This window comes from Bombina bombina, chromosome 9, assembly GCF_027579735.1.
Source record: "Bombina bombina isolate aBomBom1 chromosome 9, aBomBom1.pri, whole genome shotgun sequence".
Lineage (NCBI taxonomy): Eukaryota > Metazoa > Chordata > Amphibia > Anura > Bombinatoridae > Bombina > Bombina bombina.
In genome coordinates this window covers 68,807,135-68,951,313 of record NC_069507.1, presented here as the reverse complement: position 1 = coordinate 68,951,313, position 144,179 = coordinate 68,807,135, and the positions used below count along the sequence as shown (strand labels likewise).

The 144,179-nt window shown below is 39.4% G+C and overlaps 1 pseudogene; it reads left to right on the top strand.

The window, feature by feature from the left end:
- Nucleotides 1–32,789: 32,789 nt before the first annotated feature.
- On the top strand, nucleotides 32,790–139,413 carry LOC128640411 (interferon-induced protein with tetratricopeptide repeats 1-like; annotated as a pseudogene).
- The last annotated feature ends 4,766 nt before the right edge of the window (nucleotides 139,414–144,179 follow it).

Below are 144,179 nucleotides of genomic sequence, written 5' to 3'. Positions count from 1 at the left end.
TGCTTTTATTCTTAGCTGATAGCTTGCAAGTGAGTGCTGGACTTTCTATGTGTGTTGTATTATTTTTTGTTTTGTAGCTTTCCCTATGGGCCTTGCACCAAATTGGCTGCCTGTGACTCTGGGGACAGTGCAAGCTGTCTGAGAGTGCTAGTGACCTCCCAGGGCTGTGCATGTTGCAGGGTTATAGGATGGGTACCAATTCCAGTCTGAGAGTGCAGTCCCCTTTCGTGTTTTGTATATGTTTAGGGATTAACTGTCTATGACTCTGGGGAAAGGGCCAGATTTACATCTCAGTTGCCTTTAGGCACAAAAACTGATCATGTCCGCCAGACATCGATAAATGCCGTTAATGCATACGCTGTCGGCATTTATAATTTCACAAGCAGTTGTGGTGAACTGCTTGTGCAATACCGCCCCCTGCAGATTCGCAGCCAATTGGCCGCTAGCAGGGGATGTCAATCAACCTGATTGTATGAGATCGGGCTGATTGCTGTCCGCCGCCTCAGAGGTTGCTTCTTAACGTATGAAACAGCTGCATTATAATGTTTTAAACATTTTTTTAAATGCTTTTTTGTCACCTTGTCCAGAAGCCTAATGCTGAGGTCACAGCACATGCTTAGAGGTCAGTACCAGTGTGTGCAAAATATTTTAGTATTTTTTAAACAGCAATTACATTAAAAACATATTGGTCTATATATACCCATTACAATTATGTTATGCACTAATAACAGTTTCCTACTTCAATACTTGACAAATAATAATAATAAATTATATTAACAATTATAATAATACTTATAATAATATAACATATGTCAACACTTAAACTGTGATCATTATTATTGTTTACAACAGATAGAATGAAACACTCTTCCCTTTGCATAAACAGATCTGGAATGTGAGCGATATTTTAGATACAGTTTAATTCATTAGTTGTAATGAAGATGTGTTTTAACTAACTTTTTAATTAGTACTGGATTTCTAATATCCCACACTCTGGCTGCCCACTTTAAAAGTAATTTTTTGGTGAGCTAATGGTTTTAGTTTTCTCCAATCTGTGCTCTAGCTTAAAAAAAAAAAAATTGTGCGAGTGCCGTATGGCTAGAGCACTGATTGGAGAACAGTTCAAAACCGTTAGCTCACTAAAAAAATTACTTTGAAAGTAGGTGGCCAGAGAGCAGAGTATTTGAATTTATTTTCATTAGAACTAATAAATTAAAATATATCTAAAATATCATTAACATTCCAGATCTGATTAAACAAAGGGGAAAGTTTACCATTACTTTATTGTAGGCTTCAGATTCTAGGTTTCATTTCCTTAGTTCCCCTCCCACTAATCTAACATACACAGGTTGTTCTATTGCTTCCCAGAGCATAAATATTGTGCTGCAGCCTCAGTAATCAGACAATCATCTTTACACTGAGACATAACAGAATAACCAGCATTGTCACTATGAGGTAACTATAACAGTTTACTGATTGTGCCTACAATAATTTCATTTTACACTGTTTTGTTTTTCATAGAATAGTATATTGCAATATTTTAATGACTGTAAAGGTTAGACCTTATTTGATTTAAAATTATTTTATATTATAAAATAATTTTAGTAATGATTAATTACTGTTTTAAAAGTATTAATGATATACAAATATATGCACAGAGAATAAACACGAGTAAGACAAATATATTTTTGAAGTGATGATTGACATAGTTAAAAAAACCTTTTTGTTTTAACTATATATATATATATTTATATATATATATATATATATATATATATATATATATATATATATATATATATATATATATATATATATATATATATATACCTTGACAAAGGCACAGGTTGGGGCCGAAACGTTGGAAATAAAATGTTGAAAAACATATGAAAAAGAGAGAAGAGTTTTCCTTGTATACCTATATCCATTTGTGACTCAGGCTCTAAGAAGCTATGTTAGAGTGCTAATCTTGTATGGAAATATATATACACAAATGCAAATAGATTAATATGTGAAAAAAAAAGTCTACATAAACTTGCAAACACACGTAAAAAGTATATATATAATGTGTGTGTGTATATATATATATATATATATATATATATATAAAATCAATGTAAATATTTGCATAGGAAATTAGTACATCTAGGCAAGTATCCCCGCTTGCTTTCCCCCAGAAATTCTTAATATACAATGTTTCCAATGCACAAGAGAATTGTGGGTAATATATGCAAATTAGATATGCAAATATATATATATATATATATATATATATATATATATATATATATATATATATATATATATATATATATATATATATTAGGGCTTTTTTTGTAGGAGTTCTCACCCCCACTCTGCCAACTCATAAGAGGTAATATTTGAAATAATCATGTAAATAAACTAGTTTTCACAAAATATATTGTAAATAATTGGGTCCCTTTGCTTTTCTCAAAGTTACTGAGCAGAAAATATCAATCAAAAATTAATGAGTACATGCACTTTTTTTTTTCCGAGTACCAGAACCTTTTCTTTTACCAAAAAAGCACTGTGTGTGTTCATGTATATATATATATATATATATATATATATATATATATATATATATATATATATATATATATATATATATAAATATATACTGAATTATTGGGGAGTAGGTATTAATATTGTACTTTACAGTTTATAGTTGGGTGCAGACCCTGTTACACACATGAATTTACTTCAAAAAACAGAGAGAAACACGAAGAGGACACAGTAGTGCCCTCTCAAAAGAAAGACTGGGATTTCAGCACTCCAGAAAATTTTAAGCAATAATCTAGTCAATGACTCATAGAAAAAATGATGAATTTATTTAGTATGTTAGAAACAGGTGTTCTCAGCTTTCAGTGCGAACCAGTCAACGGCTGGGTCCCCTAAGTCAAAACCACACACATGTTAATAGTTTGTAAAATTTATTATAAGTGCAAATATATATAGTGATTCAATATGTAAAAATAAATACATAGAAAAAACTGGCCAGCTCACAAAAGTTGCTTACGATGCAGGCTATTAACCTTAAATAAGGCTAGAAAGAGTTATTAAGCAACACCCCTACCAGTGGGTAGCCCCGTGTATACACAGGAATCTGCTACCATGGATAACACTGGGGATCCATGCAGAGTAACTCATAACACAAGAATAGTATTGGCAACACCTCTCTCAGAGGATAACCCAATCTAAATTGGAAAGTTGTTATCATGAGTAAACACCTGAGGATCTATGCCTAATACTAACTATATTGTAAAGTTGTGCAAAATAACAATAGGTTTACATGTTTAACCTTTTACACTTTCATATCAGTAAACAACACCCCTACCAGAGGGTAGCACCAATATTATAAAGAGGTACCAGCTACCATGGTAAAAATTTTGGGGATCTATGTTTATAAGATACTAGTTGTGTAATCACAGCAATATGAACTGTATATTAAGGGCAGGCAAAGATAGACATTTAAACTCAAAATATAGAGAAATACTTCATTTCCCCTTGCAGCATATAGTTAAGCTGTTGCGTATAGAGTTCATTCTATTTCATTTATCCCAGGAAATGCATTCCATTTGCAAAACAGTTAGACTCATAAGTCCATGAATACATTACAAATAACTTCCGGGAAACAAAATCCTCCTCCGTTAGATTCTCTTTAGGATGATTTAATCAGCTGTGCAGAATGACGTCACACGCCAACGGCCGTTTCACCCACCACGTGACCAAGCGTCATTGGGGCTTCCTCAGGGCTGTTTCTAACATACTAAATAAATTCATAATTTTTTCTATGAGTCATTGACTAGATTATTGCTTAAAATTTTCTGGAGTGCTGAAATCCCAGTGTTTCTTTAGAGAGGGCACTACTGTGTCCTCTTCGTGTTTCTCTCTGTTTTTTTAAGTAAATATATATATATATATATATATATATAGACAGATAGATAGATGGATACTTGAGTCCATACGGAATGCACTCCTTATCACTGTAGCCCAACTTCCAGGGTCTAATAAAAGTATAAGTATACCACCCATAGAGAAAAAGCACTCGCTGGACATGATCATATAAGACATAACTTTTAATATCACAAGTAAAAAGTCATGATTACGTCCAGCGAGTGCTTTTTCTTTATGGTGGTGTATATATATATATATTATATATATATATATATATATATATATATATATATATCATAACCGACTTATTGAATAGTAATATACGATTGGTGATTTAATGAATTGGGAATGTTTGTTTTAACAATGATGCTATTGTGCTGATTTACTAATGTGCGGGCAGACCTCGATAAATGAAGACAGCATATGTTGTTGGTATTTATCATTGCACAAGCATTTCTAGTGAAATGCTTGTGCAGTGCTGCCCCCTACACATTCACGGCCAATCAGCCGCTAGCAGGGATGTCAATAAACCTGATTGTATCTGATTGGGCTGATTGCCGTCCGCCGCCTCAGAAGTGGCGGACGAGTTAAAGAGCAGAAATCTTACGACTGCTGCTTCTTAACTCCTGTTTCCGGTGAGCTTGAAGGCTTGTGCGGAAACAAATACATACGTGGCTTGGTAAATCGGTTGCCTATATTGTGGATATGATCATTCTGTTGCTATGACCACAGTTTTGGTGCAATCGTTCACTGGGGGTGGGGCTTATGGTTTTTAAATGTTTGATTGTTTTGAACATGTAAGTTGATCTGAGGAAGGGGAGTAAGCCCCTGAAATGTCATTTAATTAAATGGATATTTATATTTGAAATCCAGTGAGTGCGGTCCTCTGTTTATGATTTATGTAACACTGTACTGGTACCCTGGTAGATTCTATATCAGTAAGTGAGAGTGAAGGCCCTTTTGGATTATATATAATCTCACTGGGTTTAAGTGAAAACAATCCTAATTTATTACATGTGACATTACGGGACATTCACCCATTCATCAGACCAACAAGTGAAACAAACAAAACTTTCATTTTTAGACCAGTGGCCCCACCCTTCTCTGGAAAAAAATGCAAAAGTGGTTGCAACCCAATAATACAAATTCCAAAAATATAACAACATAGTGTCAAATAATGAGCAGCAGCAAAATATCAAATCATGAGCAGCAACATACTATCAAATAAATAGCAACAGCAAAGTGTCTAATAGAAATAAACTAGTAATTAGGGACAGTTAATACCAAAACAAACAATGCCAAAACAAACAGTATTGAAGAAAAGATATTCACAACATCCAACCCTTCACTATGATAGTCTCTTAGTGAGTAGGTTAAATCAAACTTTCTGAAAACATACTGAGCATTTGCTAGTTGGAATTATCATGTATTTATGTGATATAGTTTGTTAACATATAAATGTGTCTTTCACAACAGTAAACTTTGTATGTATCAAATAGCGTGTTTGATGACTCATAATAGAGAGCTGTAACCAATCAAAGAAAACATTCTACAATCACGCTACTCACCTATGTATGAGGGCTTGGTGACCGTAATTTTACTGGAACCTCTAACGGAAAGGAAAAAAAATGCATAACAGCTGATTATCTTACCCTAGCTTGTACTTGTTTACAGGCTCTAATGTCGTTTAGGTTGTGTGTATGGAGATCTGCAAATGGCATCTAGAGTGACTTTGTAGAGGTCCTCACATTATTCCTAAAACATGCCCAAATTTCATGGCAGAGACTGACAGCTATGTGTATATAGTGTATTAACCATAACTTTAACATTATGCTCATGGCTTGTTAATCATGACAGCAAGTCTCATTGCTATATTTGGAATGGTTCCATAAAAAAACTACATACAAAATTAAATACAATATATATATATATATATATATCCTCCTCTATAATCATAGTGGATTAAAGCAATTGTAAACGGTTGGCTAGTCGCCCTACAGATACACTTATAATTATTATAACTGTAACAATGTGTGTTAAAAATGTGATAAATCCAGTATAAATAATATGACTTAAGTGGAATATCATCCCTAATGTCCTTTTGAGTGTATAAAGGGAATAGATAGATAACAGATTGGTTTACCATATATATATATATATATATATATATATATATATATATATATATATATATATATATATATATATATAAAAGCACTGACATAGAGGTAGATAGGGTAACAGAGACACATTATCAAAACTGTTGTATCCTAAAAAGAGAAGAAGAGTGTGAACAGAAAACTAAACACTACAGATCTGAATATACCTGATGGGGAGAACACTATGACAACATTGGGACATCATCAAATCTGATAAATCACTTCCATTTAGGGATTATGCTCCACCTAGGGTTGGATTTAGAAGAGGGAGAAGTCTACAAGACTATCTTATGAAGACTGATCCAGAACAAAGCTATATAATTAATAGATAACTGAAATTCTCCAAAGTGGGATGCTTCAGGTGTCCAAGTTGCACCACATGCAACAAGATGATCCAAGGTGATAGCTTCAGACATTCCCACTTGAATAAGAAATTCCACATTAGACATTATCTCACCTGCTCCACCAAGTTTGTGGTATATATGTTGAGCGGCAATTGTGGTTTATTTTACATCGTAAAACCTCAGATGAAATTAGAAAACGCATGGCCAACTATAGGAGTGTAATTCGACTAGCACTGGAGAAGGAGAAGAGTGACCAACCAGTTGCCAGACATTCCTTGAAATATAAGCACACAGTTAAAGATCTGGGGTTCATCCTCATTGACCATGTCCCCCCACTTAGGAGAGGGGGTGATTCTGATAGGAATTAGGAAACTACTCCAACTGGAAGCACACTGGATCCACAAGCTGAACACTAATCACCCTAAAGGTTTAAATGCCCAGATTGACTGGCACTGTTTTCTTTAAATAAGTTATTTTCCAGTGCATATGATTGTATTCAACAGGACAGGTATAATCAGTAGTGTTTAGTTATTTTTCTGTTCACACTCTTCTTCTTTTAGGATTCAACAGCTTTGATAATGTGTGCTCTGTTACCCTATCTACCTACATGTCAGTGGTTATATGTATAAGGTAAACTAATCTGTTATCTATCTATTCCCTTTATACACTAAAACAGACATTAGAGATGATATTCCACTTAAGTCATACTGTTTATATTGGATTTATTACATTTTTAACACACATTTTTAACAGTTATTATAATTATGAGTGTATTTGTAGGGCAACTAGCCAACTGTTTACAATTGCTTTAATCCACTTTGATTATAGAGGCGGTTGTATACATTTTGTATATAATTTTGTATGTAGTTTTTTTGCAACCATTTCAAATATAGCAACTAAACTTGCTTTCATGAGTTTGCTTTGATTAGTTACGGCTCTATATTATGAGTGATCAAACACGCTATTTGATACATACAAAGTATACTGTTGTGAATGACACATTTATATTGTAACAAACGATATCACATATATAAACAGTATATATATGATTATTCCAACTAGAAAATGCTCAATATGTTTTCAGCGAGTTTGATTTAAACTACTCACTAAGAGACTATTATTGTGTAGGGTTGGATGTTGTGAATACCTTTTCTTCAATACTGTTTGTTTTGGCACTGTTTTGTTTTGGTATTAACTGTCCCTAATTACTAGTTCATTTTTATTTGACACTTTGCTGTTGCTATTTATTTTATAGTATGTTGCTGCTCATTATGTTGTTATATTTTTGGACACTGTATTATTTGTGTTGCTATGGCATACACTTTGACATTTTCTTTCTTACAGGGGGTGGGGCCACTGGTCTATAAATTAAAGTTTTTTTGTTTCACTTGTTGGTCTGATGAAGGGGTGAATTCACAGAAACATCACATGCAATAAATAAGGATTGTTTTCAATTAAACCTAGTGAGTACAGTATTTAAAAGCAAAAATGGGAGAGTCAGTTGCATTTGAATATGACTGTGTGCTTGCTAGTGAGTGCCAGGTTTCCTGTGTGTTGTATAACAAAAGATGTGGAACTTTATATTTATTACAAATCTGTAATCACTCCTTAAGTGCCTTGTCACATGCAATAAATGTAAATTATTACATATATATGTATTATAGTTCACTTAAAGGGACAGTCTACCATAGAATTGTTATTGTTTTAAAAGATAGATAATCCCTTTATTACCCATTCCCCAGTTTTGCATAACCAACAGAGTTATATTAATATACTTTTTTACCTCTGTGATTACCTTGTATCTAAGAACCTTCTTCCAGCCCCCTGATCATATGACTGTGACTTTTTATTATCTATTGTCTTAAATTTAGCATTGTTTTGTGCTAAATCTTAAATAACCCCCTGTGCCTGAACACAGTGTTATCTATATGGCCCACGTGTACTTTCTGTCTCTTTGTGTTGAAAAGAGATTTAAAAAGCCTGTGATAAGAGGCAGCCCTCAAGGGCTTAGAAATTAGCATATGAGCCTACCTATGTTTAGTTTAAACTAATATCAAGAGAAAAAATAAAATTTGATGATAAAAGTAAATTGGAAAGTTGATTAAAATTAAAAGTCCTATCTGAATAATGAAAGTTTAAATTATACTAGACTGTCCCTTTAAACAGCAGTGCGTAAGCATAAAAATACAATTATTTACTAGAAGGACATTACTCACTCATGGGTGAGTGTGTCAAAAAAGTATGCTTTTATGCACTGATAGTAGAAAGATAAATTCAAAAATGTATTTATGATACAATGTGTTTAAAAAATAACTTGTTGGAAATAACATTAAAAGACAGCAACTAGTTAATGCACTTATGCTGCCCACAATTATTAAAAACACTTCTCCTATTGGTTAGCTTGTATTAATACTTGTATATGTTTTTGGAATTAGGGTGTCCTGAAAAACAAGTAATAACCCAGTTAAGTTGATAATTGTGTTATGCTTTCTTAGGCCTAGATTTAGAGTTGGGCGGTAGCCGTCAAAACCAGCGTTAGAGGCTCCTAACGCTGGTTTTTACCGCCCTCTGGTATTTGGAGTCAGTCATTAAAGGGTCTAACGCTCACTTTCCAGCCGCAACTTTTCCATACCGCAGATCCCCTTACGTCAATTGCGTATCCTATCTTTTCAATGGGATCTTTCTAACGCCGGTATTTAGAGTTGTGTCTGGAGTGAGCGTTAGAAATCTAACGACAAAACTCCAGCCGCAGAAAAAAGTCAGTAGTTAAGAGCTTTCTGGGCTAACGCCGGTTTATAAAGCTCTTAACTACTGTGCTCTAAAGTACACTAACACCCATAAACTACCTATGTACCCCTAAACCGAGGTCCCCCCACATCGCCGCCACTCTATTAAAATTTTTTAACCCTTAATCTGCCGACCGCCACCTACGTTATCCTTATGTACCCCTAATCTGCTGCCCCTAACACCGCCGACCCCTATATTATATTTATTAACCCCTAATCTGCCCCCCTCAACGTCGCCTCCACCTGCCTACACTTATTAACCCCTAATCTGCCGAGCGGACCGCAGCGCTACTATAATAAAGTTATTAACCCCTAATCCGCCTCACTCCCGCCTCAATAACTCTATAATAAATAGTATTAACCCCTAATCTGCCCTCCCTAACATCGCCGACACCTAACTTCAAACATTAACCCCTAATCTGCCGACCGGAGCTCACCGCTACTCTAATAAATGTATTAACCCCTAAAGCTAAGTCTAACCCTAACCCTAACACCCCCCTAAATTAAATATAATTTTATTCTAACAAAATAAAATAATTCTTATTAAATAAATTAATCCTATTTAAAGCTAAATACTTACCTGTAAAATAAACCCTAATATAGCTACAATATAAATAATAATTATATTGTAGCTATTTTAGGATTAATATTTATTTTACAGGCAACTTTGTATTTATTTTAACCAGGTACAATAGTTATTAAATAGTTAATAACTATTTAATAGCTACCTAGTTAAAATAATTACAAAATTACCTGTAAAATAAATCCTAACCTAAGTTACAATTAAACCTAACACTACACTATCAATAAATTCATTAAATAAACTACGTACAATTATCTACAATTAAATCAACTAAACTAAATTACAAAAAAAACACTAAATTACAAAAACAAACAAACACTAAATTACAAAAAATAAAAAAAGATTACAAGAATTTTAAACTAATTACACCTACTCTAAGCCCCCTAAAAAAATAACAAAGCCCCCCAAAATAAAAAAATGCCCTACCCTATTCTAAAATAAAAATTTAACAGCTCTTTTACCTTACCAGCCCTTAAAAGGGCCTTTTGCGGGGCATGCCCCAAAGAAAACAGCTCTTTTGCATTTAAATAAACATACAATACCTCCCCCAACATTACAACCCACCACCCACATACCCCTAATCTAACCCAAACCCCCCTTAAAAAACCTTACACTAAGCCCGTGAAGATCTTCCTACCTTGTCTTCACCATGCCGGGTATCACCGATCCGTCCAGAAGAGGGTCCGAAGTCTTCATCCTATCCAGCAAGAAGAGGTCCAGAAGAGGCTCTGAAGTCTTCATCCTATCCGGCAAGAAGAGGAGATCCGGACCGGCAAACATCTTCATCCAAGCGGCATCTTCTATCTTCTTCCATCCGGCGTGGAGCGGGACCATCTTGAAGCAGCCGACGCGGATCCATCCTCTTCTAACAACGTCCTAAGTCCGAATGAAGGTTCCTTTAAATGACGTGATCCAAGATGGCGTCCCTCGAATTCCGATTGGCTTATAGGATTATATCAGCCAATCGGAATTAAGGTAGGAAAAATCTGATCGGAACAGCCAATAGAATGCAAGCTCAATCTGATCCGATTGAACTTGAATCTGATTGGCTGATTCAATCAGCCAATCAGATTTTTCCTACCTTAATTCCGATTGGCTGATAGAATCCTATAAGCCAATCGGAATTCGAGGGACGCCATCTTGGATGACGTCATTTAAAGGAACCTTCATTCGGACTTAGGACGTCGTTAGAAGAGGATGGATCCTCGCCGGCTGCTTCAAGATGGACCCGCTCCGCTCCGGATGGAAGAAGATAAAAGATGCCGCTTGGATGAAGATGTTTGCCGGTCCGGATCTCCTTGCCGGATAGGATGAAGACTTCGGAGCCTTTTCTGGACCTCTTCTTGCCGGATAAGATGAAGACTTCGGACCCTCTTCTGGAAGGATCGATGATACCCGGCATTGTGAAGACAAGGTAGGAAGATCTTCAGGGGCTTATTGTTAGGTTTTTTAAGGGGGGTTTGGGTTAGTTTAGGGGTATGTGGGTGGTGGGTTGTAATGTTGGGGAGGGTATTGTATGTTTTTTTACAGGCAAAAGAGCAGAATTCTTTGGGGCATGCCCCGCAAAAGGCCCTTTTAAGGGCTGGTAAGGTAAAAGAGCTGTAAAATATTTATTTTAGAATAGGGTAGGGCATTTTTTTATTTTGGGGGGCTTTGTTATTTTTTTAGGGGGCTTAGAGTAGGTGTAATTAGTTTAAAATTCTTGTAATTTTTTTTATTTTTTGTAATTTAGTGTTTGTTTGTTTTTGTAATTTAGTGTTTGATTTTTGTAATTTAGTTTAGTTGATTTAATTGTAGATAATTGTAGATAGTTTATTTAATTAATTTATTGATAGTGTAGTGTTAGGTTTAATTATAACTTAGGTTAGGATTTATTTTACAGGTAATTTTGTAATTATTTTAACTAGGTAACTATTAAATAGTTATTAACTATTTAATAGCTATTGTACCTGATTAAAATAAATACAAAGTTGTCTATAAAATAAAAATTAATCCTAAAATAGCTACACTATAATTATTATTTATATTGTAGCTATATTAGGGTTTATTTTACAGTTAAGTATTTAGATTTAAATAGGAATAATTTATTTAATAAGATTTATTTTATTTCATTAGATTTAAATTATATTTAACTTAGGGGGGTGTTAGGGTTAGGGTTAGACTTAGCTTTAGGGGTTAATACATTTATTAGAGTAGTGGCGAGGTCCCTTTGGCAGATTAGGGGTTAATACTTGAAGTTAGGTGTCGGCGATGTTAGGGAGGGCAGATTAGGGTTTAATACTATTTATTATAGGGTTTGCGAGGCGGGAGTGAGGCGGATTAGGGGTTAATACATTTATTATAGTAGCGGTGAGGTCCGGTCGGCAGATTAGGGGTTAATAATTGTAGGTAGGTAGCGGCTACGTTGGGGGGGGCAGATTAGGGGGTAATAAATATTATGTAGGGGTCGGTGATGTTAGGGGCAGCAGATTAGGGGTACATAGGGATAATGTAGGTTGCGGCGGTGTGCGGTCGGCAGATTAGGGGTTAAAAAAATTTAATAGAATGGCGGCGATGTGGGGGGGCCTCGGTTTAAGGGTGCATAGGTATTTTATGGGTGTTAGTGTACTTTAGAGCACAGTAGTTAAGAGCTTTATGAACCGGCGTTAGCCCAGAAAGCTCTAAAACTTCTGGCTTTTTTCTGCGGCTGGAGTCTTGTCGTTAGATTTCTAACACTCACTTCAGCCAAGACTCTAAATACCGGCGTTAGAAAGATCCCATTGAAAAGATAGGATACGCAATTGACGTAAGGGAATCTGCAGTATGGAAAAGTCGCGGCTGGAAAGTGAGCGTTAGACCCTTACCTACAAGATTCTAAATACCAGCGGTAGGACAAAACCAGCGTTAGGACCCCCTAACGCTGGTTTTGACGGCTAATGCAGAACTCTAAATTTAGGCGTTAGTGTATTTAGCCTTATTTTGAAATTATATACTGAAATTTGCAGAGATCAGGTTCGCAAGACCTCGCTGAATGCGGAGAGCAACACGCTCTCCGTATTCAGCATTGCACCAGCAGCTCACAAGAGCTGCTGGTGCAACACCGCCCCCTGCTGACTCGCAGCCAATGGGCCGCCAGCAGGGAGCTGTCAATCAACCCGATCGTACTCGATCGAGTTGATTTCCGGCGATTCCTGTCTGCCTGCTCAGAGCAGGCGGACAGGGTTATGGAGCAGCGGTCTTTAGACCGCTGCTTCATAACTTGTGTTTCTGGCGAGTCTGAAGACTCGACAGAAACACGGGCCCACAAGCTTCATACGGAGCTTGATAAATGGGCCCCATTGTCTGATTTGGAAAGAATTTTTTTGCATATTATGGTGGAAAATAAGTATTTAGTCACCTACATACAAGCAAGATTTCTGGCTCTCACAGACCTGCATCTTCTTCTTTAAGAGGCTCCTCTGTCCTCCACTCATTACCTGTATTAATGGCACCTGTTTGAACTTGTTATCAGTATAAAAGACACCTGTCCACAACCTCAAACAGTCACACTATGGTGAAGACCAAAGAGCTGTCGAAGGACACCAGAAACAAATTGTAGACCTGCACCAGGCTGGGAGGACTGAGTCTGCAATAGGCAAGCAGCTTGGTGTGAAGAAATCAACTGTGGGAGCAATAATTAGAAAATGGAAGACATACAAGACCACTGATAATCTCCCTCGATCTGGGGCTCCACACAAGATCTCACCCTGTGGGATCAAAATGATCACAAGAACGGGGAGCAAACATCCCAGAACCACAGGGGGACCTAATGAATGACATGCAGAGAGCTGGGACCAACATAACAAAGGTTACCATCAGTAACACACTACGCCACCAGGGACTCTGATCCTGCAGTGCCAGACGTGTTCCCCTGCTTAAGCCGGTACATGTCCGGGCCCGTCTGAAGTATGTTAGAGAGTATTTGGATGATCCAGAAGCGGATTGGAAGAATGTCATATGGTCAGATGAAACCAAAGTAGAACAGTTTGGTAGAAACCCAACTCGTCATGTTTGGAAGAGAGAGAATGCTGAGTTACAACCAAAGAACACCATACCTACTGTGAAGCATGGGGGTGGCAACGTCATGCTTTGGGGCTCTTCCTCTGCAAAGGGAACAGGATGACTGATCCATGTACATGAAAGAATGAATGGGGCCATGTATCGTGAGATTTTGAGTGCAAACCTCCTTCCATCAGCAAGGGCATTGAAGATGAAACGTGGCTGGGTCTTTCAGCATGACAATGATCCCAAACACAGCACCCGGGCAATGAAGGAGTGGCTTCGTAAGAAGCATTTCAAGGTCCTGGAGTGGCCTAGCCAGTCTCCAGATCTCAACCCCATAGAAAACCTTTGGAGGGAGTTGAAAGTCCGTGTTGCCCAGCAACAGCCCCAAAACATCACTGCTCTAGAGGAGATCTGCATGCAGGAATGGGCCAACATACCAGCAACAGTGTGTGATTACCTTGTGAAGACTTACAGAAAACGTTTGACCTCTGTCATTGCCAACAAAGGATATATAAAAAAGTATTGAGATGAACTTTTGATATTGACCAAATACTTATTTTCCACCATAACATTCAAAAAAATTATTTCCAAATCAGACAAGGTGATTGTCTGGATTTGTTTCCACATTTTGTCTCTCATAATTAGAAAATGGAAGACATTCAAGACCACTGATAATCTCCCTCGGTCTGGGGCTCCACGCAAGATCTCACCCCGTGGGGTCAAAATGATCACAAGAACAGTGAGCAAACATCCCAGAACCACATGGTGGGACCTAGTGAATGACCTGCAGAGAGCTGGGACCAACATAACAAAGGCTACCATCAGTAACACACTACGCCGCAAGGGACTCAGATCCTGCAGTGCCAGACATGAGCCAGTACATGTCCGGGCCCGTCTGAAGTATGCTAGAGAGCATTTGGATAATCCAGAAGCGGATTGGGAGAATGTCAGATGAAACCAAAGTAGAACTGTTTGGTAGAAACACAACTCGTCACAACATCATGCTTTGGGGCTGTTTCTCTGCAAAGGGAACAGGGTGACTGATCCATGTACATGAAAGAATGAATGGGGCCATGTATCTTGAGATTTTGAGTGCAAACCTCCTTCCATCAGCAAGGGCATTGAAGATGAAACGTCCGCCCGGGCAACAAAGGAGTGGCTTTGTAAGAAGCATTTCAAGGTCCTGGAGTGGCCTAGCCAGTCTCCAGATCTCAACCCCATAGAAAACCTTTGGAGGGAGTTGAAAGTCCGTGTTGCCCAGCGACAGCCCCAAAACATCACTGCTCTAGAGGAGATCCAAATGCAGGAATGGGCCAACATACCAGCAACAGTGTGTGACAACCTTGTGAAGACTTACAGAAAATGTTTGACCTCTGTCATTGCCAACAAAGGATATATAACAAAGTATTGAGATGAACTTTTGATATTGACCAAATACTTATTTTCCACCATAATATGCAAAAAAAATCTTTCCAAATCAGACAATGTGATTATATATATCATATATCAAATTTGAATCATTATGACATGATTATCCCCTTAATGACCGGACCATTTTTCAATTTTCTTACCCTTAATGACAATGGCTATTTTTACATTTCTGCAGTGTTTGTGTTTAGCTGTAATTTTTCTCTTACTCATTTACTGTACCCACACATATTATATACCATTTTTCTCGCCATTAAATGGACTTTCTAAAGATAACATTATTTTCATCATATCTTATAATTTACTATAAAAAAATTATAAAATATGAGGAAAAAATTGAAAAAAACACACTTTTTCTAACTTTGACCCCAAAAATTTGTTATACATCTACGACCACCAAAAAACACCCATGCTAAATAGTTTCTAAATTTTGTCCTGAGTTTAGAAATACCCAATGTTTACATGATCTTTGCTTTTTTTGCAAGTTATAGGGCAATAAATACAAGTAGCACTTTGCTATTTCCAAACCACTTTTTTTCAAAATTAGCGCTAGTTACATTGAAACACTGATATCTGTCCGTAATCTCTGAATATCCCTTGACATGTATATATTTTTTTTTAGAAGACAACCCAAAGTATTGATTTATGCCCATTTTGGTATATTTCATGCCACCATTTCACTGCCAAATGCGAGCAAATAAAAAAAAATCGTTCACTTTTTCACAAATTTTGTCACAAACTTTAGGTTTCTCACTGAAATTATTTACAAACAGTTTGTGCAATTATGGCACAAATGGTTGTAAATGCTTCTCTGGAATCCTCTTTGTTCAGAAATACCAGACTTATATGGCTTTGGCATTGCTTTTTGGTAATTAGAAGGCCACTAAATGCCGCTGTGCACCACACGTGTATTATGCCCAGTAGTGAAGGGGTTAATTAGGGAGCTTGTAGAGACCTTGAAGGGTTAATTGTAGCTTTAGTGTAGTGTAGTAGACAACCCAAAGTATTGATCTAGGCCCATTTTGGTACATTTCATGCCACCATTTCACCGCCAAATGCGAGCAAATAAAAAAAAAGTTAAATTTTTCACAAACTTTAGGTTTCTCACTGAAATTATTTACAAACAGCTTGTGCAATGATGTCACAAATGGTTGTAAATGCTTCTCTGGGATCTCTTTTGTTCAGAAATAGCAGACATATATGGCTTTGGCGTTGCTTTTTGGCAATTAGGAGGCCACTAAATGCTGCTGCGCACCACACTTGTATCATGCCCAGCAGTTAAGGGGTTAATTAGGTAGCTTGTAGAGAGCTTGCAGGGTTAATTTTAGCTTTAGTGTAGAGATCAGCCTCCCACCTGACACATCCCACCCGCTGATCCCTCCCAAACAGCTCTCTTCCCTCCCCCACCCCACAATTGTCCCCACCATCTTAAGTACTGGCAGAAAGTCTGCCAGTACTAAAATAAAAGGTGTTTTTTATTTTATTTTTTTATTTTTTTATTATTAATCTGTGATGGACCCCTGCCTTAGCCCCCAACCTCCCTGATCCCCCCCAAACAGCTCTCTAACCCTCCCAACCTACCTATTTGCCACCATCTTGGGTACTGGCAGCTGTCTGCCAGTACCCAGTTTTCCCCAAAAAAGAAAGGTTTTTATTTTTTAGTTTTTTTTTTGTTAAACATAGCTTTTTCTGTAGTGTAGCTGCCCCTCCCCCCAATAACCCCATCCCCCTACCCTAGCAGATCCTATTATTTAAAAAAAAAAAAAAAGTTTTCTGCCCCCCTCTCTCTTCATTGGTGTCATTGGTGTCAGTGGTTGCTCCGCGCGCGCGCGCATATACACACACATGCACGCGCGCGCGCCCCCGCAGGCCCCCCTCCGCACGCTCCCAGCATCCGGCGTGCACAAAGCACTTGCAGGAACCGGATGCCGGGGAGCGATGGGCCGCCCACCCGCCTCCCCTGTAAGCTCCCACCCACCAACGAACGGCACCATCGCTACCGGTGCAGAGAGGGCCACAGAGTGGCTCTCTCTGCATCGGATGCTTTTCAAAGGGTATTGCAAGATGCCTCAATATCGAGGCATCACTGCAATACCCTGAGAGCTGCTGGAAGCTATTGCGATCGCTTCCAGCACTCTCTTAGACAACTGACGTACCAGGTACGTCCATTGTCACTAACTGTCAGGTTTTGCAGGACGTACCTGGGTTAATAAGAAACCTCATGTTAATATTTAAAATGTTCTTTCTAAATACAAGCAACGCGTAAAGAGACATAAAAACCCCAATTTTTATTTCATGATTCAGATAGAATCAGATAGAGATCATTTGAAACGACTTTATAATTTACTTAGGCCTAGATTTGGAGTTTGGCGGTAAAAGGGCTGTTAACGCTCCGCGGGCTTTTTTCTGGCCGCACCATAAAATTAACTCTGGTATCGAGAGTTTAAACAAATGCTGCGTTAGGCTCCAAAAAAGGAGCGTAGAGCATTTTTACCGCAAATGCAACTCTCGATACCAGAGTTGCTTACGGACGCGGCCGGCCTCAAAAACGTGCTCGTGCACGATTCTCCCATAGGAAACAATGGGGCTGTTTGAGCTGAAAAAAAACCTAACACCTGCAAAAAAGCAGCGTTCAGCTCCTAACGCAGCCCCATTGTTTCCTATGGGGAAACACTTCCTACGTCTGCACCTAACACTCTAACATGTACCCCGAGTCTAAACACCCCTAACCTTACACTTATTAACCCCTAATCTGCCACCCCCGCTATCGCTGACCCCTGCATATTTTTTTTAACCCCTAATCTGCCGCTCCGTAAACCGCCGCAACCTACGTTATCCCTATGTACCCCTAATCTGCTTCCCTAACATCGCCGACCCCTATATTATATTTATAAACCCCTAATCTGCCCCCCTCAACGTCGCCGACACCTGCCTACACTTATTAACTCCTAATCTGCCGAGCGGACCTGAGCGCTACTATAATAAAGTTATTAACCCCTAATCCGCCTCACTAACCCTATCATAAATAGTATTAACCCCTAATCTGCCCTCCCTAACATCGCCGACACCTACCTTCAATTATTAACCCCTAATCTGACGACCGGAGCTCACCGCTACTCTAATAAATGTATTAACCCCTAAAGCTAAGTCTAACCCTAATACTAACACCCCCCTAAGTTAAATATAATTTACATCTAACGAAATAAATTAACTCTTATTAAATAACTTATTCCTATTTAAAGCTAAATACTTACCTGTAAAATAAATCCTAATATAGCTACAATATAAATTATAATTATATTATAGCTATTTTAGGATTAATATTTATTTTACAGGCAACTTTTTAATTATTTTAACCAGGTACAATAGCTATTAAATAGTTAAGAACTATTTAATAGTTACCTAGTTAAAATAATAACAAATTTACCTGTAAAATAAATCCTAACCTAAGATATAATTAAACCTAACACTACCCTATCAATAAATTAATTAAATAAACTACCTACAATTACCTACAATTAACCTAACACTACACTATCAATAAATTAATTAAACACAATTCCTACAAATAAATACAATTAAATAAACTAGCTAAAGTACAAAAAATAAAAAAGAACTAAGTTACAAAAAATAATAAAATATTTACAAACATAAGAAAAATATTACAACAATTTTAAACTAATTACACCTACTCTAAGCCCCCTAATAAAATAACAAAGCCCCCCAAAATAAAAAATTCCCTACCCTATTCTAAATTAAAAAAGTTACAAGCTCTTTTACCTTACCAGCCCTGAACAGGGCCCTTTGCGGGGCATGCCCCAAGGATTTCAGCTCTTTTGCCTGTAAAAAAAAAACATACCATACCCCCCCCCCAACATTACAACCCACCACCCACATACCCCTAATCTAACCCAAACCCCCCTTAAATAAACCTAACACTAAGCCCCTGAAGATCTTCCTACCTTGTCTTCACCATACCAGGTTCACCGATCCGTCGTGGCTCCAACATCTTCATCCAACCCAAGCGGGGGTTGGCGATCCATCATCCGGTGCTGAAGAGGTCCAGAAGAGGCTCCAAAGTCTTCCTCCTATCCGGCAAGAAGAGGACATCCGGACCGGCAAACATCTTCTCCAAGCGGCATCTTCAATCTTCTTCCATCCGGTGCGGAGCGGGTCCATCTTGAAGCAGGCGACGCGGATCCATCCTCTTCTTCCGTTGTCTCCCGACGAATGACGGTTCCTTTAAGGGACGTCATCCAAGATGGCGTCCCTCGAATTCCGATTGGCTGATAGGATTCTATCAGCCAATCGGAATTAAGGTAGGAATTTTCTGATTGGCTGATGGAATCAGCCAATCAGAATCAAGTTCAATCCGATTGGCTGATCCAATCAGCCAATCAGATTGAGCTCGCATTCTATTGGCTGATCGGAACAGCCAATAGAATGCGAGCTCAATCTGATTGGCTGATTGGATCAGCCAATCGGATTGAACTTGATTCTGATTGGCTGATTCCATCAGCCAATCAGAAAATTCCTACCTTAATTCCGATTGGCTGATAGAATCCTATCAGCCAATCGGAATTCGAGGGACGCCATCTTGGATGACGTCCCTTAAAGGAACCGTCATTCGTCGGGAGACAACGGAAGAAGAGGATGGATCCGCGTCGCCTGCTTCAAGATGGACCCGCTCCGCACCGGATGGAAGAAGATTGAAGATGCCGCTTGGAGAAGATGTTTGCCGGTCCGGATGTCCTCTTCTTGCCGGATAGGAGGAAGACTTTGGAGCCTCTTCTGGACCTCTTCAGCACCGGATGATGGATCGCCAACCCCCACTTGGGTTGGATGAAGATGTTGGAGCCAGGACGGATCGGTGAACCTGGTATGGTGAAGACAAGGTAGGAAGATCTTCAGGGGCTTAGTGTTAGGTTTATTTAAGGGGGGTTTGGGTTAGATTAGGGGTATGTGGGTGGTGGGTTGTAATGTTGGGGGGGGGTATGGTATGTTTTTTTTTACAGGCAAAAGAGCTGAAATCCTTGGGGCATGCCCCGCAAAGGGCCCTGTTCAGGGCTGGTAAGGTAAAAGAGCTTGTAACTTTTTTAATTTAGAATAGGGTAGGGAATTTTTTATTTTGGGGGTCTTTGTTATTTTATTAGGGGGCTTAGAGTAGGTGTAATTAGTTTAAAATTGTTGTAATATTTTTCTTATGTTTGTAAATATTTTATTATTTTTTGTAACTTAGTTCTTTTTTATTTTTTGTACTTTAGCTAGTTTATTTAATTGTATTTTTTTTAGCAATTGTGTTTAATTAATTTATTGATAGTGTAGTGTTAGGTTAATTGTAAGTAATTGTAGGTAGTTTATTTAATTAATTTATTGATAGGGTAGTGTTAGGTTTAATTATATCTTAGGTTAGGATTTATTTTACAGGTAAATTTTTTATTATTTTAACTAGGTAACTATTAAATAGTTCTTAACTATTTAATAGCTATTGTACCTGGTTAAAATAATTAAAAAGTTGCCTGTAAAATAAATATTAATCCTAAAATAGCTATAATATAATTATAATTTATATTGTAGCTATATTAGGATTTATTTTACAGGTAAGTATTTAGCTTTAAATAGGAATCATTTATTTAATAAGAGTTAATTAATTTCGTTAGATGTAAATTATATTTAAGTTAGGGGGGTGTTAGTGTTAGGGTTAGACTTAGCTTTAGGGGTTAATCCATTTTTTAGAATAGCGGTGAGCTCCGGTCGTCAGATTAGGGGTTAATAATTGAAGGTAGGTGTCGGCGATGTTAGGGAGGGCAGATTAGGGGTTAATAAATATAATATAGGGGTCGGCGGTGTTAGGGGTAGCAGATTAGGGGTACATAGGGATAACGTAGGTGGCGGCGCTTTGCGGTCGGAAGATTAGGGGTTAATTATTTTAAGTAGCTGGCGGCGACGTTGTGGGGGGCAGGTTAGGGGTTAATAAATGTAATACAGGGGTCGGCGGGGTTAGGGGCAGCAGTTTAGGGGTACATAAGTATAACGTAGGTGGCGGTCGGCAGATTAGGGGTTAAAAATTTTAATCGAGTGGCGGCGATGTGGGGGGAGCTCGGTTTAGGGGTACATAGGTAGTTTATGGGTGTTAGTGTACTTTAGGGTACAGTAGTTAAGAGCTTTATGAACCGGCGTTAGCCAGAAAGCTCTTAACTCCTGCTATTTTCAGGCGGCTGGAATTTTGTCGTTAGAGCTCTAACGCTCACTTCAGAAACGACTCTAAATACCGGCGTTAGAAAGATCCCATTGAAAAGATAGGATACGCAAATGGCGTAGAGGGATCTGCGGTATGGAAAAGTCGCGGCTGAAAAGTGAGCGTTAGACCCTTTAATCACTGACTCCAAATACCAGCGGGCGCCCAAAACCAGCGTTAGGAGCCTCTTACGCTGGTTTTGACGGCTACCGCCGAACTCCAAATCTAGGCCTTAGATTATCAATTTTCTTCATTCTCTTTGTATCCTTTATTGAAGGAGCCGCAAGGAGCAAGCTGAAAACTACACATCTGTAAACCAATGACAAGAGGCATATATTTGCAGCCACCAAACAGTAGCTAGCTCCCAGCTCCTGAGTTTACCTAGGTAAACTTTTCAACAAAGAACACCAAAAGAATGAAGCAAACTAGATAATAAAAGTCAATTGGAATGTTGTTTAAAGTTGTATGCTCTATCTAAATCATGAAATCATTTTGGTTATTTTATGTCCCTTTAAAAGGAAAATGAAAATAATAATGAGTGACTTATTCCAAGCCATGCTTTATCTGATTATAATTTTTCAATGCATTCCTAGCATTTACAAATAATATTAGAGGCATTAAAGTATTTTTATAAATGCATCAGAAATAAAATACAGCTTTGCTAAAAATCTACATAAAATTGTTATTGTTTTAAAGACCAGGAACACACCCTGTGAAAGGTATCTTGTTTATATATATATTTTTTTAATTTGTATTGTTCTGTAGCACATATACATAGTAAAGAGTTCTCAAAACATAACAATACAAGCATTGTACACATAAAATTATAATAAGCACAGATTAAACTTGGTATTGTTTCAACATGTAAATAGTTATCATTTAAGCTGTATCACAGTTAGCAAAGTTGGGCTCCATTACATATGCGGCTTTGCCCAATATACAGCGCAAGGACTTACGCACGCAGAATTGAGAGAATCTACTCCATTCTCATCTCGCCACACATGGCAGGCGAGGCAACCCTTGCACTGACTAAAAAAACAACGTAACTCTATGAAAGCCTTAACAAACACATACATTTAAGCATCTCAAATATTTAAAGGGACAGTCAAGTCCAAAGAATACTTTCATGTTTCAAATAGGGCATGCAATTTTTTTTTTTAACATTTTATTTAAATCCGTTCCAGAATACAATTTCATTCAACAAAAAAACCATAAAAGTAGGTACAGATATTGTGAAATACAATTTCATTCAACAAAAAATACCATAAAAGTAGGTACAAATATTGTGAGAAATTTTAGAAATGCATAGTAAATCAGGGAGTTTAAGGTGTGCATTCTCAACTTATTTGATTCTCAAAAAAAGACATGCTTTACATATTCTGTATTAGGATTCTTTTCTGATTTTCCTCCACCTCCCTCCATTCCCCCCTCTAATCCTGCACCCAGTCCTTGTTATCTTGGGGAAAAAAAAAAGAAGGAAAGAAAAAAAAAAAAAAAAAAAAAAAAAGAAGGGAATTATTTGATTATTACTACCATATGCCTAGAGTAACTAGTTCTGAATTCCTGAAGGGATAAATCAAGAAGTCAACTTCACTGGGTGGTAAATCTTTAATGAACAGTGACCATTTCAAGAATAATTTTCTGATCTCTCGCTCGTTATTTGGGTCTGTATCTATTTGTTCCAATATATATTGCTTTTTTAGATAGTTTTTAGTTTCTATTATGCTAGGGATTGTTGTCTGTTTCCATTTACTAAAAAGAAGATATCTTGCTGCCAGGATGGTCATGTTGATAATTTTCTTAGTGTTTTCTTCATTTAGATGAAACAAAAAAACTATCATTTTTAATGACAGTGTTATTCGAGAAGGGGCTATTATTTTATTCAACCAAAATTGAATCTTTAACCAAAAGTTCCTAATTTTTGGGCAGGCCCATAACATGTGCTGGAGATCTGCCATCGGGAATGAGCATTTTGGGCAGGAATTAAAACCACTACTCCCACATCTATATCCTTTTTCAGGGGTGAAATAGGTCATATATATCAATTTTAAATGAGATTCCCTCCAAGAAGCGGAGAGAGTGGCACGGGCAGTTTCTTGTATTGAAAGTTGGAGTAATGGAGGATCTAGGGGTTGTTTGATCAGTGCACTCCACTTGTTCTGGGTTGCCTCAACATTTTTTGTTCCCTTTACTGAAACCAACAGATGGTATCCAAATGCAATTGACATACGTCCCAGTTTGGTAACATCAAGCCAGTTTCCAAGAGATTCCAAGGACCAGTTCCATCCATATTTATGAATGAGTTCTAAGGCATAGTGTCTTGCCTGAAGATAAGCAAAAAATTTTTTGTTTGGTATATTGAATTCTAATCTCAGGGTTTCAAATGATTTGACACATCTCCTTTCAAAGTCAAGAATCTGATATATATTGCTGAGGCCTATTGTTTTCCATTTCCTAAATATTCCTTCCTGTATTCCATCTCCGAACTGAGGGTTACCCAGAAATGGAATATACCGGGAAACATGACGTTCTACCTCCAATATAGCACAGATCTTTTTCCATGCCAGAATAGGATTATAAATAGTTTTTAACTTCTTAATTTGATTCGGGATCTGATTAGCATCATTATGTATTAGTGCTGTTAAGTCTAAAGGATAGACTATGTTTTTTTCCAGATCATTATCTGTTACATAATTTTTTAATTGTACCCAGTCAATGACTGTGCGAACTAAGAAAGCTTGATTGTATGCTCGTATGTCTGGTAACGCCAGACCCCCATATTTCAGGGGGAGAGATAGTTTTTGAAAAGAGACCCTGGGTTTTCTATTTTGCCAGATAAATGATCTAAGAGTAGAATTAAGCAGATCAATATCTTTGTGCTTGATGAAAAGAGGGATGTTCTGTATCATATATAGGAGTTTGGGTAAGAGCATCATTTTATAGGCAGCTATTCGTCCTGATAAGGATAGTGGGAAATTTTGCCAATTTTTAAGAGATTCTTTAATTTTATTTATTATTGGAGTGAAATTAAGGGAATACCAAGTGTCTAAGTTGTGAGAGATGTTAATTCCCAAATAACGGAAAGAATTGTGGGCTATATGAAAAGGGATTTTTATCAATGAGTCTTTTGTCTGGGTAATCCAGAATAATTCGGATTTTGTATTATTGACCTGATAACCTGAAAAGGACCCAAATTGTTGTACTATATTTAAGAGTTTAGGTATATTTACTTTTGTGTTAGACATGTAAATAAGGACATCGTCCGCATATAAAGCAATCTTAGATTCCTTCCTGCCTACCCTTATCCCTTCAATTTGATGTCTTATATGAATGGCAAAGGGCTCTATGGCAAGATCAAAGAGGAGGGGGGAGAGAGGGCACCCCTGTCTAGTACCGCGTTGTAATTCTATGTCCTGTGACATATTTCCATTGACCATTATCTTTGTAGTAGCATTTTGATATAGGTTACTAACGAACTTACTAAAATTTTCTTTCAGTCCAAAATTATTTAAAGTATAAATAAGATGATCATGGTGGACTGAGTCAAAGGCTTTTTGGGCATCTATTGAAATTATTGCCTTATCAGGGGTGTCCTCTCCTCCCCCCTCCCCCCGCGACCCCTGCTCTCTAAAGTAATCAATAAGAAGAAAGAGTTCGCAAATTTTTGAGGCAGAGTTTCTATTCTGCATAAACCCAGCTTGATCTATGTGGATTATTGAGGGCAGTGTAGTTTGGAGTCTATGTGCTAATATTGAAGTTAAAATTTTATAGTCGGTATTGAGTAATGCGATATGTCTATATGATTCCTCTTTTGTTGGGTCCTTCCCTGGTTTTAATATTAGGGTAGTGTAAGACGCAGCAAAAGCACGAGTTGGGTTCTCTCCCTCTATATATAAAGAATTGAATAACATGGTTAAATATGGTGTAATGGTATTGTTTAAAGCTTGGTAAAATTCGTTTGGTAATGCGTCTGGGCCTGGGGCTTTATTGTGAGGTAATTTTAGAATTGCTTTGGATACTTCTGTTTCAGTGATTGGGGCATATAGGTCCTGAAGTTTTTCAGGATGTAAAGTGGGGAAGATAATCTCATTCCAGAATTTATCACGTGCCTGTGTATTGGACTTCCTTAAAGAATATAATTCAGAGTAATATTTAGCAAAAAGTTGTAGAAGCTCTTCAGTCGTACTGACTGTCTGAGCTCCTGTCTTTATATAATCTATCGATTGAGGTGTTATCAATTTTAATTTTTAAAATTATGAATCTCCCTTCAGAATCATTTTCTGTTTGTATTACCTGATACTTAATATTTTTACTTACTAGTATGGCGACCCCCCCCTTCCTCCTAATACTTGGAGAAAAAAAAACCTCTTGAACCCATGTAGATTTGAGCTTGAGAACCTCTTCAGTTTTCAAGTGTGTTTCTTGCAAGAATGCGATGGATGTATTAATTCTTTTCAAGTAGGTTAATATAGTTTTCCTTTTAATGGGGGAGGTAAGGCCACCTATGTTCCATGAAGTGATTTTAACTCTACTAGGCATGTTCATTGTTTATTAAAAGGAGAAGAAGAAAAAGAAGAGGAAGAAGAGAGAAGGAGAGAAAAAAAAAAAAAAGTGATTAGAGGGAGGAAGGAGTCATATTTGAGAGAACTAGAACCTTCTAGTCTCTCATTACCCTTCTTGGAAGGATCCATACTTATGGTTAAACAATAATCAACATCACTGTGGTGTTACTTTACATGATGATCTATTGATCTGTAGCAAATTTTTCAGCATAGAATTTTCCAGCTTCAGCTGGAGTATCAAAAACAATTGATTGGTTTTCTACACATACCTTAAGTTTAGCAGGGTACAAGATGTTAGCCCTTATTCCCTGTTGAATGAACTTAGTACACAGTGGGGTAATTTCCCGTCTTTTATTAGCTGTCTCAATTGAATAATCCTGAAAAAATAGGATTTTAACTTCCTCTAGGAATACGGGCTGACATTTGTGGTAAGATTGTAAAAATTTGAGTTTATCTTGGTAGTTTAGGAATCTAACAATGATTGGCCTAGGTCTGGTATTCTTAGAAGGATGGCCGAGGCCAATTCTATGTACTCTTTCAATAAATGTTTTAGGGAAGTTCTCTGGGATCTTTAAAAGCTGTGGGATTGTTACCGTTAGTAATTTAAATAGGTCTTCATGTTGATTCTCAGGGACACCTATTATTCTGAGATTGTTCCTGCGTGACCGATTCTCTAGATCTTCAATTTTATTTTGTAATTTTAAGAGGGTGTTACTTGAGGTTTCAGTTTTGCCATTATATTCAATCATATTATCTTCTAGGTCAGATATCCTTTGTTCTGCCTCTGTAAGCCTATTTGCGAAATGTCTAACTTCTGATGTTAAATGTGTTATGTCTGATTTAATCTCATTTCTTAACATTTCGAATTTAGGTGAGAGAGCTTCTGATATTCTGAGGACTAAGGACTGAATATCCATAGATTCAGGTAGTGATTGAGTGTTACTTATATGTGATAGCGATTCAGCGGGTGGATCTGCAATAGCCTTGTTCCGCTTGTCTCTTGGTTTGGCCGCCATTGGGGGAGGTGTGTTTTTAGAGTGTGAATGTATAAATTTATCCATGTGATTGTGAATCTAAAAAAGTGTGAAATTATGACTGTGAGTGAAGAGGAGAAGGGAGAAAGAAAAAAAAATCTCCTATTACGTGGGGAAAAAAAAAAAAGAAAAAAAAAGGAAGAAAAAAAACGGGGGGGGAGGGTGTGGTGTGTAGGATTGTGTGAGGATGTGAATTATCTACAGACAGGTGAAGGTGGGTTTAGTGTATGGGCGGAATGTAAAGTATGAAAAGAGATTCAGTATCTGTAGTTTACCGCTGTTATATATTCTCTATCTTTTTTTCTCTTTCTTTTCTTTCCTACTTTTTTGCAACCTGTACCTCTTTAGCTTGGTTAAGTCTAAATGAGCCTTTTAAACTAAATAAATAACCATTAGCCACTGTCTGTAATAGAAATTAATATGCTCAGAATGTATCACCTTCCATGAATATTTGTATAGACAGACATTTGATTTCAACAATCTTAGATTATTTGTAGCAATAGTAGTTTCAGAAGGGGAACTGAAGGTATTTTTTATTTACTATTTTTTTTTTTTTTCCCCTTTTTTGAACTATCTCTGTAACCTGAAAGCTAAGAGACACAATCGTAGGGGTTATACCTTCAAATAGTATCAGGATTTACTCTAGCATGTGAAGAAAAGGAATCAGTGGTGCTAGTATTCACTCAATTGATAGTTTTGGTAGTATTTCTGAAACCACCTTGTTTGGAGAGATTTTTTCTCTGACCTTACATAAGTGCAAGATGCAAACCTAAAATTTGTTATTCTATGAGTATCTTAACTTGCACTAGTTTGAGAGTTTAAAGCTAACAATTTATATATCTAAGTATATCTTGCCTTTATATTTGACCCTAGTTATACTAAGGGCCTTTCGTAATCGCTGTGCTATGTGACATAAGACAAAGGTTTATATTCCGTTAATAACACAGAGTGTAAAAACAGTATGTGTGAGCTAATTATAAATATATTTCTTTCGTATTTTATACATTCCTTCTGTATTTACCAGGCTTGTAATTATTTTCAGGAATATTTTTAAACTTATGAAAATATAAACATTATAGAAGATAATGAAAAAAAAGAAAGAACATCCATTTTTATATAAGGATATTTTGCACAATAAGTATTTGTCCATATATTGGTAAGTCAGAATGTCCAGTAAATTTATACAGCAGTAAGAAAGAAATAGCAGCAGATTAATTAGCTACTTTACCGACTCCATCTCTGGGCATTGAATTGGTGGTGGTAGAATCAGGATCTTCCTCATGAGCTGTCCCCCCTGCGCAGCACCGGTGGAGGGGGGAACGTCCTTTAGACAATGAGACACCAGTTATGATCTCGCTGGTATGGTATCTAGAGCTCACTGTGGAGTGTATTGTGCGGAGCGACCATCGAGCACAGCAAGGCCAGGCATGTAGGAGAAATCCTTACCCCTCTCGCAGCATCGGTGGGAGGGGTCACCAGAAAGGACGGAAAGTACTGCCTGCCTTGAACCAAGGATCAATAGGCTCTCTGCTTCTCAGCAAAGACAGGTCAAGGGAGCCGAGGTAGCGTTGAAGCCCGCCAAGGGACGCACCGCCCGGTCTCACCTGCCGACGGTGAAGAAGGAGGGACCAGGAAACAGTAGAGTCGTATCAGAGACACTATCAGGTAGGAGCGTCCGGTCCCGGACAATTTCAGCGGCCTCCGTCCGCCTCGATCCAAGTCATCTGCAGCCACTTGTGAGAATTCTCAAAGAGCAGGTCAGTCTGTGTAGAAAGACTTAGGCTGGTAGCCAGGAGCAGAATGTCTCTCACCAGGGATAATAACGAGCCAGTGTTGAAAGTGCTTATTAGTACTTTGAAATGTATGCAGGCACTTTGAACCTTTCCAGTAATTTGTTTGCCAGGTTACTTAAGTACTTTAAAAGAAGTGCTTAGTGCCGCAGGGAAGCTTCCATTTGCTGCAACGTGCAGCTATAGTGCAATGTCTTGGCACTAGCAGGGTTCCAGTAGCGGTGTGTTTTCACGCTAGACAAGCCGCCCAAGGTTAATGGTTTTAGGTGAGAGATACTCGCCAAGAGCTTGTAGGGTGGATAAATCAGCACAGGTGCAGCGTGCGTCCTCACACCTGGGCTCCTCCCCCGGAAACCCCAGAGCATGCCAGGGCATGCAATTTTAAACAACTTTCCAATTTACTTTAATCAGCAATTTTGCTTTGTTTTCTTGGTATTCTTAGTTGAAAGCTAAACCTAGAAAGGTTCATATGATAATTTCTAAGACCTTGAAGGCCATCTCTTATCACATGCTTTTTCATTTGCTTTTCATAACAGGGGAGAGCTAGTTCATGTAAACCATATAGATAACATTGTGATCACGCATGTGGATTGTGGCAGACACTGCACTAATTGGCAAAATGTCAATAGATAATAAATAAAATTGTCATGTGATCAGGGGGCTGTCAGAAGCTTAAATACAACTTAATCACGGAAGTAAAAAGTATATTAATATAACTGAGTTGGTTATGCTAAACTGGGGAATGGGTAATAAAGGGATTATCTATCTTTTAAAACAACACAAATTCTGGTGTTGACTGTCCCTTTAAGGATGGGTGGGGATATCACATGCTAAATAAAATATTTCAAATGCAATCATAAGGGTAAAGGAAATATTTGTAAACAATTTAATACACTCCAGCAGGTAAAGTGGATAATTGGGAACAAAATGTAAAATGTCCCTATAAACCTTGCTGCCCACTTAATTATTATAATCAATATTCCTCCTCTGCAATTGTGTCAAACCAATCACAAACAGTACAACCTCTCACCTGCAGCCTTAAAACACCTGACAATGCACACCCTATGAGTAACATCAGTATTATATACACCCATGTGTCAATTTATATTGGATGTGAGATACATTGATTTACATCTTATAAGTGAAAATTACTATATGTACCCTTCATAAACAACTATGTCGATGTGAGTTATAGTATAAGAATATGTCATAAACATGATAATATTACCTGTTTTTATTGCCATTTCAACACAGGTCATATTATATGTTTTAACAATATTAGTGTAATAAAACACACCTCACATGGATGTGTATGACAATTACATGGTAAATAAAAGAGGCCAAGGTTTATGGTGAGCTATAATAATATTTTTTTTCTTGGATAAGGGAGCTGAGGTGCCTGTAGTGGATTGCCTTGTTCACTTTGTTTTAGCAGATTCTGGTGTTTCTGCTGTGTCAGTATATACTAGGTAACAAAATTATCATTTATTATTATCTTTAAAGTAACCTCCAATTAAAATGTATATACGTAACAATTAAAATTAATATTTATTCCTAACTTTATATACACCTTGAAATATATTTATGTAGAGACTAGATTATGAATCAATTATACATGCTTATTCCGTTAGAGTATTCTATACAGCAGATCATAAAATATATATATATCATTAAAAATTAACCTCACAGTGAATCACATTAAAATACCACAATAAAATGCCAGAATATGGACCGCTTACTTAAAGGTGCTTAGTTAAACAATATAACAAGATACTTCACACAAATCTTACTGAATCTCAATAGATTTTAATTAACTTCCAGACAAGTATAATTAAATTATTTAGCCCATAAATGGTTCTATATAACTTCAATTAAAACACCAGAAATTATATATATTATTAATTTAACAGTCAATTTATATGCCAATATTTCTGGCCTGGGATAACCTCTTATTCAGCCACAATAAGACTAATTCTAAAACATATATATAGCAATGACTGTAATTAATTTATGATATTAAAATACAAAAAATCTTTCTAAACATTTATATTTAACACCAATATACTTTACCAAATAAACCAATTTAAAAGTTCAGCTTCTGGGGTTTCTTGTAGGTCATATAAGAAGGTTTTATCCACTATGCACAAGGGTACAGGCCTCAAAATATTATCTTTCTTGTGCTAAAAAAGTGTCCCAAAATTTGTAGAGAAGATACTTGGCACAAACCTGTGTCTTTCTCTCTCATTCAAAAAGTTATCTCCATTTGAGTCTGTCCCTGTCTTAGTGTGTATGGGTTCTTATAAGATAAACTACTCCTTCTTTTCTCTAATCATTCCCACAAGAATTGGATAGGCCCTTACCGGTGCTTGTTTCCCATTGGCCCTCGGAGTCTGAACATTTAATTAGCAGACTTGGTTTTGCATGGGTTCTAACAGTCAATTTGTTTGGCTGTCATACCAGTTTTAGTCCACTTGGGGACAGCAGATAACTAGAAATGCAGTTTCACCATCAATACTGCTACAGTTTAAATATCTCAGCTTAATTTTTTTTATTTAATATATTATAATTTCCAGTATCAGCAAACAATGTGTCCGATGTGTATGGGATTATTTTATATCATTTAATCTGAGAACTTCAAGACTAAATATGATATATTTCTTATAATATTTTAGAAGTTGCCTTTAAAGTTGCATTTGGTTATTATCCCATATTAATACAAATACAGTAGGTTCCACATTCAGTACATCTCTTGTTGAGTGCACAAAAAAATATGACACAATTTACAGCACCAACTACACATATACTTATCAGATGCCTGAAAAATAAATAAATAGGTTATGTACTTTGAAATAAATTGGACATTTTAAATTGGCTGTATAGCTACTTTTTAAATTCAGCAAATACTTATCTAACATGTTATTGTCAGGCATTTCTTCTCAGATCCACAAATATATATTTTTATACAATACTGAGGTTTACCTTAATTGAAAATTAGACATAAGTTGCACTATAAAATTAATTTCAAAGTTATAATATAGACATGTGTTTCTGCTAGCCAGCATAATGTGTATTCAGTCTTTAAATGGGATCCAGTGATCCATTGTTTTAATTATCATATGCATCTGTTAGCTTACAACATCTTGGGATTCTGCTATCTTATCTGAAAACAGTGCATAATTTCATCTCCCCCACCCTAGGAGGCATCCTGGCTTGTGATGTGTACCTTTCTTTGTTCTACACATCTGTGTTTCAGAATAAGAGGGGGGCACAGCAGGCAGTCTGTGCATTGTAATTTACAGTAATAACTTGATACTATTAGCTTCATATATGATATTTATTTCAATATATATATATATATATATATATATATATATATATATATATATATATATTTGTGCACATAGAATTTCCATAGTCTGTGACTGGTTTTGAAGACTTGCACTTAACAATGCTGCCATGTCCCTCTGCAGCGCTATACTACATTTGTGTAACCTCTCTTGGCCACTGAAGAACCTCTCTTGGCTCCTGATGAACCTTTCTTGGCTCCTGAAGAATCTCTCTTGGCCACTTTGTATGCTCTCAGTGCTTGTGATGAGCCTCCTCTGGAGTGCAATGTATTCCTCACCCAGGAGAGAATACAATGCATCCACAGGCTCTTGAGCAACAGGGATGACAGTTGCTTGAGGGTCAGGTTCAGTTGTATCTTCTGCTGCTTGAGGGTCAGGTTCAGCTGTATCTTCTGAAACTTGAGGGTTAGGTTCAGCTGTATTTTCTGTTGCTTGATGGTCAGGGTCATCTGTATCTTCTGTTGCTTGAGGGGCAGCTGTAGTTTCTGCTATATTTCTATCTGCAGATGTTGGAGCTTATCCCATGAAAGAAGATGGTGGAGCTCGTCCCATTGAAGAGGATGGTGGAGCTCGTCCCATGGAAGAGGATGGTAGAGCTTGTCCTATGGAAGAGGATGGTGGAGCTCATCCCATGGAAGAGGATTGTGGAGCTCGTCCTATGGAAGAGGATGGTAAAGCTCTCATGGATGATTGGTAGTCCCACTGATGACCAGTGTTTGACCACTCAGCCTCTACAATCGGCACTTCTTGACATAGTCTGTGGGTAATATCCATGAGTGACATGAGATTGTGTTGTGGGGATGTAAATACATGGACCCTTTGTGGCTGTCTTTGCTCCCCCTCAAAACCAAAGAAAGGATATTCCTCTGGCAAGGAATCTTGCCAGGGGTCATATGGCAATGGTGGTGGCATCAATCCCGGGTACTCAACTGAAGCAATCCAACCATGCTCATGCCTGGGAGCATACTGTTACTGCGGTTGCCTGAAGACTGGTGGTGGTGGTGGTGATGGCATGGCTGTTTGTATCCTTGTGACAGGAGGTTCTGTGGAGGAGTTAAAGGATGAGAGGGATTAGTAAAGTCAGATATATGTCCATGTGGGCATACAATGTACATTGATACATGCTAGGGTATATACTAATTCACATATCAAACTCTATAACATGCATGTGCACATTGTGAGTTGGTCTATGAGGGATTTGAATATGAGCAGTATACAGGGATGTGTTTCATACAATAGTTATGTATACATGTCAATGATGAAATAATGTGTTCTTTAAGTGACACTATGTAGACGCAATTTACTTTATCCTAATCTAGGCAATGAACCTGCTTTATTGAGCTAAATGTATTCGGATAGCTATTGTGTCCATTAAATGAAAACTCTACATGTGGCTTGTGGCCTGTGTTACTCTGAGACATGTTAGTATTGCACTATTCCACCTCATGAATTGCATTGTGTTATGTAGCAGTAATGTCAAGTATAATTGTAGATGCTTTTGTCAGTACGCCAAATACCATGCTCCTCATCATGTCAATGAATGTGTTATATTAAAGGATGTTGTATCGCAACTACATATAATACAGGTGTGTGGGATGTTACTCACCAGCATGATCCACGGACTGCTGTGATACTCAGGGACCTGCGTATCATCTCCTGCCAGGTGTTGTACTCTTATGGTGGATAGCTTCCTGCCCCATCTTTTCTTTGACCCACCAATTGCAGTCATTCCACCTCTTTTTTAGGCCCTCTACAGTCCTCCTCTGCAGAGCCACGCTGTTGACTCCATCCTCTACTACCAAGCACTTTTTTGGCACTACCTTTGCCCTTCTCCTGCCTGAAGAAGGCACTGCAATTGTCCATGATAGCCTGGACTAGAGCAACATTTTCTTCAGATGAGAAGTTTGGACAGCTCAGCCTCTCATCCTCCATGGCCACTTGGCTTCCTCCCTGTGATGTCCCTGGCAGTGTGGGTTCCTCCATATCTTCTCCCTCCTTTTGTCCCCATATCGGGCTCTTTGGCATCTCTCCTCTCATCATCCCTTCTAGCTCTCCCTCTCCCTACTCCACTTACTCCCTGACAGGGGGCCCACTTCTCCTCCTGTCCTCTCTAATACTCCTCTCCCTGCCACTCCTCTCCCCTCCTCCCCTCATCCTTACCTCTCTCTGCCATCCTCACACTAATCACATTACACACACTCCCATTCACTCCTAGTTCAGTCACACACAATCACAATCAAACACTCAGCCTATCACACTGTAAAAATAAAATAAAATATGTGAGGTGTTAGAAACAAAAGTGTGGTGTATTTGTATATGTATGTATGTAATGTGTGCATATATGCCAGAATATGTGTACGTGTACAAGCTTACTCAATACACCAATGTGATCTAGCTAACTATTCTGTTTGTGCCTCTCTCTACTCTCACTAATCCAATCAGCCAATAGGATTGAGCTTGCATTCTATTGGCTGATTGGAATAGCCAATAGAATGCAAGCTCAATCCTATTGGTTGATTGCAACAGTCAATAGGATTTTTTTAACCTTTAAGTCCTATTGGATGATAGAATTCTATCAGCCAATCGGAATGTAAGAGATGCCATCTTGGATGACGTACCTTAAAGGGAAACTTCATTCATCGTTTACCATCGAAAGAAGAGGATGCTCCGCGCCGGATGTCTTAAGTTGGAGCTGCTCCACGCTGGGTTGATGAAGATAGAAAATGCCATCTGGATGAATATTTCTGCCCGCTTGAAGACTTCTGTTGCTTCGCTGAGGACTTCTTCCGCTTGGATGAGGATGGATGTCCGGTCTTCGAAAACTGTAAGTGGATCGTCGGTGGTTAGTATTAGGTTTTTTAAGGGTTTATTGGGTGTGTTTTAATTTTAGCTTAGGGACTTAGCTTAGGGACTTAGATGAATGCCCTTTTAAGGACAATGCCCATACAAATGCCCTTTTCAGGGCAATGGGGTGCTTAGAATTTTTAGATAGGATTTTATTTGGGGGGTGTTGGTTGTGTGGGTGGTGGGTTTTACTTTTGGGGGGTGTTTGTATTTTTTTACAGGTAAAAGAGCGGATTTATTTGGGGCAATGCCCCGCAAAAGGCCCTTTTTTAGGGCCATTGGTAGTTTAGTGTAGGCTAGGTTTTTTTTATTTTGGGGGTCTTTTTTATTTTGATAGGGCTCTTAGATTAGGTGTAATTCTTTTTTATTTTTGATACTGTGGTTTTTTATTTTTTTGTAATTTAGTCATTTCTAATAGTAGATTAAAATAACTTGAGTAGGGTTAGGTTTTTAAATATGTAATATAGTTAATTTAATTGTTAGTTTTATGTAATTTTAGTTTAATAGTTAGGGTAGGTTAATTAATAGTTTAATATAGTTTAATGTAATTGTAATTGTACATGTGAATCCTCATTTGCATAAAACTACTCTTTATTTACACTTTACGCGGACATAATACTGGCGTAAGTTACTTGCAACTACAGAAATGTGTATTTGCGCACATTTCTGAAGATCGCCAGTTTGTCCTACTTACGCCAGTCTAGTATCTAACGGCGCCATATATGTAATACCCCAATGTGCGAGGAGAAATTACGGCGGCCCAGGTTTCAGTGCTTGCTGAATGCGATCAAATAAAAAAAATCATTAACTCTTTCACTAACTTTGGGTTTCTCACTGAAATTATTTATAAACAGTTTGTGCAATTATGGCACAAATGGTTGTAAATGCTTCTCTGGCATCCCCTTTGTTCAGAAAATGCAGACATACATGGCTTTGGCATTACTTTTTGGTAATTAGAAGGCCGCTAAATGCCGCTGCGCACCACACATGTATTATGCCCAGCAGTGAAGGGGTTAATTAGGTAGCTTGTAGGGTTAATTTTAGCTTTAGTGTAGAGATCAGCCAGTACTAAAATAAAAGTTTTTTATTATTATTATTATTTATTTTTTTTTAAATCATATTCTGCTGTGTAGTATCCCCCCTTATCCCCCAACCTCCCTGATCGCCCCCAAAGTGCTCTCTAACCCTCCCCTCACTAACTATTTGCCACCATTTTGGGTACTCGCAGCTGTCTGCCAGTACCCACTTTGCAATAAAATTTGATCTTTTTTTAAAAAAACTAACGGCTAGATTTAGAGTTCTGCGGCCAAAGGTGTGCGTTAGCTACGCTGGCTTTTAGATTTCACAGAATGGCTGCGTTAGGCTCCAAAAAAGGGAGCATAGAGCATATTTACCGCCACTGCATCTCTCGATACCAGCGGTGCTTACGGCCGCGGCCAGCTTCAAAAACGTGCTCGTGCACGATTCCCCCATAGGAAACAATGGGGCTGTTTGAGCTGAAAAAAAACCTAACACCTGCAAAAAAGCAGCGTTAAGCTCCTAACGCAGCCCCATTGTTTCCTATGGGGAAACTTCCTAAGTCTGCACCTAACACTCTAACATGAACCCCAAGTCTAAACACCCCTAACCTTACACTTATTAACCCCTAATCTGCCGCCCCCGCTATTGCTGACCCCTGCATATTATTATTAACCCCTAATCTGCCGCTCCGTACACCGCCGCAACCTACATTATACCTATGTACCCCTAATCTGCTGCCCCTAACACCGCCGACCCCTATATTATATTTATTAACCCCTAATCTGCCGCCCCCGCTATCGCTGACCCCTGCATATTATTATTAACCCCTAATCTGCCGCTCCGTACACCGCCGCAACCTACGTTATCCCTATGTACCCCTAATCTGCTGCCCCTAACACCACCAACCCCTATATTATATTTATTAACCCCTAATCTGCCGCCCCCAACGTCGCCTCCGCCTACCTACAATAATTAACCCCTAATCTGCCGACCGGATCTCACCGCTACTCTAATAAATGTATTAACCCCTAAAGCTAAGTCTAACCCTAACACTAACACCCCCCTAAATTAAATATAATTTAAATCTAACGAAATAAATTAACTCTTATTAAATAATTATTCCTATTTAAAGCTAAATACTTACCTGTAAAATACACCCTAATATAGCTACAATATAAATAATAATTATATTGTAGCTAATTTAGGAATAATATTTATTTTACAGGCAACTTTGTAATTATTTTAACCAGGTACAATAGCTATTAAATAGTTACCTAGTTAAAATAATTACAAAATTACCTGTAAAATAAATCCTAACCTAAGTTACAATTAAACCTAACACTACACTATCAATAAATAAATTAAATAAACTACCTACAATTATCTACAATTAAACCTAACACTACACTATCAATAAATTAATTAAATACAATACCTACAAATAAATACAATGAAATAAACTAACTAAAGTACAAAAAATAAAAAAGAACTAAGTTACAAAAAATAAAAAAATATTTACAAACATTAGAAAAATATTACAACAATTTTAAACTAATTACACCTACTCTAAGCCCCCTAATAAAATAACAAAGACCCCCAAAATAAAAAAATGCCCTACCCTATTCTAAAATTAAAATAGAAAAGCTCTTTTACCTTACCAGCCCTGAAAAGGGCCCTTTGCGGGGCATGCCCCAAAGAATTCAGCTCTTTTGCCTGTAAAAAAAACATACAATACCCCCCCCAACATTACAACCCACCACCCACATACCCCTAATCTAACCCAAACCCCCCTTATATAAACCTAACACTAAGCCCCTGAAGATCTCCCTACCTTGTCTTCACCACGCCGGGTTCACCGATCGATCCAGAAGAGCCTCCGATGTCTTGATCCAAGCCCAAGCGGGGGGCCGAAGATGTCCATGATCCGGCTGAAGTCTTCATCCAAGCGGGAGCTGAAGAGGTCCATGATCCGACTGAAGTCTTCTATCAAGCGGCATCTTCAATCTTCTTTCTTCCGGATCCATGTAGTTCATCCCGCCGACGCGGAACATCCATCTTCACCGACAACTTCCCGACGAATGACGGTTCCTTTAAGGGACGTCATCCAAGATGGCGTCCCTCGAATTCCGATTGGCTGATAGGATTCTATCAGCCAATCGGAATTAAGGTAGGAATATTCTGATTGGCTGATGGAATCAGCCAATCAGATTCAAGTTCAATCCGATTGGCTGATCCGATCAGCCAATCAGATTGAGCTCGCATTCTATTGGCTGATCGGAACAGCCAATAGAATGCGATCTCAATCTGATTGGCTGATTGGATCAATCGGTTTGAACTTGAATCTGATTGGCTGATTCCATCAGCCAATCAGAATTTTCCTACCTTAATTCCGATTGGCTGATAGAATCCTATCAGCCAATCGGAATTCGAGGGACGCCATCTTAGATGACGTCCCTTAAAGGAACCTTCATTCGTCGTCTAGTCATCGGAAGAAGAGGATGGATCCGCGCTGGAGGTCTTGAAGATCAGCCGGTCGTCATCGGATGGAAGAACATAGAAAATGTGGCTTGGATGAAGATGTTTGCTGGTCCGGATGTCCTCTTCTGCCCACTTGGATCAAGACTTCAGCCGGAGGATGGATGTCTTCAGCCCCCCGCTTAGGCTTGGATCAAGACATCGGAGCCTGGACGGATCACTGATACCCGGTGTGGTGAAGATAAGGTAGGAAGATCTTCAGGGGCTTAGTGTTAGGTTTATTTAAGGGGGGTTTGGGTTAGATTAGGGGTATGTGGGTGGTGGGTTGTAATGTTGGGGGGGTATTGTATGGGTTTTTTCCAGGCAAAAGAGCTGAATTCTTTGGGGCATGCCCCGCAAATGGCCCTTTTAAGGGCTGGTAAGGTAAAAGTGCTTTTCTATTTTAATTTTAGAATAGGGTAGGGCATTTTTTTATTTTGGGGGGCTTTGTTATTTTATTAGGGGGCTTAGAGTAGGTGTAATTAGTTTAAAATTGTTGTAATATTTTTCTAATGTTTGTAAATATTTTTTTATTTTTTGTAACTTAGTTCTTTTTTATTTTTTGTAAATTAGTTAGTTTATTTAATTGTATTTAATTGTAGGTATTGTATTTAATTAATTTATTGCTAGTGTAGTGTTAGGTTTAATTGTAACTTAGGTTAGGATTTATTTTACAGGTAATTTTGTAATTATTTTAACTAGGTAGCTATTAAATAGTTATTAACTATTTAATAGCTATTGTACCTAGTTAATATAATTACAAAGTTGCCTGTAAAATAAATATTAATCCTAAAATAGCTACAATATAATTATAATTTATATTGTAGCTATATTAGGCTTTATTTTACAGGTAAGTATTTAGCTTTAAATAGGAATAATTTATTTTATAAGAGTTAATTTATTTTGTTAGATTTAAATTATATTTAACTTAGGGGGGTGTTAGTGTTAGGGTTAGACTTAGCTTTGGGGGTTAATACATTTATTATAGTAGCGGCGAGGTCCAGTCGGCAGATTAGGGGTTAATAAGTGTAGGTAGGTGTCGGCGACGTTGAGGGGGGCAGATTAGGGGTTATTAAATATAATATAGGGGTCGGCGGTGTTAGGGGCAGCAGATTAGGGGTACATAAGTATAACGTAGCTGGCGGCGGTGTGCGGTCGGCAGATTAGGGGTTAATAAAATTTAATCGAGTGGCGGCGATGTGGGGGGACCACGGTTTAGGGGTACATAGGTAGTTTATGGGTGTTAGTGTACTTTAGAGCACAGTAGTTAAGAGCTTTATGAACTGGCGTTAGCCCAAAAAGCTCTTAACTCCTGTTTTTTTTCTGCGGCTGGAGTTTTGTCGTTAGAACGCTCACTTCAGCCACGACTCTAAATTCCGGCGTTAGAAAGATCCCATTGAAAAGATAGGACACGCAATTGACGTAGGGGGATCTGCGGTATGGAAAATTTGCGACCCTTTCCTGACTGACTCCAAATACCAGCGGGCGGTAAAAACCAGCGTTTGTTAATGTTGCCAGATTGCGGGTGCACGCGCTCCGGCGCGCACCCGAAATAGATATCTGCTGGCTGGAAGGAAGTTCCCCAGCAGTGGGCCACCCACTTGCCTCCCTGCAGTTGCTCCCACTCACCAACGATTGGCACCATTGCTGGCCGATGCAGAGGTATTGCAGTGATGCCTCAATATTGAGGCATCATGGCAATGCATTGAAAGTGGCTGGAAGTAATAAGGATCACTTCCAGCCGCTTAAAACCCTTAACGACGTACAGGGTACATCCCTGGTCTTTAAAGACCAGTTTGTGTGTGGCGTACCCTGTAGGATGTGTGTTGTTAAGGGGTTATGTTTGTGGTCTTGGAATTAGATGTGATGTGGCAGTGAATCATGGATATTTGGGAATTATGTTTTAGGAAAGAGAGTTTGTAACGGGAAAGAGGGATTATTTGCTAACGGGGTTAGTGGGGAATTTATGGAAGATATTTGAGTATGTTTTTTGATTACTTTATCCCAAATTTGAAATGTTTCTCTAGTGATTGTGGATGTTGTGGACTGTAACTGCCGTTGATTTGCTGGGAGCCAACTGTTTCCTCCTAAGTGATTATTATCGGCAAGAGAATGTTCAAATTGGATCCACTCTTTGTTGGTTGCACATTTACACCAGTCTATGACCCTAGTAAGGTAGGTTGCATATCTGTAATATGTTAAATTAGGGGCTCCTATACCCCCCATGTCTTTGGGGCGGTATAAGGTGTTAGTGGCTATGCGTGGTCTCTTGTGCATCCATATGTAAGAGTTTAGGGATTTTTGTAGATCAAATATCAATTTGTCTGGTATAGAAATTTGGAGATATTGGAAAAGGTATAGTATATTGGGTAGGATTATCATTTTAATTGCATTGATTCTCCCTAGCCACGAGAGAGGTTTAGCTCCCCAGGATCTTAATATGCTTTGAATTGTACATTTCATTGTGGTGTAATTTAAAGATATCATGTTGTCATTGAAAGGTGAGATATAAACTCTCAGATATTTGACAGCTTTTTGCTGGAAGCGAAAATAAAATTGTTTTTGGATAGTGTCTAAGGCTGTATGGGATAGGTATACACTTAAAAGTTCTGATTTTGTTATATTAATGCTAAAATTAGAATAAGTTCCATTTAGTTGCAGTGTTTGGATAAGGGAGGGTACAGATTTTTCGAGTTTGGTCCAAGTCAAGAATATGTTGTTGGCATAGAGAGTAAGTCAGTAGAGCCTACATTAAAACCTGATATATTGGGGTTACATCTTATGGTTGAAGCAAAGATCTCCATTGCTATCGTAAATAGTAAAGGAGACAGAGGGCAGCCCTGTCTCGTGCTGTTTGAAATCTGAAATGGATTAGATAAAGAGTAGTATAGTCTAATTTTAGCTTGTGGTTCATTGTATAAAGTGAAAAAATTTTCGACAAACTCTTGGTCAAACTCGAATTTAATAATTTTCTGTTTAAGGAATAGCCAGTCCAAACGATTAAAGGGTTTTTCTACATCCATCGAAAGAAATACTGATGGAATGCATTGCCTATCTGCATACTCCATAAGAATAAGTATTTTGGTGGTGTTATCTCTAGCCTCTCTGGTGGGGGTGAAGCCTGCCTGATTAACATGTATAATAGAGGTGAGGACCAAATTTATACTAGAGGTTAGAATTGTTGCATATAATTGTATATCAGTATTCAAGAGGGAGATGGACTGAAAGTTTGCAGGTGTTGTCGCAGGTTTACCCGGCTGAGGGATCACTACTAAATGTGCCTCTAACATTGAGGATGGGAATGGGTTATCTTTGTCTGTTTCATTATATATAGGGGTAAGAAAGGGGGGTTCAATAGTATTTGGCTGCAAAACCATCTGGGCCCTGATTTTTTCCAGATTTTAATGTTTTAATGACAATCAGAGTTTCTTTAACAGTAATCTGTCTATTAAGCTGTTGTCGTTGGTCTGAAGTTTAAGCCAGCAATTTGCAGACATCAATATATGTCAGTAAGTTGGATAAGTGGGTTTGGGAGGGGGGTTCTCATTTTAGGTTGTATAAGTCTGTAAAGTATTTATGGAAAGAATTTAAAATGTCTTTTGAAGTTTTAAAAGGTGGTTTGGGTGGCATGTGTAGTTTATATATATATATATATATATATATATATATATATATATTACCTAAACTTTTTCTTTTTTAGTACTCTTGCTAGTTATTTCCCAGCCCTATTGTTTTCATAATAAAACATACTATTGGTTTTCTTACGCAGGGCTTGGTATTCTATGTCAAGAAAGTGATCCAAATCTGTGAGTATTGATTGTCATTCTTTTATAATGGAAAGGTTAATTGGGTCTTTCTTTAATGCTAGGTCAAATTTTATGGATTGACTTGTTAAGTCATTATATTGTTTACGTTGTTGTTAGTGTTATCTAGCCTTCATTTGGATGAATTCCCTTCTTAGCACAAATTTGTGCACTTCCCAGACCATGTGTTTATTGTCAATTGAATTTGTGTTTATATTGAAGTATTCTGTGATTATGTTGGCTACCTTAATGGTTGTGTCCAGATAATCTAGAAGTGAATCATCCAGTTTCTACAGGTATGGTTCAATGTGCAGATCGGGCCAGGATATTTTTAGTTTAACCGCTGAATGGTCTGACCAAGAAGTGGGGGATGTATCACAACAATGTTTGTATGACAAGCCTTTTTTGGTTTGTGAAGATGTAATCTAGTATGCTGTATGTCTTGTTAATCTCTGGTGTTGTGGTGTATAAATCTCCAGGTGTCATACAGATTAAGGTCTTTTAACCCATTCCATAAGGTATTGGTAATTTTTTGGGGGACTTTTATATTTGGATTGGAACTATCCTGCATGAGTTGCAATGGAGTGTTGAAGTCTCCAGCTAGAAATACTAGACCTGTTGCGAGATCCAGTATCGTAGTAAACATAGTTTTAAAAAAAAAAACACTTTGGTTGGTTTTCGGGGCATATATGTTGATCAGTGTTAAAGGTCTGCCATATAGCAATCCTATCAGGCCTAGTAATTGTCCCTCCTTATCAGTGATACTGCCTTTTTTGTTGGTCCAGAGGTATGATAGTGAGTGGTGAAGGTTTTTCTACTTTGGTTCTTTGCAGTGTTTAAAATGTGTTTCCTGTAAGAAAAGTATGTCGGTGTGTATTTTAGTTAGATTTGATAAAGCTTTAAAAATAAATTGCGGTGAGTTTAGACCTTGTACATTTTGAGACAAAAGTTAACTGTCGTGTAGTCATACGTTTAGAATGGGCCATTTACATTAAGGGGTTGTAAAGGGAGCTATAGATATGTTAGAAACGTCATAGAATTAGTCTGAAGTAAAATCTTTTTAAACAACAATAGAATGTCAGCAAACATTTTTGTAACGAGTACAATGCAGGTATTGAAAAACAATAAAAAAAACAGTGCATAATGCAAAACAAGTATAATAACAATAACTTTAGTAAAAGGTCTCTTCTCCTAATATAGGTCGTATTGAGAGTAAACATAGGGAAATATTTCCAACAGGCTCTATAAGTATGTCAAATAAACATAGGTGATACCTACTTTGAGTATCTCAGTATGATGGGGTACAGAAGTAGCTGCGTCTGTACTGACTGATATGTTTTGGTATATTACTATAAACTTTCTTAAAACTTGAGTTAAACAAATCTAAGAACAATATTACTTCTATTGTCTAGAATCAATAACTGTTGTAGCGAAGTTCAGCTTAGCTTGCACATTCAGCTTGAGAAAGTTTGTACCTAGACTTTTAAGTGTACAGGGTAGTCCATTTGACGTGTTTAAATTGTGAGTGATTTAATACCTTTTCTGTTTTAAGTCGGAGTAGTTGGGGAGCGAGGGCTAGGTGGGTTGCGTCCAGAAAATGAGGCAGCAGGCTCTTTATTTTTCTTAGGGGTAACTGTTCGCCAGGAAGTTGACAGTTCTCCAGATCTTTTAGGAGCGGTAGGTAGAGGAGTTAATTCTCAGGCGGTGGGTCAATACCCAAGACTTTGCAGAAGGTTAGGATGAGGACTTCTGCCGGTCTGGATTTCCCCTTCTGCCCCATCAGATGAAGACTTCTGCCCGGATCGGATGACCACTTGTTCCCGGCTGGGTGAAGACGGCTCAAGGTAGGGTGATCTTCAATGGGGTAGTGTTAGGTTTTATTAAGGGGGAATTGGGTGGGTTTTAGAGTAGGGGTGTGTGGGTGGTGGGTTGTAATGTTGGGGGGGTATTGTTTTTTTTTTTTACAGGTAAAAGAGCTGATTACTTTGGGGCAATGCCCTGCAAAAGGCCCTATATAGGGTAGGGCATTTTATTATTTTGGGGGGCTTTTTTATTTTATTAGGGGGCTTAGATTAGGTGTAATTAGTTTAAACTTCTTGTAATTTTTCTTTATTTTCTGTAATTTAGTGTTTTTTATTTTGTACTATAGTTTATTTAATTTTATTGTATTTAATTTTAGCTATTTGTAGTTAATTTATTGAATTAATTGAATGATAGTGTAGTGTTAGGTGTATTTGTAACTTAGGTTAGGATTTATTTTACAAGTAATTTTGTAATTATTTGAACTATTTTGTAATTATTTGAACTAGGTAGCTATTAAATAGTTATTAACTATTTAATAGCTATTGCACCTAGTTAAAATAAATACAAAGTTGCCTGTAAAATAAAAATAAATCCTAAAATAGCTATAATGTAATTATTAATTATATTGTAGCTATCTTAGGCCTAGATTTAGAGTTTTGTCGGTAACGACCCGCGTAGCTAATGCCGGCTTTTTTCTGTCCGCATCATAAAAATAACTCTGGTATTGAGAGTCCACAAAAATGCTGCGTTAGGCTCCAAAAAAGGAGCGTAGAGCATTTTTAACGCAACTTCAACTCTCGATACCAGAGTTGCTTACGGACGCGGCCAGCCTCAAAAACGTGCTCGGGCACGATTCCCCCATAGGAAACAATGGGGCTGTTTGAGCTGAAAAAAAACCTAACACCTGCAAAAAAGCAGCGTTAAGCTCCTAACGCAGCCCCTTTGTTTGCTATGGGGAAACACTTCCTACGTCTGCACCTAACACTCTAACATGTACCCCGAGTCTAAACACCCCTACCCTTACACTTATTAACCCCTAATCTGCCACCCCCGCTATCGCTGACCCCTGCATATTATTATTAACCCCTAATCTGCCGCTCCGTAAACCGCCGCTACTTACATTATCCTTATGTACCCCTAATCTGCTGCCCCTAACACCGCCGACCCCTATATTATATTTATTAACCCCTAATCTGCCCCCCACAACGTCACCTCCACCTGCCTACACTTATTAATCCCTAATCTGCCGACCGGAGCTCACCGCTACTATAATAAATGTACTAACCCCTAAAGCTAAGTCTAACCCTAACACTAACACCCCCCTAAGTTAAATATAATTTGATTCTAACGAAATAAATTAACTCTTATTAAATAACTTATTCCTATTTAAAGCTAAATACTTACCTGTTAAATAAATCCTAATATAGCTACAATATAAATTATAATTATATTGTAGCTATTTTAGGATTAATATTTATTTTACAGGCAACTTTGTAATTATTTTAACCAGGTACAATAGCTATTAAATAGTTAAGAACTATTTAATAGTTACCTAGTTAAAATAAATTCAAAATTACCTATAAAATAAATCCTAACCTAAGTTCTAATTAAACCTAACACTACACTATCAATAAATTAATTAAATAAAATACCTACAATTACCTACAATGAAACCTAACACTACACTAGCAATACATTAATTAAATACAATATCTACAAATAACTAAAATGAAATAAACTAACTAAAGTACAAAAAATAAAAAAGAACTAAGTTACAAAAAATAAAAAAATATTTACAAACATAAGAAAAATATTACAACAATTTTAAACTAATTACACCTACTCTAAGCCCCCTAATAAAATAACAAAGACCCCCCAAATAAAAAATGCCCTATCCTATTCTAAATGACTAAAGTTAAAAGCTCTTTTACCTTACCAGCCCTGAACAGGGCCCTTTGCGGGGCATGCCCCAAGAATTTCAGCTCTTTTGCCTGTAAAAAAAAACATACAATACCCCCCCCAACATTACAACCCACCACCCACATACCCCTAATCTAACCCAAACCCCCTTAAATAAACCTAACACTAAGCCCCTGAAGATCTTCCTACCTTGTCTTTACCTCACCAGGTATCACCGATCCGTCCTGGCTCCAAAATCTTCATCCAACCCAAGCGGGGGCTGGCGATCCATCATCCGGTGGCTGAAGCGGTCCAGAAGAGGCTCCAAAGTCTTCATCCTATCCGGGAAGAAGAGGCGATCCGGACCGGCAACCATCTTGATCCAAGCGGCATCTTCTATCTTCATCCGATGACGACCGGCTCCATCCTGAAGACCTCCAGCGCGGATCCGTCCTCTTCTTCCGATGACTTCCCGACGAATGACGGTTCCTTTAAGGGACGTCATCCAAGATGGCGTCCCTCGAATTCCGATTGGCTGATAGGATTCTATCAGCCACTCGGAATTAAGGTAGGAATATTCTGATTGGCTGATGGAATCAGCCAATCAGAATCAAGTTCAATCCGATTGGCTGATCCAATCAGCCAATCAGATTGAGCTCGCATTCTATTGGCTGATCGGAACAGCCAATAGAATGCAAGCTCAATCTGATTGGCTGATTGGATCAGCCAATCGGATTGAACTTGATTCTGATTGGCTGATTCCATCAGCCAATCAGAATATTCCTACCTTAATTCCGATTGGCTGATCCTATCAGCCAATTGGAATTCGAGGGACGCCATCTTGGATGACGTCCCTTAAAGGAACCGTCATTCGTCGGGAAGTCGTCGGAAGAAGAGGACGGATCCGCGCTGGAGGTCTTCAGGATGGAGCCGGTCGTCATCGGATGAAGATAGAAGATGCCACTTGGATCAAGATGGTTGCCGGTCCGGATCGCCTCTTCTTCCCGGATAGGATGAAGACTTTGGAGCCTCTTCTGGACCGCTTCAGCCACCGGATGATGGATCGCCAGCCCCCGCTTGGGTTGGATGAAGATTTTGGAGCCAGGACGGATCGGTGATACCTGGTGAGGTGAAGACAAGGTAGGAAGATCTTCAGGGGCTTAGTGTTAGGTTTATTTAAGGGGAGTTTGGGTTAGATTAGGGGTATGTGGGTGGTGGGTTGTAATGTTGGGGGGGGTATTGTATGTTTTTTTTTACAGGCAAAAGAGCTGAAATTCTTGGGGCATGCCCCGCAAAGGGCCCTGTTCAGGGCTGGTAAGGTAAAAGAGCTTTTAACTTTAGTCATTTAGAATAGGGTAGGGCATTTTTTATTTTGGGGGTCTTTGTTATTTTATTAGGGGGCTTAGAGTAGGTGTAATTAGTTTAAAATTGTTGTAATATTTTTCTTATGTCTGTAAATATTTTTTTATTTTTTGTAACTTAGTTCTTTTTATTTTTTGTACTTTAGTTAGTTTATTTTATTGTAGTTATTTGTAGATATTGTATTTAATTAATGTATTGATAGTGTAGTGTTAGGTTTCATTGTAGGTAATTGTAGGTATTTAATTTAATTAATTTAATGATAGTATAGTGTTAGGTTTAATTGTAACTTAGGTTAGGATTTATTTTACAGGTAATTTTGTAATTATTTTAACTAGGTAACTATTTAATAGCTATTGTACCTGGTTAAAATAATTACAAAGTTGCCTGTAAAATAAATATTAATCCTAAAATAGCTACAATGTAATTATAATTTATATTGTAGCTATATTAGGATTTATTTTACAGGTAAGTATTTAGCTTTAAATAGGAATAATTTAGTTAATAAGAGTTCATTAATTTTGTTAGATTTAAATTATATTTAACTTAGGGGGGTGTTGGTGTTAGGGTTAGACTTAGCTTTAGGGGTTAATACATTTATTATAGTATCGGTGAGCTCCGGTCGGCAGATTAGGGGTTAATGTTTGAAGTTAGGTGTCGGCGATGTTAGGGAGGGCAGATTAGGGGTTAATACTATTTATTATAGGGTTAGTGAGGCGGATTAGGGGTTAATAACTTTATTATAGTAGAGCTCAGGTCCGCTCAGCAGATTAGGGGTTAATAAGTGTAGGCAGGTGGAGGCGACGTTGAGGGGGGCAGATTAGGGTTTAATAAATATAATATAGGGGTCGGCGGTGTTAGGGGCAGCAGATTAGGGGTACATAGCTATAATGTAGGTGGCGGTCGGCAGATTAGGGGTTAAAAAAATTTAATCGAGTGGCGGCGATGTGGGGGGACCTCGGTTTAAGGGTACATAGGTAGTTTATGGGTGTTAGTGTACTTTAGGGCACAGTAGTTAAGAGCTTTATGAACCGGCGTTAGCCCAAAAAGCTCTTAACTCCTGTTTTTTTTCTGCGGCTGGAGTTTTGTCGTAAGAGCTCTAAATCTCACTCCAGCAACGACTCTAAATACCGGAGTTAGAAAGATCCCATTGAAAAGATAGGATACACAATTTACGTAAGGGGATCTGCGGTATGGAAAAGTCGCGGCTGGAAAGTGAGCGTTAGACCCTTTTTTCAGTGACTCCAAATACCGGCGGTAGCCTAAAACCAGCGTTAGGAGCCTCTAACGCTGGTTTTCACGGCTACCGCCAAACTCTAAATCTAGGCCAGAGGGTTTATTTTATAGGTAAGTATTTAGTTTTAAATAGGAATACTTTAGTTAATAATAGTAATATTATTTAGATTTATTTAAATAATAATTAAGTTAGGGGGGTGTTAGGGTTAGACATAGGTTTAGGGGTTAATAACTTTATTATAGTGGTGGCGACGTTGGCGGCGGCAGATTAGATGTCAATAGATTTAATAGGTTATGTGGGCTATGGCGGTTTAGGGGTTAATAATAGAATAGGTTTATTGCAGTGTGGGCTATGGCGGTTTAGGGGTTAATACACTTTATTAGTTATTGCGGTGGGGGATTGCGGTTGACAGATAGTTAGGTGTTAGGTTTTTTTTGCAGGCATTTTAGGGAGTTACGGTGCTACCATACTCAGCGCAAGGCCTGCTACGGCTGCATTTTATGGCGAGGTGAAAATGGAGTAAGATTTCTCCATTTTCACCACGTAAGGCCTTGCGCTGGATATTGGATACCGACTTACGACGCGGTCCCATGTTAGCCTATGGGAGTACAAATTGCGTGGAACGGGTGAAATATACGGGCGTAACTTGTATGCTACGCCGTATATGTGATGCCAAAGCAGCACAAAATCTGGCGTCGCCAGCTTTTGCGGGCGACGCTGCATATCGGATCGGGCCCTTTGATTGCAGAATGGATCGTTGCTGTATAGGCCATAACGGTCACGGTAAAGCCGTAACACGTGACTTTTAATACCGGTGAGCTGACCATTCCGTACTCAAAGGCCATTTTTTTTGTGGTAAAGCCGTACCGCACAACTTGTAATCTGGCCCAATGTTAATAATATGTACAACAGAAATACAATTAAATATAAAATTATAAAATATAAATAAAAAAAAGGTGTCGGGAATTAAACCCTGGACCTTCAGACTACACACTTAGGGGCCTATTTACTATGGTGCGAGTGTAAAGGGACATTCTAATCTAATAATAATGAACTAGATTACAAGAGGAGAGCAATCCTAGCGTAGGGTGTGTTATTTTTTACACAACATAAAGAATAACACACAATAAGGTATACCAAGTTTATTGTTAAATATTTTTACCTAAGCATATTTTTTAGCGTGCCTGATACGTTTAATGGATCATGCAGAGTAAACTATTAGCTCACTCATTGAAACTGTATTACAAGAGGTTAGTTAAAGGGACATAAAACCTCAAATTATTATTTTCATGATTTAAATAGGCAATAAACAACTTTCCAATGTTTTTCTATTATTAAATAAATATTGCTTTTATTGTAATGGTATCCTTTGTTAAAGGAGCAGCAATGTACTAATGGGAGCTAGCTGATCACATCAGTTAAACCAATGACAGGAGCCATGCACAGCCACAAATCAGCACCTAGCTCTCAGCAGTGCTCATTACCTATTTATTCGTTCCAGGATACTAAGAGAACAAAGTGTATTAAATAATGGAAGTAAATTGGAATATTATTTTAAATTGTATACTCTATCTGATTCATAAAAGTTTCAATTTGACTTTACTGACCCTTTAAGCGTCGTGCTTCAGCGCAATTCAAAATACGTTTGAAAATGTAGCACTTTTTAAGACCTGAAGTAAATCATTACTATTAATATGGTACAGAACTACATAGAGAACTGAATTATTTGCGCGCCACTAGTTTAGAGCACCTTCTGTTTAGCAAACCATTGGCTTAGCGCTTATGCGATATCCAACATGAATGTTATACTGTGCACCACCATAGAAGTCTATTATGTGAGGGATTATGTGCGGATGTTAACACACCCTTGATTATCGCTTGAGCAATAAAAATAGCTTATTGATTAAGCTCAGGCAATGTTAACATACAATAGCACTAAGATGTTTTGCACTCCCCATGTTATCTAGGCCAAAATGTTATGTGCTGCCCTAGGCACTGAGAAGTCTACTTTCCTAAAACCTTACTCTCAGCAGTTTTAGCATATATTTACCTCAAATATTTACACAGTAGAAGTCCTAGAAGCACCCCACTAGACTGCCAGGGATCAAGGATTGTGATAAAATTTACAAATAAAATATTTGGAGAGCAAAGCAGTAGAAATGCGCCATTACATAGAACAGCAACAGTTTTTGGGAAAAGGTTAAAACAATCTCTCAGGACACGGCAGCTTTAAGCGGATGCAGTTTCTGATTGGCCCCTCTTTGCAGGGGTTCAATGCATAAGGAACCAATACAATCCAGTAGACAAATGCTTTATCTATAAAAATCCCCTGTAGACTTTAAGAGGCCTACCTATCAAGCCGTCAACTGTGCTGCATTCGCCGGCACCAATCTAATACCAGGGTCGGATTGGGCAGCCGGAACTAGGAAAAATCCTGGTGGGCCGTCGGCCGGCAGCTCAGCTGGGCTGGCTCAGCTGCTGCAGTAGAAGACAGCACCAATTAATAATGAATTATTAGCAACACATTTTTATTAGCAAATTTTTTGATGCAATATCGCTAGTTGCACTAAGTTAGTAGTATAGGCTAAGGCACGCTAGACTGTTTCTAGTTCTAAGTAAGTTCACTTCTAATCTAATAACCAATAAACAGCCACAACGCAAGCGCAACCTACTGCAAGCCAATCAGACGGAGTCTCTGTCTGGACTGTCAATCACAGCTCAGTCTGTCATTGGATGGGGCCAGGGTATGCAATTACGGGGGTGGGCCGGGGCGGCTTGAACGTCACGGGGAGTGTGAGTGTCCCTATCCAGTCCACTAACTGAATGATGGACTTGCTCAGGGCAGAGCACCAACCCAACCATTATTCTCTGTGCCTAGCTTTGGCAGCAAGTGGTTCTGGTAAGTACCGGGTGTAGCTGTGGGCTGATGAGTATTTGTATAAAACATCTGAGTTTTGCAGACTGATCATAAATATAACTTCAACATAGAAGTGATCTATTTCTCGGACTCACGTCATTGTTTATTGTAGTTCCAGAAATCTAATCGCAGTTATCAATTATCATTGTATTTGCAATATACACTTCACACCTGCAACTACGCGTTAACCCTTTGCTTACCAGATGATGTGAAACAGCACTAAGCCAGTGGATTTAGTTACTAGTTGAATTTTTTTTTTTAAACCATAAGTCTATGTAATAATAATTTATACGTATTTTTAAGTATTATGTATTTATTAAGATTTTTTGTATTGCTTGTTTTAGCTGTCTACTATATCCACAAACATCTTTCTTGTTTTAACTGCTACTGTTCTGCATTTGATATTATTTCTATGAATATTAAGCTGTGCTTTATTCCCATAGTGATGAAAATTATAAGATTTGTATCATTCTTTGTTTTTGATTGTGGAATGTAAATATCATTGCAGTTTCTAGCAAGTCTGAATATGTAAATATTTACCTGTGTTTCTTTAATTAAAAAACAAACAAACAAAAAAAGCACAGTATTAGGAAGTATGTTATAAACATAAAGGGAACCATTTCCTTTTAAAGGGACACTGAACCCAATTTTTTTCTTTCGGGATTCAGATAGAGCATGCAATTTTAAGCAACTTTCTAATTTACTCCTATTATCAATTTTTCTTCCTTCTCTTGCTATCTTTATTTGAAAAAGAAGGCATCTAAGCTTTTTTATTAGTTGAGAACTCTGGACAGCACTTTTTTTTATTGGTGGATGAATTTATCCACCAATCAGCAAGAACAACCCAGGTTGTTCACCAAAAATGGGCCGGCATCTAAACTTACATTTTTGCATTTCAAATAAAGATACCAAGAGAATAAAGAAAATTTGATAATAGGAGTAAATGAGAAAGTTGCTTAAAATGTCATGTTCTATCTGAATCACGAAAGAAAAAAATTGGGTTCAGTGTCCCTTTAAGTAAAATACCTGTTACCTTAAGGGAGACAACATCCAGTTTAACCCCCTATCTGAATAATGAAAAAAAATTGAGTTTATTTAAAGGGGGCGGAGCTGGAGGGGCAGGACTGAAGGGGGCGGGCTGGGCCGGTCTATACAAATTTCCAGGGCCAGTCTGATTTCCCAGTCCGGCCCTGACCAATACGCTCGCCTAACATCGCCTAACATCGCGGCAGCGGACCTGAAAACGCTCTCCTTATTTATAAAAAAAAGCTGTCAAAAAGCCGCGCACCAAGTACGGAGCGATGAGCAGCGGACTGTTGTTAACTAACAGTCATCGATCTCGCTGCTATTCAGCTTTTTCCCAACTTTATTTATATCCTGTCACTAAACACCGCCACTATACTAAAATGTTTAACCCCTATCCCGCAGCTCCCTGACCCCGCAGCAACTTTAATAAAATTATTAACCCCTATCCCACCGCTCCTGGACCCCACTGCAACTCTAATAAATGTTTTAACCCCTATCCCGCCACTCCCGGAGCCCACCGCAACTCTAATAAATGTATTAACCCCTATTCCACCGCTCCTGGAGCCCACCACAACTCTAATAAAGTTATTAACCCCCCTCCCCCGCTCCTGGACCTCTCCGCAACTAAATAAATGTATTAACCCCTAAATCCCTGGCCTCCCACATCACTACCACTTACTAAACCTATTAACCCCTAAACCGCCTGCCCCCAAATCGCCATAAACTAAATTAAGCTATTAACCCCTAAACCTAACAACCTGCTAACTTTACATTATAATTACCTCATCCCTATCTTATAATAAATTTAAACTTACCTTTAGAATTAAAATAAACTATATTCAACTATTAATTAACCTACCCTATAATCCTACAATTACATTAAACTATATTAAACTAAATATTAATCTACCCTAACTATTATACTAAAATTACATTAAACTAACAATTAAATTAACCATATTACATATATAAAAACCTAACCCTACTCAAGTCATTTAAACTACTATAAAGAATTATTAAGTTACAAAAAATAAAAACTAAGTTACAAATAATAAAAAACACTAAGGCCTAGATTTAGAGTTCGGCGGTAGCCGTCAAAACCAGCGTTAGAGGCTCCTAACGCTGGTTTTGGGCGCCCGCTGGTATTTGGAGTCAGTGATTAAAGGGTCTAACGCTCACTTTACAGCCGCGACTTTTCCATACCGCAGATCCCCCTACGCCATTTGCGTAGCCTATCTTTTCAATGGGATCTTCCTAACGCCGGTATTTAGAGTCGTTTCTGCAGTGAGCGTTAGAGCTCTAACGACAAGATTCCAGCCGCCTGAAAATAGCAGGAGTTAAGAGCTTTCTGGCTAACGCCGGTTTATAAAGCTCTTAACTACTGTACCCTAAAGTACACTAACACCCATAAACTACCTATGTACCCCTAAACCGAGGTCCCCCCACATCGCCGCCACTCGATTAAAAATTTTAACCCCTAATCTGCCGACCGCCACCTACGTTATACTTATGTACCCCTAATCTGCTGCCCCTAACACCGCCGACCCCTGTATTATATCTATTAACCCCTAACTTGCCCCCCACAACGTCGCCGCAAGCTACTTAAAATAATTAACCCCTAATCTTCCGACCGCAAATCGCCGCCACCTACGTTATCCCTATGTACCCCTAATCTGCTACCCCTAACATCGCCGACCCCTATGTTATATTTATTAACCCCTAATCTGCCCCCCACAACGTCGCCGACACCTACCTACACTTATTAACCCCTAATCTGCCGAGCGGACCTGAGCGCTACTATAATAAAGTTATTAACCCCTAATCCGCCTCACTAACCCTATCATAAATAGTATTAACCCCTAATCTGCCCTCCCTAACATCGCCGACACCTACCTTCAATTATTAACCCCTAATCTGCCGACCGGAGCTCACCGCTATTCTAATAAATGTATTAACCCCTAAAGCTAAGTCTAACCCTAACACTAACACCCCCCTAAGTTAAATATAATTTTTATCTAACGAAATAAATTAACTCTTATTAAATAAATAATTCCTATTTAAAGCTAAATACTTACCTGTAAAATAAATCCTAATATAGCTACAATATAATTTATAATTATATTATAGCTATTTTAGGATTAATATTTATTTTACAGGCAACTTTGTAATTATTTTAACCAGGTACAATAGCTATTAAATAGTTAAGAACTATTTAATAGTTACCTAGTTAAAATAATAACAAATTTACCTGTAAAATAAATCCTAACCTAAGATATAATTAAACCTAACACTACCCTATCAATAAAATAATTAAATAAACTACCTACAATTACCTACAATTAACCTAACACTACACTATCAATAAATTAATTAAACACAATTGCTACAAATAAATAAAATTAAATAAACTATCTAAAGTACAAAAAATAAAAAAGAACTAAGTTACAGAAAATAATAAAATATTTACAAAGATAAGAAAAATATTACAACAATTTTAAACTAATTACACCTACTCTAAGCCCCCTAATAAAATAACAAAGCCCCCCAAAATAAAAAATTCCCTACCCTATTCTAAAATACAAATATTACAAGCTCTTTTACCTTACCAGCCCTGAACAGGGCCCTTTGCGGGGCATGCCCCAAGAATTTCAGCTCTTTTGCCTGTAAAAAAAAACATACAATACCCCCCCCAACATTACAACCCACCACCCACATACCCCTAATCTAACCCAAACCCCCCTTAAATAAACCTAACACTACCCCCCTGATGATCTTCCTACCTTGTCTTCACCATGCCAGGTTCACCGATCCGTCCTGGCTCCAAGATCTTCATCCAACCCAAGCGGGGGCTAGACATCCACTGAAGAAGTCCAGAAGAGGGTCCAAAGTCTTCCTCCTATCCGGCAAGAAGAGGACATCCGGACCGGCAAACATCTTCTCCAAGCGGCATCTTCTATCTTCTTCCATCCGATGACGACCGGCTCCATCTTGAAGACCTCCAGCGCGGATCCATCCTCTTCTTCCGACGACTAGACGACGAATGACGGTTCCTTTAAGGGACGTCATCCAAGATGGCGTCCCTCGAATTCCGATTGGCTGATAGGATTCTATCAGCCAATCGGAATTAAGGTAGGAATTTTCTGATTGGCTGATGGAATCAGCCAATCAGAATATAGTTCAATCCGATTGGCTGATCCAATCAGCCAATCAGATTGAGCTCGCATTCTATTGGCTGTTCCGATCAGCCAATAGAATGCGAGCTCAATCTGATTGGCTGATTGGATCAGCCAATCGGATTGAACTTGATTCTGATTGGCTGATTCCATCAGCCAATCAGAAAATTCCTACCTTAATTCCGATTGGCTGATAGAATCCTATCAGCCAATCGGAATTCGAGGGACGCCATCTTGGATGACGTCCCTTAAAGGAACCGTCATTCGTCGTCTAGTCGTCGGAAGAAGAGGATGGATCCGCGCTGGAGGTCTTCAAGATGGAGCCGGTCGTCATCGGATGGAAGAAGATAGAAGATGCCGCTTGGAGAAGATGTTTGCCGGTCCGGATGTCCTCTTCTTGCCGGATAGGAGGAAGACTTTGGACCCTCTTCTGGACTTCTTCAGTGGATGTCTAGCCCCCGCTTGGGTTGGATGAAGATCTTGGAGCCAGGACGGATCGGTGAACCTGGCATGGTGAAGACAAGGTAGGAAGATCATCAGGGGGGTAGTGTTAGGTTTATTTAAGGGGGGTTTGGGTTAGATTAGGGGTATGTGGGTGGTGGGTTGTAATGTTGGGGGGGGGGGTATTGTATGTTTTTTTTTACAGGCAAAAGAGCTGAAATTCTTGGGGCATGCCCCGCAAAGGGCCCTGTTCAGGGCTGGTAAGGTAAAAGAGCTTGTAATATTTGTATTTTAGAATAGGGTAGTGAATTTTTTATTTTGGGGGGCTTTGTTATTTTATTAGGGGGCTTAGAGTAGGTGTAATTAGTTTAAAATTGTTGTAATATTTTTCTTATGTTTGTAAATATTTTATTATTTTCTGTAACTTAGTTCTTTTTTATTTTTTGTACTTTAGATAGTTTATTTAATTTTATTTATTTGTAGCAATTGTGTTTAATTAATTTATTGATAGTGTAGTGTTAGGTTAATTGTAGGTAATTGTAGGTAGTTTATTTAATTATTTTATTGATAGGGTAGTGTTAGGTTTAATTATATCTTAGGTTAGGATTTATTTTACAGGTAAATTTGTTATTATTTTAACTAGGTAACTATTAAATAGTTCTTAACTATTTAATAGCTATTGTACCTGGTTAAAATAATTACAAAGTTGCCTGTAAAATAAATATTAATCCTAAAATAGCTATAATATAATTATAATTTATATTGTAGCTATATTAGGATTTATTTTACAGGTAAGTATTTAGCTTTAAATAGGAATCATTTATTTAATAAGAGTTAATTTATTTCGTTAGATAAAAATTATATTTAACTTAGGGGGGTGTTAGTGTTAGGGTTAGACTTAGCTTTAGGGGTTAATACATTTATTAGAATAGCGGTGAGCTCCGGTCGGCAGATTAGGGGTTAATAATTGAAGGTAGGTGTCGGCGATGTTAGGGAGGGCAGATTAGGGGTTAATACTATTTATGATAGGGTTAGTGAGGCGGATTAGGGGTTAATAACTTTATTATAGTAGCGCTCAGGTCCGCTCGGCAGATTAGGGGTTAATAAGTGTAGGCAGGTGTCGGCGACGTTGTGGGGGGCAGATTAGGGGTTAATAAATATAACATAGGGGTCGGCGATGTTAGGGCAGCAGATTAGGGGTACATAGGGATAACGTAGGTGGCGGCGGTTTACGGAGCGGCAGATTAGGGGTTAAAAGTGTAATGCAGGGGTCAGCGATAGCGGGGGCGGCAGATTAGGAGTTAATAAGTGTAAGGTTAGGGGTGTTTAGACTCGGGGTACATGTTAGGGTGTTAGGTGCAGACGTAGGAAGTGTTTCCCCATAGGAAACAATGGGGCTGCGTTAGGAGCTGAACGCTGCTTTTTTGCAGGTGTTAGGTTTTTTTTCAGCTCAAACAGCCCCATTGTTTCCTATGGGAGAATCGTGCACGAGCACGTTTTTGATGCCGGCCGCGTCCGTAAGCAACTCTGGTATCGAGAGTTGCATTTGCGGTAAAAATGCTCTACGCTCCTTTTTTGGAGCCTAACGCAGCATTTGTTTGAACTCTCGATACCAGAGTTAAATTTATGGTGCGGCCAGAAAAAAAACCCGCGGAGCGTTAACAGCCCTTTTACCGCCGAACTCTAAATCTAGGCCAAAGTTACACAAAATAAAAAACACTAAATTACACAAAATAAAAAAGACATTATCAAATATTTAAACTAATTAACCTAATCTAATAGCCCTATCAAAATAAAAAAAAGCCCCCCAAAATAAAAAAAAACCTAGCCTACAATAAACTACCAATTGCCCTTAAAAGGGCCTTTTGCGGGGCATTGCCCCAAAGAATTTCAGTCCAATCAGCCAATAGGATTGAGCTTGCATTCTATTGGCTGATTCGAATACCCAATAGAATGCAAGCTCAATCCTATTGGCTGATTGGATCAGCCAATAGGATGAAAGCTTAATCCTATTGGCTGATTGCAACAGCCAATAGGATTTTTTCCACCTTAATTCCTGTTGGCTGATAGAATTCTATCAGCCAATCGGAATGTAAGGGACGTCATCTTGGATGATGTCATTTAAAGGGAAACTTCATTCTGCAAGAGTCGTCGTAAGAAGAGGATGTTCCGCGCTGGATGCCATGAAGATGGAGCCGCTCCACGCCAGATGGATGAAGATAGAAGATGCCGTCTGAATGAAGACTTTTGCCCGCTTGGAGGAAGACTTCGGCCCGCTTGGATGAAGACCTCTGCCGGCTTCGCTGAGTAAATCTGCCGCCAGGATGAGGATGGATGTCTGCTATTCGAAAACTGTAAGTGGATCTTCGAGGGTTAGTGTTAGTTTTTTTTAAGGGTTTATTGCGTGGGTTTTAATTTTAGGTTAGGGACTTTGGTCTGAAAAAGAACTAAATTTTAGGTTTTTTAGATAGGTTTTTATTTGGGGGGGTTGGTTGTGTGGGTGGTGGGTTTTACTGTTAGGGGGGTGTTTGTATTTTATTTTACAGGTAAAACAGCTGATTTCTTTGGGGCAATTCCCCCGCAAAAGGCCCTTTTAAGGGCCATTGGTAGCTTATTGTAAGCTAGGGGTTTTTTTATTTTTGGGGGGCTTTTTAATTTTGATAGGGCTATTAGATTAGGTGTAATTAGTTTAAATATTTGATCATTTCTTTTTTATTTTGTGTAACTTAGTGTTTTTTATTTTGTGTAACAGTGTTTTTTATTTTGTGTAACTTAGTGTTTTCTATTTTTTGTAATTTATGGCTAGATTACGAGTTTTGCGTTATGAGCGGTGCAGTACTAACTAGCACATTATTGTCACCGTTCACTTCCCTACAGTGCTGGTATTACAAGTTTATAAAAACGAGGCGTTATCAGGCAAATTGTGAGCGCAAAGCAAAATTGAGCTCCATACCGCACTCCAATACCAGCGCTGATGAAAGCTGCGGTGAGCTGGTTTTACGTGCTCGTGCACAATTTCCCCATAGACATCAATGGGGAGAGCCGGCTGAAAAAAAGTCTAACACCTGCAAAAAAGCAGCGTAAAGCTCAGTAACGCAGCCCCATTGATTCCTATGGGGAAACAAAATTTATGTTTACACCTAACACCCTAGCATGAACCCCTAGTCTAAACACCCCTAATCTTACATTTATTAACCCCTAATCTGCTGCCCCCGACATCACCGACACCTACATTATACTTATTAACTACTAATCTGCCTCCCCCGACATCGCCGACACCTACATTATACTTATTAACCCATAATCTGCCGCTCCAGACATTGCCGCCACTATAATAAACATATTAACTCCTAAACCGCCACACTCCAGCATCATAAACACTAGTTAAATATTATTAACCCCTAATCTGCCACCCCCAATGTCGCCGCCACTGTACTAAATTTATTAACCCCTAAACCTAAGTCTAACCCTAACCCTAACACCCCCTAACAAATATAATTAAAATAAATCTAAATAAAACCTACTATCATTACCTAAATATTTCCTATTTAAACTAAATACTTACCTGTAAAATAAACCCTAAGCTAGCTACAATATAACTAATAGTTACATTGTAGCTAGCTTAGGGTTTATTTTTATTTTACAGGCAAGTTTTTATTTATTTTAACTAGGTAGACTAGTTAGTAAATAGTTATTAACTATTTACTTACTACCTAGCTAAAATAAATACAAATTTACCTGTAAAATAAAACCTAACCTGAGTTACACTAACATCTAACCTTACACTACAATTAAATAAATTACATTTATAAAATACAATTACCTAAATTACAAACAAAACCCCCCACTAAATTACACAAAATAAAAAAAGAAATTATCAGATATTTAAACTAATTACACCTAATCTAATAGCCCTATCAAAATAAAAAAGCCCCCCCAAAATAAAAAAAAAAACAAGCCTAAACTAAATTACCAATATCCCTTAAAAGGGCCTTTTGTGGGGCATTGCTCCAAAGAAATCAGCTCTTTTACCTGTAAAAAAAAATACAAACAACCCCCCAACAGTAAAACCCACCACCCACACAACCAACCCACCAAATAAAATCCTACCTAAAATAAACCTAAGCTCCCCATTGCCCTGAAAAGGGCATTTGGATGGGCATTTCCCTTAAAAGGGCATTTAGCTCATTTTCAAGTGCCCAAACCCTAATCTAAAAATAAAACCCACCCAATAAACCCTTAAAAAAACCTAACACTAACCCCCGAAGATCCACAGTTTTGAAGACCGGACATCCATCCTCAACGAAGCCGGGAGAAGTCTTCATCCAAGCCGGCAGAAGTGGTCCTCCAGACGGGCAGAAGTCTTCATCCAGACGGCATCTTCTATCTTCATGCATCCGGCGCGGAGCGGGTCCATCGAGCGGGTCCATCTTCAAGACATCCGGCGCGGAGCATCCTCTTAAATCGAAGTCTTCTTCCAGAATGAAGGTTCCTTTAAGTGACGTCATCCAAGATGGCATCCCTTGAATTAAGCCAATCATAATTAAAGGTGAAAAAATCCTATTGACTGATGCAATCAGACAATAGGATTGAGCTTCAATCCAATTGGCTGATCCAATCAGCCAATAGGATTGATCTCGCATTCTATTGGCTGTTCCAATCCATTTTATTTTTAGATTAGGGTTTGGGCACTTGAAAAAGAGCTAAATGCCCTTTTAAGGGAAATGCCCATCCAAATGCCCTTTTCAGGGCAATGGGGAGCTTAGGTTTTTTTAGTTAGGATTTTATTTGGGGGGTTGGTTGTGTGGGTGGTGGGTTTTACTGTTGGGGGGTTGTTTGTATTTTTTTTTTGCAGGTAAAAGAGCTCATTTCATTGGGGCAATGCCCCGCAAAATGCTCTTTTAAGGGCTATTGGTAGTTTAGTTTAGGCTAGGGTTTTTTAATTTTGGGGGGGGGTTATTTCGATAGGGCTATTAGATTAGGTGTAATTAGTTTAAATATATGATAATTTCTTTTTTTATTTTGTGTAATTTAGTGTTTGTTTGTTTTATGTAATTTAGGTAATTGATTTAATTGTAATGTAAGGTTAGGTGTTAGTGCAAGACAGGTTAGGTTTTATTTCACAGGTAAATTTGTATTTATTTTAGCTAGGTAGTTAGTAAATAGTTAATAACTATTTACTAACTAGTCTACCTAGTTAAAATAAATACAAACTTGCCTGCGAAATAAAAATAAAACCTAAACTAGATACAATGTAACTATTAGTTATATTATAGCTAACTTAGGGTTTATTTTACAGGTAAGTATTTAGTTTTAAATAGGAATTATTTAGTTATTAATAGTAGGTTTTATTTAGATTTATTTTAATTATATTAAAGTTAGGGGGTGTTAGGGTTAGATTTATGGTTAGGTTTAGGGGTTAATATGTTTATTATAGTGGCGGCGTTGTCCGGAACGGCAGATTAAGGATTAATAAATGTAGGTAGGTGGTGGCAATGTTAGGGGTGGCAGATTAGGGGTTAATAATATTTAACTAGTGTTTGTGATGCGGGAGTGTGGCGGTTTAGGGGTTAATATGTTTATTATAGTGTCGCAATGTCAGGAGTGGCAGATTAGGGGTTAATAATTTTATTTTAGTGTTTGCGTGCAGGAGGGCCTCGGTTTATGGGTTAATAGGTAGTTTATGGGTGTTAGTGTACTTTTTAACACTTTAGTTATGAGTTTTATGCTACAGCTTTGTAGCGTAAAACTCATAACTACTGACTTTATTGCATTACGAATCTTGCGGTATAGGCTGTACCGCTCACTTTTTGGCCTCCCAGAAAAAGCTTGTAATATCGGCGCTATGGAAGTCCCATTGAAAAAAGACTTTACGCAAATTGCGTAAGTTAATTTGCGTTACGGCCAAAAAAGTGTGCGGTACAGCTTTTTTGACAAGACTCGTAATAGCAGCGGTAGTGAAAAAGCAGCGTTATAACCCATAACGCTGCTTGTTCACTCATAACGTAAAACTCGTAATCTAACCGTTAGTGTTTTGTATTTTTTGTAACTTAGTAATTCTTTATAGTAGATTTAAATAAATTGAGTAGGGTTAGGTTTTTAAATATGTAATATAGTTAATTTGATTGCTAGTTTAATGTAATTTTAGTATAATAGTTAGGGTAGGTTAATTATTTGTTTAATATAGTTTAATGTAATTGTAGGATAATAGTTAGGGTAGGTTAATTAATAGTTTAACATAGTTTAATGTAATTGTAGGATAATAGTTAGGGTAGGTTAATTAATAGTTGAATATAGTTTATTTTAATTCTAAAGGTAAGTTTAAATTTATTATAAGATAGGGATGAGGTAATTATAATGTAAAGTTAGCAGGTTGTTAGGTTTAGGGGTTAATAGCTTAATTTAGTTTATGGCGATGTGGGGGGCTGGCAGTTTAGGGGTTAATAGGTTTAGTAAGTGGTAGTGATGTGGGAGGCCATGGTTTAAGGGGTTAATACATTTATTTAGTTGCGGAGGGGTCAGGGAGCGGCGGGATATGGGTTAATAACATGATGTAGGTGGCGGCAGGGTCCAGGAGCGGCGGATTAGGGGTTAATAACATTATGTAGGTGGCGGTGGGGTCACTAAGCGGCGGGATAGGGGTTAATAACATTATGTAGGTGACGGCGGGGTCCAGGAGCGGCAGGATAGGGGTTAATAACATTATGTAGGTGGCAGCGATGTTGGGGCGGCAGATTAGGGGTGTTTAGACTCAAAGCTTATGTTAGGGTGTTAGGTGTAAACGTTACTTGTTTTCAACCATAGAAATCAATGGGATATCGGGCAGCATCGAACGTAAGCTTTCGCTGCTTTCAGACTCCCATTGATTCCTATGACATCCGCGGCCTCCAGGGTGGCAGATTGAAAAGCAGGTACGCTGGGCCGGAAAAGTGGCGAGCGTACCTGTTGGAAATTTGTTAACTTGCAAAAGTTGTCAGATAGTGCTGAATTTGTATTCAGAACATCTGTAATGACGTAAGCATTGATCTGTGTCAGATTGAGACCAGCGGATCGTATGTTATGTAACAAATTTCAACTTTTGCCGGTCTGTACATGGGGCAAATCAGGCTCTTCACAATTACGCTGCGGAATCCAAGCGTATTTGCGGTTGACGGCTTGATAAATATCCCTCCATATGTGAATTTCATAGAAAAATCATTAGATAAACATTTCTAAATGATCGATGCCTTAATTTGCAACAGGTTTTTGTTTATATTACAATGATTTAACAAACTAAAGCATTTAGTTTTTTTTTACTAGTATGTCTCTTTAAAAAGAAATTAAAGTTTTTTTTATTAGAAGCTTTTCTTTTTAATGGTTTACTTTTTATTAATCAGGTGTTCCTGTGCTTAAAAAAATATCAACGTTAGTATTTTGTGCTTGTGAAATCATGTCCTTCTCCCAAAACAACCAGTAATCAACTGATACCCGAGTAAACATTAATTTCAGTTCCTATCAAATTGAATAGCTTTTACATAACATTTTGCCAGACAGAAATATTTCTAGTAAATATTTGTAGCATCTATAGTGCACATTCAAATGTATGACAGGAGCGTTTTTTTTAGTTTGATGTTAATTTAGTATATTTACATAAGAGCTAAACCCCTAGTTGATATTCCGGGGTTACTCAGCCACCCCTAATCAAAACATGAGACAGACAAAGAGCTGGAAGAAGACCAGACATGGTCATAATTTTTAACAAATATAATATAAGCACTAATGACCTTTAACAAAGTCATCCTCAATGAGGTGGAGACAATTGAAGTCCCTAAAATAAGATCTCCAAACAAAAGAGAGGCCAAGGACCTGATTATCCCTATAGAATTCTATAAAATTATGAAGGAGGAAATGTATGATACACTTCTACAGCTGTTTAATGGATATTATATTAAATACAAAATGGACTCAAATATCTTTAATTCCCAAAAAAGATAAAGTCTCAGAACTAGTAAGTTCGTACAGGCCCATCTCATTGTTAAACAATTATTATAAATTATTTACATCCATAATAGCATTTAGATTTAAGAAATATTTAGGTAAATTAACACATGATGATCAGATGGGATTTATGTCTGGGCGAAATCCAAATAAGAATTTACGTAAAGTTCTTTTGGTGTTGGGACATTATTGGAATAAGGCTAATAATAAAGATGTTCAGGATAAAACAGATTTGGCTTTGCTAACATGAGATGCCGAGAAGGCTTTTGATTTGAGAATATGGGATCAATTATGGACTCCCCCTATTTCATAACCTCTGTAATATCTTTAATTCCCAAAAAAAAAGATAAAGACCCGGAACTAGTAAGTTCATACAGGCCCATCTCATTGTTAAATAATGATTATAAATTATTTACATCCATAATAGCATTTATACTATTAAATTAACACTTGATGATCAGATGGGAATTATGTCTGGGCAAAATCCTTTTGGTGTTGCAACATTATTGGAATAAGGCTAAGAATAGAGAAGTGCAAGATAAACAGATTTGGCTTTGTTAACATTAGATCCTGAGAAAGCCTTTGATTCTATTATATTGGATCAATTACTTATTTCTTTGGATCAGTTTGCATTGAAAATTTCGTTGTATAATTGTCAGGGTTTTTTCCCTGCTGTGTTTGCCATGTGCTGCTGGCAGCCATTTTGCTCACCTCTCTTGCTGACTCTGGTGCATACTGTGCGATGCTGCTCATTTCCTGCACTTCCTTTTATGGACTGGTGTACATCATCCATGTGAGACAGGATGCAGTCTCAGAATTGTGATGTCATCACTTATTATTTAAAGGGCCTCTGTTCAGTATGCTTTGCCCTTGCGTTGTCTCAGACCTGTTTGTGAGAGCTCCTATGTATTACCTGGCTGTCTGACCTCCCTCCTGGTTCCTGATCCCTGGCTTGTTCCTGACTCTGCTGTTCTCCTTGTTCCTGATTCCGGCTCGTCTGACTACTCGCTTTGGCTCCTGACTCGGCTCGTCTGACTATTTGCTTTGGCTCCTGATTCAGCTCGTCTGACTACCAGTTCTGGTTTTGATTCCTGGCTTGTTATTTGACTTGTGGAGTTTTTATTATTTTTTGCTATTAATAAAGGTGTGATTATTTTTGCAAAAATAGAAGAATAGTGATGTTGCAAACCTAAAATTTTGCGTTCGCGAACGGCGGACGCGAACTTCCACAACTATTTGCGAACGGGCGAACCGGGCGAACCGCCATAGACTTCAATAGGCAGGCGAATTTTAAAACCCACAGGGACTCTTTCTGGCCACAATAGTGATGGAAATGTTGTTTCAAGGGGACTTACACCTGGACTCTGGCATGCCGGAGGGGGATACATGGCAAAACTCCCATGGAAAATTACATAGTTGATGCAGGGTCTGGTTTTAATCCATAAAGGGCATAAATCACCTAACATTCCTAAATTGTTTGGAATAACGTGCTTTAAAACATCAGGTATGATGTTGTATCGATCAGGTAGTGTAAGGGTTACGCCCGCTTCACAGTGACAGACCAAACTCCCTGTTTAAAGGGACAGTTCACACCAGAATTTTTATTGTTTTAAAAGATAGATAATCCCTTTATTACCCATTTCCCAGTTTTGCATAACTAACACATTAATAATATGTGTTTTTTTTTAAATCTACACTACTGTTACACCAGATATGAGTTGCACTGGGGTGACACTGTGCCCTGGCAGGAAGGCCCTTAAACGCACACGTGTGAAGGAAACTGACAGGGCCGGACTGGGAAATCAGACCAGCCCTGGAAATTTGTATAGACCAGCCCAACCCCGCCCCCTCCAACCTAGCCACGCCCCCTCCAACCTAGTCACGCCCCCTCCAAGCCAGCCAACTATGCTCTAGCTGGTTTTCCCTTCAACTCATATATATATATATATATATATATATATATGTAGCAAGGATGTGCACTCTCACTTATCCACAGCTGCCAGGGTGCTAGTAAAAATTGAGATAAAAGAACAAAAGACTTGCACTCACTGGTCTTTTTGTGAAATACTTTTACTTGAAAAACTAGTGACGTTTCGAGGACAATGTATCCCCTTCTTCAGGTCTGAAGAAGGGGATACATTGTCCTCGAAACGTCACTAGTTTTTCAAGTATATATATATATATATATATATATATATACTGTATATATATATATTTATATATATATATATATAATAAAAAGTAAAAATATTTTGAGTTAAGCAGGCAGTTTTATACAGAAATGAAATACTTGCAGACACACAACATACACGTGCATACAGACGCAGACACAAACATACACATACAAACCGACACACACCACATATTTGATTGCTGTATTATATTTAGTAATATTTTAGTGCTCTAAACTATTTGCTTATCAAGAAAATACAGTATATTCACCTTAGTAATACTCTCAGTAAGTGCAGTGATACACAAGTATCAACTACGACATGTGATCTACATTATTACATATTGCATGCATCCTACTGTGTATTATAAGAGAACTACAGCTAGAGTGTGATGTAGTAAGAAAAAATAATTAGCTGACTAAAATTCCCAACATCCTGTGTGAGGTCATGTGTCATGCACCAGCCAATAAACAGAAGTGAGCAAGTTATTTTATTTTTTTCCCCATTTTGCTCAGCAGTGACTGCACTATGACTGACACAGACACTTGTTGTTTTGTCTTTTTTACATGAATTATTCCAGCCTGAAAAGAAAAACATTTTACACAGATAATATTTCATATAACTGAGGAGATAGATAATAGCTATACTAACTCCCTGGGTGTGAGAATAGGAACTTAGAACTGACACTCACACACTGTGTTTGCTGCAACTACCATATGATCTCACGTCAGGTCAGCACACACTAGTTCAGTAAACTGGACATGTTGTTCATGTTCTTCTGTTGTTCACACAGACAGTCAGACACACATCATCATTCATTCATTCAAATCACATTACATAAATAATTATTTAAACTGTTGACTGACTGTTCATATAATGTTCACAAACTTCACATAATTAATTCCCAATCACATTTAATTATTAAAAAAATATACTAGTAGTAGTACTAGTAGTACATACGGTTGAGGTTGACGATCGATTCCAACTTGAATTGTCTGTGTGTGTCCACTCAGACTAACTCTCCACGCACTGTCTAGTGTCTGGCACTGTCCCTGACTGTGACCCGCCTTCAGACTCAGTCTAGTCCCTGCTTCTGCATGTGACCCCACGACGTGGCCTGCTGCAACCTGCAAGTAAGTTTACACCAGTCGGCTCGCTGACGCATGCGCAGGCGCTCCCGGACCCAGGGCACGTGTGAGAAGAAGTTAAACTGAAGACACACTCTACTCACTCAGTGTCAACAGTGACGTCACTCACGTAAGCCGCCAGCCCGCCCCACCTGACCTGTCACCTGACCCGGCGCCGCATCACATAACTAAGATCATCTGTGATCCGATCCTGACTGAGACTGGAGACTGAGTGAGTGACCCACCACTGACCTGCTGTCTGCTGACCTCCTTCCCTTGCCCAGCCAGCGGCCAGCCCAGTGGTGGCCCGTCCGACTCTGGCCGGCCCGCCCGCCGCCTCATTGACACTGTGAGAGATCATGAGAGTGACAGACAAACTGAGCCTGTGACTGTGAGTGACAATTTAACAGTTACAGACACAGACTCAGTCAGTCACTGTCTCTGAGTCACTCTGAGCTCCCTCAATATTTGGCAAACGGCAATAAAGAAAAATTGAAGATTATAAATAGAATGAATGGGCCATGGCTAATTGCGGTAATTAGTTAGCGCGCCACCAGCGGTTGGTATGGTAACGGTTGGGTTAATTTACTATTATTTAGTAAGTAACTAAGTGTAAGATCAGAATTCAGAAAAATAAATGACATGATGTCAGACAGTGTAAACTATTCATTATTACCGGGAACCATTTGCAACGCAATTATACGCAAGCAAAAATATAATCGCAATGCAGATATATAGCAGCAGCAGCCAGCCAGCCTGAGCAGCTGAGCCCAGCTGAGCTGCAGGCAGGCGGCCCACCGGGATTTTTCCCGGTATCCCGGCTGCCCAATCCGGCCCTGGAAACTGACTGCTATTATTTAACACAGTCAAAAAAGTGTTTTGTTTTTTTAAAATCTACACTACTGTTACACCAGATATGAGTTGCACTGGGGTGACACTGTACCCTGGCAGGCAGGCACTTAAACGCACACGTGTGAAGGAAACTGACTGCTATTATTTAACACAGTCAAAAAAGTCTGTTTTTTTTTAAATCTACACTACTGTTACACCAGATATGAGTTGCACTGGGGTGACACTGTGCCCTGGCAGGCAGGCACTTAAACGCACACGTGTGAAGGAAACTGACTGCTATTATTTAACAAAGTCAAAAAAGTTTTTTTTTTTTTTTTTAAATCTACACTACTGTTACACCAGATATGAGTGGTGGCACTGGGCAAGTGGGCACAGTATACGCTGTGAGCCTGACACACACGCTGGCAGGCAGGCAACTGCAATTAGATTACACAGGAAAAAAAAAGCAGCCCTATGGGGTGCTGTCCTTACAGCAGAGATCAGATGAGTCCTTCAGGACTGTAGTGGACACTGAATACACTAGCCTAGCTATAGATTTCCCTACTAAATCAGCAGCAGCTACACTGTCCCTCCTCTCACTAACAATGCAGCTTCCGAATGAATTTAAAATGGATGCTGTCCAGGAGGTAGGAGGGTCTGGAAGGGAGGGTCTGCTGCTGATTGGCTGTAATGTGCCTAATGACTGTGAGGTACAGGGTCAAAGTATTACTCAATGATGAGGAATAGGGGGCGGATCGAACATCGCATATGTTTGCCCGCCGCGGTTAACGCGAACATGCTATGTTCGCCGGGAACTATTAGCCAGCGAACAATTCGCGACATCACTATAGAAGAACAAATGAGTAAGCTCAACCTTACATTAATTATTTCAATCATTGGAAATAAGGGTATGCTGCCTGGCAAGACAATATATAAAATACAAGTATAAAGAAAAGTGGTGATACCGGTATATGGTATAACCAGAAAGACCAGGGGAAAAAGCAATCACCTTAAATAAGAGAAACCAATGAATGCATATATCAAACTTTAATCAAAAAATAACAACAAAACACTTAAATAGATGTTACAAATAGACACAGAGACACACATAGACCAGACAAGCAAACAAACACGTGGGCCCCTGATTTAGCTCAAAGAACCTAAACCTAAGCCGGCAGTACAGTCCCAATGTTAGTTGGTGAAAAAATGTAGCATGCACTACAATAAACAGCAGCAGTTGTAAATCCACATGTAGATACAGAAAGGAAAAGTTGAAAAACAAGAAAAGCGTCAAATGGTGATGAATGATGATAATGAATAGAACACAGTTGCAAAGGGTTAAAGCAATACGTCAATAATGTATGCAATACAGTCATTAATGGAAATGAGGCACCGTTTGCTTAGGTCAGATTAGAGCATAAACACATATACAGCATCCCTACAAACATCCAGAACGCTGTGGCCAGGTGTGGGGTATCCACATGAGAGGTAGAGAGAGAGCAAGCGGGTACAAGATATTCAAACATCCATAATACAATGGGCAAGTTCATACCACATGTTATGTACTTCAAATAAAACTCTCACAGATGGATCATCCTATCACTACTCACTACTCCTCCACACTCTGGCAGTTGATACAGCGACTTCGTCTCCTGATGATGGGGAATGCTGAACAAACAACATGGGGGGATTCCACGGACAGGATGCTGCGTACCATTATTTTTGCACTTCTCGTCTCAGTCTGATTCCTGGCACGCAAGGGCCATGAATCCTGATGGTGCTAATAATCCACCTTTACCTGCCAAAATTTCCAGGATGGATGAACAGGATCGCCACTTGGATTAATTTGCACTAGCCCTGCAAACCCTGCTGACTCGCACTGCACATTTGGACCAAAGTGTTCCACAAGTTATGGCTGCTCCTGTTTCCGCTGCTGCACTTAGTCCGACCAGGAGCATGTCCGGTTCTGCACCTCTACCTCAGCGATATGGAGGCGATCCTAATCAGTGCAGAGGGATTTTGAACCAGATGGGCATTTATTTTGAGATGTTACCTCAGGCATTTCCCTCTGACAGAGCTAAGGTGGGATTTTTCATCTTGTTACTCTCTGACACAGCTCTTGCCTGGGCTAATCTCTTGTGGGAGACTAATAAACCTGTGATTTCAAATTACCCTGAATTTGTGGCCTCCTTTTGAAGGGTATTTGATGTTCAGGCTCGCTCCTCCTCTGCTGCTAAACGACTCATGTCCATTCAGCAAGGTACAAGATCTGTTGCTCAGTATGCCATTGAGTTCTGTATGCTTGCCGCAGAGGTAGGTTGGAACAATGAAGCCCTTGTTGCTGCCTTCTTTCATGGGCTCTCTGATGCAATTAAAGACGAAGTTGCTGCCAGAGATTTACCAGAAGATCTCGAGGCATTGGTGTCTTTTTTGATCCTAATTGACATCAGACTAAGTGAGAGGCCCTCTTTCAAGGAGCACTTGCGGAAGCCTCCAGTTCTGTTGTCTCCTACGTGTTCGTTCCCACCATTACTACCCTCTCCTCCCATGCCTCCTGCTCCCGAGTCACCAGGTACTGCTGAGCCGATGCAGTTGGGATTCACGCGTCTCTCCGCGTTGGAGAGGGCCTTTAGGAGGAGGGAGGTGATCTGCCTCTATTGTGGGTTACAGGGCCACCTTTTGAAGTCTTGTCCTACACAGCCGGGAATCGATCACACCTAAGGTTCTGTCGGGGGCAGACCTTGGGTGCTTTATCCTCGTCCCCGGAACCGCTAAAAGGGAAACCTTTGGTCACGGTTGTCCTTTCCTGAGTGGACTCCTCCATAGTCACCCAGGTTCTTGTTGACTCCGGTGCTGTGGGCTATTTCATTGACAGTGCTTTTGTATCAAAGCACTTCATTCCTGTTTTGCCTCGGTCCATTCCACTTGCTATTGAGGTCATTGATGGCAGGCCCCTTCAGCCCGCACTCGTTACTCATGAAACTGCTCCGTTATCCATGGCTGTTGGGGCTCTCCATTTTGAAACCCTCCAGTTCCAGATGATAAACTCTCTGCATTTTCCAGTTATTTTGTGTTATCCCTGGCTCCAAAAGCACAATCCCAGTCTCGACTGGCGCAGGTCTGCAATTTTGTTGTGGTCTCCGCAATGTATTTCCACTTGTCTTCGGAAATCAGTTAAAGTCTTGTGCACGTCTTCGGTATCTCAATTGCCAGAGGAGTACCGAGAGTTCCTAGACATTTATGACAAGGTGCGTGACGGTACGTTGCCTCCTCACCGGTCTTACAATTGTGCCATAGACCTGCAACCCGGAGCCATTCCTCCTCGGGGCTGGGTTTACCCTCTGTCTTTTGCGGAGAATTGTGATATGGAGGAGTATGTTGCTGATGCTCTGTCACGGGGCATCATCCGCAAATCCTTCTCTCCTACAGAGGCTGGCTTCTTCTTTGTGAAGAAAAAGGGTGGCGAGTTAAGAGCATGCATCGATTATAGGGGTCTTAATCATCTTACCATTAAGAATGCTTACCCTATTCTGCTCTTTATGGAACTCTTTGACCGCCTCAAGGGAGCTACGGTCTTTACTAAACTTGATTTGAGAGGAGCGTAAAATCTCGCTAGGATCAAGGAGGGCCACCAATGGAAAACAGCATTTAACACCAGGAGTGGGCATTATGAGTATCTTGTAATGCCCTTTGGCCTATGTAATGCTCCTGCTGTTTTCCAGGAATTTATTAATTATGTCCTACGAGATATGTTGCAACGGTGTGTTGTGGTGTACTTAGATGACATCCTCAAACACTCACCCACACTTGAGGCTCATCGTTCTGATGTTACACGGGTTCTTCAGAGACTACGTGAGAATGGCCTGTTTTGTAAACTCGAGAAATGTGAGTTCCATCAAACTCAAGTAACCTTCCTAGGTTATGTTATCTCCGTTGCAGGGTTCTTCATGGATCCTGACAAGTTATCTGCAGTTCTGCAGTGGCCTCGCCCAGTTGGTCTTCAGTCTATTCCATGTTTTTTGGGGTTCGCCAATTACTATAGAAAGTTTATTAGAAACTTTTCTTCCTTGGTCAAACCTATCACAGACATGACCCGTAAAGAGAATAATCCACTCCATTGGTCACCTACTGCCATTAAGGACTTTGATAGTCTTAAGACTGCCTTTGCTGCCGCTCCAGTTCTTGCTCATCCTAACCCTGTCCTGCCTTTTGTTCTTGAGGTCAATGCGTCTGAGACTGGAGTAGGTGCCCTCTTTTCTCAACGTCCTATGCCTGATGGTTCCTTGGATCCATTTAGTTTATTTTCTAAGAAATTGTCTCCAGTAGAGTGCAATTATGAAATTGGCGACAGGGAATTACTGGCCATAATTTTGGCACACAAGGAATGGAGGCATCTTCTCGAGGGTACTAGCGTGCCAGTGCTCATTCTTACTGACCACAAGAATTTAACTTATATATCTGAAGCAAAACTTCACTTATATATCTGGGCGCTATTTTTGTCTCTGTTTAATTATGTGGTCTCCTACCTGCCTGGTAGTAAGAATGTTAGGGCTGATGCCCTCTCTCAACAATTTTTGCCTCTGTCCAAGGAGGAGTCTGTACCTACTCCAGTTATACCTCCTGACCATATTTTGGCTACCATACGTACTAATTTGACTTCTCCCTTGGGGGAGGAGATCCTGGCTGCACAGACCAATGCACCTCCTGAGAAACCTAATGGAAAGTGTTTTGTTCCTGAGAATCTTCAAACTAAACTTTTGCACACTTTTCTAAAGCCGCAGGTCACCCAGGCAAGAACCAAATGATTTGGTCTGTCACTCGACAATTCTGGTGGCCAGCTCTTCGTTCTGATGTTGCTGCGTATGTTGCCTCCTGGTCATTTTGTGCACAGAATAAGACTCCTCGATGTCTTCCTGTGTTTCTTCTTCAACCTATTGCTAATGGTGAGCGTCCTTGGACACATCTTTCCATGGACTTCATTGTCGAGTTCCCTGTTTCCAATGGCAATAGTGTTATCCTTATGGTGGTTGACCATTTTTCTAAAATCCAAACAGAAAAAGAAATATTGCCAGGCACCTTGTATAGTTAAAAGTAGTAAACTTTATTAAGTCAAATTAAAACATAGTGAGAGAGGGGATAAAACATCCCTGAAGTTAAGCAGACTAACATGTTTCGGCACAAAACGCCGTAATCATAGTCAGGGACTATGATTACGGCGTTTTGTGCCGAAACATGTTAGTCTGCTTAACTTCAGGGATGTTTTATCCCCTCTCTCACTATGTTTTAATTTGACTTAATAAAGTTTACTACTTTTAACTATAAAAGGTGCCTGGCAATATTTCTTTTTCTGTTTGGACTTCTCTTTTGCCACTGCCAGGCACCTGGCTGCTTTTGCCGGCTGGAGATGCGGACCAAAGACTAAAAAGACTAAAAAATCAAGCTGATCAATGGTATAGCATCCCGCTATATGGACACACAAGTTCCCCTATACCCGGTACAGTTTACCACAGATCTACAGGATTTTCATATCTGATTGCGGATCTTGTTCCTTCGACTCTACCGTACTATGTCAGAGGCTCGACTCCCCACAAGGACCAATCGGGGAGGAGCGGTGGGACACACCCAGGGCTGGAACACAGACAGCGTTCGCTCCGCTAATGGTGGACGGGTTGGGACCCGGTGAAGCGCACATGAAATACTCCCAGGCTGCCGGAGATAATTCTCATTTCCGCGTTTAGTGGACGGGTTGGTTCCCGGTGTAAGACGGCAGCTGGTGAGTGAAATTGGCTCTGAATATTCTGAGACTGTTCGTGTTCTATATACTTGCCCCTGAAATACTATATATATATATACATATTTTTTTGCATCTGTTACTCAAATACCGGGTATTAGGGTTGTCTATGAGCGAGAGGGTCCCGTCTATGAGGGATACTTGCTCAGGATTGCTGTACCTACATTTTCTGGCAAACTTTACCTAACGTGTAATTTAGTACATTGGTCTGCATATTACACTCCAGGATTGCGGGGTGCTGCAAAGTTATTTAATTATATGATTGACTGAAGCATTTATACAATGGACACATGCCCCTGCAAGATATACTAAGCATCACTATTTGGCATTTATACTATATATATGTGTATTAGTGACAATATAGGTTAGGTTCTCCCCCCTTATTTGTTTTCATTTTTCTAAAATGTCACATTGCATTCCCTTGAAGAAGTTGCCTACCGCTCAGGAGCTTGCTTCAATTTTTGCCCAGGAGGTCTTCCGTTTACATGGGTTACCCAAGGAGATAGTGTCGGACCGGGGTAGCCAGTTTGTCTCCAGATTTTGGCGTTCTTTTTGTGCTCAAATGGGAATCCAGCTTTCCTTCTCCTCTGCATATCACCCTCAATCCAATGGGGCTAATCAAGCTCTGGAACAGTTCCTCTGTTGCTATGTCTCAGATCACCACAATAATTGGTCTAAACTGTTACTTTGGGCAGAGTTTGCTCGTAATAGTGCTATTAATGCTTCCTCCAAGTTATCCCCGTTCATGGCGAATTATGGGTTTCATCCATCCTTGTTGCCCGATTCATTCATGTCTCAGGGTATTCCGGCTTTGGAGGAGCATCTCCGGCAACTCTGTTCCACGTGGGTGCAGATTCAGGATTGTCTTCATCGTTCTATGCACCGCTTAAAGTTCCAGGCTGATCGTAGGCGTCTGCCCGTGCCTTCCTATCAGGTTGGTGAGAGAGTTTGGCTGTCCTCCCGCAACTTGAACCTTCATGTGCCTTCCAATAAACTGGCTCCCCGTTATGTTGGTCCTTTTCGAAATACTCTGATGGGTCAATCCTGTGGTCTACGCTCTTGACCTTCCTCCTGCAATGCGCATCTCCAATGTTTTTCATGTCTCCCTCTTGAAACCATTGGTTTGTAATCGGTTTACCACTGTGTTGCCTCGTCCCCGTCCTATCTTTGTTGACAACCATGAGGAGTATGAGGTCAGCAGCATTATTGACTCTTGTATGTCCAGGGGCCGCGTACAGTATTTGGTTCACTGGAGGGGCTACGGTCCGGAGGAGCGTTCATGGGTTCCCTTTTCTGATGTTCATGCTCCCGCCCTCCTCCATGCCTTCCATGCCCATTTCCCCAATAAGCCTTTTGTCATCCCGCGGGGGAGGGGTCGTTGAGGGGAGGGTACTGTCAGGGTTTTTCCCTGCTGTGTTTGCCATATGCTGCTGGCAGCCATTTTACCTGGCTGTCTGACGTCCCTCCTGGTTGCTGATCCCTGGCTTGTTCCTGTTTCTGCTGTTCTCCTTGTTCCTGATTCCGGCTCATCTGACTACTCGCTTTGGCTCCTGACTTGGCTCGTCTGATTATTCGCTTTGGCTCCTGACTCGGCTTGTCTGACTACCAGCTCTTGTTTTGATTCCTGGCTTGTTATTTGACTTGTGGTCTTTTTATTATTTTTTGCTATTAATAAAGGTTTGATTAATTTTGCACTTCTCGTCTCAGTCTGATTCCTGGCACCCTGACAATAATGTTATAGGCCTATTAAATAATAAATCTTCCTCTTATCTATTAATTAATGGTAGTCTATTCCCAAAGTTTTTTTATAGCAAAAGGAACAAGACAAGGATGCACTCTTTCCCCATTTTTGTTCAATTTGTCTATTGAACCCCTGGCTGCCTCATTAAGGCAATAAGTTAAAGGCATTGAATTGGGGAGCATAAATATAGTGCTATTTTGATATGCAGATCTGCTCCTATTTATAGCAAATACAAATAAAAACATTCCATGTCTATCAGATATTGTAAGTAAATTCAACATATTTTCAGGATACATAGTTAAGATGTTATGGGTTATACAAACAAAATAAAGATGTTTTGGATCATCTATTTTACGTTGTGGCTCATATTAAAAATGTGGGGATTAACAGTGCTGTTTCCTTATAGATGGTATGAAATATTTAGATTTTTTTCAGAAATGTAAATCAGGAATCAATAGATGGATAGCACATCCTATTTCTATAATAGCTACAGTAAGAAAATGTTGTTAAAGGTTTTTTTGTTCCCTAAATTATTGTATCTTGTGCAAAATTTTCATTTATTCATTAAAAATAAGGATTTGAGATAGTTTAATAAAATGTGTGTTATTTTGGGTAAGAGAAAAAAGCCATTTGTACATTACCAAACTTTCTCAATTGAAAAAGTCTGGAGGTTTGGCCTTCCAAGCATTATATATATATATATATATATATATATATATATATATATATATATATATATATATATATATATATATATATATATATATATAATTGTGGTTAAAACACCCATAGATTGGCCTATAGAACAGGACTATGTGTCCTTTTATGAAAAGGAAGAAGGAATGATATACTCTTTCACTGAAGGACATTTTGCATTGTCCCATTTCAAAACTACTATCAACTATTTATAGTTTTCAAAAATACCAGAAATTTTGTAAGGAACTCCGGGTTAACTATAGAATTTCTAAATATCTCCCTATTACAGGTAACCCAGATTTTATACCCAGTTTGAATCTGAGTATCTTTAAATACTGGAAATCAAGAGGTTTAGCATATGTGTCTCAATTAAAAGAACCGGAATATAATTTGAGTAAATCATTTGATGATATAAAGTCGGAATTTTCTCTGCCGCAACATGATTTTTATGGTTATCTCCAAATGTGACATGTTTTTCTCTGATCTTGTTCAGGACCTGGGCTCAACTTTGGAATTGTCCAAGATTGAAAATGGTATGTCTGCCTTTAGAGCGTGGATTCATACTATTGCTATTCAGTATAAGATGATTATAACTAAGCAAGGACAGCTCCCGATAGACAAAATTGCATGTAAAGGGCAGACATTAATTAATGATTTGTCAGCTAAGTATTAGGTTAATTAAGAATGTTAATACGAGCTGGAGAGAGTACATGTAAAATTGATTAAAGGGATAGTCTAGTCAAAATTAAACTTTATGGGGGATATTTATCAAAGCCTCAACTTTGTTGCATTCACAGGCGCCAATACGCTCGCATAACATCACAGCCGCGTACCTCAATATGCTCTCCATATTTATAAAAAAAGCCGGCAAAAAGACGAGCACCAAGTACGGGGCGATGAGCATTGGACTGTTGTTAACTAGCAGTCATTGATCTTGCGTCTATTCAGCTTTTTACCAACTTTATTTATACCCTGTCACTAAACGTCGCCACTATACTAAAATGTTTAACCCCTATCCCACCACTCCCAAACCCCGTTGCAACATAAATAAAGTTATTAACCTCTATCCCGCCACTCCCCGACCCACCGCAACATAAATGAAGTTTTTAACCCCTAAACCTCTGGCTTCCCACATCACTACCACTAACTAAACCTATTAACCCCTAAACCGTCAGCCCCCCCACATTGCCAAAAAATAATTACATGCCCTATCAGAATAAAAAAGCCCCCCCAAAATAAAAAAAACCCTAGCCTACAATAAACTACCAATGGCCCTTAAAAGGGCCTTTTTTGGTGCATTGCCCCAAATAAATCAGCTCTTTTACCTGTAAAAAAAAAAGGATGGTGGGTTTTACTGTTGGGGGGTGTTTGTATTTTTTTTTACAGGTAAAAGAGCTGATTTCTGGGGGGTAATGCCCCACAAAAGGCCCTTTTAAGGGCCATTGGTAGTTTATTGTAGGCTAGGGTTTTTTTTATTTTGGGGAGCTTTTTATTTTGATAGGGCTATTAGATTAGGTGTAATTCTTTTTTATTTTTGATAATGTGTTTTTTTCTCCGTAATTTAGTGTTTTTTATTTTTTGTAACTTAGCGTTTATTTTTGTTTGTAATTTAGTAATTTGTAATAAGGCTTAATAGGATATTTAAATAATTTGAGTAGGGGTAGGTTTCTTGAATATGTAATTTAGTTTTTTTAATTGGTAGTTTAATTTAATTGTAGTATAATAGTTAGGGTTGGTTAATTTATCTTTTAAAATTAGTTTCTTTTAATTCTACAGGTAAGTTTAAATTTATTTGAAGATAGGGATCTTGTAACATAGTAACATAGTAGATAAGGTTGAAAAAAGACTGAAGTCCATCGAGTTCAACCTATACAAATCTAAAATACTTACAAAAAGCTCCAGTTAAGCTTAAATAACCCCATTAAAATGTGACCCATTTAATACTAGCAATCATATCCATGAATTTTGTTTATATACAGAAATTTATCCAGACTATTTTTAAATGTATCTATGGTATTGGCATTCACTACCTCCTTTGGTAATGAGTTCCACAATTTTATTGCTCTTACAGTGAAAAAACGTTTCCGTTGCAGGAGATTAAATCTCCTTTCCTCCAACCTTAAATTATGACCTCTTGTCAGAACCAATTTTCTTGGAATAAAAAGAGCTTCTGCCATCTCTGTATATGGGCCTTGAATATATTTATATAAAGTAATCATGTCACCTCTCAAGCGCCTTTTTTCTAAAGAGAACAGACCCAGTTTGGCTAGCCTCTCCTCATAGGTTAATTTCTCCAATCCCCTTATTAGCTTTGTGGCCCTTCTCTGAACTTTTTCTAGTTCTGCAATATCTTTTTTAGCAATCGGTCCCCAGAACTGCACTCCAAACTCAAGGTGAGGTCTTACCAGGGCTTTATATAATGACAGAATTATGCTTTCCTCCCTTTAATCAATGCCTCTTTTAATACATGCTAGTATCTTATTAGCCTTTGAAGCCGCTGCCCTGCATTGTGCACTCATCTTTAGCTTGTTATCTATTACTACTCCCAAATCCCTTTCCTCCTGTGTTTGGCGAAGTCTTGTCCCATTTAAAAAATACATAGCCTGCTTATTTTTACTTCCAAAATGTAGAACCTTACATTTTTCCGTATTAAATCTCATTTTCCATTCACTTGCCCATAGTTCTAATTTTAGCAAATCCCTTTGCAAAGAGAGTTCATCCTGCTCTGACCTAATGACCTTACTTAACTTAGTATCATCTGCAAAAATAGAGATGTCGCTATTTAATCCTTGCTCCAAGTCATTTATAAAAATATTAAAAAGAACAGGGCCCAGTACTGATCCCTGGGGGACGCCACTGATTACCTTTGTCCAATCTGAGTATGATCCATTTACTGCTACTCGTTGCTCCCTATCTTTTATCCAGTTATTTATCCATGAGCTAACATTTTCAGCTATTCCCAGTCCCTTAATTTTGTGCATTAATCTCTCATGTGGCACTGTATCAAATGCCTTTGCAAAATCTAAGTATATCACATCAACTGATTCCCCTTTATCTATATTTTTACTTACTTCCTCGTAGAATCTAATTAGATTAGTTTGACATGATCTATTTCTCCTAAAGCCATGCTGATTAGAACTCATAATCTTGTTTACACGAATATGCTCATCAATATAATCCCTTATAATCCCTTCAAATATCTTCCCCACTATTGATGTCAGACTAACTGGTCTATAGCTTCCTGGATCATCCCTGCTTCCCTTTTTGAAGAGTGGCACCACATCAGCTTTACGCCAATCCTGGGGTACCATGCCCGAGGATAATGAGTCTTGAAAAATTAAGAGTAAAGGTTTGTCTATAACAGTGCTAAGTTCCCTTAACACCCTTGGGTGTATTCCATCTGGGCCTGGAGTTTTATTTACCTTAATATTTTTTAGTTTTTTCCTGATATCCTCTAAACAAAACCCAGTTAGTGGTATGGACTGGCATGTTCTATTCTGTTCCAAAGTATCATTCAATGGTTCCTCTCTTGTGTATACTGAAGAAAAAAACTGGTTTAGTACCTCAGCCTTCTCCCTGTCATTATTTATCATGCTACCCTCCACACATTTTAATGTACCTATATTATCCTTCTTAGATTTTTTGCTATTTATGTACTTAAAGAACCTTTTAGGGTTAGACTTAGAATCCTTGGCAATTAATTTTTCATATTCAATTTTGGCTAATTTGATTGCTTTTTTGCATGCTTTGTTACATTCCTTATAAATATTGTATGCTGAGTCTGTACTATTTTCTTTTAATAATTTAAATGCCCTACGTTTTTTCCTAATTTCTTTTAACACATTTATATTTAGCCATAACGGCTTATTTTTTTTATTTTTATTTTTATAACCATATGGTATGTATTGATATGTATATTTATTTAACAAATTTTTAAATATTATCCATTTATCCTCTGTATTTTTATTAGAAAATACATTGTCCCAATTTATATTATTTAATGATTTCCTTAAATCGTTGAATTTTGCTTTCTTGAAATTAAAAGTCTTAGTTAAGCCTTTAAAACACTGCATATGAAAAGAGATTTCAAACGTGACCATGTTATGATCACTGTTACCCAAATGTTCTTTGATTTCTATGTTTGATATTATATCTGTATTGTTTGATAGCACTAAATCCAATATAGCTTTACTCCTAGTTGGCTCCTCTATTAATTGTGACAAGAAGTTATCCCTGAGAACATTTAAAAATCTATCCCCCTTAGCTGAATTACTAGTTTCATTGGCCCAGTTTATATCAGGGTAGTTAAAATCTCCCATAATTACAGCACTGTTATTAGCAGCCTTACCTATTTGCATTAGTAGTTGAGTTTCCTCTGGGTCACTAATGTTGGGAGGCTTGTAGCATGTTCCTAGTAATATTTTTTTAGGATTTTTCCCCCCACTCTTTATTTCAACCCACAGGGTCTCTACATTGTCACTTGTATCATAAATATCTTCCCTTATTGTAGGTTTAAGGTCAGGTTTAATATACATGCAGATTCCTCCACCCCTTTTATTATTCCTGTCCCTCCTAAATAATGTATACCCCTCTAAGTTAACTGCCCAGTCATGTGAATCATCCCACCAAGTTTCAGTTATACTGATAACATCATAGTCCTCTTCTGCAACTAAGAGCGTCAGCTCCCCCATTTTACCTGTCATGCTTCTTGCATTTGTTGTCATACATTTAATTTTCATGTGCTTTCTGCTGCTACTTGGTGTACTTTCCTCTATACTTTCTAATGTGACATTTCTTAAGTCATCCCTTCCTTGAGATATTAATGGAGAGACATATTCAGACACTGATCTCTCTGTTCTATTTTGTTCAAATTGACCCTCCCCCCCTTTGCCTAGTTTAAAAGGTTCTCTAAACGTGCTACCATCCTTTCCCCCAACACACCTGCACCCATGTCATTCAGGTGCAATCCATCCTTACTGTACAATTTGTACCCTAGTGAAAAATCAGCCCAGTGTTCTAAAAAGTCAAACCCCTCATTTTTACACCATGTTTTTAGCCATGAATTAACAGACCTTAGCTCCTTCTGCCTTACTGAGTTAACACACGGCACTGGTAATATCTCAGAAAATATTACTTTGGATGTCCTTGCTTTAAGCTTGCTACCTAACTCCCTGAAGTCATTTTTTAGGACTCTCCATCTCCCACTGATTTCTTCATTAGTACCAATATGCACCATGACTGCAGGATCAGACCCGCATCCCTCTAACAATCTATCAATACGCTCCACAATATGCCTAACACGAGCCCCTGGAAGACAGCAAACTGTTCTATGTAAAGGGTCTGGATGACAAATTACCCTATCAACCTTCCTTATAATAGAGTCTCCTACCACCAACATCTGCCTCTGGCCCTGACTTGTATGCCCCTCTTCCATGACTGAAGGACTGCCCACCATAGTATGCTCCTCTTCCACAGCTAAAGGACTGTTCACTATACTAGGCAACACGGCCCTCTCTGACACTGCCACCCCTGAACTGATATCCCCAACATCTTCACTTAATCTTGCAAATCTATTGGGGTGTACCAGCTCAGAACTGGCCTGTCTCTTCCGCTTACTTCGCCCTCTAACTGTGACCCAGCTACATCCTGGAGTCTCCTCATCTGAATCCTCCCCATTCCCACTGCTGGAACCATTAACAACCAGCTCAGTCCTATCCATTTCCCTTTCAAGTGTCTGAATTTCATGTAGTGTTGCAATTCGTTCCTCCAGATCCCCAATACGAGTTTCTAAAGAGACAATATGCTCGCACTTGCCACAAACATATAATCCCAGAAGCGGCTGCTCCAGTGATGCAAACATGTGGCAAGCTGTACACTGAATGAGATTCTCACACATTCTTAATAAAAGGTTTAACTTAAAAGTATAAAATAAATATATTTCCCCTTGGTTACCCCAAAACCTTGTTTGCCTAACTACCTTGTAATTTTAATTTAAAGTTAGCGGGTTGTTAGGTTTAGGGGTTAATAGCTTAATTTAGTTTCTGGCAATGTGGGGGGCTGACGGTTTAGGGGTTAATAGGTTTAGGTTGTGGTAGTGATGTGGGAGGCCAGGGGTTTAGGGGTTAATAATTTGATTTAGTCATGGCGGTGTTGGGGAGCGGTGGAATAGGGGTTAATACATTTTATTTAAGTTGCGGCGATGTCGGGGGGCGGCAGATTAGGGGTGTTTAGACTCGGGATTTATGTTAGGGTGTTAGGTGTAAACGTAGTTTGTTTTCAACCATATAAATCAATGGGATATCTGGCAGCATCGAACATAAGCTTTCGCTGCTTTCAGACTCCCATTGATTTCTATGGCATCCACGGCCTCCAGGGTGGCGGATTGAAAACCAGGTATGCTGAGCCGGAATAGCCACGAGCGTACCTGTTAAATGTTTGATAACTGGGAAAATGTGTCAGATAGAGCAGAATGTGAATTCGGAACATCTGTAATGACGTAAGCATTTATCTGCGTCGGATTGAGACCGGCGGATCGTATGTTACATCACAAATTTCAACATTTGCCGGTCTGTAGGCTTTGATAACTAGGTTGGATCAATCTCGCAACAATTACACTGTGGAATTCCGTCGTATTTGCAGTTGAGGCTTTGATAAATATCCCCCTATTTATGTATATTTGAAAAAGCAAGAATGTAAGCTTATGAGCCGGCCCTTTTTTTTGTTCAGCACCTAGGTAGTGCTTACTGATTGGTGTCTAAATGTAGTCATCAATCAGCAAGTGCTATGTAGGGTGCTGAACCAAAAATGGGCCGGCTCCTAAGCTTACCTTCCAGTCTTTTCAAATACAGATACCAAGAGAATAAAGAAAAATATTTAATAGGAGTAAATTGCTCTATCTGAATCATGAAAGTTTAATTTGACTAGACTATCCCTTTAATCATTCTTACATTACTCCTGAAATATTGGCAAAGTGGAATAAAGATTTTATAGGTACTTGTACCATTGCCATTCACTGTGGACAGACACTCTCCATTGTTTCAGGTATTGTCCAAAGGTGTTAAGACTTGAAAAGAGAGTAAACTATTGACATAATAACTAAAAAAAAATGTATATCACTCCACAGCTATTTATTTTCTTTCTTTCTGCTAAAGAACAAGGTTGGCAGAAGTGCCTAATAAATACTGCAATACTGGTTACTAGGAATTTAATTTGAAGAGATTAAAAATCTGTTAAATGCCCTAGTATTGCTGAGTGGGACTTTGTTCAGAAATTGCAGTTACAACTTATTTTGGAGCAATATAATCATGGGAGTTTTACTAAAAAATGTTAAAAAAAAATTTGCTTGCTAAATGGTTGATGTAATTAAAAACTTACCTGTAGCTGTGCAGATTTAGGTGATTCGCACATTTCAAAGATCTGATTTTTTTATTAGAGCTATTGAGAATGGGACCTTTCCCTCAAATTGGTTAACTAATAATCTGTGACATAATTATATGATAAGATTGGTTAAGTAGAGGGAATAGGTTTATGTTATATAAAAACTCATTATATCATTAGTTAAATATATGTCAAGTATATCATTTGGGTATTTCAACTGGGCTGAATGGGTGGCTCATATGGTTTGCAATTATCCAATGTTTGTGTTGTTTTGAAACTATAAAAAGAAGATAAATAAAAACAAAAAAAGAAATTATGGTAAAGTAATGCTGACCATCTTATTATTTTTGTCTGCAGTTGTAAAATGGAAAAGGATGTGAACTGGGTGCAGAACAGAAGCCAATATCTCTTTTAGCTCAGTGTTAATACCATAAATGGACTTTAGGGGATAAACACATAGGGGAAGTTTTGCTTGAAAGCCACAACCATTGTATCTCCAGAGCAGAACACATTTAATGAGTCAATCAGTAGCGGCAGTCGTACAACTTGCCAATAACTCTCTGTGTTCTGCTACAGAGCTGCAATGTAGGGGTTAACTTATCTATAGTCAGCAATAAAAAAAAATATTCTGTAATAATTTAGAGGGTTGGATTTTTACTTTATAATCTCACTTTAAAACTTTTTTCTTTAGTAATAAAATGTGTTATCATTGTCTATATTTCATCTTTTTTAAGAGCATTGTTGAATTATATAAAGGGACATGAAACCCAAAATGTATTTTGTGTTTGAGACAGAGCATGTCATTTTAAACCACTTTCCAATTTACTTCTATTATCTAATTTGTTTAATTCTCTAGGTATCCTTAGTTTAAAAGAATACCTAGGTAGGCTCAGGAACAGCAATGCATTACTGGGAGCTAGTTGCTGATTGTGGTTGCACATAAACACCTCTTTCTCTTGTAAGGTGTATCCAGTCCACGGATCATTCATTACTTGTGGGATATTCTCATTCCCAACAGGAAGTTGCAAGAGGACACCCACAGCAGAGCTGTAATATAGCTCCTCCCCTAACTGTCATAGCCAGTCATTCTCTTGCAACTCTCAACAAGCTAGGTCGTTGTAGGAGAGAGTGGTTAAATATAGCTAGTTTATTTTCTTCAATCAAAAGTTTGTTATTTTGTGTTGTGCTATTTTATCTCAGGCAGTAAATAGAAGAAGAATCTGCCTGAGGTTTCTATGATCTTAGCAGGTTGTAACTAAGATCCATTGCCGTTCTCACATATGTCTGAGGGAATTACACAGATGAGGTAACTTCAGCGAGAGAATGGCGTGCAGTTTATTCTGCTATCAGGTATGTGCAGTTATAATTTTTTCTAGAGATGGAAAACACTAGAAAATGCTGCTGATACCGGATTAATGTAAGTTAAGCCTGAATACAGTGATTTAATAACGACTGGTATCATGCTTACTCCCAGGGGTAATACCCTTATGATATTGCAATATAAAACGTTTGCTGGCATGTTTAATCATTTTTATATATGCTTTGGTGATAAAACTTTATTGGGGCCTAGTTTTTTCCACATGGCTGGCTTAAATTTTGACTAGAAACAATTTCCACTGTTGTAGTATAAAAGTTACAGTTGGTGCAGTTAAAATTACAAACTGTGACATCCAGCTTCCCTCAAAGGCCCTCTGAATGCTATAGGACATCTCTAAAGGGCCCAAAGGCTTTCCAAAGTCGTGTATTGGGGAAGGTAGGGCCACAGCTTGCTGTGGCAGTTGGTTGTGACTGTTAAAAAATGTCTATTTCGTTTTTTTGATCCGTTTTTTGAACTAAGGGGTTAATCATCCATTTGCAAGTGGGTGCAATGCTCTGTTAGCCTATTATACACACTGTAAAAATTTCGTTTGATTTACTGCATTTTTTCACTGTTTTTCAAATTCTGACAAAATTTGTTTCTCTTAAAGGCACAGTACCATTTTTTATATTTGCTTGTTAACTTGATTTAAAGTGTTTTCCAAGCTTGCTAGTCTCATTGCTATTCTGTATAAACATGTCTGACATAGAAGAAACTCCTTGTTTATTATGTTTAAAAGCCATGGTGGAACCCCCTCTTAGAATGTGTACCAAATGTACTGATTTCATTTTATGCAATAAAGATCATTTTCTGTCTTTAAAAAAATTATCACCAGAGGAATATGACGAGGGGGAAGTTATGCCGACTAACTTTCCCCACGTGTCAGACCCTTTGACTCCCGCTTAAGGGACTCCCGCTCAAATGGCGCCAAGTACATCTAGGGCGCCCATAGCGTTTACTTTACAAGACATGGCGGCAGTCATGGATAATACACTGTCAGCGGTATTAGCCAGACTACCTGAACTTAGAGGTAAGCGAGATAGCTCTGGGGTGAGACAAAATGCAGAGCATACTGACGCTTTAAGAACCATGTCTGATACTGCCTCACAATATGCAGAAGCTGAGGAAAGAGAGCTTCAGTCAGTGGGTGATGTTAATGACTCAGGAAAGATACCTGATTCTAATATTTCTACATTTAAATTTAAGCTTGAAGACCTCCGTGTGTTGCTTAGGGAGGTTTTAGCTGCTCTGAATGACTGTGATACCATTGCAGTGCCAGAGAAATTGTGTAGACTGGATAAATACTTTGCAGTGCCGGTGTGTACTGATGTTTTTCCAAATACCTAAAAGGTTTACAGAAATTATTAATAAGGAATGGGATAGACCAGGTGTGCCATTCTCTTCCCCTCCTATTTTTAGAAAAATGTTTCCAATAGACGCCACCACACGGGACTTATGGCAGTCAGTCCCTAAGGTGGAGGGAGCAGTTTCTACTCTAGTAAAGCGTACTACTAACCCTGTAGAGGACAGTTGTGATTTTTTTTTTTAGATCCAATGGATAAAAAATTAGAGGTTACCTTAAGAAAATATTTATTCAACAAGGTTTTATCCTACAGCCCCTTGCATGCATTGCCCCTGTCACTGCTGCTGCGGCGTACTGGTTTGAGTCTCTGGAAGAGGCTTTACAGGTAGCGACTCCATTGGATGACATACTTGGCAAACTTAGAGCACTTAAGCTAGCCAATTCTTTTATTCTGATGCCATTGTTCATTTGACTAAACTAACGGCTGAGAATTCTGGTTTTGCTATACAGGCGTGCAGAGCGCTATGGCTTAGATCATGGTCAGCTGACGTGACTTCAAAATCTAAGCTACTTAACATTCCCTTCAAGGGGCAGACCCTATTCGGGCCTGGTTGAAGGAGATTATTGCTGATATCACTGGAGGAAAAGGTCATGCCCTTCCTCAGGACAGGTCCAAATCTAGGGCCAAACAGTCTAATTTTCGTGCCTTTCAAAACTTCAAGGCAGGTGCGGCATCAACTTCCTCTAATAATAAACAAGAGGGAACTTTTGCTCAATCCAAGATGGTCTGGAGACCAAACCTGACTTGGAAAAAAGGTAAGCAGGTAAAAAAGCCTGCTGCTGCCTCTAAGACAGCATGAAGGAACGGCCCCCTATCCGGTAACCGATCTAGTAGGGGGCAGACTTTCACTCTTTGCCCAGGCGTGGGCAAGAGATGTTCAGGATCCCTGGGCGTTGGAAATTATATCCCAGGGATATCTTCTGGACTTCAAAGCTTCCCCCCCCAAAAGGGAGATTTCACCTTTCACAATTATCTGCACACCAGATAAAGAGAGAGGCATTCTTACACTGTGTACGAGACCTCCTAGTTATGGGAGTGATCCATCCAGTTCCAAAGGAGGAACAGGGACAGGGTTTTTACTCAAATCTGTTTGTGGTTCCCAAAAAAGAGGGAACCTTCAGACCAATTTTGGATCTAAAGATCTTAAACAAATTCCTCAAAGTTCCGTCGTTCAAGATGGAAACTATTCGTACCATCCTACCACTGATCCAGGAGGGTCAATATATGACTACAGTGGATCTAAAGGATGCTTATCTTCACATTCCGATACACAAAGATCATCATCGATTTCTCAGGTTTGCCTTTCAAGACAGGCATTACCAGTTGTAGCTCTTCCCTTGGGATTAGCTACAGCCCCAAGAATCTTTACAAAGGTTCTAGGGTCGCTTATGGCGGTCCTAAGGCCGCGGGGCATAGCAGTAGCCCCTTATTTAGACGACATCCTGATACAGGCGTCAAACTTCCAAATTGCCAAGTCTCATACGGACGTAGTACTGGCATTTCTGTGGTCGCATGGGTGGAAAGTGAACAAGGAAAAGAGTTCTCTATCCCCACTCACAAGAGTTTCCTTTCTAGGGACTCTGATAGATTCTGTAGAAATGAAAATTCACCTGACGGAGTCCAGGTTATCAAAGCTTCTAAATTCCTGCCTGGTTCTTCATTCCATTCCGCGCCCTTCGGTGGTTCAGTGTATGGAAGTAATCGGCTTAATGGTAGCGGCAATGAACATAGTGCCGTGTGCACGCTTACATCTCAGACCGCTGCAACTATGCATGCTCAGTCAGTGGAACGGGGATTACACAGATTTGTCCCCTCAACTGAATCTGGACCAAGAGACCAGGGATTCTCTTCTCTGGTGGCTATCTCGGGTCCATCTGTCCAAAGGTATGACCTTTCGCAGGCCAGATTGGACAATTGTTACGACAGATGCCAGCCTTCTAGGTTGGGGTGCAGTCTGGAATTCCCTGAAGGCTCAGGGATCGTGGACTCAGGAGGAGTCTCTCCTTCCATTAAATATTCTGGAACTAAGAGCGATATTCAAGGCTCTTCAGGCTTGGCCTCAGTTAGCAACTCTGAGGTACATCAGATTTCAGTCGGACAACATCACGACTGTAGCTTACATCAACCATCAAGGGGGAACGAGAAGTTCCCTAGAGATGTTAGAAGTTTCAAAAATAATTCGCTGGGCAGAGATTCACTCTTGCCACCTATCAGCTATCCATATCCCAGGTGTAGAGCACTGGGAGGCGGATTTTCTAAGTCGTCAGACTTTTCATCCGGGAGAGTGGGAACTCCATCCGGAGGTATTTGCACAACTGATTCATCGTTGGGGCAAACCAGAACTGGATCTCATGGCATCTCGCCAGAACGCCAAGCTTCCGTGTTACGGATCCAGGTCCAGGGATCCCAAGGCGACACTGATAGATGCTCTAGCAGCGCCCTGGTCTTTCAACCTGGTTTATGTGTTTTCACTGTTTCCTCTGCTCCCTCGACTGATTGCCAAGATCAAGCAGGAGAGAGCATCGGTGATTCTGATAGCACCTGCGTGGCCACGCAGGACCTGGTATGCAGATCTAGTGGACATGTCATCCTTTCCACCATGGTCTCTGCCTCTGAAACAGGACCTTCTACTTCAGGGTCCTTTCAACCATCCAAATCTAATTTCTCTGAGGCTGACTGCCTGGAGATTGAACGCTTGATTTTATCAAAGCGTGGCTTCTCCTAGTCAGTTATTGATACCTTAAGACAGGCACGAAAGCCTGTCACCAGGAAAATTTACCATAAGGTATGGCGTAGATATCTTTATTTGTGTGAATCCAAGGGTTACTCATGGAGTAAGGTCAGGATTTCTAGGATATTATCTTTTCTCCAAGAAGGTTTGGAAAAAGGATTGTCAGCTAATTAAGCGTCTGGCAGATGTTCCAGACGTTCAGGCATTTTGTCAGGCTTTAGTTAGAATCAAGCCTGTGTTTAAACCTGTTGCTCCACCATGGAGCTTAAACTTGGTTCTTAAGGTTCTTCAAGGAGTTCCGTTTGAACCTCTTCATTCCATAGATCAAGCTTTTATCTTGGAAAGTTCTTTTTTTGGTAGCTATTTCCTCGGCTCGTAGAGTCTGAGCTATCTGCCTTACAATGTGATTCTCCTTATCTGATTTTTCATACGGATAAGGTAGTCCTGCGTACCAAACCTGGGTTCTTACATAAGGTGGTATCTAACAAGAATATCAATCAAGAGATTGTTGTTCCATCCTTGTGTTACACAATCTGTACGTGGCCTGTGCTTTAAAGTTTTACTTACAAGCTACTAAAGATTTTCGTCAAACATCTGCTTTGTTTGTTGTCTACTCTGGACAGAGGAGAGGTCAAAAGGCTTCGACAACCTCTTTTTCTTTTTGACTAAGAAGCTTAATCCGCTTAGCCTATGAGACTGCTGGACAGCAGCCTCCTGAAAGGATTACAGCTCATTCCACTAGAGCTGTGGCTTCCACTTGGGCCTTTAAAAATGAGGCTTCTTTTGATCAGATTTGCAAGGCGAAGACTTGGTCTTCACTTCATATTTTTAAAAAATTTTACAAATTTGATACTTTTGCTTCTTCAGAGGCTATATTTGGGAGAGAGGTTTTACGGGCAGTGGTTCCTTCCATTTAAGTTCCTGCCTTGTCCCTCCCTTCATCCGTGTACTTTAGCTTTGGTATTGGTATCCCACAAGTAATGGATGATCCGTGGACTGGATACACCTTACAAGAGAAAACACAATTTATACTTACCTGATAAATTTATTTCTCTTGTGGTGTATCCAGTCCACGGCCCGCCCTGTCATTTTAAGGCAGGTAATTTTTAAATTTAAACTACAGTAACCACTGCACCCTATGGTTCCTCCTTTCTCGGCTTGTTTTCGGTCGAATGACTGGCTATGACAGTTAGGGGAGGAGCTATATTACAGCTCTGCTGTGGGTGTCCTCTTGCAACTTCCTGTTGGGAATGAGAATATCCCACAAGTAATGGATGAGTAAGGTAAGTATAAATTGTGTTTTTCATTGGTTCACCTGATGTGTTAAATTAGCTCCCAGTAGTGCATAATCGCTTATTCAACAAAGAATACCAAGAGAATTTAGCAAATTGATAATAGGAGCAAATTGGAAAGATGTTTAAAATTACATCTGAATTATGAAATAAAACAATTTGGTTTTCATGTCCCTCTTATAAATATGAAAGTTCCTAACATACTACATTTTTGAGACACAGCCTTTCAATTTCTGAATACAATGGGACTTATATACTAAGGGGCCAATTTATCATAGTGCGAGCAGACATGATACAATGTAACGTATCATGTCCTCGGCACATTGATAAATGCCGACAGCATACGCTGTCGGCATTTATCATTGCACAAGCAGTTCTTGTGAACTGCTTGTGCAATGCCGCCCCCTGCAGATTTGCGGCCAATCGACCCCTAGCAGGGGGTGTCAATCAATTGATTGATTCTGTCCACTGCCTCAGGGCAGGCGGACAAGTTATGGAGCAGTGGTCTAGTACTGAAGACACACCGGTGGGTAAGGTTTTTATGATATCTTAACTGAAGCACAGATGAAATAATCAGTAACCATGGTTACTAACATACTCTCACCCATCAGCTGATTATTTCACCTGAGTTCTAGTTCAGATATCATGAAAATCTGGCTCATTTGTGTGAATTGACTTGAAACAGGAGTTTCAGATAACTAATTCCTTTTTATTTTGTTTCCTTTTATAGTGAATTGTCAAAAAATACTTTAAAATGTCAACTCTTACAGCTGAAGTGCCATTTTACTTGGGCCTTAAATGAAAAGGTCTGTGAAATTAATGAGATGGAAGAAAGACTGTACGATCAGCTGGAATTTTTTAATTCTAAGAATAAATACATGGTTCACAATCTATTAAGTTATATAAAACATCTGAATGGTGATTACCCAGAAGCCATTTCTCATTTAGAAAAAGCTGAAGAGATGATTTGTGAGGAATATTCGGATAACACAATCCCAAGGATTCTGTGGTGAAGGCACTTCTTGGCTTGAAACTTCAGGAGTTAAAGCAAAACAGAGAGGCAAGAAAGTACATTGAAGAAGCTCTTGAGCAAACGCCAAATCTCCCATATTTACTTCGCTATGTTGCTAAATTTTACAGAAAAGAAGGATTGGTTGATGAAGCTCTTCGTGTTTTGCAGAGAGCTGTAAACTTTATCCCTAATTCTGGATTTCTTCATCATCAAATAGGATTGTGCTACAGGCAAAAAATGATCCGATTGAGAATTGCAAGGGAAAGGAGACATTATGATGTTTCCAATGATGAGGAAATAAACAGACTTATAAAAAATGCCATATTTCATTTTGAAATAGTTTTAGAGCATAAAAAAACTTTTGTATTTGCATTCAATGATTTAGCAAATATGTATAAAGAAGCAAAGGAATATGACAAAGCAGAAGAAACATTCCAAAAAGCTTTCAACATTACATATCTTACAGCAGAAGAAAAGCAGCAACTCCATTTCAGTTATGCGCAGTTTCAAGAATATGACAGAAAATCAGAAGCTGATGCTATAAAACATTATAAAGAAGCGCTAAAAATACCAGAAAATACATTCACACAACAGAAATGTGAAAATGCTTTGAAAAAGTTAGCAAACCGAATGGTGGAAAGAAATGCTACGGGTGCCTATGGATTTAGTTTGCTCGGGTTCATTTATAAGGTCAATAAAAAAATAATGGATGCAATTGAATGTTATGAGAAAGCCTTAAAGCTTGATCCATATAATGAAGAATATCTGAGTGAGCTCTGTGACCTGAAATTGAATGTAGGTTAGAAATACCTAGATTATGACAGAAGACAAGAACAATTTGGAACATCAGTAAAAAAAATTAGATACATTTCCAAATATAGATGTTTCTGCTTTTTATGCTAAAACTATTTATTTACCTATAAACTATACCAGGCTTCTAAAAAATGTATTTAGAGAAATTTAGAGTATTTCTTCATAATGGATTAGCATTAGGACCAATGATTTAATTCAGTAAATTTGAGTCAAAACAATGTTGCTTCATTTCGCAGCAATTAGACTAAACTTGTCTTAACACCTTCAAATGCATATTAGTAACTTACAGAACTACAATATAATTAATCTTTCTCATTTATTTTATTTACTGATTAAAATAGAGACTGCTACAGTATATTGTTTTTGATAAAACAAGAAAATGGTAAATATGTTCAATAACATTTAATTTTACATGTTTAATAAAATAAATTGCATATGAAATCATATATGCCATTGCTCATATCCCTAATAAAGAATAAAATGTAACAAAACCACTGCGTATTGGTCTCTTATTTTTTATTAAAAGGTCCCTTTTTACATTGTAATATAGAATGTTCAAGTATATAAAGTAAATTATTTTGCAATATAATTTCTTTTTTCTTCTTTAATAATATTTTTTTGAGGTTTAACATCAAAGTTACAATATGAAATGGACAAGGGCATTTCCACAAATACTGCAGACAAGTACAGAGGCTTGCTCTAGGTAAACAAAAAAACTAATGATATAAAAGATCCTGAAGTTAACAAATAGCATGTCAGTGTTCTTGGTGTCATATCATATGAGCAACAGTGCAATCTGGTGTTTGAAAAAAAAACGGCTGCAAAGGGCTTTAACATAGAGAATGTGACAAAGCGGATTCCCTGTAAAACGCTTTAGGCCACCCCCACCTTACGTCACGCCACGTCGGCACTCGGCACCTGGCGTTTTCTGCAAACAATTGTTTCTATTTGTGTTCTGCTACTCGGTAAATATATCAATAGGCAATTTTGAGGCACATATTGTCCCCAGTGGATGTGCTGTGACTCTGGAAAGCCTAGGTATTTGACCACACTTTTGAATAAACTGTCATTAGAGCCGATACTGCTTATTGAAGCGGATACTGCTTATTAGATACAGCATCTATACAGAGACGGTGTATACCCCTGATGGGAATGAACATTGACTGCAACAAGAGCAAGGGGTTACATCTTTAACCTATAACCCTATGCCTGCACCTTACCTCATTTGATTGAGGGCTCTTTTGTGAGTACCCATCTGTATGGGATATTTGCTCTGTGAACTTTTATCTGGATTGTATTAAAATTTATTGCACAATTAGAAGTGCTTTCGTGCCCATGTTTTTTTTAGGTAATACATACATATACAATATACTGTATATGTTTATATGCATGGACAGATTTATTTATGTGTTTTACTGTATATTTACTGTACATATATACAATGACAAAATTATATTGAAAAATATTCTAAATAATCCATAGACTATATCTATATATTTTAAAGTTTGGTAATTTTGAATAATTTATATATTTTGTACTATTTTATAAGTAATATTTCAATAACGCGCCTTAAACTGGACCGCAATAAGATCTAAATTGAGAAATGCAATGTGCAAAACGCATATTTTATAATGTACTTTTTTATTATTAAATATACAGTATATATATGATACTGTTCAAGTAAAATACATATCTATACCTATGTGTCTAGAATGTTAAATGTTAAATATGTACTGTAAAAACACATATAAGCACATAAATACATATGTATAAATATATAGACATACATATAAGTGCATTGGATCCCTTTGAAGTTAAATAGATGAAAACATGTAAAATAATAACGGCTAGATTACAAGTTTTTGTCGGTAATGGTGTGCGCGGCTAACAAGCATTTTATGCTCACCACTCACCTAAAGACAACGCTGGTATTACGTTTTTTTTTAAACTCGGCGTTAGCCGCAGAAAAGTGCAAAATTTAGCTCCACATCTCACCTTGATACCAGCGCTGCTTACGGTAGCGGTGAGCTGGCTAAACGTGCTCGTGCACGATTTCCCCATAGGAATCAATGGGGCAGAGCTGGCTGAAAAAAAATGTAACACCTACAAAATATCAGCGTTCAGCTCCTAACACAGCCCCATTGTTTCCTATGGGGAAATAAAATTTATGTCTACACCTAACACCCTAACATGAACCCTGAGTCTAAACACCCCTAATCTTACACTTATTAACCCCTAATCTGCCGCCCCCGACATCTCCGACACCTGCATTATATTATTAACCCCTAATCTGCCGCTACGGACACCGCCGCCACCTACATTATACTTATAAACCCCTAATCTGCTGCCCCCAACATCGCCGACACATACATTATATCTATTAACCCCTAATCTGTCACCCCCAACGTCACCACCACTATATTAAAGTTATTAACCCCTAAACCTAAGTCTAACCCTAACACCCCCTTAACTTAAATATAATTTAAATAGATCAAAATAAAATAACTACAATTAACTAAATAATTCCTATTTAAAACTAAATACTTACCTATAAAATAAACCCTAAGATAGCTACAATATAATATATATAATATAATATAATAGTTACATTGTAGCTATTTTAGGATTTATTTTTATTTTACAGGCAACTTTGTATTTATTTTAACTAGGTACAATAGTTATTAAGTATTTAATAGCTACCTAGTTAAAATAAAGACAAATTTACCTGTAAAATAAAACCTAACATAAGTTACAATTACACCTAACACTACACTATAATTAAATAAATTAAATAAACTAAATACAATTAATTACAATTAAATTAAATTATCTAAAGTGCGAAAAAAAACCACTAAATTACAGAAAATAATAAAATAATTACAAGTTTTTTAAACTAATTACACCTAATCTAATCCCCCTAATAAAAAACAGCTCCCCAAAATAATAAAAAGCCCTACCCTATACTAAATTACAAATAGCCCTTAAAAGAGCTTTTTGCAGGGCATTGCCCCAAAGTAATCTGCTCTTTTACCTGTAAAAAATAGTACAATACCCCCCCAACATTAAAACCCACCACCCACACAACCAACCCTACTCTAAAACCCACCCAATACCCCCTTAATAAAACCTAACACTAACCCCTTAAAGATCACCCTACCTTGAGAAGTCTTCACCCAACCGGGCCGAAGTCCTCAACGAAGCCGGGCAGAAGTGGTCCTCCAGACGGGCAGAAGTCTTCATCCAAGCCGGGAAGAAGAGGTCCTCCAGACGGGCAGAAGTCTTCATCCAGACAGCATCTTCTATCTTCATCCATCTGGAGCGGAGCGGGTCCATCTTCAAGCCATCCGACGCGGAGCATCCTCTTCATCCGGAGTCTTCTTAATAAATGATGGTACCTTTAAGTGACATCATCCAAGATGGCGTCCCTTCAATTCTGATTGGCTTATAGAATTCTATCAGCCAATCGGAATTAAGGTAGAAAAAATCCTATTGGCTGATCCAATCAACCAATAAGATTGAGCTTGCATTCTATTGGCTGATTGGAACAGTCAATAGAATGCAAACTCAATCCTATTGGCTGATTGGATCAGCCAATAGGATTTTTTATTTTATTAGGGGGATTAGATTAGGTGTAATTAGTTTAACAAACTTGTAATTATTTTATTATTTTCTATAATTTAGTGGGGGGGTTTCGTACTTCAGATAATTTTATTTAATTGTAATTAATTGTATTTAGTTTATTTAATTTATTTAATTATAGTGTAGTGTTAGGTGTAATTGTAACTTAGGTTAGGTTTTATTTTACAGGTAAATTTGTCTTTATTTTAACTAGGTAGATATTAAATACTTAATAACTATTTAATAACTATTGTACCTAGTTAAAATAAATACAAAGTTGCCTGTAAAATAAAAATAAATCCTAAGCTAGCTACAATGTAACTATTAGTTATATTGTAGCTATCTTAGGGTATATTTTATAGGTAAGTATTTAGTTTTAAATAGGAATAATTTAGTTAATTGTAGTAATTTTATTTAGATTTATTTAAATTATATTTTAGCTAGGGGGGTGTTAGGGTTAGGGTTAGACTTTGGTTTAGGGGTTAATACATTTAATATAGTGGCGGCGACGTTGGGGGGCGGCAGATTAGGGGTTAATAAATGTAGGTAGGTGGCGGCGATGTTAGGAACGGCAGATTAGGGGTTAATAATATTTAACTAGTTTTCGTGAGGCGGGAGTGCAGCGGTTTAGGGGTTAATATATTTATTAAAGTGGCGGCGATGTCCGGTTCGGCAGATTAGGGGTTAAAAAATTTATATTAGTGTTTGCGATGGGGGGGCCTCGGTTTAGGGGTTAATAGGTAGTTTATGGGTGTTAATGTACTTTTTAGCACTTTAGTTAAGAGTTTTATACTATGGCGTTAGCCCATAAAACTCTTAACTACTGACTTTCAAATGCGTTAGGGATCTTGGAGGTAGAGGGTGTACCGCTCACTTTGAGGAAGACTCGTAATACCGGCGTTAAAATATAGGATACGCAATTGACGTAAGTGGATTTGCGGTATTTTTGAGTCGCAAAAAAAAAGTGAGCGGTACACCTGTACCTGCAAGACTCGTAATACCAGCGGGCATTAAAAAGCAGCGTTGGGACCTCTAAACGCTACTTTTTAACTCTAACGCAAGACTCGTAATCTAGCAGTAAGTGTTGAACTATGCATGTACTGTAAATATTTCACATTCCAATGTTCTTCACATAGGAGAATATGTTATATGTATTTATAAATAGATATATATATATATACCAATGTAATCATCTATATATAGGTATATAAATATTTTAACAAAAAACATCAGCTATATGTAAAAATATGTATTTATAAATAACTAGAACATATTCTGCTATGAGAAGAACACTGAATGTGAAATATTAATATTTTATGTTGGGTTAGGGCACTTGAGAAAACGAGGAATCCTTACTAAAAAGAGATCTATCTTTTACCTCTACTTTATCTCCCAAAGCTTTTGACAGGTAATCTGAGATAGTTAGTAATAGGCTCAGAGAAAAGGGATATTTAGAGGACTTATTGATGGATAGACTGAATAAATAGTGATGTCGCGAACTGAAAATTTTCCGTTCGCGAACAGCGAACGCGAACGTCCGCAACTGTTCGCGAACGGGTGAACTGGGCGAACTGCCATTGACTTCAATAGGCAGGCGAATTTTAAAACCCACAGGGACTCTTTCTGGCCACAATAGTGATGGAAAAGTTGTTTCAAGGGGACTAACACCTGGACTGTGGCATGCCGGAGGGGGATCCATGGCAAAACTCCCACGTAAAATTACGTAGTTGATGCAGAGTCTGGTTTCAATCCATAAAGGGCATAAATCACCTAACATTCCTAAATTGTTTGGAATAACGTGCTTTAAAACATCAGGTATGATGTTTTATCGATCAGGTAGTGTAAGGGTTACGCCCGCTTCACAGTGACAGACCAAACTCCCTGTTTAACACACCGCAAACAACCGCAAACAGTCCATTTGCACAACCATGAGATAGATAGATTTGATAGATACATAGATACATAGATTAGATAGATAGATCAATAGATGCAATATACATTTGATAGATACAATAGATAGATAGATTTGACAGATAAATAGATAGATTTGATAGATATATAATTTCCCAGACAGAGAATTACAAGACGTGTGGTTTGAGACCCATGGTAAGGTTCCCAGAGGCAGTTGCAGCGCCAGGGGACGTGTATATGGCATGGATTTTAGGAACCAGGAGATGGAAAAAGATGCTTGGTCGGTCCTCCTACTTCAAATTTGGGGCACTGCGCGTGCAATCTACTGTGCCACCAGATATGAGTGGTGTGTTAAGTAGTACTATTCTGATCAGTTTAATACCTGTTACTCCCCCTATCGGGGGACGTGTATATGGCATGGATTTTAGGAGCCGGGAGATGGAAAAAGATGCTTGGTCAGTCCTCCTACTTCAAATTTGGGGCACTGCGCGTGCAATCGTGGCCGGACTTTTAGCCGACGGACATTTGGCCGACGGACATTTGGCCGAAACACAAGTGGCTGTCACAAAACAGTCCGGCCATGAGATAGATAGATTTGATAGATAGATAGATAGATACATAGATTAGATAGATAGATCAATAGATGCAATATACATTTGATAGATACGATAGATACGATAGATAGATTTGATAGATAAATAGATAGATTTGATTGATAGATAATTTCCCAGACAGAGAATTACAAGATGTGCGGTCTGATACCCATGGTAAGGTTCCCAGAGGCAGTTGCGGTGCCAGGGGACGTGTATATGGCATGGATTTTAGGAACCGGGAGATGGAAAAAGATGCTTGGTCGGTCCTCCTACTTCAAATTTGGGGCACTGCGCGTGCAATCTACTGTGCCACCAGATATGAGTGGTGTGGTTATTGAAGCCACAGTGCAGCACCAGAGGCCAGAAAATTTTGGCATGTATTGTACACATGCCTGAAAAAGTAGGTATTGTTGCAGCCGCTGCTATAGCAGCGGCCAGAAAAATTGATGTTTGTTTCCCAGGCAGAAAGTGCCCTAAAACATTGCAGCTTGAACCGTAGTTGGTGGCGGATAAGTCACGCAAGTCATCCGGCATTCGAAGATAAAATACAGCAGCGTATGGACCATTTTTAGCCCAAGGCAGCTCATCTCATCAGGCCTTTTTTAGTCGAATGTATCACCCAATGTCAGTCCCTTCAGGATCCATCCCTCATTCATCTTAATAAAGGTGAGGTAATCAAGACTTTTTTGACCTAGGCAACTTCTCTTCTCAGTGACAATACCTCCTGCTGCACTGAAGGCCCTTTCTCACAGGACACTTGAAGCAGGGCAGGCCAGAAGTTCTATCGCAAATTGGGATAGCTCAGGCCACAGGTCAAGCCTGCACACCCAGTAGTCAAGGGGTTCATCGCTCCTCAGAGTGTCGAGATCTGCAGTTAAGGCGAGGTAGTCTGCTACCTGTCGGTCGAGTCGTTCTCTGAGGGTGGACCCCGAAAGGGCTGTGGCGATGCATAGGACTTAAAAAACTCTGCATATCCTCCATCAACAACACGTCTGTAAAGCGTCCTGTCCTTGCCGGCGTGGTCGTGTAAATTTACAATACTGTTACAACAGATATGAATGGTGGCACTGTGGGCAAGTGGGCCTGGCACACACGCTGGCAGGCAGGCAACTGCAATTAGATTACACAAGCAGACTGATGTTTCACAGTCAAAATTTTTTTTTTTTTAAATTTACACTACTGTTACAACAGATATGAGTGGTGGAACTGTGGGCAAGTGGGCCTGGCACACATGCTGGCAGGCAGGCTGGCAACTGCAATTAGATTACACTAGCAGACTGATGTTTAACAGTCAAAAAAGTTATTTTTTTTTAAATTTACACTTCTGGTACAACAGATATGAGTAGTGGCACTGTGGGCAAGTGGGCCTGGCACACACACAACTGCAATTAGATTACATTAGCAGACTGATGTTTAACAGTCAAAAAAGTTTTTTTTTTTTTTTAAATTTACACTACTTTTACAACAGATATGAGTGGTGGCACTGTGGGCAAGTGGGCCTGACACACACGCTGGCAGGCAGGCAACTCAGGGGCGTATTAAGGCATAGGCCAACAAGGCCGGTGCCTAGGGCAGCAGATTTTTAAGGGGCAGCAGAATTTTGAGTCCATAGGGCCACTCTACTGAACTCGGGGCCGGGTGGCTAAATCAACCAATTACTAATGACTTCAATGGCTGGCCTGGCTATTGCTATCCTATGGGATTGTATGTGAGTGCGCATGACGTGGTGACAGTGGAGGCGGAGCTCACTTGCACAGCCTGGCCTGGACTGAGAGGGAATGCGATATTCTTCCTGGCTCCACCGCGTGATTGAGTCTCACACAGACTACACAGTGCAGTGTGCACTACAACGTGACCACTGTGAAACAGCACATGCCTTTCTCCCTTCAATACATCTTCATCATTAGGCATTAATATACTTAAACGGATTAGTCACTAAATACTTGTACATTTACTGTTTGTCTATCTGTCATACATGCAAAGAATAAGTATTTATTGCTGAATCTATACAACTAGGTGACTTAAAACACAACTGAAAATATGTTGTATGCATTTAATACATTCAGAAACAATACAAGTATATACTTTATTATGATTGTATCATGTGACTTTATCCCCTAGGATACAATTCCTAAACCTATCATAACTACTGTTGTATTTTTTAAGTACTTTTAAAGGCCAGTTTGTATATTCATTACATATTTATCCAAGCAGATATTTTGCTTAAATAACTGTCAATCACCAAAGAAGATGTTTAAGGTTAAACAACTACCTACTGACTAACTATCATACAGTGAAGGATATTTTTTTCTGATATAAACACTTTAATCATCTGACTTGCAAAATAATGTCTTAATATATATGTATATGTGTGTGACCAGAGTGAATGCAAGCCCTGGTGAACATCTACTTAAAAAGACATAATTTTTTTAATTTTTTACACCCTGCCCCAAAAATATTATGTCTAAAAAAAGGCCTTAAACGTGGGGTGAGGGGGGGCAGCAGAATTTTGAGTGCCTAGGGCAGCACAAAACCTAAATACGCCCCTGAGGCAACTGCAATTAGATTACACTATCAGAATGATGTTTAACAGTCAAAAAAGTTTTTTTTTTAAATTTACACTACTGTTACAACAGATATGAGTGGTGACACTGTGGGCAAGTGGGCCTGGCACACACGCTGGCAGGCAGGCAACTGCAATTAGATTACACTAGCAGACTGATGTTTCACAGTCAAAAAAGTTTTTTTTTTTTTTAAATTTACACTACTGTTACAACAGATATGAGTGGTGGCACTGTGGGCAAGTGGACCTGGAACACACGCTGGCAGGCAGGCAACTGCAATTAGATTACACTAGCAGACTGATGTTTCACAGTCCAAAAAGTTTTTTTTTTTAAATTTAAACTACTGTTTGTTACACCAGATATGAGTGGTGGCACTGGGCAAGTGGGCCTTGCACACAGGCTGGCCGGCAGGCAACTGCAATTAGATTACACTAGCAGACTGATGTTTCACAGTCAAATTTTTTTTTTTTAAATTTACACTAATGTTACACCAGATATGAGTGGTGGCACTGTGGGCAAGTGAGTCTGGCACACATGCTGGCAGGCAGGCAACTGCAATTAGATTACACTAGCAGACTGATGTTTCACAGTCAAAAATTTTTTTTTTTAATTTACACTAATGTTACACCAGATATGAGTGGTGGCACTGGACAAGTGGGCACAGTATACGCTGTGAGCCTGGGACACATGCTGGCAGACAGGCAACTGCAATTAGATTATACTAGCAGACTGATGTTTAACAGTCAAAAAAGTTTTTTTTTTTTTAAATTTACAATACTGTTACAACAGATATGAGTGGTGGCACTGTGGGCAAGTGGGCCTGGCACACACACTGGCAGGCAGGCAACTTCAATTAGATTACACAAGTAGACTGATGTTTCACAGTCAAAAAATTTTTTTTATTTACACTAATGTTACACCAGATATGAGTGGTGGCAACGGGCAAGTGGGCACAGTATACGCTGTGAGCCTGGCACACACGCTGGCAGGCAGGCAACTGCAATTAGATTACACAGGAAAAAAAAGCAGCCCTAAAAAGGGCTTTTTGGGGTGCTGTTCTTACAGCAGAGATCAGACGAGTCCTTCAGGACTGTAGTGGACACTGAATACACTAGCCTAGCTATCAATTTCCCTATTGAATCAGCAGCAGCTACACTGTCCCTCCTCTCACTAAGAAAGCAGCTTCCGAATGAATCTAAAATGGCTGCTGTCCAGGAGCTGGGAGGGTCTGGGAGGGAGTGTCTGCTGCTGATTGGCTGGAATGTGTCTGCAGACTGTGAGATACAGGGTCAAAGTTTACTCAATGATGATGAATAGGGGGCAGATCGAACATCGCATATGTTCGCCCGCCATTGCAAATGCGAACAAGCTATGTTCGCCGGGAACTATTCACCGGCGAACTATTCGGGACATCACTATGAATAAAGTGAGATCTATGGATAGGTAACAGCTATTCAGACAAAATCAAAAGAAACAAAATAAGGTTGATATAGATCAGAACCCCCCCCCCCTTTATTCGTTACTAAATATAATGCAGAGAAAAAGGGGGGTGAATAAAAAAGTGCTATCGTTAATAGCCTCTAAGCCTCTAATTCCTACTATCTTCTTCCTAGATAATTAATAATTTGAGGGAGATGGGGAGGTGGAAATGAGGCGCTAGAGATAGCACTAGGGGTTAAAAGTACTTTGGATAAAGTGATATCTTACTATTATATTAAGAGAATTAAAAGGCTTGTAGATGTTGAAATCACATCAGATTAGATAATTAGCGACAGGTGTAAAACATACAAATGTCTTGTAAATGTTTAAATCACTAAAGAACTAGTGACAAGGTGTAAAACATAAATAAACAACAATTTATTACAAATGTAACCCTGTTAATAGAAAAGCACAAATCTTAGTGCTATAAAATGGGCATGTAAAATATACAATAAAAATGATAAAATACCTAAGTTGCAACACTGATTTATAGATTCAAATTACTTTGATTAGCACAAATAAAACACCAAAAAACAGTAGGTTTTCTAAGTGGGGACTTTTCTAAAGTATACCAAGGGTTAAACCACAAAAACTGATACAGAAGTTATTTGAGCGGTGATACCATGTATCAGATAAAAGTCAATCCTTGCAATGATGCCGTTAGGGATATATATCATGCAGTTACTTACAAGTTATAATCCCATATGCAGCTATATTAGCTGTGTAGTGGAGTGCTAGTGGCAAATATCAGATGACAACAGTATTCACGTTTGTAAATGAACAGGAATGTTTGTAATTTTAAGTCAGTTCACTGAAAGAGAGGGGGAGAGAGAGAGAGAGAGAGAGAGGGGGGGGGGGAGAGAGAGAGCAAAAGAGAGGAGAGAGAGCAAAAGAGAGAGGTGAGAGAGAGAGCAAAAGAGAGGAGAGAGAGTAAAAGAGAGAGGGGAGAGAGAGCAAAAGAGGGGGGAGAGAGAGCAAAAGAGGTAGGAGAGAGCAAAAGAGGGGGGAGGGAGAGATAGCAAAAGAGGGGGAGAAAGAGAGCAAAAGAGGAGGGGAGAGAGAGCAAAAGAGGTGGGAGAGAGCAAAAGAGGGGGGAGAGAGAGAGCAAAAGAGTGGGGAGAGAGATAGAGCAAAAGAGAGGGGGAGAGAGAGCAAAAGAGAGGGGGAGAGAGAGTAAAAGAGAGGTGGAGAGGGGAAGAGAGAGAGAGAGAGCAAAAGAGAGGGGGAGAGAGAGCAAAATAGAGGAGAGAGAGCAAAAGAGAGAGGGGAGAGAGAGAGGAGAGAGAGTAAAAGAGAGAGGGGAGAGAGAGAGAAAAAGAGGGGGAGAGAGAGCAAAAGAGGGGGGGGAAGAGTTCAAAAGAGGGGGAGGGAGAGAGAGCAAAAGAGAGGGGAGAGAGCAAAAGTGGGGGGGAGAGAGAGCAAAAGAGGGGGAGAGAGCATAAGAGGGAGAAGAGAGAGAGCAAAAGAGGGGGGTAGAGAGCAAAAGAGGGTTGTAGAGAGAGAGAGAGCAAAAGAGTGAAGAGAGAGCACAAAAGAGGGGGAGAGAGAGCACAAAAGAGTGGGAGAGAGAGCACAAAAAGTGGGAGAGAGAGAGCGCAAAAGAGGGGGAGAGAGAGCGCAAAAGAGGGGGAGAGAGAGAGCACAAAAGAGGGGGAGAGAGAGCTCAAAAGAGAGGGTGGAGAGAGAGAGAGCACAAAAGAGGGGGAGAGAGAGCTCAAAAGAGAGGGGGAGAGAGTGCAAAAGAGGGGGGAGAGAGAGAGCAAAAGAGAAGTGGGAGAGAGAGCGCAAAAGAGAAGGGGGAGAGAGGGCACAAAAGAGAAGGGGGAGAGAGTGCAAAAGAGAGAGAGAGCGCAAAAGAGAGGGGGGAGAGAGAGCAAAAGAGAGGGGGGAGAGAGAGCAAAACAGCGGGGGAGAGAGAGCAAAAGAGATGAGAGAGAGAGCAAAAGAGAGGGGGAAGAATGAGAGCAAAAGAGGTGGAGAGAGAGCAAAAGAGGGGGGAAGAGAGAGCAAAAGAGAGGAGAGAGAGCACAAAAGAGGGGGAGAGAGAGAGCACAAAAGAGGGGAAGAGAGAGCACAAAAGAGGGGGAGAGAGAGAGCACAAAAGAGGGGGAGAGAGAGCGCAAAAGAGGGGGAGAGAGAGAGCACAAAAGAGGGGGAGAGAGAGTGCAAAAGAGAGGGTGGAGAGAGAGAGAGTGAAAAATAGGGGGAGAGAGAGCTCAAAAGAGAGGGGGAGAGAGTGCAAAACAGGGGGAGAGAGCGCAAAAGAGAAGGGGAGAGAGAGTACAAAAGAGAAGGGGAGAGAGAGCGCAAAAGAGAAGGGGCAGGGAGAGCGCAAAAGAGATGGGGGAGAGAGAGCAAAAGAGAGGGGGAAGAGAGAGAAAAAGAGAGGAGAGAGAGAAAGAGAGAAAGAGAGGGGGGAGAAAAAGAGCAAAAGAGGGGGGAGAGAGCAAAAGAGGGGGGAGAGAGAGAGCAAAAGAGGGGGGAGGGGGAGATAGAGAGAGCAAAAGAGGAAGGAGAGAAAGCAAAAGAGGGGGAGAGAGCAAAAGAGGGGGGAGAGAGAGAGCAAAAGAGGGGGGAGAGAGAGAGAGCAAAAGAGGGTAGGAGAGAGCAAAAGAGGAGGAGAGAAAAAGCGCAAAAGAAGGGGGAGAGAGCACAAAAGGGGGGAGAGAGCGAAAAAGAGAGGGGGAGAGAGAGCGCAAAAGAAGGGGGAGAGAGAGGTCAAAAGAGGGAGGAGAGAGAGCGCGCAAAAAAAAGGGGGAGAGAGAGCGCAAAAGAGAGGGGGGAGAGAGTGCAAAAGAGAGGGGGAGAGAGAGCAAAAGAGGGAGAGAGAGAGTGCAAAAGAGAGGGTGGAGAGAGAGCAAAAGAGAGGGGGAGAGAGAGAGCAAAAAAAAGGAGAGAGAGAGAGAGCAAAAGAGAGGGGGGAGAAAGAGAGCAAAAGAGGTGGAGAGAGAGCAAAAGAGGGGGGGAGAGAGAGACAACAAAAGAGGGGGGAGAGAGAGAGCAAAAGAGATGGGAGAGAGAGAGCAAAAGAGGGGGAGAGAGAGAGAGCAAAAGAAGGGGGAGAGAAAGAGAGAGAGAGAGAGAGAGAGAGAGAGCAAAAGAGGGTGGGAGAGAGAAAAAAAGGAGGAGAGAGAGAGCAAAAGAGGGGGGGAGAGAGCAAAAGAGAGGAGATAGAGAGCAAAAGAGAGGGGGGAGAAAGAGAGCAAAAGAGGTGGAGAGAGAGCAAAAGAGGGGGGAGAGAGCAAAAGAGGGGGGGAGAGAGAGCAAAAGAGGGAGGAGAGAGAGAGCAAAAGAGGGTGGGAGAGAGCAAAAGAGGAGGAGAGAAAAAGCACAAAAGAAGGGGGAGAGAGCACAAAAGGGGAGAGAGAGCGCAAAAGAGGGGGAGAGAGAGCTCAAAAGAGAGGGGGAGAGAGAGAGAGCGCAAAAGATGGGGGAGAGAGAGAGAGCAAAAGAGGGGGGAGAAAGAGAGCAAAAGAGGAGGGGAGAGAGAGCAAAAGAGGGGGGAGAGAGCAAAAGAGGGCGGAGAGAGAGAGCAAAAGAGTGGGGAGAGAGAGAGAGCAAAAGAGAGGGGGAGAGAGAGCAAAAGAGAGGGGGAGAGAGAGTAAATGAGAGGTGGAGAGGGGAAGAGAGAGAGAGAGAGCAAAAGAGAGGGGGAGAGAGAGCAAAATAGAGGAGAGAGAGCAAAAGAGAGAGGGGAGAGAGAGAGGAGAGAGAGTAAAAGAGAGAGGGGAGAGAGAGAGAAAAAGAGGGGGGAGAGAGAGCAAAATAGGGGGGGGGGGAAGAGTTCAAAATAGGGGGAGGGAGAGAGAGCAAAAGAGAGGGGAGAGAGAGAGCAAAAGTGGGGGGGAGAGAGAGCAAAAGAGGGGGAGAGAGCATAAGAGGGAGAAGAAAGAGATCAAAAGAGGGGGGTAGAGAGCAAAAGAGGTTTGTAGAGAGAGAGAGCAAAAGAGTGAAGAGAGAGCACAAAAGAGGGAGAGAGAGAGCACAAAATAGGGGGAGAGAGAGCACAAAAAGTGGGAGAGAGAGAGCGCAAAAGAGGGGGAGAGAGAGCGCAAAAGAGGGGGAGAGAGAGAGCACAAAAGAGGGGGAGAGAGAGCTCAAAAGAGAGGGTGGAGAGAGAGAGACCACAAAAGAGGGGGAGAGAGAGCTCAAAAGAGAGGGGGAGAGAGTGCAAAAGAGTGGGAGAGAGAGCGCAAAAGAGAAGGGGGAGAGAGGGCACAAAAGAGAAGGGGGGAGAGAGTGCAAAAGAGAGAGAGAGCGCAAAAGAGAGGGGGGAGAGAGAGCAAAAGAGAGGGGGGAGAGAGAGCAAAACAGCAGGGGAAAGAGAGCAAAAGAGATGAGAGAGAGAGCAAAAGAGAGGGGAAGAATGAGAGCAAAAGAGGTGGAGAGAGAGCAAAAGAGGGGGGAAGAGAGAGCAAAAGAGAGGAGAGAGAGCACAAAAGAGGGGGACAGAGAGAGCACAAAAGAGGGGAAGAGAGAGCGCAAAAGAGGGGGAGAGAGAGAGCACAAAAGAGGGGGAGAGAGAGTGCAAAAGAGAGGGTGGAGAGAGAGAGAGAGAAAAATAGGGGGAGAGAGAGCTCAAAAGAGAGGGGGAGAGAGTGCAAAACAGGGGGAGAGAGCGCAAAAGAGAAGGGAAGAGAGAGCACAAAAGAGAAGGGGAGAGAGAGCGCAAAAGAGAAGGGGCAGAGAGAGTGCAAAAGAGATGGGGGAGAGAGAGCAAAAGAGAGGGGGAAGAGAGAGCAAAAGAGAGGAGAGAGAGAAAGAGAGAAAGAGAGGGGGGGAGAAAAAGAGCAAAAGAGGGGGGAGAGAGCAAAAGAGGGGGGGAGAGAGAGCAAAAGAGGGGGGAGGGGGAGATAGAGAGAGCAAAAGAGGGAGGAGAGAAAGCAAAAGAGGGGGAGAGAGAGAGCAAAAGAGGGGGGAGAGAGAGAGCAAAAGAGGGGGGAGAGAGAGAGAGCAAAAGAGGGTAGGAGAGAGCAAAAGAGGAGGAGAGAAAAAGCGCAAAAGAAGGGGGAGAGAGCACAAAAGGGGGGAGAGAGCGAAAAAGAGAGGGGGAGAGAGAGCGCAAAAGAGGGGGAGAGAGAGGTCAAAAGAGGGAGGAGAGAGAGCTCGGAAAAAAAAGGGGGAGAGAGAGCGCAAAAGAGAGGGGGGAGAGAGTGCAAAAGAGAGGGGGAGAGAGCGCAAAAGAGAGGGGGAGAGAGCGCAAAAGAGGGAGAGAGAGAGTGCAAAAGAGAGGGTGGAGAGAGAGCAAAAGAGAGGGGGAGAGAGAGAGCAAAAAAAAGGAGAGAGAGAGAGCAAAAGAGGTGGAGAGAGAGCAAAAGAGGGGGAGAGAGAGACAACAAAAGAGGGGGGAGAGAGAGAGCAAAAGAGATGGGAGAGAGAGAGCAAAAGAGGGAGAGAGAGAGAGAGCAAAAGAAGGGGGAGAGAAAGAGAGAGAGAGAGAGAGAGAGCAAAAGAGGGTGGGAGAGAGCAAAAAAGGAGGAGAGAGAGAGCAAAAGAGGGGGGGAGAGAGCAAAAGAGAGGAGATAGAGAGCAAAAGAGAGGGGGGAGAATGAGAGCAAAAGAGGTGGAGAGAGAGCAAAAGAGGGGGGAGAGAGCAAAAGAGGGGGGGAGAGAGAGCAAAAGAGGGGGGAGGGGGAGAGAGAGCAAAAGAGGGAGGAGAGAGAGAGCAAAAGAGGGTGGGAGAGAGCAAAAGAGGAGGAGAGAAAGAGCGCAAAAGAAGGGGGAGAGAGCACAAAAGGGGAGAGAGAGCGCAAAAGAGGGGGAGAGAGAGCTCAAAAGAGAGGGGGAGAGAGAGCGCAAAAGATGGGGGAGAGAGCGTGCAAAAGAGAAGGGTGAGAGAGAGCGCAAAAGAGGGAGAGAGAGCACAAAAGAGAGGGGGGAAAGAGTGCATAAGAGAGGGTGGAGAGAGAGCAAAAGAGAGGGGGGAGAGAGCAAAAGAGAAGGGGGAGAGAGAGCGCAAAAGAGAGAGAGCAAAAGAGAGGGGGAGAGAGAACACAAAAGAGAGGGGGGAGAGAGAGCGCAAAAGAGAGGGGGAGATAAAGCAAAAGGGGGGGAGAGAAAGAGCGAAAGAGAGGGTGGAGAGAGAGAGCAAAAGAGAGGGGGAGAAAGAGAGAGCAAAAGAGGGAGGAGAGAGAGAGAGCAAAAGAGAGAGGGAGAGAGAGCAAAAGAGGGGAGAGAGAGAAAGCAAAGAGAGGGGGAGAAAGAGAGAGCAAAAGATAGGGGGAGAGAGAGTGCAGAAGAGAGGGGGAGAGAAAGAGAGCAAAAGAGAGGGGAGAGAGCAAAAGAGGGGGGAGAGAGAGAGCAAAAGAGATGCGGGAGAAAGAGAGAGCAAAAGAGAGGGGGGGAAAGAGAGAGCGCAAAAGAGCAGGGGGAAAGAGAGAGCAAAAGAGAGGGGAGAGAGAGAGCAAAAGAGAGGGGGAAGAGAGAGCAAAACAAAAGGGGGAGAGAGATAGCGCAAAAGAGAGGGGGAGAGAGAGAGCAAACAAGAGGGGGGGAGAAAGAAAGAGCAAAAGAGAGGGGAGAGAGAGAGAACAAAAGAGAAGGGGGAGAGAGAGCTCAAAAGAAAGGGGGGGGGTCGCAAAAGAGAGGGGGAGAGAAAGTAAAAGAGGGGGGGAGAGAGAGAGAGCAAAAGAGAGGGGCAAGAAAGAGAGAGCAAAAGAGAGAGGGGGGAAAGAGAGAGCAAAAGAGAGGGGAGAAAGAGCAAAAGAGAGGTGGTGAGAGAGAGCAAAAGAGAGGGGGAGAGCAAGAGCAAAATAGAGGGGGGGAAAGAGAGCAAAACAAAATGGGGAGAGAGAAAGCGCAAAAGAGAGGGGGGAGAGAGAAAGCAAAAGAGAGGGGAGAGAGAGCAAAAGAGAGAGGTTGAGAGAGAGCAAAAGAAAGGGGGAGAGCGAGAGAAAAAGAGAGGGGGGAAAGAGAGCAAAACAAAAGGGGGAGAGAGAGAGCGCAAAAGAGAGGGGGAAGAGAGAGCAAAACAAAAGGGGGAGAGAGCGCAAAAGAGAGGGGGAAAGAAAGAGCAAACGAGAGGGGGGAGAAAGAAAGAGCAAAAGAGAGGGGAGAGAGAGAGAACAAAAGAGAAGGGGGAGAGAGAGTGCAAAAGAGAGGGGGGAGAGAGAGCGCAAAAGAGAGGGGGAGAGAAAGTAAAAGAGGGGGGGAGAGAGAGAGAGCAAAAGAGAGGGGCAAGAAAGAGAGAGCAAAAGAGAGGGGGAACAAGAGAGAGCACAAAAGAGAGGGGGGAGAGAGAGAGCAAAAGAGAGGGGGGAGAGAGAGCAAAAGAGAGGTGGTGAGAGAGAGCAAAAGAGAGGGGGAGAGCAAGAGCAAAATAGAGGGGGGGAAAGAGAGCAAAACAAAAGGGGGAGAGAGAAAGCACAAAAGAGAGGGGGGAGAGAGAAAGCAAAAGAGAGGGGAGAGAGAGCAAAAGAGAGAGGTTGAGAGAGAGCAAAAGAGAGGGGGAGAGCGAGAGAAAAAGAGAGGGGGGAAAGAGAGCAAAACAAAAGGGGGGGAGAGAGAGCGCAAAAGAGAGGGGGGAGAAAGTTCAAAAGAGAGGTGGGAGAGCGCAAAAGAGAGGTAGGAGAGAGCGCAAAAGAGAGGGGGAGAGAGCACAAAAGAGAGGGGAGAGAGAGCACAAAAGAGAGGGGGAGAAAGCGCAAAAGAGAGGGGGGAGAGAGAGAATACAAACGAGAGGGGGGAGATATAGAGCAAAAGAGAGGGGGACAGGGTGTAAGAGAGGGGGGAGAGAGAGAGCAAAAGAGAGGGGGAGAGAAAGCAAGAGGGGAAGAGAGAGAGAGAGAGAGAGAGAGAGAGAGAGAGAGAGAGAGAGAGCAAAAGAGGGGGAGAGAGAGAGCAAAAGAGAGGGTGAGAGAGAGAGAACACAAAAGAGAGGGGGGAGAGAGAGCACAAAAGAGAGAGGGAGATAAAGCCAAAGAGGGGGAGAGAGAGAGCAAAAGAGAGGGTGGAGAGAGAGAGCAAAAGAGAGGGGGAGAAAGAGAGAGCAAAAGAGGGAAGAAAGAGAGAGAGAGCAAAAGAGAGAGGGAGAGAGAGCAAAAGAGGGGGGAGAGAGCACAAAAGGGAGGAGAGAGCGCAAAAGAGAGGGGGAGAGAGAGCACAAAAGAGTGGGAGAGAGAGAGCAAAAGAGAGGGGGGAGAGAGAAGGTAAAAGAGGGAGATAGAGAGAGTGCAAAAGAGAAGGGGAAAGAGCACAAAAGAGAGGGGAGAGAGCGCAAAAGAGAGTGGGAGAGTGAGCAAAAGAGAGGGGGGGAGAGAGAGCACAAAAGAGGCGGGAGAGTGAGAGCAAAAGAGGGGGGTGAGAGAGCACAAAAGAGGGGGGAGAGAGCGTAAAAGAGAAGGGGGAGAGAGAAGGTAAAAGAGGGAGATAGAGAGAGTGCAAAAGAGAAGGGGAAAGAGCACAAAAGAGAGGGGAGAGAGCGCAAAAGAGAGTGGGAGAGTGAGCAAAAGAGAGGGGGGGGGAGAGAGCACAAAAGAGGCGGGAGAGTGAGAGCAAAAGAGGGGGGTGAGAGAGCAAAAGGGGGGTAGAGAGAGCTAAAGAGGGGGGGAGAGAGAGCAAAAGAGGGAGGAGAGTGAGCAAAATAGGGGGAGAGAGAGTAAAAGAGGGGGGAGAGAGAGCAAAAGAGGGAGGAGAGGGAGCCAAATAGGGGGAGAGAGAGCAAAAGAGGGGGAGAGAGATCGCAAAAGAGGGGGAGAGAGAGCACAAAAGAGGGGGAGAGAGAGCACAAAAGAGGGGGCAAGAAAGCACAAAAGAGGGGGAGCTAGAGCACAACAGAGAGGGGGAGAGAGAGTGTAAAAGAGGGGGAGAGAGAGCGCAAAAGAGAGGGGGAGAGAGCGCAAAAGAGAGGGGGAGAGAGAGCGCAAAAGAGAGGGGGGAGAGAGAGCGCAAAAGAGGAGGGAGAGAGCGCAAAAGAGAAGGGGGAGAGAGCGCAAAAGAGGGAGAGAGAGAGCGCAAAAGGGAAGGGGGAGAGAGCGCAAAAGAGGGGGGAGAGAGCGCAAAAGAGAAGGGGGAGAGAGAGTGCAAAAAAGGGATTGAGAGAGTGCAAAAGAGAGGGGGAGAGAGCACAAAAGAGAAGGGGAGAGAGCGCATAAGAAAGTGGGAGAGAGAGCAAAAGAGAGGGGGAGAGAGAGAGCACAAAAGAGGCGGGAGAGTGAGAGCAAAAGAGGGGGGAGAGAGAGCAAAAGGGGGGTAGAGAGAGCAAAAGAGGGGGGAGAGAGAGCAAAGGATGGAGGAGAGTGAGCAAAATAGGGGGAGAGAGAGTATAAGAGGGGGGAGAGAGTGAAAGAGGGGGGAGAGAGAGCAAAAGAGGGGGAGAGAGAGCGCAAAAGAGGGGGAGAGAGAACTCTCAAAAGAGAGGGGGGAGAGAGAGAGAGCAGCAAAAGAGAGGGGGGAGAGAGGGAGCAAGGGTTGGAACCGCAGTACTTAAAAAAATTGGCCCGTGTACACAGGCTTTAGGACTAGTATTTAAGAAAGTATCAGGGAGAGACCCTTTTCCACTTAGTCCCCTGGGGAAAAATCTGTTAGATATAAGGATAAAAATGTTTTTGTGCTGTTTTCTTGTTAAAAGGAAAAATATTATTGTGTATTATTAAGAAAGATATTTGTTTATACTTGAGAATACATGTTTTTGCAATCTATTATAACATTTAATATATCAAGCAATGAACAGAGTGGGAAGAAGGTGCTAGTGTAGGAGCTAGGAAAGAGGGGATAATGAGTATTAGACATTAGCCCTTGATATAATGCCTATTAGGCTTATGGTGCAAACCCTCATAATTGTATATAAGAAAGACTTATAGAAAGAAATAAAACGTATTTTGTTTAAAAAAAGACAGGGTATTCAGCACTCTTTTGAAAGGAAAACAGCTCCAAAATTAAAGTATACAAAAATGTATCAATTTACTTTGCAAAAATGTATCAGCTCTAAAATTAAATTATACAAAAATGTATCAAAATGTATCTGAGGATGCACCGCATTTCTCATAAAAGGTAAAAAAAAGTTACATCTTTAGAGTATTGGCAAAAAAGTGTATTTACCCAAGTTAGACATATATGCAGAAAACTATCTACATAGAAAACCTGAGCGGTCAGGGTGAGCACAAGGCACCAGTGTACACATATACATGCAAGGAGGCAATGCAGTTACATAGGAAGGTTATCTGACCAACTCCACCCTGCTGCACACAGAACCCCCATATGAAAGATGAGAAGGTATAGCCTGGGCAGGTGAACAAAGTGGGATCTAAGTTGTCAGAAACACATCCTACACAGCTGTGTTATAAATGCAGAGTAAGCAGATACAGGCAGCAAGTGGTTAATAAGCTATATCAAGCATTAGTAGACATATCATGAAGAAAGCTATAGAGTAATGATAGGGTGGTTAGCTGACCAACTACACCCTGCGGCACACAGAACCCCCATCTAAGTATACGGAGGTAAAGCCTGGGCAGGTAAGGTTACTGGGATCTGTGGTCAGTATACCCACCCTACCCTATTCAACAATAATATGCAAGGAAAAGCAGTATATGCATGAAGCGGTTAACAAGCTCTAGCAGGCATGGAAATATCGTAGTTAGTATAGATAGTCCAATGATGTGAATAAGCCAAAGAAGCATATGCAAGGTATGTAACCATAGAGCAGCCATAGAAGCACATAGGGTGAAGAAGCCCCGTCTCACTACTATGCTTTTCCTTGCATATGTATTATTGTAAGCTGGTGCACAGTGCCTGTTTACAGAGTGGCTTGACCTTAGCCTGCAGGACACAGATTGGTGATAAGAGGGACGCTCTGGATTTGTGCTACCGCTATATACGACAAACGCCTGTATCATACCTCATACTTGTTTGAGGGTACTTCATGTGAGTGTGTTATTTATACTCTTTGTCTGTAATTCATGCTTGTTTGAGGGTACTTCATGTGAGTGTGTTATTTATACTCTTTGTCTGTAATTAATAATTGTTTGAGGGTACTTCATGTGAGTGTGTTATTTATACTCTTTGTCTGTAATTAATAATTGTTTGAGGGTACTTCATGTGAGTGTGTTATTTATACTCTTTGTCTGTAATTCATGCTTGTTTGAGGGTACTTCATGTGAGTGTGTTATTTATACTCTTTGTCTGTAATTCATGCTTGTTTGAGGGTACTTCATATGAGTGTGTTATTTATACTCTTTGTCTGTAATTCATACTTGTTTGAGGGTACTTCATGTGAGTGTGTTATTTATACTCTTTGTCTGTAATTCATACTTGTTTGAGGGTACTTCAAGTGAGTGTGTTATTTATACTCTTTGTCTGTAATTCATACTTGTTTGAGGGTACTTCATGTGAGTGTGTTATTTATACTCTTTATCTGTAATTCATGCTTGTTTGAGGGTACTTCATGTGAGTGTGTTATTTATACTCTTTGTCTGTAATCAAAACTATTTTATCGGTTTACACATAGGGACAAATTTAAAAATGTGTGAGTGGACATGATAAGAAGTAGCGTATCATGTCCACTGCACATCGCTGCCCATCGATAAATGCCGACAGCATACGCTTTCGGCATTTATCATTGCACCAGCAGTTCTTGTGAACTGCTGGTGCAATGTCGCCCCCTCCAGATTTGCGGCCGCTAGCAGGGGTGTTAATCAACCCGATCGAATTTGATCAGGTTGATTTATGTCCGCCGCCTCAGAGCAGGTGGAAAAGTTATGGAGCAGAGGTCTTTAACTTCTTGATAACTTCTGTTTCCGATGAGCCTGAAACAAGGGGCCTAACGCTCCATACGGAGCTTGATAAATATGTCCCTTAGAGTGGTTCTGCTCTCTGTTTTCTCCTTTTTCTTGTTTTAAATATATCTGTATATATCTATACCTATATATAATCATATATATATATAATCATCTATATACTGTATATAGGTATAGATATATATTTTAACAAAAAAACATCAGATATATGTAGAAATATGTATGTATGAATAAATAGAACATATTCTGCTATGGGAAGAACACTGGAATGTGAAAATATTAATATTTTATGTCGGGTTATGGCACTTGAGAAAATGCGATCGGGTTTACGCACGAGTAGGGTGTTAGTTTTTTTCACTTTTCGTTCTCCATTAAAGACTATGGGGGGGATACGTTAACGTGATCACGTAATTGTAAGTTCGGCTTTTTGCAGGCGTTGGGTTAGCACACAACCAAAAACGTTTTACTTTTAACTTGTAATATGTGCGGTATCCGTCGCATGCAAAAAAGACAAAGTCTAGTGATGTGAACGCATGAGTAGAATTGATAATTAGTGCCCCACTCGTAATCTGGCCCTTACTGTTTTTTAGACAAATATTATTATTATTATCATTATTATTATTAGTTATTTGTAGATTTTGTCCGCAAACAGATTCCGTAGTTCTATAAACATGGGTCTAATATGCAAGGTGACAATTATGGGAGACAAAGGGATTGAGGGCCCTGCCAAGAGTTGCACTGTTGCAAATTAGCTCTTACAGATGTGATCTAAAAATCAGCTAAGCTTACATGCTACGGAGGTTCAAGGGAGGAGCAGAACTAATATAAGGAAATGTTAGTGTATATTGTATGCATCAATGAACAGTAGAGTATTTAATATCCTTGCTCCATGTACTAGCAATTGCAAATGTCTTTATTTTGATATTACATCGGTAAAACATAGTTTTAACTAGAAATTATTTTTGCAATTCAAATGTTTCCATAGAATTTACATTATTATGGCTCAAATTGAGGTCTATGAAAACCAATATTTGAATGTTCAGAGGCATTTGTTATTTAAATTTATATTCAATAAAGGAACAATAATCAAAATTAATGTTGAATGTTTTGCAAACACAACATTTGTATAGAACAAATATGGTCAACTTTCATTGCTTTTAACAAATATGCCAACACGTCATCCCTTTTTGTTACCTGTGAACTGTCTCAGCACAGAAGTCATTGCGGAGAGGACATCTTGATCTGTCAATGTTTCTATGAACTTAGCCTCCTCACCAGAAATAAAACCACAAAGAACATGTCTGAGCCTGAGGATGATGGACACAGTGTGGTACATTCTTATCAACTGTTCTCAAACCCTAGATCATCATAAATCTAATATGTGTGTTTGTAAAAGAAAGTAGAAGGGATAGGAGGAAAATATGCACAATGTCTACAATTAAATTGGTAATTATCAAATAGTTATATGCTTTAAGTATCTCATAGAATGAGTCTGAGTAAAGGCTGAAGGGCAAGAACAAATGCAAACTCTTCTGTCATTATTTTGCTCCTAGAAATGCAAAGGCATACAAGCTTAATACATATCACAATTAAAAATTAGAGATTCTGGTAAATGATTTTAGAAGTGAGCAAAGAAAAATAATTCACTCTAATTTAAAGTGTCAGTAAACATAAAAAATTATGCCTTATCGTTATAAAACCTTATTTGCCCTTTGAATTTTTGAAAAATCTCTGCTGAGCGGGTCTGTTTTTTTTACACAGCGTATCGGGCCAGCTGTATAGTCACAGCCCGGCCCGACCACGCCATTATACACAGTGCAGCTCGCTCCTGTTGTCAGACAGAGCAGGAGCGAGCTGCACTTAGTGTTATGGCGTGGTCGGGCCGGGCTGTGACTATACAGCTGGCCCGATGCGCTGTGTAAAAAAAACAGACCCGCTCAGCAGAGAGCGGGTCTGAAAACCTGTCATATTTTTCAAAAATTCAAAGGGCAAATAAGGTTTGTTTGTTTTTTTTGGGGGTTTTTTTCAAATTTTTCCTTTATTGAAAGTAAAATTTAATACAGAGTGAAACAACCAAACAAAACAGGTTACAATAGATTCATTGTCATACAATAAGGGATTAATTACCATTGAAATGGACATAATTGTGCTAGTAATGATCCCTATATTTATTGTCAACATATTTTGAATAAAGAGAAAAAAAAAAAGAAAGAAAATTGTGTCTATTCAACATATTGCTCAATAAAATGCTGATCTTAACAAAGTATCTCTCTTTTATCACAATCTAAGTAAAAACTTGTGTAAGTGTGTACATTCTGATTATCCCACAGTCTGTGACCTAGTGTGTCCGCTATGTTTTATCAAATTGCAGTATTCTTCCCATATAAAATTGAATCCCAGGAAGTCATCCAATCTCTTTGTGTTAATGTAATGATATTTTTCCATTGCTAAAGTATTGGTAACTAGAGTACGCCATTCTAAAACTAAAGGGGCCTGTACAGATTTCCATTTCCTTGGGATGAGTCTTCTAGCACAATTTAGTAATATAATGAGTAGCTTTTGCCTAAGTTTACATTTAATTTTGGGTAAGTTGTTGAATAAAAATATGGTAGGTTCTAAGGGGAGTTCAATACTAATTATTTGCTTAATGGCCAAGTGTATTCCCCTCCAATATTGTTTAATATTGGGGCATGTCCACCATATATGTTGATAGTCTCCCATTTCCCCACACTTTCTCCAGCATTTATTATTTCTTAGGCTATATATAGCAGCTAATCTCACTGGAGTATAGTACCATCTGAGCATTCATTTTAAGTTCAACTCCAGTTGTGCTATAGATGATGTATGTGTGCTCATGTTACTATATACCCTAGTCCATTGTTCATGGGAGACAGGCGTTTGGAGTTCTTCTGACCATTTACTAGCATATGTCGGTAGTTCTCTAGAGTGATAATCAAGTAATAGTTTATATGTCAATGAAAGGGAGCCTTTTGTGTACATTTCAGATTTACATATAGATTCAAAATTGGATAAGGGTCTATAAAATTGGGTGCGTTTGGCGTGTGTAGTGAGATAATGTGATAATTGAAAATATCTGAACCATGGTAGAAAGTAGTTACCAAAAGATACTTGTAACTCAGCTTTTGGTTTAAGGGATTTGTTCTCCATGGCTAGGCTACATGGTATGACATCTCGTAGGGATAAATCCCTTTCATATTGAGTAGGGAGTGACATTAGCACTTCTGGATTGTGTTTCAGAGGTGTCAATGGTGATGGAATTTCGGAAATCCCTGGGAAATTATTGATGCATTTATCCCAAATTTTAAGCGTATGTCTAGTCATTGTTGAGGTGGAAGGATGCAGGGCCCTATGAATGTGTGGTATTCAGCAACTGGCTCCCAGTTGCGAATTTTGTGCTAGGTCATGATCTAATTGTACCCACTCTTTATGTGTACCATGTTTACACCTATCAATGATCCGGGTTAGGGTACTTGCTATAAAGTAATAGTGAAGATTTGGCATACCCAATCCTCCCTGTAACTTAGGTCGGTATATTATCGCTTTAGCTAGTCTAGCTAGTCTAGGGCGTTTGTGCTTCCATAAAAAGGTATTCAATATGTTTTGAATCTTATTGAAAAAACACCTAGGTAGCGTTATTGGGAATGCCCAAATACTTCAGAGAGTGTTTCTGATATTTATAGTGGTAAGTAGATTGTATATAATCAGTCTCAAGACTCGTAACACCTACCCCCATAAATTCCGACTTAGCGGCATTAATCTTAAAATTAGAAAGTTTACCAAAAATGTGAAATTCTGAGTGTAACTCAGGCATAGAAGTGGTAGGGTTGGTAATGGTCAAAAAGACATCATCTGCATACATAGAAACTTTATAAACCTTCTCTTGTATTGTTATGCCTGTTATTTTTGGGTTTGCTCTAATTCTAGCTGCCAAGGCTTCCATGGCCAAGGCAAATAGCAACGGGAATAGAGGACATCCTTGCCTTGTGCCATTATATATGGCAAAGGCTGGTGATAGTGAATCATTTAGGCTAATTTTTGCATTTGGGATAGTATAAAGGGACATAATCTTTGATATAAATGTTTCCGGGAAACCAAATTTGACTAAGATTAGTTCAAGAAAGTTCCAATTTAACCGATCAAAAGCTTTCTCAGCGTCCATGGACGCGAAGATTCCTGGGATTTTGGCTTTTACCGAGTGATCTATCAGGGTTTGTATTTTGATGGTATTATCCCTGGTTTCTCTATACGGCGTAAAACCTACCTGATTGCAATGTATCAGCTGTGGGAGTAATTTATTCAGTCTGCCTGCCATTATTTTTGCATAAAGTTTTACGTCAGTGTTCAACAGTGAAATAGGGCGGAAATTGGATGGAATATCTGGAGTTTTACCCGGTTTTGGAAGAACTATAATGTGCGCCATTAACATAGTAGATGGGAAATGATTAGTAGAGGATACACCGTTATATAAATTAAGTAGGATTGGGGTAAGAATTGGGGCAAAAGTCTGATAGTATTTGGCAGTGAAGCCATCTGGGCCCGGACTTTTACCTGATGCCAGTTCCTTTATGACTATTGAAATTTCTTTTGCGGATATTGGGGATTCTAGAGAGTATCTTTGTTCCTAGGACAACGAGGGGAGACTGCATGATTCTAGATATTTTTGGATTGATGCTTTTGAGGATGATTCAATTTCTGGAGATAATACAGGTTATATAGGGAGGAATAATATTGGAAAAAATTGGTCCAATATGGCTGAGGTAGTGCAAACTGAAGTGTTTTGAGGTGTTTTGAGCTCATGAATAAACAATTTTAATCTTGCTCGTCTTAGAGTCCTGGACAACATTTTCCCTGCTTTATTACTTTCATGATAAAATTTTTGTTTTAATTTCACAGATATTTTCTGGTGCTCAAGAGCTAAGAATGTATCTAGTTGTTCTCTGATACTACCTATTTCTTGTAAAATTGTGGTATTTTTAGGATCTTTTTTATGTGAAAATTCCAAATGTGCTAACCTAGATGTCAGTTTGAAGTAGTTCTGTCTAGAGTGTTTTTGGATATGAGCTTTATATTTTATAAATTCTCCCCTAAGGGTACACTTGTGAGCTTCCCACACCACAAATGGATCCTCTACAGAGTTATTATTAATTTGAAAGTATTCTTCTAGTACTTTGGCTATTTGTTCTGTGAAGGTTTGGTGGGTTAATAATGTGTCGTCTAGTCTCCACTGGAAAGGGTTGGTAGGAGTATTAGGCCATCTAATCTGTACTGTAACGGCCGAGTGATCGGACCAAGACGTAGGGGCAATAATGGAATCGGTTATTAGTGAAAGTCCCTCTTGATTTGTTAACAGATAATCTATTCTACTATAAGATTGCGACGGGTAGGAGTAGAAAGTATAATCTTTGGTATTGGGATGTATAAATCTCAATATGTCTTACAGGTTGTAATCTCTCAGGGACTTCCACAAATACGTTAGCGTGTGTTTCGGGGTTCTTGAATGGGGGTTGGAGGTATCTACAGAAGGATTAAATGGGAAATGAAAGTCTCCTCCAAGAAAAATTTGGCCTTTGGAAATATCTAATAATTTACGGAACATAGCTTTAAAGAATGGCATGTGTTGTATATTAGGGGCATAAATATTTATTAATGTGATTGGCCTTCCATACATTAGACCAGCGATACCTAGAAATCTGCCCTCATTATCCTTAGTTATTTGTATAACAGTGAATGGAATATGTTTGCGAAGGAGAATACTCACTCCACAGTGTTTTGTTGACGCTGTATTATGGAAGTGTTGAGTATATTGTTTACCAAAATATTTGGGAATTTGTGATTTTTTGAAAAGCGTTTCCTGTAAAAAAAAAGTATATCAGCTTTTTTCTTGTATAAGTCTGATAATGCTTTTGATCTTTTACATGGTGAGAGAAAACCTTTCACATTTTGGGTTAATATAGAAAGAGGAAATGTTGTTTGTTTAGAGGCCCTTAGTAGTAAATGCGGTCACAGATCTTACAAAAACGAGGGCAAATAAGGTTTTATATCAATAAGGCTAATATAATGTTATATAATTCTGCACTATGTGCAGAATTATATAACATTATTTTTTACGTTTACTGTCCCTTTAATAACAAATTATTTTCTGTGTATATTACAAAAGCAATTTACCAAATGAGATGCCAAAAAACTAGGCAAAATAGAAATAATTTTGCTCAACAGTTCACAGTCAAACACAAAAGTGTTTGACACAGCAGAATTCCTACAGAATTTTTTTTGACTCTGATGTATGGTTCCATTTAATTTGATAAAGGTTACACAAGGAGAAACCCATGTGTTCCATGAGAAATGTGATTCCTTTATTTGTAATTGGTACCAAATCCACCTGATATGCAATTCACTCAGAGTATAAAGGTACTGTCCCGTAACATAAAGGAGGCTGATAATCTTTCAAAGCGGAGACAGTGTGTCTGAGGAAAAATGGCCGCTCTGTGAAAGCCGACTCCAGGTCAGCCGTTCCCACTAGCACACTTGTGTCAACTGTTGCGTATGATGGGTGTGGCCTAGCGCATTTTGCGGGGCTTCTCTGACGAAGGTTAAATGCCCCAAATTCTACCGATTTGTCTTTGGGGAATGTTGTTCTCAAAGTGTCGGATTATTTACTGATGCATCTGTTGGCAGATTGACAAACCTCGACACATCCTTGCTCTTGAAGGACTAGGCCTTTTTTGGAGGATTCTTATATACTATGGTAACATGATTGTCTCATTTGTTTCACATCACCTTCTTTTTTAAACTTGTCACATCACTATTAGTCCTAAATTGTCCCTCTCTCAGCTTTTTCGGAACATGTTGCAGTCATTAGATTTGAAATTAGTGTATATTTTTAAAAAATACATCAAATTTACACAGTAAAACATCAAATAATGTGTTCATAATGTGTTTTTAATATAGAACAGGTTAAATTAATTTTCAAATGACTTTTTTGTTTTTTTGCATTTTCCATGCTTTCTCAACTTTTTTGGAATTGTGGTTGTATATATACACTCACCGGCCACTTTATTACGTACACCTTGCTAGTACCGGGTTGGACCCCTTTAGCCTTCAGAACTGCCTTAATTCTTTGTGGCATAGATTTAACATGATGCTGAAAACATTCATCAGAGATTTTGGTCCATATTGACATGATAGCATTACGCAGTTGCTGCAGATTTGTCGGCTGCACATCCATGATGCAAATCTCACGTTCCACCAGATCCCAAAGGTGCTCTATTGGACCAAGATCTGGTGACTGTGAAGGCCATTGGAGTACAGTAAACTCATTGTTATGTTCAAGAAACCAGTTTGTGATGATTTGAGCTTTGTGACATGGTGCATTATCCTGCTGGAAGTAGCCATCAGAAAATGGGTACACTGTAGTCATAAAGGGATCGATATGGTCAGCAACAATACTCAGGTAGAGTGTGGCATTTAAACAATGCTCAACTTGTACTAAGGGGCCCAAAGTGTGCCAAGAAAATATCCACTACACCATTACACCACCACCACCAGCCTGAACTGTTGATACAAGGCAGGTTAGATCCATGCTTTCATGTTTACGCAAACTTCTGACCCTACTATATGAATGTTGCAGCTAAAATTGAGACTCATCAGACCAGGCAATGTTTTTCCAATCTTCTATTGTCCAATTATGGTGAGCCTGTGTGAATTGTAGCTTCAGTTTCCTGTTCATAGTTGACAGGAGTGGCACCAGGTGTGGACTTTAGCTGCTGTAGCCCATCTGCTTCAACGTTAGACATGTTGTGCATTCAGACGTGGTATTCTGCATACCTTGGTTGTAGCAAGTGGTTATTTGAGTTACTGTTGCCTCTCTATCATCTCGAACCAGTCTGCCCATTCTCCTCTGACATCAACAGGGTATTTTTGTCCCCACAACTACCGCTCACTGGATATTTTCTCTTTTTTGGACCATTCTCTGTAAACCCTAGAGATGGTTGTGCATGAAAATCCCAATAGATGAACAGTTTTTGAAATACTCCAACCAGCCCGTCTGGCACCTACAACCAGGCCACGTTTAGGAATATATGGATGTAGCATGAGCACCTCAACTGGAAGTGGTCTAGGATGTGAATAGAAAGTACACATGTATTTATTAATGACAATAAATGTTGACATTTAAAACAATTCAAACAATAATTAAAACAAAAGTGTAAAACAATAAATAATATGCAATATGCAAAGGTACCTATGTGGGATATTCAAATAGTACATTAATATGGACCTATGTTTATCAACATACAAAAAGACTGGTAAAATGTGACAGTAGACAATCTTGAAATAATATCTATATATACACTATGGCCTCTATTTATCAAGCTGTCTACTTTCTAGCATTCGCTGGCACCAATACGCTCGCTTAAGCTCGCCTAACATCACCGCTGCAGACCTGAATACGTTCGCCAAATTTTTCAAGAAAGCTGTCAAAAAGCCGCGCACCAAGTACGGTGCAATGATCAGCGGACTGTTGTTAACTAACAGTCATCGATCTCGCTGTTCATCGGCTTATTCGCAGCTTTCTTCCTAGCCTGTCACTAAGCACCCACACTATACCATACTGTTTTACCCCCTAAACCGCTGCTCCTGGAGCCCCCGCAACTAAATAAACTTATTAACCCCTAAACTGCCGCTCCCGGATCCCGCCGCAACTCTAATAAATATATTAACCCCTAAACCGCCGTTCCCGGACCCTGCTGCCACCTACATTATACCTATTAACCCCTAATCTGCCGTCCCCTATACTGCCGCCACCAACATAAAGTTATTAACCCCTATCCTGCTGATCCCGGACCCTGCCGCAACTAAATAAATTGTTTAACCCCTAAACCGCCGCACCCGGAGCCCGCCGCCACCTACATTACATTTATTAACCCCTATCCTGCCCCCCTTACACCGCCACCACTATATTAAATTAATTAACCCCTAAACCTAAGTCTAACCCTAACACCCCCCTAACTTAAATATAATTTAAATACATCTAAATAAATTTAATATTATTACCTAAATAATTCCTATTTAAAACTAAATACTTACCTGTAACATAAACCTTAAGATAGCTACAATATAACTAATAGTTACATTTGTATCTATCTTCGGGTTTATTTTTATTTTACAGGCAACTTTGTATTTATTTTAACTAGGTACAAAAGCTATTAAATAGGTATTAACTATTTAATAGCTACCTAGCTAAAATAAATACAAAATTACCTGTAAAATAAATCCTAACCTAAGTTACAATTACACCTTACACTATACTATAATTAAATAAATTAAATTAATTAAATACAATTACCTACAATTAAATAAAATTAACTAAAGTACAAAAAAAACACTAAATTACAGAAAATAAAAAAATTTACAAGAATTTTAAGCTAATTACACCTAATCTAAGCCCCCTAATAAAATAAAAAAGTCCCCCAAAATAATAAAATTCCCTACCCTAAACTAAATTACAAATAGCCCTTAAAAGGGCCTTTTGCAGGGCATTGCCCCAAAGTAATCAGCTCTTTTACCTGAAAAAAAAAGAAATACAACCCCCCAACATTAAAACCCACCACCCACACACCCTGCTCTAAAACCCACCCAAACCCCCCTTAAAAAAAACCTAACACTACCCCCTTGAAGATCACCCTACCTTGAGCCGTCTTCACTCTTCACCCAGCCGGGCAGAAGTCTTCATCTGATCCGGCCAGAAATCTTCATCGAATCAGGGCAGAAGAGGTTCTCCAAGTGGCAGAAGTCTTCATCCAAGTGGCATCTTCTATCTTCATCCATCTCTTCATCCGGAGCGGGTCCATCTTCAATCCAGCCGACGCAGAGCCATCCTCTTCAAACGACATCCTAACTCTGAATGAAGGTTCCTTTAAATGACGTCATTCAAGATGGCGTCCCTTGAATTCCGATTGGCTGATAGGATTCTATCAGCCAATCGGAATTAAGGTAGGAAAAATCCAATTGTCTGATGCAATCAGCCAATCGGATTGAAGTTCAATCCGATTGGCTGATCCAATCAGCCAATAGGATTGACCTCACATTCTATTGGCTGATCGGAGCAGCCAATAGAATGCAAGGTCAATCCTATTGGCTGATTGGATTTAATCGGAATTCAAGGGACGCCATCTTGGATGATGTCATTTAAAGGAACCTTCATTCAGTGTTAGGACGTCGTTTGAAGAGGATGGCTCCGCATTGGCTGGATTGAAGATGGACCCGCTCTGCTCCGGATGGATGAAGATAGAAGATGCCGCTTGGATGAAGACTTCTGCCGCTTGGAGGACCTCTTCTGCCCAGATTCGATGAAGACTTCTGGCCAGATCGGATGAAGACTTCTGCCCGGCTGGGTGAAGACGGCTCAAGGTAGGGTGATCTTCAAGGGGGTAGTGTTAGGTTTTTTAAGGGGTGTTTGGGTGGGTTTTAGAGTAGGGTTGGGTGTGTGGGTGGTGGGTTTTAATGTTGGGGGTTGTATTTATTTTTTTTTCAGGTAAAAGAGCTGATTACTTTGGGGCAATGCCCCGCAAAAGGCCCTTTTAAGGGCTATTTGTAATTTAGTTTAGGGTAGGGAATTTTATTATTTTAGGGGGCTTTTTTATTTTATTAGGGGGCTTAGATTAGGTGTAATTAGTTTAAAATTCTTGTAATTTTTTTTCTTTTCTGTTATTTAGTGTTTTGTTTTTTTTTTACTTTAGTTAATTTTAGTTAATTTTATTTAATTGTAGGTAATTGTATTTAATTCATTTAATTTATTTAATTATAGTATAGTGTTAGGTGTAATTGTAACTTAGGTTAGGATTTATTTTACAGGTAATTTTGTATTTATTTTAGCTAGGTAGCTATTAAATAGTTATTGCACCTAGTTAAAATAAATACAAAGTTGCCTGTAAAATAAAAATAAACCCTAAGATAGATACAAATGTAACTATTAGTTATATTGTAGCTATCTTAGGGTTTATTTTACAGGTAAGTATTTAGTTTTAAATAGGAATAATTTAGTTAATGATAGTAATTTTATTTAGATTTATTTAAATGATATTTAAGTTAGGGGGTTAGGGTTAGACTTAGGTTTTGGGTTTAATAACTTTAATATAGTGGCGGAGGTGTAGGGGGGGCAGGATAGGGGTTAATAAGTTTAATATAGGTGGCGGCAGTGTAGGGGGGCAGGATAGGGGTTAATAAGTTTAATGTAGGTGGCGGCGGTGTAGGGGGGGCAGGATAGGGGTTAATAGGTTTAATGTAGGTGGCGGTGGTGTGGGGGGGGGCAGGATAGGGGTTAATAAGTTTAATGTAGGTGGCGGCGGTGTAGGGGGGGCAGGATAGGGGTTAATATGTATAATGTAGGTGGCTACGGGGTCCGTGAGCGGCGTTTTATGGGTTAAACAATTTATTTAGTTGCGGCGGGGTCCGGGAGTGGTGGTTTAGGGGTTAAACAATTTATTTAGTTGTGGCAGGTTTGGGAGCGGCGGTTTAGGGGTTAAACTATTTAGTTGCGGCGGGGTCCGGGAGCGGCGGTTTAGGGGTTAATAAGTATAATGTAGGTGGGGGCGGTGTAACAGGGGGCAGATTAGGGGTGTTTAGACTCAGGGAACATGTTAGAGTGTTAGGTGCAGACATTTCCCATAGGAATCAATGGGATATCGGGCAGCAGCGAACATGAGCTTTCGCTGCTGTCAGAACCCCATTGATTCCTATGGGATCCGCCGCCTCCAGGGCGGTGGATTGAAAACCAGGTACGCTGGGCCGGAATAGTGGCGAGCGTACCTGGTTGTTCTTTGATAAATTCCAAAATTAGTCAGATTGTGCCGAACTTGCATTAGGAACATCTGGAGTGACGTAAGCATCGATCTGTGTCAGATTGAGTCCAGCGGATCGTATGTTATGTCACTAGATTCTACTTTTGCCGGTCTGTAGGGCTTGATAACTATGGCGAATCAGCCTCGCCACAAATACGCTGCAGAATTCCAGCGTATTTGCGGTTGACGACTTGATAAATAGAGGCCCATATATATATATATATATATATATATATATTTTTTTTTTTTTCTATATATATGGAAAAAGTACCACTAAAGAAAGTACCTCTAAAGCAGTACTACACCACCTTGGTACACAAATGGGGCACTAAGCGCCCGGTGGGGTCTTGGCCGTGTTGTAGTGAGAAGTCACAAATTGTTCCTATCAATTGAGTGTAATTTGTAATCCCAGGGTCAGTGAAAATATGATGTAGAATTTCCAAGTGTTTACTTAGGTAGAGTCCAATATAGTTATGTTATAGGTGATCCCTCATTAGTGATGATGTAGGAGAAAAAAGGGGATGTGACTGAAAGCTCAAAAAATAGTGCAAAATAGTGAGAGAGAAAAAGGATAATCCTTCAACAAAGGATACAAATACAAAAATGTAAAAATGTGAAAAAATTGGAAAATTGTTAGCAGAAATTGCCAAAAGATGTCATTGATGAAAAAAAGATTAACAAATGTTTTGAAGTTAAGATAAATACATTCATAGGTGCAATATAAGTCTAAGTGATGAAAGTTAGTGAATGAAAAATTATTCTCAAGGTTCAGTTGGGTGTTGCGAGATTAGTGCAGCTGGGTGCTGCAGGGTTAGTGCTGCAACCACAGGTGGAAATTCAGAGATTTTAGTGGATGTTCTGCTCCTAGTTGGATTTATCTGTGAAGGATCTGCTCCTAGGTGGATTTATCTGTGAAAGATAATCAATATAGTGGAGTATGCTCAACGCGTTTCGGCCTCTCACGGGCCTTTTTCAAGACTGGTTTGTTGTATGTGCTGGTGGCCTTTTATACCTGTTTCATAATTGTTTGCTTTGTGGTCACAAGTTGCTAAAAACATGTGACCATTTTTTTATTTTTTTTCTGAAGTGAATCTTTATTAACATATTAGTGTACACAGAGTAATAATGTTATATCAAAAAGTATATACTCAAATCGTTTTTATATCTTTATGATCTTTTGGTCTGTTTGTTTATTTATGATCACCATTTAAGTGCTGATGTCACATCCAGTATTTGTCTTTAAATCTTCTTTCTCAAATCGTTTTTTATATATACACACACATATTCATTTTTATTTGTTCTATTTTCTATGTGTTATAGACTTTTATATCTATCCAAATTCAATATAAAAGTTTACTTTATTTACTGCTGCCGAAATTTGTCTCTTTTCATTGGCTGTGACATCATCACCATGTTATTCTAGTGGGTGGGTAGTCCTAGACAGTTTTCTATTGGGTATTGTGTTTCCATATTTGTCATTGGGGATAGATAGTTTCTCCTCTCCTACCCTCCTGTACCTATCGATAATATTTTAAAAATATAAAAATACACTTTTAAAGGCACTAGATATGCCATATAATGCAGGACAGCAGTGTTTTTTGCAGCAATAGATTTCGCCATGGCGATAATCCTATTTGGTCTTATTTAGTGATGCAGATATTCGGCTATTCCTATTGGGTATGACGTCAACACCACATTGTGTTGACGATAGGTGTGTACATGCTGCCTAGTTCCAATTGGATATTAGGTTTTAACTTGCATATTCCTTAGAAAATAGAACATTTAGTAATATGAAAAGTGATGAAGATTTGTGATGTGGGGTTGTGCTATCTTTTTAGTGATGTTGTTATGAGAGACTATTAGTATATTCCCTAATTCCTGCCGATTTTGGGGTGTTGTGATTGGCTATGACGTCACCGCTCTGTTTATATTAGCGGTGAACGTATATTAATAGCCTACATCATATGTTAGTGCTGTGTTTAATTATATACAGTCTTTTTGTATTTTGATCAACATGGATCCATGTTAATGTACTATTTGAATATTCCACATAGGTACCTTTGTATATTGCATATAATTTATTGTTTTAAACTTTTGTTTTAATTATTGTTTTAATTGTTTTAACTGTCAACATTTATTGTCATTAATAAATACATTTGTACTACCTATTCACATCCTAGCCCACTTCCAGTTGAGGCGCTCAGGCTACATCCATATATTCTTAGAGTTCCTTATTAACAGCTAGAGGTCAAGAAAGCCGGAGCATATAGGATTACACAGGCGCTAGGTATATATTCCATCAATACTTGACTTTACCCTCGCTTTTCCAAGCAGCCAGTGTTTTGCTAATTTACTTCATATTATTTATCAAATTTCACTTAGTTGGTTGGTTACCCAAATAGTTCCAACTGAGAGATTATGGATTCACTCACATCATTATGCCAGGGCATAGATATTAGCATAGATATGCCCACCAACAATCCTACCAATATTATGGATGAGGAAGGGACTATAGATATACAACTGATCTTTAGGGATTTAGAGAAACTGATTAAATCTGAAGTTAAATACAAGTCTGAAATTGCCTTCCTTAAGAAATGTCTGGAACTTAATATCATACCTAAAGGGTTGATTATCCAGAAAGAATGTGCATTCCCTTTATCAAATACACTATCTGAGAAATGGACACATATTCTAATAGAGACATCAAGGCAATTGATTAAACTCATTATAGAACATAGAGAAACCCTAAGCATAGACCTGGATCACGAAAATCAAGGAAGATGAGGAAATTCTAGTGAACTTAGAATTCAGGGGCTGACTCAAAAGATATAACAGAAAGAAAGGAAGACCTTATAAGAAAGGTCACTAAAATTAAAAGTGATGTTATTATGAAAAAAACTAACCACTAGATTTAGAGTTTTGTCGGTAAAGACCCGCGTAGCTAACGCTGCTTTTTTTCCCAGCGCACCCTTAAGACAACGCTGGTATTTAGAGTTGTCTGAGGTGCTGTGTTAGGCTCAGAAAAGGGTGCGTTGAGTCTAATTTAGCTGCACTTCAACCCTCAATACCAGCGTTGCCTACGGTAGCGGTAAACTGGAAAAACGTGCTTGTGCACAATATCCCCATAGGAAACAGTGGGGCAGTTTGGGCTGAAAAAAACCCTAACACCTGCAAAAAAGCAGCGTTCAGTCCTAACGCAGCCCCATTGTTTCCTATGGGGAAACACTCTCTAAGTCTGCACCTAACACCCTAACATGAACCCCGAGTCTAAACACCCCTAACCTTACACTTATTAACCCCTAATCTGCCGCCCCCGCTATCGCTGACACCTGCATTTTAATATTAACCCCTAATCTGCCGACCGGACATCGCCGCCACCTACATTATCCCTATGAAGCCCTAATCTGCTGCCCCTAACACCGCCGACCCCTATATTATATTTATTAACCCCTAATCTGCCCCCCCAACTTTGCCGCTACCTTACCTACACTTATTAACCCCTAATCTGCTGACTGGACCTCGCCCCCACTATAATAAATGTATTAACACCTAAACCGCCGCACTCCCGCCTCGCAAACATTATAATAAATAGTATTAACCCCTAATCTGCCCTCCCTAACATCGCCGCCACCTACCTACAATTATTAACCCCTAATATCCCGCCCGCACCGTCGCCGCTACTATAATAAAGTTATTAACCCCTAAACCTAACTCTAACCCTAACACCCCCCTAACATAAATATTATTTAAATGAAACAAAATAATATTCCAAAAATTAACTAAATGAATCCTATTTAAAACTAAATACTTACCTATCAAATAAACCCTAATATAGCTACAATATAACTAATAATTACATTGTAGCTATTTTAGGATTTATATTTATTTTACAGGCAAATTTGTATTTATTTTAACTAGGTACAATAGCTATTAAACAGTTAATAACTATTTAATAGCTACCTAGTTAAAATAAGTACAAAATTACCTGTAAAATAAATCCTAACCTAAGTTACAAATACACCTAACATGACACTATCAATAAATTAATTAAATAAATTACCTACAATTAGCTAAATTAAAATACAATAAAATAAACTATTCTATAATACAAAAAAAACAATAAATTACAAAATATAAAAAAGAATTACAAGAAGTTTAAACTAATTACACCTAATCTAAGCCCCCTAATAAAATAAAAAATCCCCCCAAAATAAAAAAATTCCCTACCCTATTCTAAACTACCAAAGTAATCAGCTCTATTACCAGCCCTTAAAAGGGCTTTTTGCGGGGCATTGCCCCAAAGTAATCAGCTCTTTTTACCTGAAAATAAAAATACAATACCCCCCCCAACATTACAACCCACCACCCACATACCCCTACTCTAACCCACCAAACCCCCCTTAAAAAAAACAGAAAAAAAAAATCGGAACAGCCAATAGAATGCGAGTTCAATACGATTGGCTGATTGGATCAGCCAATCGGATTGAACTTCAATCTGATTGAACTTCAATCTGATTGGCTGATTGCATCAGCCAATCAGATTTTTTCTAACTTAATTCCGATTGTCTTATAGAATTCTATCAGCCAATAGTAATTGAAGGGACACCATTTTAGATGACGTCCCTTAAAGAACCTTCATTCGTCGGGAAGTCGTCGGTTGAAGAGGATGGCTCCGCGTCGGCTCCTTTGAAGATGGCTCCGCTCTGGATGGATGAAGATTGAAGACGCCGTCTGGATGAACACTTCTACCGGATGAAGGACCTCTTCTTGCCCCGCTGGGATGGAGACTTCTACCGGATCAAGGACCTCCTCTGCGCACCTTGGATGAAGAATTCGGCTCGGCTGGGTGAAGACGACTCAAGGTAGGATGATCTTCAGGGGGTTAGCGATAGGTTTTTTTTAAGGGGGATTTGAGTGGGTTAGAGTAGGGGTATGTGGGTGGTGGGTTGTAATGTTGGGGGGGTATTGTATTTTTATTTTCAGGTAAAAGAGCTGATTACTTTGGGGCAATGCCCCGCAAAAAGCCCTTTTAAGGGCTGGTAATAGAGCTGATTACTTATGTAGTTTAGAATAGGGTAGGGCATTTTTTTTATTTTGGGGGGATTTTTTATTTTATTAGGGGGCTTAGATTAGGTGTAATTAGTTTAAACTTCTTGTAATTCTTTTTTATTTTTTGTAATTTAGTGATTGGTTTTTTTTGTATTATAGAATAGTTTATTTTATTGTATTTTAATTTAGCTAATTGTAGGTATTTTATTTACTGCTAGATTTAGAGTTCTGCGGCCAAAGGGGTGCGTTAGCTACGCGTGCTTTTTTCCCCCCGCACCTTTTAAATACTGCTGGTATTTAGAGTTCACAGAATGGCTCCAAAAAGGGAGCGTACAGGCATATTTACCGCCACTGCAACTCTCAATACCAGCGGTGCTTACGGACGCGGCCAGCTTCAAAAACGTGCTCGTGCACGATTCCCCCATAGGAAACAATGGGGCATTTTGAGCTAAATAAAACCCTAACACCTGCAAAAAAGCAGCGTTCAGCTCCTAACGCAGCCCCATTGTTTCCTATGGGGAAACACTTTCTAAGTCTACACCTAACACCCTAACATGAACCCCGAGTCTAAACACCCCTAACCTTACACTTATTAACCCCTAATCTGCCGCCCCCGCTATCGCTGACCCCTGCATATTTTTTTTAACCCCTAATCTGCCGCTCCGTACACCGCCGCCACCTACGTTATCCCTATGTACACCTAATCTGCTGCCCCTAACACCGCCGACCCCTATATTATATTTATTAAACCCTAATCTGCCGCCCCCAACGTCGCCACCACCTACCTACACTTATTAACCCCTAATATACCGACCGGACCTCACCGCTACTATAATAAAGTTATTAACCCCTAATCCGCCTCACTCCCGCCTCAATAACCCTATAATAAATAGTATTAACCCCTAATCTTCCCTCCCTAACATCACCGACACCTAACTTCAAGTATTAACCCCTAATCGGCGGACTGGACCTCACCGCTACTCTAATAAATTTATTAACCCCTAAAGCTAAGTCTAACCCTAACACTAACACCCCCCTAAGTTAAATATAATTTTTATCTAACTAAATAAATTAACTCTTATTAAATAAATTATTCCTATTTAAAGCTAAATACTTACCTTTAAAATAAACCCTAATATAGCTACAATATAAATTATAATTATATTGTAGCTATTTTAGGATTTATATTTATTTTACAGGCAACTTTGTATTTATTTTAACTAGGTGCAATAGCTATTAAATAGTTATTAACTATTTAATAGCTACCTAGTTAAAATAATTACAAAATGACCTGTAAAATAAATCCTAACCTGTTACAATTAAACCTAACACTACACTATCAATAAATGAATTAAATAAAATACCTACAATTATCTACAATTAAACCTAACACTACACTATCAATAAATTAATTACATACAAATACCTACAAATAAATACAATTAAATAAACTAACTAAAGTACAAAAAATAAAAAAGCTAAGTTACAAAAAATAAAAAAATAATTTACAAACATTAGAAAAATATTACAACAATTTTAAGCTAATTACACCTACTCTAAGCCCCCTTATAAAATAACAAAGCCCCCAAAAATAAAAAAATGCCCTACCCTATTCTAAAATACAAATAGAAAAGCTCTTTTACCTTACCAGCCCTTAAAAGGGCCTTTTGCGGGGCATGCCCCAAAGAATTCTGCTCTTTTGCCTGTAAAAAAAAACATACAATACCCCCCCCAACATTACAACCCACCACACACATACCCCTAATCTAACCCAAACCCCCCTTAAATAAACCTAACACTAAGCCCCTAAAGATCTTCCTCCCTTATCTTCACCACTCCGGGTATCACCGATCTGTCCACAAGAAACTCCGAAGTCTTCATCCAAGCCCAAGCTGGGGCTGAAGAGATCCATCATCGGGCTGAAGTCTTGATCCAAGCGCGGGCTGAAGAGATCCATCATCGGACTGAAGTCTTGATCCAAGCGCGGGCTGAAGAGATCCATCATCGGGCTGAAGTCTTGATCCAAGCGCGGGCTGAAGAGGTCCATCATCGGGCTGAAGTCTTGATCCAAGCGCGGGCTGAAGAGATCCATCATCCGGCTGAAGTCTTCTATCAAGTGGCATCTTCAATCTTCTTTCTTCCGGATCCATCTTCATCCCGCCGACGCGGAACATCCATCCTGGCCGACAACTTCCCGACGAATGACGGTTCCTTTAAGGGACGTCATCCAAGATAGTGTCCCTCGAATTCCGATTGGCTGATAGGATTCTATCAGCCATTCGGAATTAAGGTAGGAAAATTCTGATTGGCTGATGGAATCAGCCAATCAGATTCAAGTTCAATCCGATTGGCTCATCCAATCAGCCAATCGGATTGAATTCCGATTGGCTTATAGAATCCTATCAGCCAATCGGAATTCAAGAGACGCCATCTTGGATGACGTCCCTTAAAGAAACCGTCATTCGTCGGGAAGTTGTTGGCCAGGATGGATGTTCCGCGTCGGCGGGATGAAGATGGATCCGGAAGAAAGAAGATTGAAGATGCCGCTTGATAGAAGACTTCAGCCGGATGATGGATCTCTTCAGCCCGCGCTTGGATCAAGACTTCAGCCCGATGATGGACCTCTTCAGCCCGCGCTTGGATCAAGACTTCAGCCCAATGATGGATCTCTTCAGCCCCAGCTTGGGCTTGGATGAAGACTTCGGAGTTTCTTGTTGACAGATCGGTGATACCCGGCGTGGTGAAGATAAGGTAGGAAGATCTTCAGGGGCTTAGTGTTAGGTTTATTTAAGGGGGGTTTGGGTTAGATTAGGGGTATGTGGGTGGTGGGTTGTAATGTTAGGGGGGTATTGTATGGGTTTTTTTTCAGGCAAAAGAGCAGAATTCTTTGGGGCATGCCCCGCAAAAGGCCCTTTTAAAGGCTGGTAAGGTAAAAAAGCTTTTCTATTTGTATTTTAGAATAGGGTAGGGCATTTTATTATTTTGGGGGGCTTTGTTATTTTATTAGGGGGCTTAGAGTAGGTGTAATTAGCTTAAAATTGTTGTAATATTTTTATAATATTTGTAAATTATTTTTTATTTTTTGTAACTTAGCTTTTTTTATTTTTTGTACTTTAGTTAGTTTATTTAATTGTATTTATTTGTAGGTATTTGTATGTAATTAATTTATTGATAGTGTAGTGTTAGGTTTAATTGTAGATATTTGTAGGTATTTTATTTAATTAATTTATTGATAGTGTAGTGTTAGGTTTAATTGTAACTTAGGTTAGGATTTATTTTACAGGTAATTTTGTAATTATTTTAACTAGGTAGCTATTAAATAGTTATTAACTATTTAATAGCTATTGTACCTGGTTAAAATAAATACAAAGTTGCCTGTAAAATAAATATTAATCCTAAAATAGCTACAATATAATTATTATTTATATTGTAGCTATATTAGGGTTTATTTTACAGTAAGTATTTAGCTTTAAATAGGAATTATTTATTTAATAAGAAATAATTTATTTCGTTAGATAAAAATTATATTTAACTTAGGGGGGTGTTAGTATTAGGGTTAGACTTAGCTTTAGGGGTTAATAAATTTATTAGAGTAGCGGCGAGGTCCGGTCGTCAGATTAGGGGTTAATACTTGAAGTTAGGTGTCGGTGATGTTAGGGAGGGCAGATTAGGGGTTAATACTATTTATTATAGGGTTATTGAGGCGGGAGTGAGGCGGATTAGGGGTTAATAACTTTATTATAGTAGCGGTGAGGTCCGGTCGGCAGATTAGGGGTTAATAATTGTAGGTAGGTGGCGGCGTTGTTGGGGGCGGCAGATTAGGGGTTAATAAATATAATATAGTTGTCAGCGGTGTTAGGAGCAGCATATTAGGGGTACATAGGGATAATGTAGGTGGCGGCGGTGTGCGGTCGGCAGATTTGGGGTTAAAAAAATTTAATAGAGTGGCGGCGATGTGGGGGGGCCTCGGTTTAGGGGTGCATAGGTAGTTTATGGGTGTTAGTGTACTTTAGAGCACAGTAGTTAGGAGCTTTATGAACCGGCGTTAGCCCAAAAAGCTCTTAACTCCTGACTTTTTCTGCAGCTGGAGTTTTGTCGTTAGAGTTCTAACTCTCACTTCAGCCAAGACTCTAAATACTGGCGTTAGAAAGATCCCATTGAAAAGATTGGATACGCAAATGGCGTAGGGGGATCTGCGGTATGCAAAAGTCGCGGCTGGAAAGTGAGCGTTAGACCCTTACCTACACGACTCTAAATACCATCGGTAGGTGGTTTTGACAGCTAACGCAAAACTCTAAATCTAGGTGTTAATTAATTTAATGATAGTGTAGAGTTAGGTGTATTTGTAACTTAGGTTAGCATTTATTTTACAGGTAATTTTGTACTTATTTTAACTAGGTAGCTATTAAATAGTTATTAACTATTTAATAGCTATTGTACCTAGTTAAAATAAATACAAAGTTGCCTGTAAAATAAATATAAATCCTAAAAATGCTACAATGTAATTATTAGTTATATTGTAGCTATATTAGGGTTTATTTGATAGGTAAGTATTTAGTTTTAAATAGGATTAATTTAGTTAATTTTAGGAATATTATTTTGTTTCATTTAAATTATTTTTATGTTAGGGGGGTGTTAGGGTTAGGGTTAGAGGGAGGGCAGATTAGGGGTTAATACTATTTATTATACTGTTTGCGAGGCGTGAGTGTGGCGGTCTAGGGGTTAATACATTTATTATAGTGGCGGCGAGGTCCGGTCGGCAGATTAGGGGTTAATAAGTGTAGGTAAGGTAGCGGCGACATTGGGGGGGCAGATTAGGGGTTAATAAATATAAAATAGGGGTCGGCGATGTTAGGGGCAGCAGATTAGGGGTTTATAGGTATAATGTAGGTGGCGGTGGTGTCCGGTCGGCAGATTAGGGGTTAAAATGTTTTATTATAGTGGCGGCGATGTGGGGGGGGCCTCGGTTTAGGGATACATAGGTAGTTTATGGGTGTTAGTGTACTTTGTAGCACAGTAGTTAAGAGCTTTATATTCACGCGTTAGCCCATAAAGCTCTTAACTACTGACTTTTTTTGGCGGTAGGAGTCTTGTCGGTAGAGGGTCTACCGCTCACTTCTCCCAAGACTCCAAATATCGGCGTTAGGCAGATCCCATTGAAAAGATAGGATATGCAATTGGCGTAAGGGGATCTGCGGTAGCCTGGAGTCGCGGTGAGGAAGTGAGCGTTAGACCCTTTCCTGGCTGACTCTAAATACCAGCGGGCGGTGAAAAGCAGCGTTAGGACCCCTTAATGCTGCTTTTGAGGGCTAATGCCAAACTCTAAATCTAGGTGAAAGTCTTAAAATAACCACTCTTGATGGCACACCCCTTGGATCAGGTTTAATCTATTTTGATGCAGCACCCCTAACCATGGCTGTGGGAGTCCTACATACCGAACAGTTGCAGTTTGACGTAATTCATTCTCCTGCACAAGCAGTTATCCTTGGCTACGTAAACACAATCCTCAATTCCACTGGACTGTGGGACAGTTGGCCTCCTGGGGTAAATCCTGTTTTCACTCCTGCCTGGCTAAGGTTACTTTGCTGCATCACATTCCTATAGCCAGCCTTCTGACCCCTTCTAATCTTCCCTTAGTATATGCAGAATTTATGGATGTCTTTGAAAAGAAAGCAGCTGACGTGCTGCCACATCACCGTCCTTACGACTGCAAAAATTACCTCTTTCCTGGAGCCCCACTTCCTAAAGGGAGGACTAATACGCTCTCCAAAGCTGAAACCAAGGCCATGGAGGAATATATCAAATAGAACCTAGCTAAAGGCTTTATTCACCCTTCCCCCTCTCCTGCCGGGGCTGGCAGGCTTCTTTTTTGTCAGTAAAAAGGATGGTGGTCTCAGACCCTGTATCAACTACAGAGCCCTAAACAACATTACAATCAAGAATCGTTATCCTATTCCTTTGACCACTGAATTATATGATTCACTCTAAAATGCTTGCTACTTTACAAAGTTGGATCTACGTGGGGCATACAATCTCATTCTTACCAGGACATGAGTGGAAGACTGCCTTCAACATGAGATCAGGGCATTACGAATATCTCGTAATGCCTTTTGGGTTTTGCAATGCCCCTGCTGTATTCCAAGCATTCGTCAATGATGTCTTCCGTGACCTCCTTAATCTCACTGTCATCGTTTATTTGGATGACATCCTCATATTATCCTCCACCCTTGACGAGCATCATGAGCATGTAAAACAAGTACTTCCTTGCTTCAGAAATAATTATCTGGTAGTCAAGCTGGAGAAATGTGTTTGATCAAGTTCAGATCCAGTTTCTTGGCTATTTCATCTCAAAGGAGCGTTTTGCCATGTATCCTACAAAGCTAACCGCAGTTCTGGAATGGCCTCAACTCACCTCATTAAAGGAACTACAGAGATTCTTGGGGTTTTCCAACTATTATCGCAAATTAATAAAGAACTTCTCCCAAATCATTGCTCCACTCACTGAGCTGACTAAAAAGAGAGACTGCAAGAATTGGCCTCCTGTAGCTGTGGATGCTTTCTCACATCTGAAAAAGGTCTTTTGTTCTGCTTCCGTGCTCCGCCATCCTGATCCTGACCTACAGTTCACTCCAGAGGTTGATGCCTCCAAGATAGGATCTGGTGCAGTCTTAGCCCAAAGGGACCCTTTAACCTCCAAGTTGCACCCTGTAGTATTTTTTTCTAAACAATTTACTTCTGCAGAGAGGAATTACAATGTGGGTAATCATGAACTCTTAGCCATTAAGATGGCCCAGACTGAATGACGTCATTGGCTAGAGGTTACCTCCAACCCCATTCAGATTCTCACTGACCACAAGAATCTGACATAGGTAGAGACTGTTCATCGACTCATTCCTTGACAGGCCAGGTGGGCCCTCTTCTTTTCCTTTTTTAACTTTATAGTCTGTTACCTTCCTGGGACCAAGAATAAAAAAGCTGATGCCTTTTCCCGTCAGTTTCCTCAGTCTAACGAATCTTAAGAAGCTCCTATTGAAAACATCATACCTCCTTCCTGTGTGGTTGCTCAGCTCAACAACTCTCTTCTTCAAAGACTCCAACGTGCCCAATCAAGAAAACCTTCTGAAGCCCTTGCGGCTCCTGAGATTCTTTATCTTCCTTCAAACCTTTGCTCTCCTGTGCTATCCTGGGCTAATGACAGCAAGCTATCAGGTCATCCTGGTTTGACAAGAACCTTTAAACTACTTTCCCAACACGTGTGGTAGCCTACCATGAAGTCAGACTCTCAGGATTATGTCAAGGCTTGTCAGACTTGTGCTGTTAATAAGGACCCCAGTTCCCTACCTCATGGCCTACTTCAACCATTGTCCATACCTAAACAACCATGGACTCACATAACCATGGATTTTGTTGTAGACCTCCCTCCTTCTGAGCATCATACAGTCATCCTGGTTGTGGTGGATCGGTTCTCCAAACTTGCTCATTTTGTACCTTTACCTAAGTTACCTACCTCCTAAGAATTGTCCACTCTTTTTCTGTTACACGTGATACGCCTTCATGGTATACTCATAAATATTGTCTCTGATAGAGGACCTCAATTTATTTCCACCTTTTGGAGAAGCTTCTGCAAATTGCCCACTGTTTCTATGTCCTCTGGTTATCCCCCCCAGACTAATGGGCAGATGGAGAGAACAAATCAGGATCTTCAAGTTTATCTCAGAACATACTGTATGTCAATTCACAGCATACTAATTGTTCTGGGTTGTTACCCCTAGCTGAACTGGCAAAGAATACTCATTGGCATTCTTCCCTACAATGCTCTCCTTTCCAAGCTGCATCTGGTTATTAACCTCGTGTTTTTCCTTTTTCTGCTCAGTTTACAGGAGTTCCTGCTGCAGAAGGTCACTTCCCTGACCTCACTACCCATTGGCAACGAATATGCTCTTAGTTACGCTCAGCTGTCTCCAGATACAAGAGCTTTGCTGACCATCATCGAGCTGCTATTCGTGCCTTTTCTGCAGGTGATTGTGTCTGGGTCTCTACCCGACATAAACGTTTACGCCAACCTTCTCATAAATTAGGACCACAATATATTGGTCCTTATAAAGTTCTCAAGAGACTTTTTCCTGTTGCCTACAGAGTGGCCTTGCCTAAGGCCTTACACATTCACCCAGTCTTTCACATCTCCCTGCCCAAACCCTACATCATGAGTAAATATACTCGACTCAGATGTCCTCCTTCTCTACTCATGATTCAAGGGGAGCCGGAGTATGAGGTTGCTAGGATTCCTGGATCCTGGAATTAAACGCAGGCAGATCCAATACCTCACTCACTGGAAGGGTTACTCTGTGGGAAATCGTTCCTGGGTCCCTGCCCGTTATGTGCATGCTCCTTCCTTAGTCTCCAAGTTTCATGTTGCTCATCCCTCCAAGCCAACTTTTTTGGTTCCCGGAGGTAACCCTTGAGAGGCGGGCTGTGTCACGCCGCTCCTGTGTCGGCTCCTGTGTCACACTGCTCCTGTTGCCATGGCTGTTACCATCGACGCGACGGATCCTGTGGGCGTGCGGCGATGACATCATCGCCGCACGCCACTTCAATTCTGATGCTGGCCGAATCACCTGTGGGCCCTCTTTTGGTGTGGATCTGCGCCTATGTAAGTACGAGTATTCCTCTCCTCTTGCCCAAGTATAGTTGTATAGGTTACTGTATGTGCTCCTGTGTGCTTATTTGCTGAACTGCTAAACTGCTGCTTACCTTATCTTACTGAACTTTGCCTGTTTCAAGACTACTCTATTGCTTATCCCCTGAACTGCTGATTGCCTTTTGTTGCTGACCTCTGCCTGTTCCTGCTAAACTGCTGGATTGCCTTTCTGTTGCCGAACTCTGCCTGTCTCTGACCATTATACTGATTAACCCCTGAACTGCTGGATTGCTTTTCTGTTGCCAAACTCTGCCTGTCTCTGACCATTCTCTGCTTACCCTTATTGTTGTGAAGGACTACCCTGTCTACCGTGAGTACTGCTCACCTAATTGCTTAAACATACTTTGTTCTGGGATATTTACTGATCCTTCCACTTGATGCCAGGATAAGAAGACTACTGGCCAAGTTTGGTCTGATAGGGAAATATCCCATGAGCATTACACTCAGTTTTAGATAGATTAACCCCTTAATGACCAGACCATTTTTCAATTTTCTTACCCTTAATGACAAAGGCTATTTTTACATTTCTGCTGTGTTTGTGTTTAGCTGTAATTTTCCTCTTACTCCTTTACTGTACCCACACATATTATATACCGTTTTTCTCGCCATTAAATGGAATTTCTAAAGATACCATTATTTTCATCATATCTTATAATTTCCTTTAAAAAAATTATAAAATATGAGGAAAAAATGGAAAAAAACACACTTTTTCTAACTTTGACCCCCAAAATCTGTTACACATCTACAATCACCAAAAAACACCTATGCTAAATAGTTTCTAAATTTTGTCCTGAGTTTAGAAATACCCAATGTTTACATGTTCTTTTCTTTTTTTGCAAGTTATAGGGCAATAAATACAAGCAGCACTTTGCTATTTCCAAACCACTTTTTTTCAAAATTAGCGCTAGTTACATTGGAACCCTGATATCTGTCAGGAATACCTGAATATCCTTATATAAAAAAATCAGTGCGCCAAATACCTATATATAGGAAATCTATAAACATATAGTGCATCAAAAGTAAAAACACCTGTACAGGTAAATACAAAAGTGACAAATGGAAAAACAATGTGGTTGTAAACCCAGTTAAATCAAACCATAGATGCAAGTGATGGGATCATTATAATGGACAGTTCATCTAGTCCAATTCCTAATCCAGAGATCTGGAGCGGGTGGCAAGCTGCTTCTTCGAATTTCTTGTTGGTGTCCCAAGATGTTATGTTCTGCAGAAATGAATGATAAAGAAAGAAGGCGCCACCATAGTGCACAATCAGATGTGTATAACACGCCAGTAAAAAAGTAAGACCGTACTTACAAGCTGTAAGACACTTGAGAAGTGTCACAAACGCCTTCTGGACTATTGATAGAGTCGTCCAGCTAACTCCCACTGGTAAATCTCAGAAGTCCTCTGATGTCCTCTGGAGGGTGAGGGTCGTGATGACAGACAAATACCAGCATCCAGCAATGGCAATTACCACAGAGCCGGCTTAAACCTATACTATCCACTATTGGTGTAGATACAATGTATCAGGTGGATAGATATAATGAATAAATAAAAGATACTTCGTGGCAAAAGTCTTGTAAAAGCATACAGACTTTATTTGGGGTACATAAGCACAACGTTTCTCGGTCTCTCCTGACCGTTTCCTCAGGTGCAATATACATAATAATAAAAACCACGAACTTTTATTGCCGTATTCTCGGCGTCCTCTAAAGTGAGCAGCGCATGCGTGTGGGTGTGACCACTAGTAGAGCTTCCATTGGTGGTTGGGTATCCAATGATAAGCGCAACATTCATGCCTCTATGTAAGATCAAACAATAGCATGACTGAAAAACTACTATTGATAGTAAACAACCTTAATAAGGCCGTACTCCGCTCAAACATCTGAGCATATCAAAAAAGGTTATCTATATATATCTTGATGTATATTGTATCAAGAATATGAAAAGAGTATTAATATACTAATTCTGTAAATATATGTATATATCGGGTAAGTTGAATAAAAGTTTTAGCCATATTAGTGGTGACACCCGCATCGCTCCTCCAAATCTAAAACTAAACAGATAGAACTAAAAAGTCTCTATATCAGAATACATGTAGTATAAATAAAACAGTATAAAACTCATAATATAGAGCTATAAATTTCATATAAAGTGCAGTGTTTTGATACATATGTTCGTATTCTTAAAATAATTACAAAGTTCAAAATCAAATAAAAATCAAATAAAAACACACAAATGTATCCTATCCTATTATATGTATCGGACTAAATGAATATAAGTATGGCTCATCCAAAAAACATATATAGATAAATGTGTATAATAGGCCTGCATATATACACAAAAGGACAATTGTATAAGTGTACACACCACTAATAATATATCCGTACATGCATATATGTATATACACACTTGACATACCTCTTGAGCATAAAAGAATTGATAATACACATTGCATCAGCAGTGAAAATACAATATGCCCGTCATATAATAATACTATAATGCAACTGTGTGATTAACTGTTAATGTAATCAACGTCCTAAGGGGCCAATGGTGATGGAGAGAATTTCAACAGAACCCTATAACGTATAGTCAGCATATATAGAAATGTGATAAAGTGTAATTTAAGATATATAAATGTTAAAAAATGATATGTAATAAAAGTATATATATAAAAAATATATATAAAAAAAGACCATAAAGTTTAAAATTAGTTAAAAGCTGCCATATCAATGTTGGCATTGAGTCCACCGGGGGACAGACTTTGGAGTTTCCATATCCAAAAAGTCTCTCTTTGTCTCAGATGCAGAAACCTATTTCTGCCCCATTTTGGTAGGATCTGTTCTATTGGAAATATAGAAAAACAATTGGATGATGTGTCTTCTGAAAGTACACACTGGTTGCTTACTTAGTGTGTTTGTAAGAAATGGGTCGTTCTCCAGGATGTACCAATATTTTTGTAAAATGCCTTTAATCTTATTGTGATTATTGTTGTATTGTGTAACAAATCTAACCCCAGTATTGTTTTGATTTATAGGAGTTTTTGGATTGTCTTCTATATTAGTCTCCTTGTTTGTCCCTGCGTATTTAATAAAAAAGTCATCTCTGCATTTTTTTCTCGCTTCAAGAAAACTAGTCTCAATCAAACTAATAGGGAAATTCTTCTCTAGAAATCTTTCCTTTAGGAGGTTTGCTTGTATATCAAAAGTTTTCAAATCAGTGCAGTTTCTGCGTAACCTGCAGAACTGGTTGTAAGGTATGTTCTTTTTCCAAGGTAAATGGTGGTTGCTTTTAAAGTTAAGATAGCTATTAGCATCCACTGATTTGAAAAAGGTTTTGGTGGAAATATTGCCTAGATTGTCCCATTCAAGTATTAAATCCAGGAAGTCAATACTCGTTTCATCTATTTTGGATGTAAAATGTAAACCCATATCATTATCATTTAGTCTTTCGACAAAATTCTGGGCTTCTAAATGGGTGCCTTCCCAGATGAACAAAAGGTCATCAATGAAGGCACCCATTTAGAAGCCCAGAATTTTGTCGAAAGACTAAATGATAATGATATGGGTTTACATTTTACATCCAAAATAGATGAAACGAGTATTGACTTCCTGGATTTAATACTTGAATGGGACAATCTAGGCAATATTTCCACCAAAACCTTTTTCAAATCAGTGGATGCTAATAGCTATCTTAACTTTAAAAGCAACCACCATTTACCTTGGAAAAAGAACATACCTTACAACCAGTTCTGCAGGTTACGCAGAAACTGCACTGATTTGAAAACTTTTGATATACAAGCAAACCTCCTAAAGGAAAGATTTCTAGAGAAGAATTTCCCTATTAGTTTGATTGAGACTAGTTTTCTTGAAGCGAGAAAAAAATGCAGAGATGACTTTTTTTATTAAATACGCAGGGACAAACAAGGAGACTAATATAGAAGACAATCCAAAAACTCCTATAAATCAAAACAATACTGGGGTTAGATTTGTTACACAATACAACAATAATCACAATAAGATTAAAGGCATTTTACAAAAATATTGGTACATCCTGGAGAACGACCCATTTCTTACAAACACACTAAGTAAGCAACCAGTGTGTACTTTCAGAAGACACATCATCCAATTGTTTTTCTATATTTCC